The 144,179-nt window shown below is 37.8% G+C and overlaps 2 protein-coding genes and 1 long non-coding RNA gene across 3 annotated transcripts; 2 read left to right on the forward strand and 1 right to left on the reverse strand.

Annotated features, from left to right (window-relative positions):
• Positions 1-32,520: 32,520 nt before the first annotated feature.
• On the reverse strand, positions 32,521-80,705 carry LOC118922660 (uncharacterized). The gene is made up of 5 exons (XR_005028840.2): positions 80,617-80,705; positions 64,811-64,950; positions 56,718-56,805; positions 34,358-34,521; positions 32,521-32,865 (listed from the first exon to the last, which is right to left on the reverse strand). It is a non-coding gene; the product is annotated as an uncharacterized LOC118922660 (long non-coding RNA).
• Positions 80,706-80,783: 78 nt separating this feature from the next.
• LSM8 (LSM8 homolog, U6 small nuclear RNA associated) lies at positions 80,784-87,487 on the forward strand. The gene is made up of 4 exons (XM_036905677.2): positions 80,784-80,949; positions 82,070-82,110; positions 84,564-84,691; positions 87,233-87,487. Exons 1-4 carry the CDS (start codon positions 80,919-80,921, stop codon positions 87,321-87,323), a joined length of 291 nt encoding a protein of 96 aa, XP_036761572.1. The 5' UTR covers positions 80,784-80,918; the 3' UTR covers positions 87,324-87,487.
• Positions 87,488-92,275: 4,788 nt separating this feature from the next.
• Positions 92,276-107,078, forward strand: ANKRD7 (ankyrin repeat domain 7). Its single transcript, XM_036905676.2, is given in 5 exon segments — positions 92,276-96,114; positions 103,332-103,446; positions 103,586-103,659; positions 103,661-103,751; positions 104,660-107,078. Coding segments are annotated over 5 exon segments (537 nt in total). The 5' UTR covers positions 92,276-95,965; the 3' UTR covers positions 104,768-107,078.
• The last annotated feature ends 37,101 nt before the right edge of the window (positions 107,079-144,179 follow it).

Consider the following 144,179-nt stretch of genomic DNA (forward strand, 5'->3'; position numbering starts at 1 on the left):
ATTTTTTTTAAGTGTTTATAATACAATAGTACCCACTGTTTCTCATCCAGACAGATGAAAATCCTATAATACTAATCAAAACAAAACATACAGCAACTCCTAAGGGTTTTGTGAAAAGCTGAGCCATTCTTTCCATCTGTGCTAATGAGGCTGTATTTTGTGGTGATAAATGGAAGCAGGTCAGGAAATGCCTGATAGGAGTACTTTCCTACTTGGCCAATGTGTGTAAAACTTGCTACAAAATCTTAGGTTTTAAACCCTTCTCTTCAGACTCCCCAAAATAATACCTTATTTTGAAATTGTTTTATTTTTTAAAATACTGATCAAAATACCTGTCCCATTTTACAGATCTAGGGATAGGAATGGAGTGTTCCTTTCTCTTTTTAGAGCATTTGAATCTGCCCTTGGTGCAATGGTCTCATTCTCCTTTTCTTTGAGTGACAGCAAATCTGCTTTGCCTGTAATGGTGTAAAAATGTCAACAAAATAATTTTCAATTGAGTTGTCACAACTGTACCCACTTCTCTCAAGCAGAGTCCATTTTATGGTGTTGATTGTGGACATCATTCTATTATACTTGATGTGGGATGAATGAACATACTGGCTAATGGAAACTGATTTTTTAAAATTCAAATTTCCATTCCTAATCTCCTAAATTAGCATTTCAAGCCATATCTGAATATTTAATGCCTGTGAACACAGAACACTTCAGAGGAGCCCTCCAAGACATTGCCTATGGCACTGTCCAAACCATTACCTTAGACAGATCCTCTCTGATTATGGGTGAAGGAAATCTATGGTACTCTCCAGCAGAAACTCAATAAATAGGAGTCATGACAATTCCCAGCACAGCCAAACAGAAACACTGCAGAGACACCTAAGTGTGACTATGTTGTTGTTTAAAAGAAAAGTCATGGATGCCTAGGAAGCATTATGATTTTCTTCATCGGGAATGCCAATTGACACTTTGCTCCATAGCTCATGAAGTTTTCAGTTTGGCTAGTTATATTTATATGATATGAAACAAAGTTATCAGAGCTGTGTAAGTAAAGTATAATCCTCATGCTCCTTGTGTTATGATTAGCACTGTTTTATAGATCACTGTGAAAGGGATATTTGCATCCTTAAATAAAAGGGAAGGAGCAAGCAGAGCCACAGAAATAGCAAGTCTTCTCATAAATGGATGCCAATAAAAAAAAGTTGGAAGCCCTGATAATGAATTGTCTGTGACACCTCCCAACCATAACGTCAGAGCAAGACGGCAAAGGCAACTGGGTGACAAGCAAGGAAGTTCCCACGGTGTATATATTGCCAAATAGGTCATATAACTTCTGAAGCAGCTTTTTTATTGCATTTGTGGTCATTATGTTCCAAATCAAGATAGGACACATTTAAGACTTTTCCATTATTTTTGTAAATAGTCCCTCCTTATCCATGGGGGATACATTCAAGACCCGTAGTGGATGCCTGAGACCACAGATGGTAAAGAGTCCTATATATACTGTTTTTTCCTACACAAAACATATTTATGATAGTTTAATTCATAAATTAGGCACAGTAAGAGATTAACAATAATAATAAAATAGAACAATTATAACAGACACTGTAATAAAAGTCGTGTGAATGTGGTTTCTCTTAAAATATCTTAGTGTACCGTACTCACATTTCTTCTTGTGAGCATGTGAGATGATAAAATGCCTATGTGATGAGATGAAGTGAGGTGAATGACGTGGGCATTATGACCTACTGTTAGGCTACTACTGACCTCCTGGAAGTATGTCAGAAGGAAGATCACGGGCTTCTGGGCAGCAGTTGGCCCTGGGTAACTGAATCAGCAGAAAGAAAAACTGTACATAAGGGAGGACTAACTGTAATACATGTATTAAAACCACTGATCAAGGTTACTAACACTTTCTTTTTTGCTGGAGATGAGTATTTAGGAGATGTCTTTCTGTTAGGGCAGTATGCTAAGGAGCTTGAGCCCATTTGAAAAGCAGAATCAGGGCCAGCATTTGTGTGTGCACAGATGCCACTTGGAGACGGGCCATTCTTTCGCTCTCTTCTGCACTTTTGCCAGTTTTTTAATAATTGTATTTTAAGGACAGGGTGCACACATTTCTAACCTGTTTACACTCAAATGTAATAATATTCTTCAAGAGTTAGTGGATATCCCAGACAGTTTTAGTATTAATGTCTCAGAATAAGGAAGTTGAATTTGGCCCATTATAAATTATTTTGAGCACTCTCCTTCACTCTTCTCCCTGGAATGCATAAGGCTTGAATCACTTTAAACACAGTAAAAACATTTTGATAATCCTACTTTTACTTTCTAACATATTAATCTGGTGTTAAAGGTTTTAAATCTAGATAACTGTAAGGCAATTTGTTAGGTCTTTCTTTAATCATTTCACATGCCCAAACAAAATACACTGAACTTAAATTATGATTCTAGAAGCAAAATAGCAACCACAACGTAGAAAAGAACATTTATAAAAACAATGCATTTTCTGATCTCAAGTTTTTAATTGACATCTAAAATTTACATTAGTGAAATAGCCAGTTATTTAATAATCTTTGGTTGTGATTGCTATACAACATGATGGTTTGAAATAAAGGTTAATTGTCTTAATTTACTGTTGTATCACTGAAAATGATTATTTTTTTCTTGAATAGTTTTCATGAAACTATTCCACTTCATGAAACATTGCCACTTAAAGAAGCATTAGAGAACTCAACATTATCATTAATTAGTCAAAGACCTTCTACCCACTGAGATTCTTAGCTCTTTCATTTTTCCTGGAATTCACAGAAAATGCCATTAATAGTTTTCATGTCATAACTTACAACAGCGTAGCAGCTTAGGACATGTCTTTATTTATGTATTGACAACTTCTGTGTCATTAGTATACTGGTTTCCTGGGAATCCTAAGTGGGAATTCAAATGACTAAATGTCAAATCCCTCCGGTGTTTCCACATTGCTATTCTCTGAAGAAACTGCATGATAAACATAGTAATATCTGTATCCACATAAAGATGATTATGCAAGGTATAACTAGCATGGTAGCCCCATGCAAACACTGAAAAAAATAAATCAAACTTACCCAAAAGTGAAAATAAGAAGAAAATATATTCAGACACTAAATAGAAATAAAAGTAGATTCTTTCCAGCAGTGGTTCTCAATTAGCATTCAAATGCCTAATTTTCAAAATCACCAGTGTTGGGGATAGTTAAATCTGAACCTCTGGAGGTGAGTTTCAGGCATTAGTATTTTTTAAAAGCATCTCAAATAATTCAAAAGCAGGTTTGAAAATCACCAATTTACAGGAATAGAAATTAGAAACTAAACACAGGCTGGAGTTAAGTTTATAGCAAATATGAGCTCTAACATGGTTCAGTACAAGGCTCTGACTGTAGTCTCAGGAGGCTGTAAAAATTAGTTTTAATATGCACAGTAACTAAATGCTGAGTCCTTTCTTCAAAGCAGGTAACTTGAATAATAGTTCCTCATTTCTTTATAAATCTGATTATATTGTAGACTTGACAAAGCCGCTATTTATTTCGCAAATATTTATTGAGTTTCAGGCAGTCTTCCAGGTGCAAAATGACCTGGAGCAGAGAAAGCCTAGCCAGAGGCTCACAAACCATTTGTAACCAACCACTGTCCTTTCCAGAATACACTGACAATAGCAGTCACATGTAATTTTTTTCCTGGGAATTAACTTTTACTGTGGTAACACTGATACCATTCCCTATTCTTACAATGCCAATTTCTGTGGTTTATATATACGTAACTAAGACTAATGTGATTTTTAAAAGATAGCCATAAGTCCACTCCCAGGAGAAAAGCCTCAGTTTGAGAACTATAAATGTAACAACGAATCATAAGAAACTTCACATAACCAGTCATACAGGTAATATCTTAATCAGAGATGAAGCTAACTTGCAGGACAAAACAGGGAAAATAATAGAAATGAACTCTTTTTGCTCTTTAGGGTAACACATTGAGTTCTGGTTTCCAGACTGTTTGGTTCAAGAATGGTTTAGCTTACCAGAAAGTTTCCTCTGGTGGTTATAATTGCTGTAAGGTTTTTTTTTCAGAGATCACAGGAAAAAGAGCAAATTCCCACTGCTGGAAGTTGGGGATGAGAATAGGGAAGTCTTGTCAAAGGAGGTGCCATTGGAGCTGAGTTTTAATAGAAGAATAGCAATCAGTTGAGTTAAAAAGAATGTAGGTGGGGAAGGAGGAGCATATTTTTTTTTTTTTTTTATTGAAGGGTAGTTGACACACAGTATTACATTACATTAGTTTCAGGTGTACAACACAGTGATTCAACATTTATATACATGATAATTCTAGGTACCAGCTATCACCATACCAAGTTGTTACAATATTTCGACTATATTCCTTATGCTATACATTACATCCCGGTTACTTATTTATTTTACAATTGGAAGTGTGTACTTTTTTTTGGTTGTTGTTGTTAGGGCATCTCTCATATTTATTGATCAAATGGTTGTTAACAACAATAAAATTCTGTATAGAGGAGTCAATGCTCAATGCACAATCATTAATCCACCCCAAGCCTAATTTTCGTCAGTCTCCAATCTTCTGAAGCATAACGAACAAGTTCTTACATGGAGAACAAATTCTTACATAGTGAATAAGTTACATGGTGAACAGTACAAGGGCAGTCATCACAGAAACTTTTGGTTTTGCTCATGCATTATGAACTATAAACAGTCAGTTCAAATATGAATACCCATTTGATTTTTATACTTGATTTATATGTGGATACCACTTTTCTCTCTTTATTATTATTATTATTATTATTATTATTATTATTTTTTTTTTTTTTAGATAATTATTTTTTATTGAAGGGTAGTTGACACACAGTATTACATTACATTAGTTTCAGGTGTACAACACAGTGATTCAACATTTATATACATGATAATTCTAAGTACCAGCTATCACCATACCAAGTTGTTACAATATTTTGACTATATTCCTTATGCTATACATTACATCCCGGTTGCTTATTTATTTTACAATTGGAAGTGTGTACTTTTTCTCGGTTGTTGTTGTTAGGGCATCTCTCATATTTATTGATCAAATGGTTGTTAACAACAATAAAATTCTGTATAGGGGAGTCAATGCTCAATGCACAATCATTAATCCACCCCAAGCCTAATTTTCGTCAGTCTCCAATCTTCTGAGGCATAACAAACAAGTTCTTACATGGAGAACAAATCTTACATAGTGAATAAATTCTTACATGGTGAACAGTACAAGGGCAGCCATCACAGAAACCTTCGGTTTTGCTCATGCATTATGAACTATAAACAGTCAGTTCAAATATGAATACTCATTTGATTTTTATACTTGATTTATATGTGGATACCACATTTCTCTCTTTATTATTATTATTTTTAATAAAATGCTGAAGTGGTAGGTAGATACAACATAAAGGTAGAAAACATAGTTTAGTGTTGTAAGAGAGCAAATGTAGATGATCAGGTGTGTGCCTGTAGACTATGTGTTAATCCAAGCTAGACAAGGGCAATAAAACATCCACATATGCAGAAGATTTCTCTCAGAACAGGGAGGGTGAGGTTCTAAGCCTCACCTCTGTTGATCCCCAATTTCTCACCTGATGACCCCCCTGCGACTGTGCCTGACTTAGGTTGTTCCTCCCTTGAGGAATCTTACCCGTCTCTGGCTAACCAGTCATCTTCCGGGGCCATACAGGGAAATGTTAAGTTGGTAAGTGAGAGAGAAGCCTTATTGTTTGAAATGGTTAGCTTTTTATTTCTTTGCATATTTATGCCCTGTGGCTTCTATGCCCAGCATTTGTCTTGAGGTATCTTTACCACTTGGAGGAGTTATGATACTCGGTAAATTTGATATGAGGCACGAATTCTATTTAAGAATTCGTTGTAATTAGGAAGGAAGAAGAAAAGCTATAGAAGTAGCAGGCGGGAGAAAACATGGGAAGATTGATTATTTCTTTGACATATCTTCTTGTAGAGTAACTTCAGCATGTATAGATTTTAAGCTACTACTTAAATTGCGCACACACATTAACATAATAGGAGTATAGTTACATAACCAAAGCATACCTGTAATTACCAGCCATCTCCAGTGAAACCAAGAAAACCAGTTAGGCACCCTAGGCATTTGTGAAAACTTATCAATGATATGATGGTTATTATCTAACTGAATTTGAATAGTTTGAGAAAAATCAGACAAATTAAAACAACCCATTCCTGGGCACTGTTCACATCCCATATGTTCTTTTAACAGTAAATAGTCTGTAGTTGTAAGATTTTGGAGCGCTACAATTTGCACTTCTCCTAATTCTTGGTTGAGTTCCAACAGTATAGATCCAGTCAAATTTGTTGTTTTACTGTATGCACAGGCCAGCTTAGATATCTCCTTCATTCCCATGGCAAGTCCAGGAGCTGGTGGGATGAGTGCATCTACAGCTGTAGCAGTGCGTGGATCTTTGTTGGGGTTTTTTGATGATCATCTTCTGGCATGAGTCTTCCCGAGAGTGTTGATGTTGGAAGTTCTCTTTCATATCGTATCTTAGTTCATTTTCGGGGTAGCCAAATTAGGCTTTGATCCTCTGTATAAACACAAACAGACCCTTTGCCTACACTTTTATATGTCCTTTATATCATTGTGTAGAACTCATTAGAGGTCACCACATAGGAACTGCATTTTTTTTTTTAATCATTAATCTACACTTACATGACGAATACTTTGTTTACTAGGCTCTCCCCTATACCAGGTCCCCCCTATATACTCCTTTACAGTCACTGTCCATCAGCGTAGCAACCTGTTGTAGAATCACTACTTGTCTTCTCTGTGTTGTACAGCCCTCCCCTTTCTCCCACCCCGCTATGGATGCTAATCTTAATACCCCCCTACTTCTCCCCCCCTTATCCCTCCCTACCCACCCATCCTCCCCAGTCCCTTTCCCTTTGTTACCTGTTAGTCCATTCTTGAGTTCTGTGATTCTGCTGCTGTTTTGTTCCTTCAGTTTTCCCTTTGTTCTTATATTCCACAGATGAGTGAAATCATTTGGTATTTCTCTTTCTCTGCTTGGCTTGTTTCACTGAGCAAAATACCCTCCAGCTCCATCCATGTTGCTGCAAATGGTTGGATTTGCCCTTTTCTTATGGCTGAGTAGTATTCCATTGTGTATATGTACCACATCTTCTTTATCCATTCATCTATCGATGGACATTTAGGTTGCTTCCAATTCTTGGCTATTGTAAATAGTGCTGCGATAAACATAGGGGTGCACTGATCTTTCTCATACTTGATTGCTGCATTCTTAGGGTAAATTCCTAGGAGTGCAATTCCTGGGTCAAATGGTAAGTCTGTTTTGAGCATTTTGATGTACCTCCATACTGCTTTCCACAATGGTTGAACAAGTTTACATTCCCACCAGCAGTGTAGGAGGGTTCCCCTTTCTCCACAGCCTCGCCAACATTTGTTGTTGTTTGTCTTTTGGATGGCAGCCATCCTTACTGGTGTGAGGTGATACCTCATTGTAGTTTTAATTTGCATTTCTCTGATAATTAGCGATGTGGAGCATCTTTTCATGTGTCTGTTGGCCATCTGTATTTCTTTTTTGGAGAACCGTCTGTTCAGTTCCTTTGCCCATTTTTTAATTGGGTTATTTGTTTTTTGTTTGTTGAGGCGTGTGAGCTCTTTATATATTCTGGACGTCAAGCCTTTATCGGATGTGTCATTTTCAAAGATATTCTCCCATACTGTAGGGTTCCTTTTTGTTCTATTGATGGTGTCTTTTGCTGTACAGAAGCTTTTCAGCTTAATATAGTCCCACTTGTTCATTTTTGCTGTTGTTTTCCTTGCCCGGGGAGATATGTTCAAGAAGAGGTCACTCATGTTTATGTCTAAGAGGTTTGTGCCTATGTTTTCTTCCAAGAGTTTAATGGTTTCATGACTTACATTCAGGTCTTTGATCCATTTTGAGTTTACTTTTGTATATGGGGTTAGACGATGGTCCAGTTTCATTCTCCTACATGTAGCTGTCCAGTTTTGCCAGCACCATCTGTTGAAGAGACTGTCATTTCGCCATTGTATGTCCATGGCTCCTTTATCAAATATTAATTGACCATATATGTCTGAGTTAATGTCTGGATTGTCTAGTCTGTTCCATTGGTCTGTGGCTCTGTTCTTGTGCCAGTACCAAATTGTCTTGATTACTATGGCTTTATAATATAGCTTGAAGTTGGGGAGTGAGATCTCCCCTACTTTATTCTTCTTTCTCAGGATTGCTTTGGCTATTCGGGGTCTTTGGTGGTTCCATATGAATTTTTGAATTATTTGTTCCAGTTCATTGAAGAATGTTGCTGGTAGTTTCATAGGGATTGCATCAAATCTGTATACTGCTTTGGGCAGGATGGCCATTTTGACGATATTAATTCTTCCTAGCCATGAGCATGGGATGCGTTTCCATCTGTTAGTGTCCCCTTTAATTTCTTTTAAGAGTGACTTGTAGTTTTCAGAGTATAAGTCTTTCACTTCTTTGGTTAGGTTTATTTCTAGGTATTTTATTTTTTTTGATGCAATTGTGAATGGAGTTGTTTTCCTGATTTCTCTTTCTGTTGGTTCATTGTTGGTATATAGGAAAGCCACAGATTTCTGTGTGTTGATTTTGTATCCTGCAACTTTGCTGTATTCCGATATCAGTTCTAGTAGTTCTGGGGTGGAGTCTTTAGGGTTTTTTATGTACAGTATCATGTCATCTGCAAATAGTGACAGTTTGACTTCTTCTTTGCCAATCTGGATTCCTTGTATTTTTTTGTTTTGTCTGATTGCCGTGGCTAGGACCTCTAGTACAATGTTAAATAACAGTGGGGAGAGTGGGCATCCCTGTCTAGTTCCCGATCTCAGCGGAAATGCTTTCAGCTTCTCGCTATTCAATATAATGTTGGCTGTGGGTTTTTCATAGATGGCCTTTATTATGTTGAGGTACTTGCCCTCTATTCCCATTTTGCTGAGAGTTTTTATCATGAATGGATGTTGAACTTTGTCAAATGCTTTTTCAGCATCTATGGAGATGATCATGTGGTTTTTGTCTTTCTTTTTGTTGATGTGGTGGATGATATTGATGGACTTTCGAATGTTGTGCCATCCTTGCATCCCTGGGATGAATCCCACCTGGTCATGGTGTACGATGGTTTTGATGTATTTTTGAATTCGGTTTGCTAAAATTTTGTTGAGTATTTTTGCGTCTACGTTCATCAGGGATATTGGTCTGTAGTTTTCTTTTTTGGTGGTGTCTTTGCCTGGTTTTGGTATTAGGGTGATGTTAGCTTCATAGAATGAGTTTGGGAGTATCCCCTCCTCTTCTATTTCTTGGAAAACTTTAAGGAGAATGGGTATTATATCTTCCCTGTATGTCTGATAAAATTCTGAGGTAAATCCATCTGGCCCGGGGGTTTTGTTCTTTGGTAGTTTTTTGATTACCGCTTCAATTTCGTTGCTGGTAATTGGTCTGTTTAGATTTTCTGTTTCTTTTTGGGTCAGTCTTGGAAGGTTGTATTTTTCTAGGAAGTTGTCCATTTCTCCTAGGTTTCCCAGTTTGTTAGCATATAGGTTTTCATAGTAGTCTCTAATAATTCTTTGTATTTCTGCGGGATCTGTTGTGATTTTTCCTTTCTCATTTCTGATACTGTTGATTTGTGTTGACTCTCTTTTCCTCTTAATAAGTCTGGCTAGAGGCTTATCTATTTTGTTTATTTTCTCGAAGAACCAGCTCTTGGTTTCATTGATTTTTGCTATTGTTTTATTCTTCTCAATTTTATTTATTTCTTCTCTGATCTTTATTATGTCCCTCCTTCTGCTGACCTTAGGCCTCATTTGTTCTTCTTTTTCCAATTTTGATAGTTGTGACCTTAGACCGTTCATTTGGGATTGCTCTTCCTTTTTTAAATATGCTTGGAGTGCTATATACTTTCCTCTTAAGACTGCTTTTGCTGTGTCCCACAGAAGTTGGGGCTTAGTGTTGTTGTTGTCATTTGTTTCCATATATTGCTGGATCTCCATTTTGATTTGGTCATTGATCCATTGATTATTTAGGAGCGTGTTGTTTAGCCTCCATGTGTTTGTGAGCCTTTTTGCTTTCTTTGAACAGTTTATTTCTAGTTTAATGCCTTTGTGGTCTGAAAAGTTGGTTGGTAGGATTTCAATCTTTTGGAATTTACTGAGGCTCTTTTTGTGTCCTAGTATGTGGTCTATTCTGGAGAATGTTCCATGTGCACTTGAGAAGAACGTGTATCCTGTTGCTTTTGGATGTAGAGTTCTGTAGATGTCTATTAGGTCCATCTGTTCTAGTGTGTTGTTCAGTGCCTCTGTGTCCTTACTTATTTTGTGTCTGGTGGATCTGTCCTTTGGAGTGAGTGGTGTGTTGAAGTCTCCTAGAATGAATGCATTGCATTCTATTTCCTCCTTTAGTTCTGTTAATATTTGTTTCAGGTATGTTGGTGCTCCTGTATTGGGTGCATATATATTTATAATGGTTATATCCTCTTTTGGACTGAGCCCTTTATCATTATGTAATGTCCTTCTTTATCTTTTGTTACTTTCTTTATTTTGAAGTCTATTTTGTCTGATACTAGTATTGCAACACCTTCTTTTTTCTCTCTGTTGTTTGCATGAAATATCTTTTTCCATCCCTTGACTTTAAGTCTGTGCGTGTCTTTCGGTTTGAGGTGAGTCTCTTGTAAGCAGCATATGGATGGGTCTTGCTTTTTTATCCATTATATTACTCTGTGTCTTTTGATTGGTGCATTCAGTCCATTTACATTTAGGATGATTATTGAAAGGTATGTTCTTATTGCCATTGTAGGCTTTAAGTTTGTGGTTACCAAAGGTTTAGGGTTAGCTTATTTACTATCTTACTGTCTAACTTAACTCGCTTATTGAGCTATTATAAACACGGTCTGATGATTCTTTATTTCTCTCCCTTCTTATTCCTCCTCCTCCCTTCTTAATATGTTGGGTGTTTTGTTGTGTGCTCTTTTTAGGAGTGCTCCCATCTAGAGCAGTCCCTGTAGGATGCCCTGTAGAGGTGGTTTGTGGGAGGCAAATTCCCTCAACTTTTGCTTGTCTGGGAATTGTTTAATCCCTCCTTCATATTTAAATGATATTCGTGCTGGATACAGTAGTCTTGGTTCGAGGCCCTTCTGTTTCATTGCATTAAGTATATCATGCCATTCTCTTCTGGCCTGTAGGGTTTCTGTTGAGAAGTCTGATGATAGCCTGATGGGTTTTCCTTTGTAGGTAACCTTTTTTTTCTCTCTGGCTGCTTATAATACTTTGTCCTTGTCTTTGATCTTTGCCATTTTAATTATTATGTGTCTTGGTGTTGCCCTCCTTGGATCCCTTGTCATGGGAGTTCTGTGTACCTCTGTGGTCTGAGAGGCCATTTCTTCCCCTAGTTTGGGGAAATTTTCAGCAATTATTTCTTCAAAGATATTTTCTATCCCCTTTTCTCTCTCTACTTCTTCTGGAATGCCTATGATTCTTATATTATTCCTTTTATATTGATCACTCAGCTCTCTTAAAATTCTTTCATTCCTGGAGATCCTTTTATCTCTCTCTGCATCAGCTTCTCTGCGTTCCTGTTCTCTGTTTTCTAGTCCATTAATGGTCTCTTGCATCTCGTCCATTCTGTTTTGAAGTCCTTCCAGAGCTTGTTTTATTTCTGAATTCTCCTTCCTTAGTTCTTGCATATTTCTCTGCAAGTCCATCAGCATGGTTATGACTTTTGTTTTGAATTCTTTTTCAGGTAGACTGGCTAAATCTATCTCCCCAGATTCCTTCTCAGGGGAAGATGTAGCAGATGCCGAAGCTGTCTGGGTTAGTCTTGTCTGAATCATATTTTTTTGCCTTTTCATGTTGACAGGTGCTATTGACTGTCAGCTGGGAGGGCCAAAATTTTCACTTACTACTGGCCTTTCTTTACTGGGGCAACTGCGACCCCTAGTGGCTTCTGTTGGGTAATTGCGTGTAGAGTGGGTCTTTGTGTCTTGCCTGGCCGGGAGGGAGAAATTTCCCTTTCTGTGGGCGGAATTTGTCTCAGGCTGCTTCTCTGCTTTCGCAGCGCCCGGTGGGGTGATGGATGGGGGGGCTGCTTGACTGTTTGCCTCCGTGAGGGGTCTCAGAGCTGTTGCCCAGGGGGTTAGTGCACCCGGTTTTCCCTGTAACTTCCAGCTGCTGTACTGTGACCTGGGTTGTTTCCGTCAAGCTGTTAAGTCCCTGTCCCTTTAAGACTTTCAAAAAGCCCCCGCTTTTCTTTGTCACAGGGGCATCAGCTTCAGCACCCGCTCAGAGGTCTTACTCCCTGTTCCCCCAGTATCCAGGGCCCCCTGGGCATGTACTGTGTCTGCGCTCTGGCCCGGATGGCTGGGGCTGGGTGTTCGGCAGTCCTGGGCTCCGTCTCCCTCCCGCTCTGCCTATTGTTCTCCCGCCGGGATCTGGGGGGAGGGGCGCTCGGGTCCCGCTGGGCCGGGGCTTGTATCTTACCCCTTTCACCAGTCGCTGGGTTCTCGCTGGTGTAGCTGCAGTCTGGCCACTGTCCTGCGTCTTCTGGTCTCTCTTTTAGGGCTAGTTGTGTTTGTTGTATTTTCAAAAGTATATATGTTTTTGGGAGGAGATTCCCACTGTCCTACTCACGCCGCCATGTTGGCTCCGCCCTCAACTTCAGGAGGAGCATATTTAAGGCTAAGGGAACAGCATGTGTTAAGAGGCATAGACCAACAGGGTCGTTTGGAGTTTCCAATTAGTTCAATGACTGCAGCATGGGAGGGAGGGAGGGAGGGTTGGGAGTTACAGCCAGCCAGGTAGGCTCTGGATGCACTAAAAAAGCATTTGTAATTTATCCCACAGACTCTGTATAAGCCTTGGAATATCTTTAGTAATAGAGGAATACCAAAAGGATTTATATTTTAGATTTAAAGAATTGTTTGAGGAACTTTAGGGATGAAGAGTTGACTACAGGGAGAGGAGATGTGGAAAGGGGGACAGACTAGAGACCAGCTGGAAGCTACTTGGAAGTGAGAAGACAGGAGGGCCTGAACTTAGGGATAGTGGTAGGGACAGAGGGGAGTGCTACAAATGTGTTTACAAGATCTCATCTCTGTCATGCGGGCTGGATGAGAAGGAGTGCAATTCCTAGGTTTCTGGGATGAAAAACTGGTAACTGGTGAGAGCTTTTTATAGAAATAGGATATAGAGAAGACAGAGTAGGGTGGAGGGGAAATGAGTGCACTATTAGATGCTGCTTTAGGTTAGTCTGAGAAACAGGAAAGATATTTTCTGTAAAATCTTAAATCAAAAATTCTTTTGAGAAGCCTAACTTTAAGAATATTGTGCAAAAAATAGCTGACCTGTACTCATCAAAAATGCTAAGGTCATGATAGGCAAGGAAAGACTGAAGAACACTTCCGATTGACAATGGAATGCACTCAGGTCCAGAATTTCCTTTCCCTACAAAGGACATTATTGAGCCAGTTGGAAAAATTTGAATACAATCTGTTGATTAGCAACTAGTATTGTATCAATAATAATATTGAATAAATTTTCTGTTTTTGGTAATTGTAGTGCTGTTATGTAAGAATTATCCTTGGATTTTAGGAAATATACACTGAAGTAGTGAGGGGTAAAAGGATATCAGACATGCAACTTCCTCTCAAATGGTTCAGGAAAACAATAAGTATATGTAAAAAGGCAAATTACAAAGCTAGTAATTTTTGAGAATTTGAACAAAGTATATATAGGAATTCTTTGTAAGAGTCTTGCAATTTTTCAGTAAATTGGAAGTGATGTCAAAATAAATAAAAGCATTTCAGTAAAAAGTTCTTTTGAAATATTTCAAGTCTTTAGTGAAGCTTAAAGAATAACATAACAAACACTTGTGTTTTCTCCAACTAGAATAAACATAGCTAATATTGTCCTAACTTTCAGTCACTTTTTAAGCAAAATATTACCTCATAACATCTTATGTAAAAAAAAAACGTCATTGTGTATGTATGACACTGCAGAAAAGGAGGAGAATGGCAAGGGTTGTAGGCTAAAATAGCCTTAAGCATCCCTTAAATTAAGAAGTAATGAAGCCCAGAACGTAACATTACATTCTGGGATGTCCTCAGAGACTATGAAACCTGCAGTAAAGCTAAAGCTTAAAGCATAATTTAGTTATTCTGCAGAAGGTCTAAAAGGTTAAATTTTTATTTTAGTATCTATAGAAGAGCATAAGCACCAGGTTTGAAAAGAAAGTACTTTATTTGTTGACTTGATTTGACTGAATCTACATAGAAAATCTACTTCAAAGGTGTCATTTAAGTGGAATTATAACACAAAAAAGGACTAGCTATTCATAAAACATTTCAACAGTCTCTTTTAAAAAACAGTAAATAATGCAGATGGGTAAATATTGACAAAATATGTGATACCAAATGCTAAAACCAGTGACAGAAGTTTTATCTTAGGTTTGCAACCGAGATTTAATTTCTGCACTGATCTTCCTGCTCTGTGCTTTTGGTCACCTTCTTTTCTAGGAGGGTAACAATCACTGCCTGGTGCTCATTTGGCTCTAAGTGGAAGTCAGGAGACTTGACATGAAAGGCAGTTTGAGATGGACACATGACACTCCCTTTGCCATTAAGGATGTCAGGTCTCCTTCAGGTGTCTTTTTCCAGCCACTCTCCTTAAGGCCTTTAATCTTGCTTTCCTTGGTAAACAGAAAAAAAGCCAAGAGAAGGATAAGAATCCAAAACCAGCCAGCAAATCAAAACAGTATAAACACAAGAACAAATGGAAAAAATCACGCAGCCCAAGTGAAGCAGCCATTGTTTGTGAGGGTGGGACCTGCATCAAGGTGCGGGCCCTCTGGGCAGAGAAAGGAATTGGGGTCCTGGGAACCAAAGGGGCCGGCGCACCCAGATCCACATTCTACTTCGCTTTTCCCCCTCAGACTCATACCTTTTTTTCTCCCTGCTCTCTCCCTTTTCATTATTCTCGTTTCCCCTTTTAACCAAAACAGGTTAGCTCTCCTTGAAACACTGCCCTGGAGAGGATACTGGCACTTGTGTCCTAATCTCTCTGGGAACTGATGAGGAGTTTCCCACCTTTCTCAAATGTCTTCTTTTGCTTCCTCCCTTTGTCAGTCAGAGAACAAATCCTCACTAACAAGATCATGATCTTTTCTCCTACAACCCTTTCAGTATGAAAAAAAAAGTTTCCCTTTTTCATTCAGAATGTCTCCTTACCATACGTCTTCAAGTTATAACTAAGACTTCTCATCCTAGTTGAATAAAATTATTTTCTTAATAATTTTTATGTCCCTATCTGGAAAAAAGTACTATCATCATTAAATGTCATGACCTTCCTATTTTAACTGAGGAAAATCATGGCTAGTAGGAAAAGGAAGGTATCATAAAGATTTATATGGAAAGAATTGGAGGGAAAACCACAGACATCAAAGAACTTTTGCTGAATTGGTCTCTTTCTAACTGAAAATAATGGCTATTAATGTGAACCAGCATAAAATATCCTTATATGCCAAATGCATCTGTTTTTCCGTGTTGCAGTGTAGGCCATGACACAAAAGACTCATGGTCTCCAACCCCTGGAAATTTAAGTTCTGAAATGTTTTATGACATCATTAAAAAATAAAAGAATCATTTAGTAAAACTGTGATAAGTGTGCCTTTATAGAGATACATCTGAGGAAATGTTTACCTAAATATGAATAGTATTTATCTCTACATAAGGTAGTTCATGATTTTTTAAATCTTCATGTGTTTTCATATTTTAATAGTTTAATTATACTACATATTACTTTTATAATCAAAAAATTATTTTCCTTTCTTATTGAAAAGCAGATGATGAAACACTTCAAACACCAACTATTTCTCAGAGTTTATTATATAAAAAGTACAATTTTTAGTGTGAATCCATTTTTAAATGAAGTAACATATGCATCAGTTTTTTTTATTACTCTCTGATATTTAGCTTTTTAAAATATTGAGCATTAGTGAAATCCCTGACATTAAATACAGCTTCCTGTGTGCAAGCAGAGTTGCTCTGGTGAGAATCAACACTTTATACTGGCACTGGAGACTTCTATACTATAGGTTTATAACTTCATATCATCTCATTCCAACTGGACTTTTTAAAAAGGGCTTTTGATTATCTGCTATGAGGACCAAAGGACTCTTGCATCACTTTCTCAACAGATAGGCCACTAATTAAAAAAAAGATGAAGATAAATCCTGAGTTTCTTTTGAGCAGAATCCAGACCAATCTCAGCCCCACCCACTCCCACCTTCCATCAGGACCTCCCTGCAGTGGCGGGAGCGACAGGAGAAGCAGAAAGGAGCATCGTCCTCCCTCTCGGAACTGCTGCTACCACTAGACGCAGGATCCGGCAAAAGAGGCTCCAAAGTCATGATTTTCCTCCATTTTCAGCACCTTGTTAACCTGACAGGAACTGTAAGAGATCCTCTAAGTCTCTTTCAAGTAAAGAATCATGAATCTACCAATAAGAAAAAGTAGGTTCAAATGGGAGTGTTTACTCCTTCTTACCAGGATTAAGGATTTGATTTAGATTAATTTTTGATGGCACATGTATGAATAAATTAACAGCTCAATCTCTACCCCTCCTCCATTTTAAGTATTTTTTCATCTTTGAGATTCTCATAAAAACATCTTTCAGCCAATTGAGTGTATAGTATAGCTTAGGGACTTCTCTGGGATTTGATCCATCAATTATTCTGTCTCCACCTCTGTCTTCAATTCGCTGTTGTCCACAGTTTTTAAACAAGTTAGCTCTTTCCATGTTAAAAAAGGCTTAACACTATCTCCTACTTCCGCTACAATCCCATCTTTCTCTTCCCTGTGTGACCACCCTCTTCTTCTATTCCCATCCGCTTTACCAGAGCTTGGTTTCTGCAGCTGTCCTCTGCTGAAGTGGCTGTCATTATGGCCACAAATGGCCTTCTAAAAACAAAACCAATGTTCATCTTGCTGTACCATTTCATTTAATCATTTTTTTCTTTCTTAAAATTTATTTCCAACAGGATCAGGGACACTAAATTTATACTTTTTCTCATTATGCTAAACTCTTTGCTGGTTTCATCTTCTTCTTACCCCTAAATAAGTTTGGCGTTTTTTAGAGCCCCATCTTATGTTACCTCCCTCTTCCTAGGCACCTCATCCAACTCATGCTGCTTGCCACCCCTATATGACTTCATCTCTCTTCTGCATTCCACACTAATATTTTAAATTTTCCTGCAGATATTTATTATTTCCTCATTCATTGGGACTATATATTGTACCAAATAAGAAACAAAAATAATTAGCCTAATAAATCTCTTTTTATCCATTCCCCCCCTTTTCAGTCTTCCTTTTGTTCAAAGATACATCTTATCATGTTACTTCTTTGCATCAGCAAATTCAGCATCTCCCTGGGGTCCCCCAAAAATCCAAAATGCCAATCCTGGCTTGCTGAGTCCTTCCTCTGCAGCCTACTTCGCCAGCTTCATTTTCTTCCTCTCTTTCTCCTTATGCACCCAAACTGTCAAACCATCATACCTATGGTGTGCTTCCAGCCATACTGTCTTCATGTGTATCATTAGTTTCACCGCATGCTTTTCCTGGGCTACAGTGTGCTATCCTCTCTTTCTTCTTCACCAGCTCAAATGGTTCTTCCAAAGTTAAATTTTCTTACTTCTCTTTTTTATCTTCCCCCACACTTTTGTTGGCCTTTAACATAACATTTTTACTGTATCATGAATATTGGGGGAACTAGGTCTCCCCACTCTTGGTATCTACCACAATTCCTGACACATACAGTAAGACTTTTCAAACATATGAATGATTAACTACTAACTCACACAATGGGAAAATTTGAACAGAAATAAGAGAAAGTTTGGAGCTCAAGTAAATAAATAGGGCTTTCATTTATATCTGGGTACCTTGCGACAACTATGACTGATACGTGCCATTATCATGACTCCCAACTTTCTCCCCTATTCAAAAATTTTCAGCAGGTGAAGTATGTATGCCTTTGGCACCCTCTCCCCAATATTACCTAGTTTTGGCTCCATTTCTCTCTTCAGGAGTCCTTCCCTCTTCTTAATGCTCTTAACACTAAACACTTACCCTGTGTCCTAGTCTTGTAGGCAGCTGAGCACAGAACTAATTCAGATTATTTAATTAAAACAGATTTACTTCCTATTTGTTGCAGCTTAATGGTAGTGAAATGGGTAAATAATTATAACCAGCATTTAGTCATTCATTGTCTATCTCTCTTTGTTAACTATTCAAATGATACATGCAAATTATATTGGAATGAGAGTTATGGAAAAGTGTATGGTAAAGGTAAGCAAAGCTCTGTATTGATGCATATTGAGTAAGATGGTTTGGAATAGGATTTCAGGTCTTTTTGTTTCTTTTCATGATCAGTACTGGGGTTCTATATCTAGGAGTGAAGGAGAGCATACATTTGACACCACTTATTTTAGATGTAATATTCAGCCCCTAGAATTTAGAGGAAAACTAGAATCTACAAGCTGCTGAAAGTAAGGAAGTTCTTAATTTTTGGAATGCTAATATTCACTACTATTTCCAGTAGTGAAATAGCAGCTGGTTTACCACCTTTTAATTGTCAGTCATATAATTTTGGTGGAATGTGGTTATCAGAGGACTATTTTAAGAGCAACTATTTCTCCTCATATTGGAAGATATACTCAAATGGTCACAAACTGAGTAATTGTTAAATATCAATAAAGACACCTAAGAAAATTAATTATAAACAGTGTTACTTGGGGTGCAGGGAGGTAGTTCAAACTTCCTTAAATGAATGTCAATGTCCTATTTCACAGGAAGCAAGTATTTTACATCTTTGGTGCAATTTTAAAAAAGAACAATTACAAAATATTGGAATTACTTCTAATAATTTACCTGTATTTCCAACACATGGGTCCAGAACAGATATAGCTTTGATTTTGCTCAATTCAATCACATTCTTAAGGACAGATATATACGAGTGCTACACCTCCATCATTGCTCTTTTCTGTCCAAGAGAACACAACAGCTAAGACTGAGGCCACTGACTCACCCCTTGCTTACTCTCTGTTGTTACTGGCAGCACTGCGCCAGGAACGGAGATGAGGGAGAGCCCAGCGACCAAGGAAAACATGGCATCATGCCCAGTCTATGTCAGAAAACTAAGCAAGATACCCTCCATGCTGCTATATATTTTGTGTTAGACTTAGATTTGAGGGGCAGGAGAGGGTAAACTGTAAGTCTCACCTTTAAGGCTACACCTTAGGGGTGCTAATACAGGAAATGCTAAACACTCAACATCATTCAACCTTGCATATGGAGAAAGCAAGTTGAAAGGAAGGAAAGTGCAGGTTTGAAGACAATAAAAGACCTTCCCAGAGATCATTCTAAGGAATTATGAAAGGAAAACACAGAAACATTTCATCCCTCAGTGACGGAGGACCCATACTAAGAGGTTGCTTAAATGCATATGAAACTTGGGTCTTTTTGCCCCTACATGGTAAACTCAATTCTCTCTTTCCTATCTGTTATCTACTGAATCCCTTCCTACTGTCAGCAGAAAGAATAGAGAAAATGACCTTGCTTCATGGAGAATGAGAGATACCTCTCTACTCAAATAGATAGAATCTTGGTGGTGGAACAGTGGTTAGATATTACCCATTAGCAGTGTATCTTTGTTGAGAACAATGTGCCTACTTAACCTGTCCATGACATAAAAGGCTTAACATTCATTTCTCCTCTTGCACATTTTTTCATACCATTAATATAAGGGAAATGGGATGAAAAATACACAAATGTGATTGTTAAAAATATTAATTTTTTTCTAAATGCAACATGAATTTCCTTTTAAATGGGAGCTGCTGTAAATATGGGACAGTTACCATGTACTTGCTTTTATTATCCCTGCTGAAAAATATCTGAGAAATAAATAATACAGAGTTGAATTTATAAGGGCAACTTGGTTACTGTTGCTTTGGCAACTAGTTCTTCTGTGTATGTCTATGGACTCAGTTGATACTGAGCCATCATTTTTTAAATATCAAAAATAATTCTGAATTTTCCAGAGATTTTTCCTTTTCTCTTTATTGATGGATAAAGTTTATTTGAGTTGCATAGAAAATGATGAAATAGATAGTAAGGATGTGATCTCACCTGTACTTTCTGCTCTAGAAACTGGAGAAAGGCTATAGAACTTGGTCTTTCTGTTTGGTCACAGAAACTTGGGGTTAAATCCCTGGTTCCTTTCAACCATTGTGGAAGGCAATATGGAGGTTCCTCAAAAAACTAAAAATAGAAATACTATTTGACCTGGGAATCCTAATCCTAGGAATTTACCCAAAGAAAACAAGATCTCAGATTCAAAAAGACATATGCACCCCTATGCTTACTGCAGCACTATTTACAATAGCCAAGATATGGAAGCATGAATCTGACTCTTAATCAACATGCTGGAGGTTGTTTTGTGATTCTCTGAAGAATTCATTTAGGAAAAGTCAACATTTACAAGAGTGGATGCTATTACTATATAGTAGTGCTCTGTTTAAAATACAGAACAAGCTAAGAGTGCAATTACTACTCCTCTGCCCTACCATAGTTATACAGTTAAAAATGGCCAATGATATTAGGAAAAAAATCACAAATAAAGAAATATCAAAGCTATGCATTCACTACATCTTCCCTGAGCTACAGGCTCTTAATTGTAGAAAACAAAAATGACAGAATCCTGGTGTTGGAACAAACTTTGGATGTCCTCTAAGAATAAAGGCATAAGGACCACATACTGATGAGGATAAAAACGAATGATGACATGGACTATTCAGTGGATAAAAGGTGTGGAAGGTGTAGCCAAAAGCAAATCATAAAGCTGTCCCAGAAAAAAAATACATGCAACTGAACTAAACTGCCCAGACATCTTCTGAAGCTACACTCTACTAAAAATCAGTACATTTGGCAAATATTTGCCTTGCCTTCCAGACAATGTCATTTTTCAGATTTTAGAGAAAGCAATAAAGGGACTTGCTAGTCTAAACTTGGTTATGAAAACTGAAAGGGTTGATGAAGAGAAATTGATGAGAACCTTAGGATCATGCCATTTTAGAATTTATAATAGCCATGGAAGTTTTTATTGTGTATAGGCAATAAGGTCAACAGCCTTTGAAAAGGTAAATAGTCCCATGAAACACCTTCTAAAATGGCTAAAATTGGAAACACTGACAACAGCAAATGCTGGCAAGGATATGAAACAAATAGAAATTTTCATCATTGCTGATGGGAATGCAAAGTGGTATAGCTACTTTGGAAGACAGGTTGGAGTTTTCTTACGAAACTAAGCATACCACTACATACAATCCAGCAATTGCACTCCTTGATATGCACTCAAATGAAGTGAAAACTTTATGTCCACACAAAACCGTGCTCACAATGCTTATAGCAGCTTTACTCATATAGCCAAAAGTTGGATGCAACCAAGATGTCCTTCAATACATGAATGGATAAATAAACTGTGGTACATCCAGACAATGAATACTATTCAGCACAGAAAAAGAAATGAGCTGTCAAGCTAAAAAGCCATGGAAGAGCTTTAAGTGCATATTAAGTGAAAGAAGCCAATCTGAAAAGGTTACATACTGTATGATTTTAACTCTATGACACTCTGGAAAAGGCAAAACTATTGAGACAGGGATATGAGATCAGTTGTCAGGGTTTGGGGGGAGGGGAGGGATAACTAGGCAGAGCACAGAGGATTTTTTAGGGCAATGAAAATACTCTCTATGGTACCTTAATGATATGTCATTATACATTTGTCCAAACACATGGATTGTGTGACATGAAGACTGAACCATATTGTAAACAATGGACGTGGGGTGATTATATGTCACTGTAGGTTCATCAGTTGTAACAAATGTACCACTCTGGTGGGGGATTTTGATAATGAGAGAAGCTATGCATGTATCGGGACAGCTTATTATTTGTTTGGATGTTTGTTTTAAGAGATACGCCATAGAAGTATAAAGGGCTTAAACCTATAACTTAACTTTGATAACGTTATGTAAATTTTACTAATACATATGGAGTATATGGGAAATATCTATACCTTCTGCTCAATTTTTCTGTGAATCTAACACTGCCCTAAAAAAATAATGTCTTTTAAAAAAGTAAATAATCAAAAACCTTAAAGAAACTAGAGTGATTCCATGGTCTTCCATGGTGGATTAGGAGAGCAGAAGTAAAATTACAAAAGAATTCCCTAAGGGAAAGGAAAGAGAGAGGTGACTGAAGCAATTAATGTGTCTACATAGAGAGTTCTGTGGTGAATCTATCCTTTGTTTTTAATTTTAAAGGTCAAGGAGGCTGAGATCTGAAAATACAGTGTGGTCAAAGCAGAACCCTTTAGGACGAGTTAAGGACTGAGGAAACAGAAATGACAAAGAACTTTCTAGTATACTCACTCAGATATGAGAAGTTGAAGAAAATGTATGAGAGGCTCTATGGAATCCTGATTTTGCTCCTTATTAGAGGGGGGCCCTGTTATCCAACCAATGTGAACCTCATAAGAAGCCTGGCTCTCTTATGATGTAAGTATTCTTATCTATAAAGTAATTGTTTCATCCTAAATTTTTGGTGAGGATTAAATAAAATTGGTAAATTTTTTAACACAATGGCTGATACATAATCAATTCTCTTTTAAAAGCATTAGCTGTCCAGACTCAGAGACTCCAAGAATGAACTAGTGGTTACCAAAATGGAGGGGTGTGGGAGGCTGGGTGGGAAGGGAGGGAGAAAGGGACTGAGGGGTATTATGTTTATTACACATGGTGTGGGGGATCACGGGGAGAACAGTGTATCACACAGAAGGGACATAGGGGATCTCTGGCAACTTGCTGCACTGATGGACAGTGACTGGGGTATGGCATTGGGGTATGGGTGGGGACTTGATAATATGGGTAAATTTAGTAACCACATTGTTTTTTCATGTGAAACCTTCAAAAGAGTGTGTATCAATCATACCTTCATAAAAAATTTTTTAAAAAAGCATTAGCTGCCTCAGTATCATTACAATCAATAATGTAGACAAAATTCCTAGGATTTATGAAATGATAAAATAGAACTACTCTAGTTTTTATCATCATCACCTGTAACCTACAATTTTGTTTCATCTGCACATGTACACATTTGATGAGTATTGCTTCTTTCAACATTAAAGACTATGATAAATGCATTGACTAGGGCCCAAGAGTAGAAATTTTAGCATCCCTTCAGGTTGATACCAAATTAGTAATCCACATCCTATAGAGGTAGCTTAATAAATGGGGAATTAATCTGGCCACATTATCATTAAATTCATGTTTAACCATCTTATCCACATAGGTATCTATAAAGTCAAATTACCTATTGAATTAGAAATATTCTATGTGAAATATAGAGAAAGTTTTCAACAAATATTTGGTGAATAAATAAGTGCATTAAAAAAGAACTGGAGGGAATTTGGAAAAATAAAGAGAAGTAAATGTTCAATGGCCATTATAGTATTATTTCTATATTTCATAAAGAACACTTTTAAATAACTAAAAAAGAAATCAAGATATATTTGGTACATAATATTTCCCTGATTTTCCATTATAATCCTAGCAAAAGAGGAAGCAAATGTGGTTTGTTATGATTTGTATTTTATGGCTTCTGAGGGTTACCACATTTTATTTTAATTATTCACAAGTTATAAGTTCAATTATCTGAGTGCTACCCAAATTTGATGTGAATCAGGGTGATCCAAACTTACAGTACCTCCTTTTTTTTTTTTTTGACTACTGAGAACATATTTGTCTATAAACTATCATGATGAAGGAATGGCATGACTACAAAGATACACTATTTATAAGGATAAACTATGTAGGGTTTGTAATATATTTTTGTTGCTGTTGTTACTCTTGCAAAAGAGTTAGACTGATTCTGAATTAGTTTGTGAATTATTCATTTGGCATCAAACAGTAATGCCATTTGCTTCCTATTGTCTGGTACTAGAGTTAAACTGGAAGTAAAACATTAGAGTTCAAATATGTTTGTTCATCTTTTATGACATGAGTTTGCTTCCAAGGAGCTCTAACTCATAGACAAAGCCAAAACATTATGTTACTAATTACCAAATATTTATTGTAAATACTTTATCTACAAAGTGCTGTGGAGTGATTAAAAACTAAACAAAATTTATTTAATAAATACATGATGTGATAAGAGAATAAAGATGCACAAACTGCTTAAAACCTACTTATAGTAATAAATTTAAGAAAAATATTTGTTGGGCCAGGGCTTTATGGAGAATGTGGCATTTCAGAAGTCCCTGAAGAATGATAAAATATGTAGAAGAAGAAAAGTGTGTGTGTGTGCATTGCGGAAGGGTGCATGTGAGGGTAAGTGTTGGGAAGTGCTTAGTCCAAACAGACAGAACTTCATAGCAAATTAGGCAAGATTAAAAGTCTCAGGAACTTATGGGATGTAGAGAATATTTCCACTAAGGATAAGTGATACAAAGCATATAGTAGAAGACAAATCTAAAGATTAAGGTTTGCATAAGATTGTGGGAAGCATTAATTTCCAGGTAAGAAATCTGAATTTATCCTATAGGAAATGGAGAACTCATTAAGGTATTTATATGGAGAAGTGCATATAATTAACTGCACTTCAGGGAAATTATTTCAGCAGTGATATTTTCAATAGATTTAAGAAAAAGAGTTCAAGATGGGTTATTATTAAAAGAGTCTAAAGTAATAATGAGGGATTGATCTAAGTTGTGGCACCATATACTTTATTTTATTAATCAATATATGTGAATATTTAATACAATGCATTGTATTATAAACAAATCAAATGAAAGAAAATATTTGGTATCTTCTTAAAACTCAGGCAAGATGTAATATTAAGGATAAATTATAGTGAAGATAAATTTAAAAATAATTCTATCACTACTGACATTAATGATACTCAGTTCATAGGCATAAAATAAAGTATAAGAAGAGATCTAAAAATCTCATAGTATTTCATAAGCAAGTAGATTTAAGTAAAATTGTAGTCTAAGGAAAACAGTTCTGTCAAAATGTAAACTACAAAGTTGTGGTGGGCCCTGCTAGCTGGCATCTCAATATTCTTCTTCTTTTCCCTCCTTAGTAATAGAATCCACAAGCTTTTTGAGGCAAGTAGCCACCCAGAATAAAGGTTAGACTTCCCAGTCTTCCTTATGACTAGTTGAGACATTGTCATTAAATTCTGGCCAATGGGAGTTAGCAAAAGAGTCCTGTGTGGCTTCTAGAAAATGTCCTTAAAGGTAAAAAAGTGTTCTGTCCCTATTCCTCTGTATTCCCAGCTGGCCTGTGGACTCCTGGCTGAAACTTGAGCTGCCATGTTGAAAAGATGAAGCTCTGAGTATTGACGAGAGCAAAGGAATTATCCAGAAGAAGCCTGGCTTTCTGATGACCATAGAGGTATGACCATACTAGTTCTGGATGGCTTGTATGAGAGAAATAAAATTCTTTCTTGTTAAAACACTATTATTTCCCCATCAATGCAACCAAACCTAATCTTTAGAACTAATATTGTTTTAGATCTTAAAAGTTCTCATAAGAAAAAAATTTTGTAATTATATATGGTGAGTGGTGTTAACTAGACTTATGCAATATATACATATATTGAGCCATTATGTTGTACACCCAAAACTAATATGTTCTGCCAATTATATCTCAATTTTAAAATGCCTAGAAAATACAAGGATAAGGGCTGGTATGATGGAAAGAATACTGGACCAGGAGTCAGGAGACCAGCGACTTATCCATCTTTACCAAGTGTTTAAGTTTGATCAAATCTTTTAACTTTTCAGTGTCACTGGTACCCTTGTAAAATGACACTGTTAGTCCCTGCTCCTGCTTTAAATTTGAGCATAAACTGTAAGGTTGAAATGAAATTATGGCTATGAAAACAGGATAAAACTGAGATTTTACTTTAAAAAAAAAGAATTAATATTGTTCTATCACTTTACAGTAAAGTGACATTGCAATCAAAGGAACCAGGAGTGTGGAATATGGTTCCAAGGGCAGGCTTCACTGCACAACTGTCAGACAGGAGGGGCTGAATTTGATAATCTGGGTGGAGCTGAAAGAGGGAACAGAGAAAGGAAGAGAGTTTGTTTTGTATAAATGTGTAAATCCAAGCCTGCATTCATGACAGCATCCTCAGTACTACAGATCTATTGCTTTCCCTGCTGCTCAAGCTGATGTAGATAATAAATCTTGAATCTGGGTTCCCACAAATCAAAGTACACAATAAAACATAAATACCTTGGTTTACCTGTTCTACGATGTGGCACCGCTGTATAAGTAGCCATGGATTTGGAAGGGCTTACTTTCCTGGAGGCTTGGCAAATTGTCTGAGGTTTGCAAAAAAGGCCTCTCCCTGCTATAACTATCATTCAGAAGGACTGGGTGAGAAATGAATAGAAAGTGTAAGGGCAATTAATAAAGAAGATGTTGAAAATATATTTAACTTCCTTTTTGTCAATTTAAGCACTGTATAAATGGGTCTTCCTCACATAAGGCATCCAAGCATCTGTTTCTTTGTTAATACAAAACACTTAGACCAGAGGATTAGCTAAATAAATATTTCTTAAATTGAAGAATGCCCTGCAAGGCTGTAGCCAAAGTCTAGAGACTGATGGGGCCAAGGCCTGAACTTCAGGGGTTCTTGGGTCAGGACATGAGACGGGCCCATTGACATGCGACAGCCCAAATGGGGCTCTTCTCAGTAGGAAGAAGAGGGTCAGAGGGTGTCTCAGCATAGGCAAAGGAGTCTGTTTCAGCAAGGATATGGAACATAGAGCCAGGGCACAGAGAAGTCTGAGCAGGAATTCTGCATCAGGGAGGTCTCTCAGTGAGCGAGCAGGATGTCCCCACTAGGCAAGCTCTGCACAGCCTGAGGGAGTCTGGAAACAAGCCTTAAGGAGAGCTGGCTGGCAGGTGGGTTGGCAATGTGTGATGGGACTCCAACCAGGGTACTGGAGTTCAGGGCCCAGGAAGAATAGCTGGAGGATGTCAGATGCAAATCAAAAACTGAAATCAAGGGTCAGAAATCAAGATGGGGGCATGGTGACAAGGAAAGATGCAAACACTGGCTATTAAAACAAGGTTCAAGGTACAAGATTAGACAGGCCAGCACTATGGTAAATGAATCCTGAGCTACTGAAATAAGTATCAAGATGCAAGGGCCCTATTATTCTTGGGATTAGAATGAAGTTAACAATGGGAGCCGACTGGCTTCATATCTGGAATCCAGAGGGCTTTGGGAGAGGTAGGCAGCTAATTACATTCCACTGAACAAGAACTCAGTGTGCAAGCAGGAAACAGCTGTCCTCTCAAACTCACTCTGCAGGCCTGGTCTTCCTTGGCGGAAGGTACCTCTTAAGGCAGGTACTGTTGACTTTTTAGTCACCTTCAGAGTAACCTCTGTTCATGTTAGTCCCCTAAATCACAGTTCTAATATTAAAATGTCTAGTCCTATGTAACTGTAAAAACTTACAACTACATTTATACCAAATTTTATCTTTTCCCTGGCTCAAACCTGCTCAAAATAGTGTCAGCTTCATCTCTTTTTTTCTGTTTTACGCTTCTGCGTCTCCTCCTCTAGCATACTAACCCATGGTGTCTGACTTCCACAAGGTGGAGCTTGAGGAGAAGATCAAGGAGCAGGTAAGATTTTCCTCATTATATATTGTTGTATAGAGAACTGGAGATAACATTCTCCAGGCTTGGCAGGTGTTGAATGCTGTTTCTCTTTTAGGATGATTTTTAAGGTTCTTTGGGGAGAAACCCACTGCCAAAGATCACTTATCCAAGTGCCTGTGGTAGAGGGCAACGCATTGTCTCTGACTGCCCACAATTCCTACCTCAGCTCCTAGACATCCAGGGTACACCTTCAACTTCTTTCACCTAACAGGAAGAATCTCTCCAGGCAACGTTGTTGGAGAGGAGCAAAGTTGCCTGACCTGCTCCTCTTTCTCTCTCCTTTCCCTCATCCTGTCTGTGGGAAACTCTCACAATTCTTTACCCCCAAGAAATTTTGGAAGAACAGACTGCCTTAATGTATCGATGTCTCTTAGTTCCACCACCAGGCCAGCTGGCCAGTCAAAGTCACCCTCTCATCCTTTGTCTGGCCTGAAACTGTGTGCATTCTGTCTTCCAAATAGCATATGCCAAGCTCTCTGAGGGGTTACTTTAATGCCTATTTTCCTGGGCATAATTAAGGGGGTGGAAGGTAGATGACTCGAAGTTCTCTGATAGCTTTCCCCATAAACCCTCCTCTAATCTCCATGTCTGCCCTTTTATACCTTTAGTGTGGGTGAAGACCTATATAAAATTAGCTTTTGACCATCTTTCTTGCAAGTCCCATATGGTATTCTCACACTTCAGTTTGAAATATGTGAGTAGTTTGTGCATACTCATAAAGCCTCAGCCAAAGCTAAGACTTTCATTAAATACTGTCATTTTTAGTATCCAATTACAATAACAAACATCTATGTTCTTTTTAAATGTAGATTTCATCGTTTAGGTATGCTTTGTTGGATTTTTGTTATTATTGTTCCTAAAATAATTCACTTATTTAACAAGATTCTTTATCAAAAATAATGTTGCCCACTAACCATCATAGAACAGCATGTTGAGAGGTGTTTGCCAAAAGATACCTCCTCACTCCCATATTCTCACATGGTGGCCCTTATAAATAGTCACAGATGATTTTAAATACCAAGGAGCCACCATTTGCTATGGAAGAACTGTTAAATAGTCCCATGGCATGTCCTCTTTTTTTACTAATTTGTCATAAGAGGATTCTTTTTTTCCCCCTTTAAATTCTCCTGAGCCAGTTATTTCAGTACAAGATAGCTTTAACAGAATCTAATCTAATATATTTTACCTCTGAACAAGAATTGTAGATTTAGACAATTAGACAATGTTCCAAATTTCCATTGGCTACCTTTCAGGAAATTTGCTTCAACTATTTGGGGTGTGTTTGCTATTACCACACCTTTTTTTTTTTTTTTAAATCACAGCCATTGTTTTTTCCTCTTTAAGTTAGTACATCTGCAAAGGTTGTTACAATGCATTCCAAACTGACAATAACACTATTAAAGATACTTGGCATGACTGGAAACAACTTAAGGGATATGGCAAGTAGGAAACATTTACTCTGGTTTTTTTTCTATTTTGGTTTAATGGTTTAGCTCTATTGTAAGATCAGCTTTAAGAAAATACTAAAAGTTTCCAAATAAACTATCCTTTTGCATTCATGTACATTTTTTAAAAATTTTATATTTATACCTAACTAGCAGGCCCCTTATTGAGAGCTTGGCCATCTCATCTTGATAGATGGGCATCATTTCATTTTAGACATGCAAAAAAAAAGAAAAACCAGACATGCTGATACTAGCAATTAACCCTTTATCAACCGAAAAATAATTAATTAAGTCTCTATTAGGGTAATAAGATAATTCTAGTATTTTCTGTGTGTTGGGAGGTATTATGTATGTGGTGGGAAAAGAGAATAAAATGGAGGAAAATGATAAAGCCTGTGTTTCCAAGACATTATACATGTGAAAGAGTACTTTGAAAATGCAAAAGGAAACTGAATTAAGTATATTTAGTAACTGCCAAAAATAAACTGAAGTATATCTCATTGGAGAACTATCCACACATGATAAAATCAAACCATATTATGTGGGGAGAGAAGGAAGAAATTGGGCAAATCAGCTTACAGAAGACAATCTCAAGATGTGGTACATATACACAATGGAATACTACTCAGCCATATGAAACAAATTCTGCAATTTGCAACAACATGGATGGAGCTGGAGGATATTATGCTCAGTGAAATAAGCCAGGCCGAGAAAGATAAGTACCAAATGATTTCCCTCATTTGTGGAGTATAACAACGAAGCAAAACTGAAGGAACAAAACAGCAATAGACTCAGAGACTCCAAGAAGGGACTAGTGGTTACCAAAGGGGAGGGGTGAGGGAGGGCGGGTGGGAAGGGAAGGAGAAGGGGATTCAGGGGTACTATGATTGGCACACATGGTGTTTGGGGGATCAGGAGGAAGACAGTGTAACACAGAGAAGGCAAATAGTGACTCTGTGGCATCTTACTACACTGATGGACAGTGACTGCAATGGGGTATGGGGAGGACACGATAACAGGGGTGAATGTAGTAACCACATTGTTTTTTCATGTGAAACCTTCATAAGGGTGCATATCAATAATACCTTAATAATAAACAAACAAACAAAAAATAAAATGAGAGCATCAGGACGATCCAGCAAAATGTCTAATTTGGGATTCTTTGTAACACATCATGAAATAAAGCAAACTGATTTCTCCCCCCCAAAAAAAAGTCAATCTCAAGGGAAATGTGTTAGCTATTCCATGAATTAGAAGGGTTGTCATTTGTAAAGAGAATAGATTCTGATGCCTCCTGGTTTCTTAAAGAACAAAACCCATACATCTAAGTTTGGCATACAAATCTTGCACAGTGTGGTTCCGAACTACCTTTCCAACTGTAAGCACACCAGTCCCAGACACCTTCTTTCTTATTTCTACATTTTCTATGTATCATTTTCCTACCTAGAATGTCTTACTCCTCTTTTGCCTAGAGGACATTTACTCTTCCATTCAAGATCACTATGGATTTCTAGATTAATACCTAACTTCCTATTCTATATCTATATACTTACTGAAATGGCCAAAAGAATACAAAAACAGAAAAAGCTTACCTCAGCACTGGAAACCAGGGATTAATATCTTATACAAGCTAGAAAATCTAGGGGTATCTGTTAGATACAGTACAGTTGGATTCAGGTAGAGAAAGACACTAAAAACAACTTGCCACATCCCTCCTTTAAGGTAGCTGACATTACATAATTAATAAAACATTTTAGAAGAATGCCTTATGAAGTGTAAACATATTCTTGAGGTCCTGTTAAATGAAAAAAATGTTTATAGAATACTATATCAAACCTGCCTTTTTTTGTATGAAAGTTTTTAATATGCACTGAGAAGATATTGAAAAAAAATGTTCATAAAAATAGCAACTATTATTATCCTTGGATGAAAGTTTAATGTAAGATTTTTGTTTTATGCTCTTCATTTTTTCCAATGATCTACACTGAGTATTAATTTGTTTTATGTTCAGGCAGAAAATTAATGGGGAAAAAACTCATCTGGAAAGTAAGGCTGGTTTTCCTTTCCATGAAGCCTTCTTCTACCTGCCTAATCAGGGTGGGCTGCTTCTTCCTCTATATTCTCAGTATTTTTGTTCTCACCCACTTGAAACATGTACTAATTCTTTATGGACCTTTTTTTCTACTAGACTGAGATCCTTCAAAGAGAAGTTATTTCATATCTTTATCTTCCTCATTTTGTTCTTTAGTTACTAATTCAAACTCTGGAGTAGAGTAGATGCTCAGTGTTGTGAGTTGAATATTTTCCCTAAAAGATATGTTGAATTCCTAACCTGTGGTATCTCTGACTACGCCATTACTTTGAAATTGGAGTGATGAATCTACAAACTAAGGAACATCAAAGATTGCTGGCAACACCAGAAGCAAAGAGAAGGACATGTAACAGATTCTCTCCGAGGGCTTGGAGAGAGGATGGCCCTGCCAACACCTTGATTGGACATCTAGCCTCCAGAAACAGAATAAATACCCATTGTTACAAGCAGCCCAGTTTGTGGTACTGTTATAGCATCACTAAGAAACTAAAATCCCCAGAGAATACTTGCTGAGTAATAAATAGATTGCTTCTGTGTGGCCTCTGGGGACAAATTCAGAATAAATGGATTGATTTTAGAGGGAGAACATTCTTGCTTTAAATTAGGAAGCCCTTTCTAAGAGCCTCAGTAGTTCACAGGTGGGATGACCACCTCAGGAGGTATTGGGTTCCCCTTTGTGGCAAGGAATATAAGCCTCTGCTGAATATACACCTGATGAGATTGTACAAAGAAACTTAAAGCCACAGGTGTTATAAGGATACTATTCTAAAATCAACGATTCTCAAATGTAAAATTAAGAAAATAGCTAGTAACTATTTGGAAATCTAATCTTGGCAATCCAGGATCCACTGAAATGAATAAGATAAAGCAACTTCTCCTGGTTTTAATAGGGGCAGAAAATATTAGCACCACCTACTGGCATACCAAAATGCTAATGCCTTTATGATAATATTTATGCAAGTTGCCTGGGGCAGCATATATTAGAGATTCAATAAAAAATGACTTTCTTTCCCTTCCTCTTTCGAGAAAGAAAGAAACCTACGAATGTCTTGAAGTTTCTAAATTCATTTTATTAAAAATAAACCCTATATCTGATAAAGATAATTCACGCAGTACACAAAGTTTATTCTAAACACTGACTTAGTGTATCTGAGTAGGATTTCAATTTGTGTGTAACCATAACAAAATGCAAGATTATAATTAAACAAATATAGATTAAGCCCTTACAATGAGTCAAAAACAATGCAAGGTGGGAATACAAACATGAATTTATTTTTAACAACACATTTCAATTATTGGAATAAAAATAAGCTTTTATTGTTGTGCCTGTATTGAAGAAAACATTCAAAACATATTTACTTGTAAATGTCTTATTTCTGTAGGGGCTAAAACATCATTCAGATAGCTAAGATGGTTGTAGTTCATCTTCAGTGTTTTGTGAACTGTTATTTTCTGAAAATAAACTGAATAAAAATCTCATCATTTTTATGCACATGTGAATAAATGCATGTATGTATAATTATATATCATGTGTATGTACGTATGTGCATATATATATTTATAAAGGTTTTAAATTGTTGCAGTTTGGGGAATAGATTAAAAAATTATGCACACATATATTCTTCACCAGGTATAATCAGTCTCTGTTACAATGGACTTCTCATAAAATGTTTCCTACTTACCAAAACATTACTGCTTTCCTCCTCCTCTGCCCCCTCTGGGAAACATTTAGAAGCAAACATAGTATTACATAATGCTAGTTTTACTTAACCCAAATTTTATTAAGTAATAGAGAATGAAATTATATCTAACCCCAAGCCCAAATAACTCCTGGGAAAGATTCTGTATGTGCCTTGTGAGAAGGTTCATTCATTGTTTCAACATTTTAAAAACTACGTTTATGGTTAGAAAAGAATAGTGTATGATAAATTTTTATTTAAAATATGCCTCCAAACTGGGATGGAACCTGAAATGTTAGGTCTCCTTCAAAAGTGTTTACCCAAATTTACGAATCTTTCAGACTATGTCTGTACAGAGTTGCTGACTCAAGTAACTTGTTCAAATAGGCTTCTAAGGTCCCTTTCTATGTTGCTCCAGTAAAAATATTTTCAAGACCAAGGAGCTTTCTTTCCTGAGAGAACATTTCTACATATTGAAAAGTTTATTTCAATAATTCTTCTTTGGAACTAAATAAGCTGTGAAACTGAAGAAACAGAAGAAATCCTTTAACACTTGTATCGTTTTTAGTCACGTATCACCTTTTTTGAAAAGTTCCCTTAGTGAGGTCTCCACACTATCAGTTCTCACCATTAGAAAGTCTGACAACAGCACAGAAATGAAAAAACAGGTGAGAAAAAAAGGCTAAACCAGTTTGAGATCTCTTAAGAGTTGCGTGAATTCTGGGGTATATTTATTGCATTGAGATGCTGGGGATATAGCACAGGTTTTAGAATCAAATAGGCAGGTTCAAATCATAGCTCTGATACTCATTAACCATGCTCCCTTAAGCAGTTCACTTTATTTCCAGCAGTCTCATGTACAAATTAGTATAAGTAATACCTCCACGCCAGCACTGTTGGGAAAGTTAAATTAGATCCTACACATAAAGCACCTGTCATATGGGGGCACATAACAAATATTGACATTCATTTTTTTGATGAGTATAATTAGAAGTGGGAAGATGGGAGGGCTCAAAACAACCTTAGATTGCATGATTTTGGCTTTTTTTTTTCTTTTTAAAAAATAACTTTGGATAATTTATAAGGAAGGCAGGGTACCATCCATGCTTTTCACTTATTTTTGGTAAAAGTCATGAGACTATAATATATATGCACTGTCAGAGACAGGAATCTGAAATTAAGTGAGGTATGGGTGAATGTGATTACATTGAAATACTTGTTATTTCAAAAATTTCAAAAGCATGTTCACACACAATCCCACTTACATCATTATGTGTCTGCAGTAACACATGGATATATTTGAGGCAGAGCCAGGTGTATTGCTGGGCTTGGCATGAGTGCACATGGCAAACACTGCTCCATGTTTCCCAGTCATCTGATCGGCCTCCTGACAGAATGCTGGAGCTGGATGGTGTCAACACCAGAAGAGCTAAGAGAAATAAATATAAACCTCAGGATATTGTCATGGTTGGTTTCTTACCAGTGCATAGTGGCTTCCATGCTTTAAAATTCATTAATTCATTCAACAAATATTGATTAAGCACCAACTTTGTGCCAGACTCTGCTTGGTAACTAACTAGAAGATAGCAGTAAATGGAGTGGATAATGTTCTTGCCATTAAAGAACATGCAGGCCATTCAGTCTAGCGTCAGAAGAAAGTGTAACTGTAAGTACTTGTGAAGATGATTAGAACATTAAAAAGGAAGGCTGGACAGCCCCATGAACACAACTGATGATTCAGTAGACACCAATGGAAGATCCTTAAAAGACGGTAATCATGCCTTTGCAATAGGATGATACATAAACATGGAGCCACAACTATCACTTAGAATAAACAGGTAAACCAAAAGAGAACTGTTGAAAGACTTTCTGAATATAAAACATTTTACATAATGAGTCTCTTGTTTGGGTAATTCTTAAAAGCCTGATGATCACCATTTGTTTACAATTCACCTTTTATAGACACCTAATTTCAAGAATCTCTTCAGAAGAATTCTAAGCATTAGTATCATTTTAAGTTGGCCTTTTAAAGGTGTAATATCTAGATAATTTACCAAGGTATGCTGTATCTTGTGTGTCTGCTTTCTGGTTTTAGCCACTTAATTGTCAAACCTGTTAACTGACTTCAAAAGACATGGCCTCAGACTAAAAGTAATGGAATATAGTTTGTAAAACTAATAAGATAATATAAAGAATATTTAGTCATATTAACTAGTGTAGTGGTTTCTGGGCTGAACAGGGTCAGTACATATTGATGGTGTCCTTCCTTGGCTATCATTCTCAGGCTTACCTAGCTGTGCTTTCTGCCAATCATTGAAAGGGCCTTCACTAGCTTTTGAGTTCTTAAGAGTTCTAAAATGTTCTTCGTTCCTTCCCTACTGCCTAAGGAGAAGAAAAAAAGTATATATGCATAGATGCATTCCTCAGCATGAAGTCTTTGCAGATAACTTTTTCCAGTCAGAAATAAGCAATTTTCTATATTATTTCCAAAATCAAGAGCTCAACTTTTCCTAATATAAGTTTTCATCTCCAAAGTTACTTTTTGGGGTTGGGGAAAGACCTCAAATATTCATCTAGAAACTTAATTTCCTTTGTAACTTCTCCCTGCCCTTCTTTCCTCAGTTCTTCACACACCTGCTTTTGGCTCATGTATTTTTTCATATGTAGCTTCCGAGAAAAACTAACTACAACTCCAATTTTCTGACTCAGTATCTAAATCCTCTTATTCTGATTCTCACCTTTACCAAGCTTTCCAGGTAATGAGTTTTTTATTTTAAAAGTACAGATCATTGGACCTTAGTATATTCAGCTTCACTTTGAAAAAGTGAAGTTTACATTTTTTGAAGGTTTTTCTTTGGTCAACTCAGCTTTTTTTTTTCTTTGCAACTCTTTGGTGAACTTTCTAATTTTTAGATCTATGTAGAAAATGTGTCTATTTTTATCTTCTGTCTTTCTCACATTGTATTGTTAGGAAAGAACTTTTCAGTATGCATTTCACGAGATCAAGTAGATGACTAATTCCTGTCATACAACTGCAGGCAAGTTTCTTAACTCTTCCTTTCCTGATTTCTGAAGGTATCTCTTAATCTGTGGTCCATTGCTCTACATCATTTGCCATGCAGAAAGGATTTAACATAAATACAGACTTAATTTTAAAATAAGTACTTCAGGGAGCAGGTTTTATTGTGTGCCGGCAATATTCTGTTTCTTGAACTAGGTGCTGGTTACACAGATGTGTTTTTCTTCACTTTGTGAAAATTCATCCATCTCTACACATGGTTTGTTCACTTGTCTTTGATAAAACGTTTACTACAAAAATAGTGCTTTAAAAAATCACCTTTTGTTTAAGTTCAGTTACATTGTGGCCCATTTTTCCATTGAGGCATTCATCATTTTTTAATTGATCTATAAGAGTTCTTCCAGTAACTCAAGCCATGAGTCATCCTTGGCTCCTCACTTCCTCACACCTTTGTCCAACCTGTAAGCAAACATTGCCAGCTGTGCCTTCAAAATAGATCCACAGTCCTACTACTTCTTCCCACTCAACGGCTACCTCCCTAGCCAAGATGACATAATCTTTGGCAGATATGATTGCAGTGGTCATGTAAATGGTCTCCCTGTTCCCGCCCTGTCCCCCACCCAACATTCAGTATATATATATCAATCACACAGCAGCCAGAGAAATCCTATCAAATGTAAGACAAATTTTATCATCCTTCTGATCCCAGCCCTCTAGCAGCTTCACCCTTTGTTCCAAGTAAAAACCAAAGTCATTGCTGTGGCCTACAACAGTCCTGGGGTATCCACCGTGATGCCGAACCTGGCTGCTCTTCACTCCCTCACTCACTCCGCCTCACCACGGTGGCCTGCTTGCTGCTTCTCCAACACAGTGGACAGTCACCCTCTGCCTGGAAAGCTCTTCTTCAAGAAAGCCATCCATATGTCTTGATCTCCAAATCTTCAGATCTCAACACAAACATTACCTTCTTATTTGAGACCTTCCCTTACTATCCTATTTAAAGTTGCAACTGTCTCCCTCCAACATTTCCTATCCCTTCCTCTGCTTTACATGTAGACTTATTATCATTAAATATGCTATAGATAGATGCAGATGAAAAATATAGATACAGAGATGTATACATATGGTTGGCAAAAGATTATTTTACATATCTTTAGTTATCTTTTCACAACTACGAGAATTACATTTCTGAGAAAAACTATAATTATTAAAAACACTGTTACAATAACAAGGTCTCAGAAAAGCAGGTGACACATTTTAAAAACAATCAAAATAATGTTTCATGTGTAAATTTGAAACATGGCAAATAGAAGTTACAGAACTTCTGATACAACCTAGATTAATCACCAATAAAATCCCATCCTTGGGCTTTCCTGAGTTCCCCTCAACTGTTCACAGGCTATTGCTGAGGCTCTCTGTTCCACTAGGCATGTTCTCCCACAAGTTTACATTTCTGCAGCCAATTTTATCTGTTTACATTTTTTGAAACAGCCCTTGTTAAAATAGATTTTATATGTTGACATATGAGTTATTTCTTGCTTTCCAAATGTAGGTGGAGATCTATTGGGTTGTGGCAATTTTTTGACCAAAGAGAGGGAATAAAAAATGAAAAGTCTGAATCATGAATATCAAAGTAAGTATTAATTTATGAAACTTCTGTTTAAGGAGTATGGCTTTGTGAGGCTGCACCTGATGCAAAATGAATTTCCTAGTGAGATTTTCAGGAAAAAAAAACAGTTTGGAATACACTATTATAGATACCTCCACTGCCTCAAGCCACTCAGAAACTTGCATGGTTTGTATCCAGTGTTTTGCTTTAAGCTATAACACACTCTTATGCTAGTTTATTTGGGGATGAGAGGTGAGGAGAATCAGATATTTCTAGGACTCAAAAAACTGTCAGCCATAAAGTATATTATTCTCAGAAAAAGAGATTTCAGTGGAATAATTAAAACAAAGAATATGGAAGCATGGTGAGGTTATTTTCATTTGAGGGACTATCTGCCTGTTTTCTTTGTCTTATACTACCCCTACCAAATTATAACAAAAATATTAACATTGACCTAGATTTGTTTAGGATAAGTTACATGAAATAGCCATTATTTGACCATTCTACAGAATTAGGAATTTTATGTGGTTCAAACTAACAATTTGGATATATTCATTCATGGTGGAAGTCTACTGAGAAATTTTGTTCAGGGATTTTGAAGTGTGATTAGGGAAGTTCAAATGGTCTAGTAAGAAGATAAGTCGATAGGGATGTCTTAGGATTTCCATGAAATAAGCACTTAATATTTATTATTCATCTCTTTAATACAACAAACACTTACTGTACACCTATGTTGTGCTCACTTTCTCAGGTATCTAGGATAGAAAGATAAATAAGATGTAACTTTTGACTTTAAGGAACCTGCAGTCTAATGGCCTGTATTCAATTTGATTTAAATGGAAGTGTTCCAAGTTTGTGCTGCCAATGAATTATTATAACTAAAAAACCTATTTTCCTCCATTTAAAAAATTAAATGTAACTTTCTTATAAAAATGCATACATGTTATTCAAAAGTGTTATAGAAATGTGTAAGAAAGTAAACTTTCTGTACTGGTGTCATCTATCATTTGGAATTATGCATATTTCAAAATGACCATATTCCAGACAGGGTGGAGGAATCCTTAAGTGGCTATTTTGTAGTAAGACCCTGGATGTCTTGCCCTGAGAAAATGTAAATAGGGAAGGAGATGAAGACAGCCCAGATGCTCAGTGCTGTCAAAATGCAAATATGGCCAAGGAGTTCTGTGATTATACATATATATATCAAAGAAGTGTGTGTGTGTGTGTGTGTGTGTGTGTGTGTGTGTGTGTGTGTGTGTGTGTGTCAGGAAAAGTCTAAAGATTCCTGTTGGATATACATGAAAGTAAGGAAGATTTACTGAATAAATTTGAAGAACAAAGAAATCCCAAGGAAAAAACAAACAAACATTTAGAGGATTTCTAACTTCTAAATTAATTAACTAATGACATACGTCACGGTCAACCAAGGTTCATAATGGGCTCTTTCCATCCTGCCAAGTAGCGAAGAATAAAAAGCCAAACATTTCTGCAAATTTTGGCTAGCAGGGCCTTGGGTAGACTATCTCAACTTTGCCAGACACATCTGGGTCAGAAGCAACTTAATTCTTCCAGCCCTTTCTAGGACAAATAGTACAGTAGGGACCAACAGTGGTGAGGTACCAGGGAACATTTAGAAGAGCTTATTCCAGAGCAGGCTCTGCATAAACCCCTCGGCATTCCTTGGCAGGAATAAATAAATAATTTCTAGGACTATGGTGAAGGGGAAAAGTTAAGAGGGTTATAATGATGAGAAGTGAAACTATCTACAACAGCAGTTTTCAAACTTTTGGTCTCAGGACATCTTCATACTCTTAAAAATTACTGAGGACCCCAAAGAGCATTTTTGGAAAGGTTATCACTATTGATATTACTAATTATAAATGAAAGTAGAGAAAGGTTTATATATTATTTCATTTTAAAACAGCAATAATATATCCAGCATACATTTATGTTGACACAAATATTTTTATGAAAAATAACTTTTGAGTAACATGCCTCCATTATGTCTCATGTTCCTAGACATCTTGCTGTGTGTATCAAGAAAGCAAGGCCCTGACAGCTTGTTACCCAGGTTTTTTCACGGTAGTGTATGCAGCCAGCATCCTGGAGGGATAAGGTAAGGCCTCCCCTCCAGGACAATGTGCAGGCTTGCTATCGCCAGCTACAAATGGCAGGTTTCCCAAGCTCAGTCTGCTTCTGCTGTCATGCAACCCACTGTGTGCAGAGCCATCCATCTAAGCTCTTTTGTTCTGCCCCTGGGGAGTTGGTGCTCACTGAGGAACCTTGATGTGAACATGCTGACACTCTGGCTATTGGTTTTTCTGTGAGCAATAAGGTTTTTGACTCTGACACAAGTGTCATGTCTTCTGTCACCTTCCATTAAACTGTGGTAAGCTAAGTGGTAAACTTGTGAGTAAAAACCTCAGACTCTTCACAGTTCTTGACAATAACAACAAAAATGTAATGAGAATATTGCGTTAACAAACAACAGCATCAACATTTTTGCAAATCTCTAATGTCAGGCTTAATAGAAGAGAGGTTTTTATCTGATTCAGTCTCTTGCAATATGTTGTTTTAGTTGAAATACATGAAGAAATTCTAGCCTTACACAGACATGTAGTTGGAGAAATGACCACTCTGTTGCCCTCCTAAAATTATCTCAAGTTTCTAGTGGTCCTTGATCCATACTTAGAGAACCACCAATATATGCAGCTATGCAATTAAATGCCTACATTAAGATGATTTTACCATTGGACACTGCATTTACATGACTTACCCATCCAATAGAATTCTTGCTCTAGAAGAGAAAAGTGCAAATAACTTTAAATTATTTGTTCATTATCATTACTGTTGCTTTTATACTTGTTTATTATTTGTTACAGAACTTTCTGAAAATCCACTTTTCTAAATACAACCACTAAATTTGCCTTCAGGAGAGTAGTAGATAATTCATCAGTCTCATCAGTAGGTGTTAGATAAATAATAGTTATCATCATTATTATTTCCTCTCTCATTTTTTCTTAAGGCTGGTCTATGGCATCCTCCACATATTGTGTTAAAAATCCCTTTGTTAAGCTATATTTAATAGCAAAAGACATTCCAGATTCTATTCACATGTCTAACTCAGGATCTAGAAAATACAATTTCAGAGTAAAGGTACTCTGTAAAGTACTAGCGTAAAGTAGAAACAACATGGAAATATTGCTCCTTCAGAGCTTACTGAATGCAAAAGGTTAGTTTCTTTGGTGGCTGTCCTGCCTGAGGGTTTCAGCCCCAGGCAAGTTCAGTCTAGATTTGGTGAGACTGAAAAATTACAATGGAACATATTTGGGGTAAAAGAGCTATACCTAGCTTACTTCTTGTGGTGGCAGGTCACATGCTGGAATCTGTCCTCCTCTGGGGCAGCCTGCATGCAGAAAGCTGGTCTCTGCCTCCCGGCCTCTCTGTTCCCTTGCAGCATTAGAGCACTGGGCAGAGCTCTTTATATAGAGCCAATAACAGCTCACTGCCAACATGTGTGGCAAGCATGCACATCTGAGCATTGCATGTGCACAGTGGGCAAGTATATAAGGGTCAGGTGAGTATCCTGACCATAGGAACTTGAATTTTCCCTACACTCCACCCCTCCAGGAATCTTGCCTCACATCTATGTGCCCTCAATCTTCTGCAATGCTCCCTGTGTGAGAAAGTTGGAGCATTGTAAACATATTGCACAACAGCAACAAAGGCTACAACAATATACAAATGACAATGAAAATTATAATAGAGTTGATAACAGAAATTATGATAATCCTTAAGCCTAAGGAAATTTAATGCCACCAAGTAATCATTCCAGCTGTACTCAAACCAGTTCTACTCAGATGAGTTCACAGCCCACAATTTCCATGCTCTCCAAGCAAGCATCAGTTTGCTACGGTGTGTGCCCAATTCACAGACTTTAGAGGAGACCAACCTTTAGGGTGATAAGACACATGTTTTAGTGACACCAACATAGGCAAGTCTTGTCCATCAGGTAAGATGCATGTAAGAGAGTGGTCCTGTGATAGGACTGTGACAGGAAGGAGGTCCTGCCTGGGTCTAGTTTACCATACTTTTACCCCTTTTCCTGTGGGCATTACTGAGTCATATGCACTGGCCATAAAGATAAAACAAAATTCCCTGGTAAGATGCTCTTACCTTCCAGCCATTTAGGGTATACTACTGTGATCTTTAGGGGCCACTGCTGTTACTCCAGGACCACACAGGAGGCCAGCTTCCCGGCCTTGTTCCTAATGTGCCAGGATGGCCAGCCACTGCTGGTCCATGTGTCGAAACGTCCAACAGCACATCCATTGAACGGAGTCTCCAGGTTGCTGTGGGACTCGGCGTAGGTCACTTTTAGAGCACATGATGCACTCTTCCTGGGCTCTGCTGTCTTCTTCAAAGGTCAAAGTAAGGCCCCAAAGATAGGCTACAGCCCACATTCTCTTTTTCCCCAGGCTAATTAATCTGTTTCATCATTTCCTGGGGATGCCATAGGTAAATGACCTGTACTCCTTCCCAGAGTTGTGACCAGAATACAAAAGGCTGGCAAGTTTGCTCAAGCCACTGGCAGAGGCCCCAGCCATAACCGTCATCAGTTACATAGACATCCAGCTCACAGGGCCTGGATGGGTCTATCACACTCAAGGACTACACAACCTTGATTATCTGCTTTGCAGTGACAAAGGCAATTGCATGTTTCATCTCAGCCCCACCTGACACCCCTTCATACCAAACAATATAAGGGTGTCAGAATTTGTGCCATGTATATGATAAACACTCTCCAGTAGTCTAAAAGACACAAAACCTCTTGCAATAATGCCACATTTGTCTGTAAGAGAATCAGAAGTAAGCATAACATCACACACAGTATTAGATGTCCTATTCCCAATGGGATTTGGGCTTGTTTCACTCTAATAGCCTTATCCCCATATCCATCTGTAACAGCAGGGATTCCGGGAAACCACTCAGGGTTGCCATGAATCAGTGAGCATTCAGCTCCTGTGTTCATCAGAGCCAGGACACACTGCACATTTACTGGGGACCAATTAATTTATATTTCAACATGTAGCCTCTGGTTCCCACAAGGCAGGTGTCTTGACCCTCCCCTCAATCAAACCGTATTGCCCATTGTCTTCCTGTGAGGGTCCAGGCGGGGTTGGCACACTCTCCAGCACTAAGTCCTGCAGGCACACAGGCCAGATTTATGGCTTTGACTCAAGCTTCCATTTCTTGGTCTTTGCTTTAGCATTCTACTGAAACCGCTGCTCTGGCTTTAATTGTTGCCATAGCCCAGTAGATTTTATTTGACTTTCCATCCAATTTCTCTCTGTTTTGCTTCTGCCTTTATCAAGTCGACCCACATATGGGTCCTCATGACCTTCACAGGGCCTTTAAACTCTTCCTCTGAGTAGCGGATATTTCCTTCCATTCTTGCATTGCTTCAGCCTCTCCGGAGTCTGCTACCATATGGATAACCTCACTTATGGGATGCTCTAAGTGAGGGGCACAAATGGCCACTACAGGCCCAAAGAGGGACAGGGGAGCCATTTGAGGCACTATATTCCTCATCCCTGCTGTAAACAACTCTTCATCTGGGCTATGATGCTCTGGGCCGTAAATCGCATTTTTCATGCCCTCCTCCCGTAACACCTGTTGGAACTCAGCATATGTTGCCTTCTAGCGGGGAAAGATGGTAAATCACCCTGTTTGGGCCATACAGTACAAAGTGCAGCCATAAGTCAATGAAGGAGAGGGTGACTTTCTGGGGTCTGATGTGCATTTTGCAGTCGTTGCTGCAAGGCAGGATGATCAGAGAAGTAAGCTTTCCCATCTCTGACCCAGACAGAATAATCCCATGCACCCCTACATCCCAAAGATGCAGAAGCCAAGCTGATATCTACTCCAAGGGCTTCTTCTGAAATGGGAGCCCCCATCTACCAGCTCAGCCTGTGTATAGGGGCAAAGCATAGAGCGCTCCACAACCTGGGGAGGGAGCTGCAGCTCTCCCTGAGGAACTTGTGGTTGCTGTGTCTTTATTACTGTCTTAACTACAAGTGGGGGTGCTTTCAAGCCGGCGGGCTTTCATCCTTTCTCAGCTCCTCCTCCATTTTCAGGATGGTCGGCACCATACATCTTTCACCTCCCCCACAGCACCTTACAGTCTGCATTCTTGTGCTGCTGCTTCTCATACTACCATTACATCCTTTACCCCCTCCACAGCACCTCATATTGATGCCATCTCAGTCATTAATAAATTTTTTACCTCTGCTATGGCACCTCACAGATCACGCTCTTGTACTGCCTCTTCTTGTGCTTCTCACAGGAGCATATCCTCCTCCTTCATGACCTTTACCTTTTCTTCAGCACTTTGCTGAGACACCTCATTCTCCAACAAATCTTTTCCTCCTCCACAGTACCTTGCACCTTGCATTCGCATGCTGCCTCTTCTTGTGCTTCTTGCAGTTCATCCTTCTCCTTTACAGCCAAACCACAGTTCCTGCCACCTTGCAGGCACTCTGTTTCTTTAAGGATCTCACAATCTATCACTGTCTCAGGTGTCACCTCCACTTCCCCCAAGTGCTGGGGAGGGGCCCACTCCTTTAGGAAGAAAGCCACCTCAGTCCACATGCCTACTGGGGGACAGCTAAGTTCCTCCTCATCCATAAAGGATTCCTGCAGTCTTTTCTCAGCCATAAGGGCAGCCTGCTGAAGCACTGCTCCCAAAAAGGCAGCTTATGCCATTTTTAATTTTTTGTCTGCAGCAAATCCTGCCACCCACACCAAATGTTTCACCTGAGGGTTTCAGCCCTGGGCAAGTTCACCCTGGACTCAATGAGACCAAAATATGACAATGGAACATTACTGTGGTAAGAGGGTTTATACACAGTTTATTCTCATGGTAGCAGGTCAAGTGCTAGAATGCCATCTGCCTCTGGGGCAGTCTGCATGCAGCAAGCCAGTCTCTGTCTCCAGGCCTCACAGCCCTAGAGCAATAGGTAGAGCTCTTTATATAGAGTCAATAACAGCTCACTGCCAATGCAAGCATGCACCAGTGAGCATTGCATGTGCAGAGTGGGCAAGTATATCAGAGTCAGGTGAGGATCCTAGCTATAGGAACTTCCATTTTCCATAGAGTGACACTTGCCAAGTAAAACATCTGCTAAATGTTCAGAGTCTTGCCTGAGATTTTCAGCCCTGGGCAAATTCGCTATGGATTTAGTGAGATGGAGAAATGACAATGCAATGCTACTGTGGTAAAAGGGTTTATACCCAGCTTTATTCTCACAGCAGTAGGTTGAGCACTAGAATCACATCTGCATCCAGCAGCCTGCAGGTCTGTAATCCACCTCTGTCTCTGCCTCCACCCAGAGCACTGGGCAGAGCTCTTTATATAGTGACTTAATCAACAGTAGCTTATGCCTACAGGTGTGATAGCATTACCTCTGCAGTAGGCCAATTACATCGTCAAGTAGCTTAGGGTTAGGTTAGGATCCTGGCCATAGGAACTTCCATTTTCTCCAAACAGCAAATTTATCACCAGGCAATCCACAATGCACCACCCCCTCCAAAAATAAAATGAAATATAATTGATCAACAATTTAAAACAGTTTAGAAGTTTGAACTAAATCCAATGATATATATTTAGTTGCCTCCTGAGTGAGAAAACCTAGAGAACCAGAGGAAAATTCATCTTAACAGTATACTTTTTAGTAGTTGCACATTTTTGTGCTATATATGCTTATATGTTAACTAAACAAAATGTTATTCATTAAAATGTATCCACTCATAATTATATCAACATTGCAGTTAATCTTTTGCTTTCAGTTTTATTCCTAACATTTTTTTCTTTTTGTAGAAGAGAACACTAATTCTAAACATTGTTTTTCAAAAGTATCAGTTTTTCATTCCATAGAGATAGCTGCTCCCAGTTGCAGTTTTATCTCCAATTTGAATGGCCATTTCACCCAGCTCTGATCATCTGTGGCTGGGAGGGAATGCAACTCTCTTATGAGCATCTCCCGAAGGAGAGAAAAAATGAAATTTCCCACCATCTTCAAGCCAACTATTTCTTGTCAGTTACAGCTTTAGGCAGCTCATCCTTGGCCTGCACCCAGGACACACCTGAATGTATCAAGCTAAAGCCCTTGTTCTCTTAGTGTATTGCTGGGGTGTCAGCTGCCTTAATATTCTGTCCTTGTTCTTGGAACATCATAGCTGAAAGGTCAGACTAAGATAAGAAGGGAGAAAAAACACTTAACAAAAATTAAATAGAAAAGCCATTTTGTCCTTAAAAAACAATTAATAGTAGTAGTTATTTGAATGGGCTTAGAGTTCTTACCTCTTCTGGATGGTTAGTGTAGAGAAAATGAAAGTTCCTATGGTGGATTCCCACCTGACCTTGGTATGCTTGCTCACTACACACTATGTTATTATTGACTCTATATAAAGAGCTCTGCCTGGTGCTCTGGGCTGCACGGCTGCAGGACGGCAGAGGCTGGAGTGGTGGCAGCACCTAGAACAGAGACTAAGATGGCTGTCGAGGCAGAGGGCCCAGAGGCAAAGACCAGCTTCCTGAATGCAGACTTGCTGGGAGTGGATGGGATTCTGGTGCTTGACCTGCCACTGTGGGAATAAAGTTGGGTATAAACCCTTTCACCCCAAGAATGTTCCTGTCTTGCCAATGGGTTTCAGCTCTGGGAAAGTTCACTATGGATTCAGTGAGACCAAAGAAATGACAGTAGAACGTTTTTGTGGTGAAAGGGTTATATCCAACTTTATTCCCATGGTGGCAGGTCAATTACTAGAATCCCGTCCACTCAGAGCAAGTTTGCATGCAGCAAGCTGGTCTCTGCCTCTGGTCCTCTCTACCCCCACAGTCATCTCAGTCTCTGTCCTCGGTGCTGCCATCAGTCCAGCCTCTGCTCTGCTCTCTTGCTGCCTTGCAGCTGCACCACCATGTCACCCAGAGCACTGGGCAGAGCTCTTTATATAGTCAGTAACAATGTACTGCCCATGTACATGTGTGAAGTGAGCTAACTAACCAGGGCCAGGTAAGAATCCTGGCCACAGAAAACTTCACTTTATCCACATTACACCACTCCAGGATTCTTGCCTCTCAATCTATGTGCTCTCAATCCTCTGCAATAGTCCCTGTGCAAGGAAGCTGGAACATCATAAAAGAACCATGGGCGGGCCTTACAATACCCACCTTATCCGGCCTCTCCAGCAGAAAGTCTTGCAGACACACAGGCCAATCTTGTTGCTTTCTCTCTGCCTTCTGCTTCATCCTCAGTAGCCAGAACTGCTGCTCCTATCTCAGTTGTTGCCACAGCTCCAGTCACCCAATTTCTTTCTGTCTGCACCTGCCTTTTCAAACCAACCCACATCTACATCCTCATGACCCTCATGGCACCCTTTAAATTCTTCCTTTGAGAAGCAGACTGTATTTCCTTTTGTACTTGAGCCTGAGGATAGAAGCAGAGCATGGACTTCTCCACAATGTGAGGAGGCGGCTGCACCTTTGGAAGGACCCATAGTTGCTGAGTCCTTCAGGCTCTCCACCAGCTTTTAGCCAGGTGGGGTTTCAACCGAGGAGGGGCTGATGCCTTCAGCACTGGCAAGGCCTCCACTCCAACCTGTTCATCAAACCTCTGCTCGTCCATTTCTGGGGCTGATGGCTCCACTACATCCTACAGCTGCCCCATGGCACATGGCAGCATGCAGTGTCATACTGCTGCTTCTGTGCCATTTCTTCTCATGCTGTTCCTTTTCAGGCTGCTGTTCCTTCTCATGCTGCTTCCTCTCGGGCTACCACGACATCCTTTACTATTTCCATAGCACTTCATAATGATGCCATTTCAGTCAGCAACAAATTTTCTTTCTCATGGGATGGACCCCAGTCCTCCACCCATTCCCAGTACCATATGTCCACTGGTATGTGTCCCCATCCATAGGTGCAGCCCGCTGAAACACTCCTCCCATGAGGGCAGCCTTTTCTTTTCCTTGGTCAACAATGAATCCTGCCGACTACAGCCAATAGGTTTCAGCCCTAGGCAAGTTCACTATGGAGTCAATGAGACCAAAGAAATGACAGTAGAACATTCTTGGGATGAAAGGGTTATACCCAACTTTATTCCCATGGTGGCATGTCAGTCACTAGAATCCCATCCATTCAGAGTGAGTCTGCCTGCAGCAAGCTGGTCTCTGCCTCTGGGCCTCTCTACCGTCACAGTTGTCTCAGTCTCTGTCCTCAGTGCTGCCACCACTCCAGCCTCTGCTCTGCTCTCCTGCAGCCTTGCAGTGTGCCACCATGTCACCCAGAGCACTGGGCAGAGCTCTTTATATAGAGTCAATAAGGACATATTGCCCACACGTGTGTAGTGAGCTAGCCAACAAGGGCCAGGTGAGGCTCCTGGCCACAGGAATCTTTACTTTATCCACAGTTCCATTGTCATTTTTCAGTCTCACTGAATCCATAGTGAACTTGCCTGGGCTGAAACTGGTTTGACTATAGACAGTTAGTGAAAAAATTGTCTTCAAAAACATTGAAGCCATCATATTCAAGATTCAGAGAAAACAACAAAAATCTTGAATTGATTCAAATCAAATTAATTTCTAACGAACTAGGACAAACCCAAGTTTTATTACTGTAGGGCAAATGGAAATTCCTAAGGCCAGGATCTTCACCTGTCCCTAATCTACTTGATGATATAATTGGCATACTGCATAGGCTAATGCTTATACACCGGTTGGTAATAAGCCATTATTGTTGGTGTTACTACATAAATAGCTCCACCCAGTGCTCTGCCCAGAGGCAGAGATGGAGACAGACTGTAAACTTGCTAAAGGCAGATGTGATTCCAGCACTTGACCTGCCATTACAAGAATAAAACTTGGTATAAACCCTTTTACCCACAACTTTCTGTTGTTTTTCAGTCTCACCACATCCAGAGTGAACTTGCCCAGGGACAATACCCCTCAGCTGAGACAAGTATCTTTCGTAGAAAAGAACCAAATGAAGCCCCATCATTGTCACTGGCGTGAAATTTGTACCGTAGGATATTTGCTGGTCTGAGAAGATCTTCTTCCAGCTTGACTGCAGAGCTGAAAGGTCCTGGGAAGGAGTTAAATGAAAGGAGGTGATGAAGATGTGCCAGGCTCTCCCCAACTCACTTAAGGGAGCAGTAAGGGCCTTGCATTCACACTGGGAAGGCACCTTTACCTCCAGAACCCATTAGGGACCTGTTCTTTGTTTCTGCTGTTCCCACCCCGCCTGTATATTTTTCCTTTCTAATTCTTGACATTTCATTTTAAACTCATTAACCTCATGGCCTTTATTTTTATTTTTAACCTGGCTTCTCTTTAATAGGTATGTTTTCCATTGCTCTCCTAGCTAGATTTCTGCTCTTCCTTGTCTTCACTATAGGCAACAAGAAATAAGTCTAGAGAAGTGGTTACCAAACATTAGTGTGCCTTGTAATCACCTGGGGGGCTTGTTAAAACAGACTGATGGCACACCCATAGAGTGTCTGGTTCAGTGGGTCTGGCATAGGGCCCAATAATTTGTATGTCTAGCAATTTCCCAGCTGATGCTGATGCTGCCAGTTGGCGACCACATTTTGAAAACCACCAGTCAGGAGGATCCACCATCCTTACCTCAGTCAGTTCTAGGGCTTTTGTTGCAAAACTGCCTAATGCATTTGTAATTTTAGATAGTGTTCCTTGGCAAGCTGAATATGATATATCTCCATGTTGAGTAAGTATGTAATTTATCATCTACACTGGGACATTTTTTAGAGGGACAAATACTAAACCATTTGGGGTGCCAGTATGACAAAACACCAGAAAGTCCAGACAAACCAGATACATGGTCATGGTACCCTCTGTAAGAGGAAGTTCCAGCAAACAGGCTGTGGTGTCACCCCTGCCAGGATCATCTGCTTCTGTTTGCAGCTCTAAGAAACCTTCAGACTGGCCAAATCGCACAAAATATATTTGGACACGTGAGATCTGTAGTCTAATTGCCTGTGTTTTTCTGGTGGAGAAATCATATGAGTCCATATTATAAATAGAAACTTCATTATCTGTGCACTGTGTGTTTCTGCCTTGGCTCAAAATGTAGGAACTTCCAACAACATTTCCTTTCTCTAAGGAAAGTGTTGGAGACTTTGACAAACACTTCTGCCCTCTCAGAAGTGCCAAGAAAAATCTTCCATTCTTAACAACTCTCAATTACTAGCACCTGCTCATGCAAAGAAGTGTGAGTACTGATTGGGTAGATGGGGAGAAACCAGTATCCAGTGGGCAGCATTTCCTTATTGGCCAAGGCTAATAATAACTAATCTTTATCAAATGTTTGCCAAATGCCAGGAACTTTACATGGTTTTATATGGTATTTGCTCCCTTGGCTGTTGTAACAAATTACCTTAAACTTGTGGCTTAAAACAACATAAATTTATTCTGTTACAGTTCTGGAGGCCAGAAGTTTGAAATCAAGCGGTGCTCCCTCCAGAGGGCCCAGAACAATCCCTGCGTTTCCTCTTTCAGCTTTTGGCAGCTGTTAGCATCCTGTTATTTATGTCTCCATCACCCCAATCTCTGCCTCACATGGTCTCCTCTTCTTCTGTCTGTCCAATCTTCCTCTGCCTCACTCTTATAAGGACACTTGTCATTGGATTTAGGGCCTACCCAGGTAATCCAAGATGATATCCTCATCTCCAAATCTTTAACTTAATTATACCCACAAAGACCCTTTTTCCACATAAAGCAACATTCATACATTCTAGGGATTAGAACAAGGACATATCTTTTGGGGGTCCATACTTCAACCTACTACATATGGAATCTCTCCAAACTGTACCAACCTAAGTCTGGATGAGTACTAGTGATAGCATTTCTACTTTTCCAGTGGGGAATTGGGTTTACTTTCCAAGGTCAAAGAGCTGGATAGCAGAGGAGCCAGGATTGAACCTAGGTAGCTGGACTAGAGAGTCCACAGAGTTATCAGAGTTTAAGGGAAAATAGGGTATGGGCAGACCCCTCAAAATCTATATGACTTGATGGACCAGCATGCAAAAAACAAATAAATAAAAATAAAACAATAATTAGTGTCTCAGAGAAAAGTTGGACTGTCTAGGCAGGTAGCTCAGCATGACTAGAGGATGCCACAGAGAATACTAAAAATGCACAAACAACAACAAAACAGCCAAGCACAGTGATAATTCTGGACACATGGTTTACTCTGTGTGTGTATGTGTGTGTGTGTGTGTTTTACTTTAAGTAATAACGTGAATGCCTGGTGGAGCTGATCATCTATGTATGCCTACACCCTCTAGTTGTTGGTAGGTGTGCAGGACCCCACCTGCAGTTGCTGAGGCCTGCTTCCACTTGCTCTGTTAGCCGGAATAAATAACTGGAATTCATATTTAACTTTAAAATAAAAATGCAAACACAGGTCACACCTTCACAGGACAGTTCTGCCACAAGTATTTCTGTAATGTGATTTAGCTCATACATAATTAGTAAACAGAGGAGTGATCAGGTTAACATAGAAGTCTAATCAGTTCATGTTTGATTTTTCCTTAACCAAAGGAGAGTAAAGTTATAATCTTCTGCAGGAGAGAAAAAGTCCAGTTTCTAGAGTGGCAGGAGCACTTTCAGCTTTAATTTTTAAAATGTAAAGCAAATACCTGGACTCTCAGAGAGGTGCCCAGACCTTGTACAGTTCTTGGCTCACAGCAGGTTGTGCTGCCTCAAGTTGCTACCTTACAGGCAGTCCGAGGCTAGAGGTCTGCTTTCGTCCACATTATCTCCCTGCCATTCAGTACTACTACCTCCTTAAGTCTGATCCCAGTTGGTTCAAAACCTTGAAGTAAGCAGAGGTAAGGGATTAGGATCTTCTTCACCTTTAACTCTATGGACACAGGCTCTTGTTCAGGCAGCACAACTGAAACCTCCAGCTATGGATGCTCATACAGAATTCCACCATAGCAATCATCTCAATAACAATAGTATGCACCCAGAGAGTCTTTGCTATTTGTCAAGAATGTTCTAAGGGTATTACATGGTCTTATAAATTAAAGGGAATCAAGAGATGCTCTCCCCCATAATGCCACTTTGACATAAGGATTATTTTGAGCTCAAGGCATTTGAGTTCCTGAAATCCCTTATCTGCTTAAAAGCCAAGCCTCTCAAAAGAACTGTTGTCATAAATCCCCTCCAAGGAGCAACTCTAATTCTCTTCTGGGAGACAAGAAATCTGTGCCACACCCAGACACACTGTGGGTAAAATTACAGTATTTCCAGAATCTCACACTTGGCCTTATTAGTTCATCTCCATATCAATAGGTGTTTTGCAAGATGTGGAGAGGAGCTGTTCTCTCCTTAGTCTATCTTCATATCAATAGGTGTTTACAAGGGGCAGGGAGAGAGACAAGCACACACTGGGACAGGAGAGGTTTTTGGCTTAGACAAAATGAGAGAGAAACGGAGTGAGAGTGGCAGCCACAGAAACAGGTAAGTGGGAGTAGACGGAGCCAGGATTCTTGTAAGCAGTTAAGGCCTTCTTCTCATCTAGCTTTTCCCTTGACTGATTTTGGTTTCAGTGGTTTGTGGTTTATTTCCTCCAGGCTGGGAACACATTTTCGCCCAGGAGTTGAAACTGGCAATAGTTGGCAGGACCTCTGAACCCAAAATCTGTCTTCCTGGGTGCAATGCTAGGGTGAGCTGCCCCTAGAGATGGTGGGGAGATCCCAGAAACCCCGTGGATGGTGGGGATACCCCAGTGGCTGGTGTGTTTGGGGGCCCCCCTGTGGATGGTGGGGCTTCCACTCAGGAAGCCCCTAGTGGGGAACTGGTCTAGTGTAAAATGCCTCCTAGATAAGTGGGCTCCTCCCCAGAACTGGGGAAGGGTGGACATCGGATGTTGTGGACTTAGCCCTCCATAAGATAGGAGACTGTTTAGGGGCCCTGAGTCAGCTGTGTGTCAGCAGGGATTGTGGGGTTGTTGTTTCTCAAGGTAGTGGAAAGGGTTACTGAGGAGAGGGATGCAATTTGGCATCACTTGGAGGGGTTGGGCAATGAGCTATGGGATACCCTTAAGAAAGAGACAGCTATTGAGAACTGAGGTCACGCTGCTGAAAGATGCACTAGTGGCAAGGGAGGAGGCGGCAGAAAACGTGTTCCAGGCCATGGGGGAGGGGAAGGAAGGAGCAGTACCTTTAGCTTGTGGAAATGGTAGAGCTCTGAGATGTCAGGGGAGGATGAGGGGGTGGGGCTGAGGGGCAAACTGTTGCTAAGGCCACTGCCCAAAGCACTAGCCCCTCCCATATTAAAGTCCTGACTGATTGTAATTAAGAAAATTAAAATGCAACAACTGTGGGTTCCTCAGGGGGAGAAGCAACCCTTTCCCCAGGGTGTGGAGCACTCCACGCTCCACCCCTATACCCAGGATGAACTGGTGGACATGAGCGTCTGGTTTTGGCAGAAGGTGTTGGAACCTCTGCCTACATGGCTTATGCGTCTTTGGGATATGCAGGTGGAAAACATTGTTCTGTCAGGTTCCAAAATGGGTAAACTGGCTTCCCTGATGACTCACCCCTCCCTCTGACAGTGGCTGCAAAGTGCCCGTCACACCACAGGGAATCAGGTGATTCTAGATTTGCTGATAGCAGTCAATCAGGGCAGTTTGGCCTAATCAGGTGACTTACCATACTTAGCCACTAGCTGGAAAACGTATGCAGAGCTCCAGCAGGTGTTACAGGAGCTGGGCATGAAAAATATCATCTATAATATGGACCCCCAGTGCCCCGAAGAGTTGTTCATGGTAGGAATGAGAAATCTGGTGTTCCATACAGCTCCCCCACCCCTCTTAGGGCCCGTAGTGATTATTCTTGCCTCCACCATAGGATGACCCATAAGTGAGGCTAGTCGTACTTTAGCAGATCTGGGGGAGGTTGAAACAATAAAAGCATGGGAGTATGGGCTACAACTGAAAGGAGAGGTGCAAAGGGTCCCATGAAGGTCTTGAGCATCCAGATGTGGGTTGATTTGATAAAGCTGGGGGCAGTGAAAGAAAAACTTGATGGGCAGGCCACTAAGATCTTGTTTTAACTTTGGCAGCACTTAAAGCCACAAGCAGTGGTTCAAGCCACAGCAGTGGTTCCAGCCACTGAGGTCCAGGACACAAAAGCTGGAGGCAAAGCTCCATGTTCGGCCTATGTCTCTGCAGGACTTTCTGGGGGAGGATATACAGAACCCACCTGGACCCTTGCCAGAGGACAGTTGGGCATTACAGTTTGACTGAGGGGAGGGTCGAGGCACCTGCCCTGGGGGGCTGGCTGGGGCCTAAAACAGGCCCCAGGTTGAGTGAATGATCAGTCCCCAGTGAATGTGTGTATAGTGTATTCTGGTTTTGGTGGACACAGGAGTTGGTGTGTGTCCTTAATTTATTGTGACCTTGAGTAGTATCCTGGGGCCCCCACTCCTATACAGGGGAGGGGCTGTCAAAATGGAATAAGCCTGAACCCCCTTGGGAACAGGGAAGTCTGATGTTGTATATGATGTTATGCTCCCCTCTGATTCTCTTACAGATAACTGTGGCATTATTACAAGAGATTTTGGGCCTTGTAGGCTACTGGAGTGTGTTTATCCCACATTTGGCACAAATTCTGATGCCCTTGAGCCCCTTGGCATGCAAGGGCATCAGCTGGGGCTGGGATAAAACATGTGCAGTTAACTCCATTGCTGCAAAATGGACAAACTAGTTGTCTGTGTGCCTGAGGCCTCTACCAGCAACTTGTTGGCCATTTGCCTTGGCATCCCCAGGAAATGATGAAGTAGATGACTTAGTCCAGGGCAGAAGACAATGTGGGCTGTAGTCCATCAGTGAGGCCTGCCTCTGCCTGGCAGGGATGCATTATGTGACTGAGTCCCATAGCAACCTGGAGACTACATGGCCCTGGACACTTCAACACACGAACCAGCGAGGGCTGGCCCCTCTGGCACTTTGGGGACAAGGCCTGGAAGCTGGCCTCCTGTGTGTTTCTGGAGTAACAGCAGAGCAGCCCCCAAAGATCATGGTAGAGTACCCAAATGGCTGGAAGGTAAAAGCACTTTGTAGGGAAGTTGTGTCTTACTATTGTGGCCAGTGCCTGTGTTTCCAGTAGTGCTACATCTACCTCATTCCTGCCAGTCCTATTACAGGACCACTCTTTTGCATGATTCTACCTGATGGACAAGAGTTGCCTACGCTGGTGTTTATCTATAGTCCTTGTGGTTTGGACTCACCCCCTAGCTGCAGCTGCTAGTAGGAGCTCCCTACTGGTTCAGCTGCTGGCCTCCTGTGGAATGCGTGAGTTATGGACTTAATCTGAATAGGACTTTGAACCTAGTTCAAATCCTATTCTCTGGAATCCTTAATTCTCTGGCTTGAGAATTATCATGCTTGTATTGCTGTTGTTATTGTGCAGATTGTGATTTTGAGTAGATTGTGAGGCATGATTTCTGAAGGGGTGGGCTGTGGGTAAAACAGCAATATTTCTAGAATATCTCGCCTGGCCTTGGTCCAACTCCATATCAATAGGTGTTTACAAGGTGTGGAGAGGAGCTATTCTCTCTTTAGTTTATCTCTGTACAGTAGGTGTTTACAGGGGGTCAGGGAATAGGCAAGCACACACAGGGACAAGAGAGGTTTTTGTCTGCCCAGCCAAAATGAGAGAGAAATGGGAGGGTAATGGGGGAGTGAGAGCGGCGGACGGATAAATGGGTGAGGGGGAGTAGATGGAGCCAGGGTTCTTGGAGGCAACAAAAAACGTTCTCCCCATCTAGTTTTTCCCTTGTTTGATTTTGGTTTCAGTGGTTTGTGGTTTATTAGCCCCAGGCTAGGAACACATTTTCCCCCTGAAGTTATAAACAGTTTGCCATAAATTATCATATCTCCCATATATTCCCCTAAGGACACATTTACCTTTCCCAAAAGTCATATGTTTGTCAGTAAGTGCCCTTTCTCCGGTTCCCTTTCCCCTACTAAGGCATATAGGTTCCAAATTCTAACCACCCTTTTGAGTTACTCATCTGAGAGCTCCTGTACATGCAATGCACATGCTAATTAACTCCTGTTTGCTTTTCTCCAGTTAATCTGTCCTTTGTCAGTCCAATTTACAGGGCCCCAGCCAGAGAACCTAGGAGGATAGAAGAAAAAAAAAAATTCTACTAATTTAATTACCACAACCTTGAGGTAGATGCTTTAAGCAGAGGAATATGAGACCTGCAAGGGTTAGGTGGTTCAGTTAAGGCCACTGTTATTACAATGGAAAGCCTGGAGACAAAGCAAAGTTGTAGAGTTGGAATGGTAGTTCTGGGAGTTGGGGGTCAGGGTGAGTGGATAAATGAAAAAACAAAAAAGGGCTAATACCAAGCTCTTGAGCTGGTATCAAAGGGAAATTTTTAAGTTCAACCTAGATAAAATTGGACTTTAAAAGTCCAGTGGGTTTATGAATGTTATCCTTGGGCCATTCAGGTAACTGGTAACTGATTAAAAGTACTGGTTTTTAAAAAAATTGCATAACAACAAAATGAGTTCAAGCTATTCTTCAACTAGAACAGTAGCCTCGAACAATTCTTAAATTTATCAAAAATGGATTTCTGGTAAGAGAGCTAAAATTTTCCACAAGGGTAAATCAAGATTATCACGCCACCACTCTTTATAACTTGATTCTTAATGATCCGATGCCATTTTCAGATGTGTTGGACACAGTTCCCATATAGAACAGAAAGATGAACAATGTTTTAGCAGCTAATGATGTGGTTATATTATTATCTCAAATCGAGAGTAGCTTGAACAAACAACAAGTTCTGAAACTCATTACTGCCAGAAAAGAGAGTCACAGACCAATTTTTAAAATGTGAAAAGAATTACTTTTGGAGGATGTCCCAGAACTTTTAACTAGTTTATACACAAGCCAATACAAGTTACCTTAGTTATCCTGGTGAACACTGAACAAACAGAGCATCTTGGAGGATGTGTGAGGAAGTAGTTCTCTTCAAAATCAGGTCTATGGGTACTTGATAAGGAAGATTTAAAAATTTCTGTTTTTGGGGTTATCTGAAGCAAGTATCTGGTTATAACTGCTTTAAATTGTTTTCAAGCTAAATCAACAGTTGCAGTGCTACACAGAGCAGAACTTTTTGATATTATTTTCTGATTATCTGTATACTAGAATAGATCCAAAATTATATTTTGGGGAGCACTTTACCCCTCTGCAGGTATTTTCCTAACACATTTTAAGTGGAGCAGATGTGACAAAGGCCAGCACAGAAGCACATATGATATTTCAATATGTAATTGCTTTGCACCCCACCTTCATTACTCTTCTTTTATTTCCATTCCAATATATCCTACCTGGTCACATTTTATAGTCACAAGTAACTATAAATCATTTTTTGAAAAAGGTGAGGTAAAAATAAATTGTGAAAGAGATTAAACATTGAAATATATATTTCTTCAAATATAAATCAACTCCTTGTATAAATATAAACACATACACATTGAAACTCTTCCACAATTTGCACAAGAACTTGTTATTCCAGTTGAAAAACTGAATTAACTTACTGAATGAAAGTGCCAGTTCTTAGCTTATAAACCACATTTAAAGGCTTTGGTAAAGAAAAATTTCTTTTTCTAAACAGGAACATTTTGTAATAGTCACCTTTTCTTAGGAGACAGTATTATCTTTCCAATAAGGCTTAATCTATCTTGAAAAGGAAAGTTGCACACACTGATATGTACTACTTCTAAATCTGGAGATACCCAATTTCTTTGTAGTAATGGCCAAGACTGAAGAGGCTGAGGAGGAAGTTTAGCAACAAGCCTGGAATTCAGGATAGAGGTTCAAGCTAGAGATAAATATGGAAAACATCAGTATATGGTATTTAAAGCTATGAGACTGGATAGCATTATGAAGGGCCTGAGTATAGATGGACAAGAAAAGAGGTCTAAAGACTAAATACAGGACATTGCCAAGTGCAGAGGATGGGAGAGGAAGCATGTAGAGGGACAGCAAAAGAGAATGAGGAGGAATAAGTAAAGTAGAAAGCAAGCCAGCAAAGTGTGGTATCTAGGAAACCAAGAAAATGGTTTAAGGAGAAGAATGTAACAGACCATGTCAAATGCTGCTGAAAGTTCAAGGAAGATGAGGTTTGAGAAACAGTTATTGGATTTAGTAATATAAATTGCATCGGTGATCTTAACACGAGCAGTTTTTGTGGAGCAGAGATGGTAAAAGCCTTATGGATTGAGTTTAATAGAGAATGGAAGTACAGGAAGTAAGATAGTGAATTTAGAAAATTCTTTAAGGAGTTTTGATTTAAAGAGAAAAAATGAAGCTGGTGTAGTAAAACTTTTTTTAATTGGGAGAAATAAAAGCAGTTGGCACGCTGATGGGAATGATTCAAAAGCGGGGGAATAATTATAACCCAAGAGAATGGGTGAGAATTTCTGGAGTCAAGCCTTCAGTGGTGAAAAGGGATGGAATATAGTGAATAGATGAGAAGCTGGCTTTAAGAGTACAGACAGTTCAAGTTCATTCTTACTAACAGGAAAGAAGGCAGAGTGAATGGACATAGATGCACAAGATAAGCAGCTGAGGTGTGAGAATCCTGTGAAGGCTTTTTTCTGCCAGTGAAAGAGGAACCAATGTCATCAGCCAAGAGTGCCTACAGTGGAGGAAGCCTTGAAAGTTTGAAGAGAGGTTCAGAAAGTATGAAATAATCAACAAGGAAAGTATGGATGGGGAATAGGGCAATGTCACCTACTGAGGGGCAGCGGTTATGACGGCAAGTGAGAGCAGCTGGCATGGTTGTGTGCTGGATACCGTTCAGGTGTGTGGTACAGGGGCGGTAGAGTTGGACTCAACCAGACTGTATTTGGCTAATCTCAGCAGCATCTCTCCGCTCCTCACCCCCAAGCCCGATGCATCCTTGTAAAAATATCAGTTATTTCCTCCATAACAGATAAGAATATTGTTTAGAAATCTTGGAGATTCTGTCCCCAATGACATCTTGCAAAAGTTTTGTGTTTTGTCATTCACTTTTCCTCTTCTCGTCCCACAATTCATGTCTTTCTATTTTCAGCATTATGCAATATAGTTGTATCCTGATTAACCAGTTTTCCAAAAGGGGCAAAGACAGCTGTGGAAGAAGAGGTATAATTAGGACTCTAACAACATTTGTGAAGCACATTTTATGTTCCAGGCATTTAACACACATTTTTAATCATTTCAACAAGTTTCCTCATTTTAAAGGAATAGAAACTTAGAAAGTAAAATGAGTCATTCAGCTAATAAATGCCAAAGCTAAGATCCAAGCCCTGGTCCTCATGTTCCACAGTGCTGACTCTTGACTACCCCATTCTCTAGCCCTTATTTGCCAAGACAAAATTCGGCTTGTGTTCTCTTAGCTCCAACTGTACATATTCAAATGCTGTTCATTGGGCTTGCCCAAATATCTTTAATCCAGGGTGGTGTTTCCAGCCTTTCTTTCCAAACACCAGACCTCATCTGTAGCATTTATCACATTCTATTATAGCACTTAAATAAAAAACACCACTTATATTTCTAGCTATAAGACAATCATCTCTTTGGTGACTGAGATCGTGTAATATTCTTTTTTGCATCTCTAACATTTACAAAAAAAATGAATACATAACTTGTGCTTTTAAACTGTACAGCAAAGAATTCCATGTGTTGGCTCTTTCTATTATCTACGCCTACAGAATGCCCCGCTAGTGTCTTGTGACCTTTACGCACATCACAACCCTGTCATCTAGTGGCCAATTATCCAAACTGTAAGTACAAAATCTAGTATGAAATAAGCTAATATGTTATATTTCTCAAATTCAAAAATTTAAATTACATTCAGTATCACAAGATAAAACTTCTGAACCACTTTCTTATGTATGCAAACACTTTTCAACTGCTGAAATAATCCAGTTTTTAACTTTTTGTCTAATTGAATGAAATTAATTCACATTTAAGGTTTTTAGCTCCAAGATAAACACCATTTTTATTCTCAAAAAAGAAATAAAAATGTCCACATAACCCCCTTTGATTTTATGCAATGTCCTTTCCCAACCAAGCTGAAGCTTTGCTGCCTTTTCCCTTAGAGGCCTAGCTCTTGGAAGAGTCTAAGCCATTCAACAAAGTACCTACCAAGACACAAACTCAGCTAAATATCAAGACCTCAGGAGTGGCTCCTTAGTTGGTAGGATTCATTGTCTGATGGGAACCAAAGTTGTTCCAAAATTTGGACTGATATAAGCAGTTTTTAACCAGTAGGTTATGAGTGTGGTTACAGGGTCGACTGCATTAAGGTTATATCAATTTAACTAAGTAGGTTAATTAGGAGTTAGGAAATTCATCTAAACATTAATTATGAAGAAGCATTTTCATTATTGATTGAATGAAACTCCTGACTCATTTCCTTCACTAATTTGATTGTGTACTTTCTAGTGCCTAATTCATCCACTATTCTACTGTTAAATAATAATGATAATACAGTTAACTAATAATACAAAGCAGACAGGAGGGACTAAAGAATGGAAGGAGGGTGAGAGATAAGAGTTTGCAATTTGGTTTTAACTTTAATTACTGTTTGGCATTTGGGATATCATAAATCTATTACTAATTCATATTTATGAGTTACATAGTATATTTGCTTTAGCTGGAAGACATAACCAAATGTCTCTAAAAAATACTGAATTGTTCACTTATCTCTGTTTTGTTGAGGTTATTAATATGCTTTGAAGTCAAATGTAGCAGATGTATAAACTCCCAGATATTTCTCATTCTTCATAATATTAGCTTCTGATAGACCATTGACTTGCAAGATGAATATTTATTTTTAATATTGCAAACTTACCAGTGCCATGACCCCATTTTGTTTCTCTCAGATACTTAAAATTCCTGAAGTTATTATTTAGACAAACTCATTGCAAACACGGAAAAACTAAGATTTTGAGAGGGTTAGTGCCTTGTCCAAGGTAATGAAACTAATTGTGGCAGATGATTCTAGAACTGTCAGCTGCTGACAGAGTAAGTACTAGTCCTGAGGCCACACCATAGCTTAATGCCTGAGGCTAACACACCACCAGGAGTATACGGTGAGCTTTTCAAGACCAGTACCCTCATGCCTCCCATGCCCACTTACCTCACTAGTCTGCAGGAGTCTCCTGCTAAGTTTCTTTTTCTCAAAAATTCTTAACCCTCAAGTTCTATTTACCCACTTGACTTCACTCCCTTCCCCAACAAACCCTTCCAGCATCTCCTATGACCCCAATCTGTGATTAGCAGTTTCCATTCTACAAATATTTCCTCTACCCCATTATCTTACTTAAAACCTACCTGTGCCCTGAGCCAAGGTCAGGGGCAGGAGTTGAGGTACGGGCATCCCTTGCTCCCTGATGCTACTTCTAAATTATCTCACCCCGTTCCTACTGCAAAAGTCACTCTACTTTTAATTCTAATGTCACCTGGATATACCACTGTTTCCTATGCTCTACTCCCAACGTTCTAGTCACACTCATTCACTGGCCTTCTGTTTGCCACAGTCTTCCATTCCACCTGGTTTTCTTCCTTTATCCTTGGTGATTTCAATATCTAAAAATGATCCATCCAAAAGCCCCAGCTTCTCAGTTTCTTGATTTCCATATTCCATTGACATTTTCCTTTTTCCACTAGAGTCGTTCATTTTATGGTCACATCCTGGACCTTTACATCTTTTGAAAAACATAAACCTTTCCAAAAATTTCAAATAGAAGCATCTGACTTTCCTACTACAGCTTCCTAGGCATTCAGTTCACTTCCTATGCATACAAGTACTTCATACAATCATAGTTCTTCAGTAATGTGCAGACATTTGTTCCTTTCATCCCACCACCTTCTTTTAACCCACAGTCCCCTCCTGTCACCACTTCCCATTCTGTTCATCAAATTCTATTATTATCCCTTTGCAAATACTTTCAACTCTCAGTTCATTCTCTTCCAACTGAGCTCACCTAACAAAACCATATATGAATTCACCTTGCTTCACTTTCTCCTTGTTTGCATCCAAACAGGAAACTGTTAGAAATCACAGAAATTACATAATCAGGTGAGTACCTGCTGAAACCTTCTCAATTTAATTTCACTCTAAATTAAAAATATCAGGTCACACTTCTGATCCTGATATAACCCAGAAATCCTGCTACCTTTCTCCAAATAGTTTACCTTTCTTTTCCCCACAATGCTCATATTGATCTGGATCCTCTTCAGTCTTCCATCTCTTCCACCTTTCTCTCAGCAAGTGTCCTTTCCCCTACTTCATGGAGAATATGGAACTACCAGATGTAAGAAATCTCATCCTCTCATGACCAAATCCTCAAGCCTACCTGCCGCCGAACCATGTTCCCCTCTCCATCCAATCAGGAGATACCATCAGATATAAACAAGAACTTCAGAGTTCAAGGCAATTGACCTTACGTGGTAAACTGGGGATGATGCCAGATTTAGAAGGATGGTGAATATTATGTTCTGTAGAAAATAGGCTTTGGTGGAGGTTACATGATCCAAAGTTATGTTGTAGGAGAGGAGTCAGCAAACCACAGCCCTTAGGCCAAAGCTAGCCTGTTGACTGTTTTTGTAAATAAAACTTTATTAGAAGATAGCCACATCCATTTATTTATTTATTGTCTATTGTATACTAGCATGCTACAATGTCAGGGTTGAGATCATATGATCTACAAAGCCTAAAAGATTTACCACCTATTCCTTACAGAAAAAATTCTCAGCCTCTGTTTTAGAAAGAAAACTGGCACATGATGAAGAATAAATAATAGTGGGAAAAATTTAAATATACGGAAAATATCTGGAAGAAATTGGTGTTAATTCAAGTAAGAATGATGAAGGCCTGGTCTAAGGCAATGAAAGTGGACATGGAAAAGAGAAAAAAATTTAAGGATAGTTTGTGTATCAGAATCAGTAGGATGAGAAATAATTAAATATGAGACAAAAAGAAACAGAATTGGTAAAGAATAAAAATGAGTCCAGGTTTTCTGTTTTTGGTGACTAAGAGAATGGTAATATTCTCAACTCTGGTAGGAGAAAAGGGGTGGGACAAGTGAAAGTTTCCAGGAATAATAACAACTGTGATTTTGGAGAAGTTCTATACTTACAAGAAATATGCATGGAGTTTGCTTAAATCATCCCCCAGTTGATCTTGAAGGTTAATGGAGCTTTGGAAGTCATTGGTCTATATTGATAGCTGGTACCCTTGTCCAAACACAGAGAACATACACCACCAAAAGTGAATGGTAACATGAACTACGGACTTTGGATGATTATGACGTATCAATATAGGTTCCTTAACTGTAATAAACGTGCACTCTGGTGGAGGATGTTAATAGGGGGGTTAGGTAGATGTGGGGGGTAGAGGGTATATGAGAAATCTCTGTACCTTCCACTCAATTTGCTGTGAAACTTGGAACTGCTCTAAAAAATAGCCTTATTTTTTTTAAAACCTGTATTAAAGGATAGTTGAAACTCATTAACAGAAGACTATAGAGGAATAAGAGTGTAAATATAGATATATCAAAATAGATAAGTTACAAATACATAACATTCAATAAAAGCAAACGGTAAAGTTGAATATAAACATGAGCAACTTTTTCCTGAACACATCTCCTCAGGCAAGGGAAACAAAAGCAATAATGAACAAATAGGACTACATCAAACTAAAAAGTTTCTGTATAGCAATGGACACCATCAGCAGAATCAAAAGGCATTCTACAGTATGGGAGAATATATTCATAAATGACACATCCAAGAAGGGGTTAACATCCACATTATACATGAAGAACTTACACGCCTCAACACCCAAAAAGCAAATAACCTGATTAAAAAATGGGCAGACAGTATGAACAGGTACTTCTCCAAAGAACCAATAAATTCAGATAGCCAATAGACACACGAAAAGATACTGTGCTATGATTCTGTATATGTGAAATTTAAAATATGAAATAGTTTACATTGAATGAGGAGAAACAAATGTAGAAAATACAACTTCAGAATAGGAGGAGAATAGGGAGGAGAGGAAAATAAAAGGAAGAGTAGATTAACTTTATCTGCCATGTTACATTTCTTTTTCAAAAAGGCTTCCAGTAAGAAACACCCAGAGAAAGAGGGGTTACGTTGTCAGGAGGAAAATTAAGAGGAGACAGTAGGTCCTGGATATCATGAAAGAAAGGAGGTAGGTTGTTGAAAGAAGGGTGTAAAACAAAGCATCCAACTTTGCAGAGAAGTCAAGTGAAACCAGGATTAAGAAACTCTACTCTCAGTCAGAAAGCTTTGAGAAGGTTTCAGCAGAATAATGGGGGTGGGAGCCAGATGGTGGGGTGTGGAGAGGAGAGATTTGGCACTAAAGGAGTGGAGGCAGTGAGAGCAAATGCCTCATTCAAAAAGTTGGCAAAGAAGAGAAGAGAAAGAAATATAGTAGTTTGAGTGAGAAATAATGAACTTGTCTGATGTTTCAATTTCAGGCCAGGTGGATACTCAAATAACTCAACATTTTTTGCAAAATATCGAGTACTTGCATTATAAAAAATAAGAGACACAAATAAACATCTTTTTTCCTTAAGAGAATATCTGCAAACCATCTCATGTTAATATAGCATAAAATAACATGAAGAGCTTGGTTCAAATCACTAATAATATGTAGAGGCAAGGAAGTTGAGAGGTGAGCCATAGAGGTGGGGATTTTCTGGGCATGCTGCTCACCCAAATAGATCAAAGCGAGCAGGTACCTTGTTGAAGTCACCCAGTACAGCATGTCCTTCAACCTTTCAGACACAGAAACTTACCAATGTGAATAGAATTAGCAGGAAGCTGATCCATACTACAAAGCTCATCACAGACTACTGTTTAAGCCACTTATTTAAGTAAGGAATATAACTGCCAAGCAGTCTAGATATATCAACCTAACCACTGAGCCAAATTATCACAGGGTGTTTGGAAACAAGGAAGCAGAACAAGGACTTACTTGCTTTACTTGCGTAATGACATCTGGCTTCCATATGACAGGAGTGTAATCCTTGTCCAGTGACTTCTTGAATCAGCCTGAGAATAGTTTCTCTTCAGGTGAAGGCATGATCTTACAAATTTCTTTTTTTCTGCAGCTTTCTAATTAGGAACAGATGTATCTCTTTAAGATGCTGCTGCTTTTCTCTGCCCTGAATTAACTATACTTGTTATGGCTTAACTTTCTTTGAGGACATTTAGGGTTACCTCTACATAGTAGACAACATTTCATTTATATTTACAAGTCCTTTAGCTCATGCTGAAGGGCAAAGTCAACATTTCCCAAACTTCAGTCATACCTTTATGACTGAGTTTTATTATATGAGGATAACACTAATTTCATTGTTTATCTTTCTTCAAATAAATTCACTTCTATACCTAAATTTATTAATTTTTTCATTAAGGTATCATTGATACACAATCTTATGAAGGTTTCACATAACCAACATTGTGGTTACTATGTTCACCCATATTATCAAGTCCCCCCCACATACCCCACTGCAGTCACTGTCCATCAGCATAGTAAGATGCTATAGAGTTACTACTTGTGTTCTCTGTGCTATACTGCCTTTCCCATGCCCCCCACTACATTATGTGTGCTCATCACAGTGCCCCTTAATCCCCTTCTCCCTCCCTAACCACCAGCCCTCACCACCCCCTTTCCCTATAGTAACCGCTAGTCTCTTCTCGGAGTCTGTGAGTTTGCTGCTGTTTTGTTACTTCAGTTTTGTTTTTTTGTTATATTTCACAAATGCTTGGTACTTGTCTTTCTCTGCCTGGCTTATTTCATTGAGAAGAATACTCTCTGTAGCTCCATTCATATTGTTGCAAATGGTAGGATTTGTTTTCTTCTTATGGCTGAATAATATTCCATTGTGTATATGCACATCTTCATTATCCATAAATCTACTGATAGACACTTAGGTTGCTTCCATGTCTTGGCTATTGTAAATAGGGATATGATAAACACAGGGGTGCATACATCTTTTTGAATCTATGATCTTGTTTTCTTTGGGTAAATTCCTAGGAGTGGAATTCCTGGGTCAAATGTTATTTCTATTTTGAGTTTTTTGAGGAACCTCCATATTGCTTTCCACAATGGCGGAACTAATTTACATTCCCACGAACAGTATAAGAGGGTTCCCCTGTCTTCGAATCCTCACCAGTATTTGTTGTTTGTCTTTTTGATGTTACCCATCCTAACTGGTATAAGGTGATATCTCACTGTGGTTTTAATTTGCATTTCCCTGATGATTATGATTAGATGTGGAGCATCTTTTCATGTGTCTGTTGGCTATCTGAATTTGTTCCTTGGAGAAGTGCCTGTTCATATCCTCTGCCCATTTTTTAATCGGATTATTTGCTTCTTGGGTGTTGAGGCATGTGAGTTCTTTATATATAATTTGGATGTTAACCCCTTCTCAGATGTGTCATTTATGAATATATTCTTCCATACTGTAGAATGCCTTTTGGTTCTGCTGATGGTGTCTGTTGCTGTACAGAGGCTTTTTAGTTTGATGTAGTCCTATTTGTTCATTGTTGCTTTTATATATCCTTTCCCGTGCCTGAGAAGATGTGTTCAGGAAAAAGTTGCTTGTGTCTATATTCAAGAGATTTTTGTCTTGTTATCTTGTACGAGTTTTATGGTTTCATGATTTAAATTAAGGTCTTTGATACATTTCAAGTTTACTTTTGTACATTGAGTTGGACAGTGATCCAGTTTCATTCTCTTACACGTACTGTCCAGTTTTGCCAACACCTGTTGTTGAAGAGGCTATCATTCCCCCATTGTATATTCATGGCTTCCTTATTGTATATTAATTTGCCACATATATGTGTCGGTTTAGCTCTTTATTCTATTTTATTGATCTATGGGTCTGTTCTTGTGCCAGTACCAAATTGTCTTGATTACTCTGGCTTCTGGCTTGAAGTTGGGGAGTGTAATCCCCCCAGATTTATTCTTCCTTCTCAGGATTTCTTTGACTATTCAGAGTCTTTTGTGCTACCATAAGAATTTTAGAACTATTTGTTCTAGTTTGTTGAAGAATGCTGTCAGTATTTTGATAGGGATTGCATTGAATCTATAGATTGCTTTAGGCAGTATGGTCATTTTGACAATATTAATTCTTCCTATCCATGAGCATAGGATGTATTTCCATTCATTGGTGTCTTCTTTAACTTCTCCCATGAGTGTCTTGCAGCTTTCAGGGTATAGTTCTTTCACCTCCTTGTTTAGGTTTATTCCTCGATATTTTATTCCTTTTGGTGCAATTGTAAATGGAATTGTTTTCCTGATTTTTCTTTCTGCTAGTTCATCATTAGTATATAGGAATGCGACAGATTTCTGTGTATTAATTTTGTATACTGTAAATTTGCTCAATTGAGTTATTAGTTCTGGTTGTTTGGGGGTAGATTCTTTAGGGTTTTTATGTACAACATCATTTCATCTTCCAACAGTGACAGTTTTAGTTCTTCTTTACCCATCTGGATGGCTTTTCTTTGTGCTGTCTGATTGCCATGGCTAGGACCTCCAGTACTACGTTGAATAGAAGTAGGGGGAGTGGGCATCCTTTCCTTGTTCTCAATTTTAGAGGAAAAGCTTTCAACTTTTTGCTGTTAAGTATGATGTTGGCTGTGGGTTTGTCATATATGGCCATTATTATATTGAAGTACTTGCACTCTATAGCCATTTTGTTGAGTTTTTTTAGCACATTAATTTATTTTTTATTTCGGTATCATTAACAAAAAATCACTTGGGCAACATTTTGGTTACTAGATTTCCCCCATTATCAAGTCCCCACCACATACATGATTACAGTCACTGTCCATCAGCATAGTAAGATGCTATAGAGTCACCACTTGTTTTCTCTGTGCTATACTGCCTTCCCCATGTCCCCAACCCATGTTATGTGTGCTAATCATAATGCTCCTTATTCTCCTCTTCCCCCTTCCCTTCCCCCCCTCCCCAGTTCTTTCCCTTTGGTAACTGTTAGTCCATTCTTGGGCTCTGTGAGTCTGCTGCTGTTTTGTTCCTTCAGTTTCTGCTTTGTTCTTATGCCCCCCAGATGACTAAAATCATTTGGAACTTGTCTCTCTCCGCCTGGCTTATTTCACTGAGCATAATGTCCTCCAGCTCCATCCATGTTGTTGCAAACAGTAGGATTTGTTTTCTTCTTATGGCTGAATAATATTCCATTGTGTATATGTACCACATCTTCTTTATCCATACATTTACTGATGGACACTTAGGTTGCTTCCATATCTTGGCTATTGTAAATAGTGCTGCAATAAACATAGGGTGCATATGTCTTTTTGAAACTGGGATCCTACATTCTTAGGGTAAATTCCTATGAGAGTGGAATTCCTGGGTCAAATAGTATTCCTATTTTTAGGTTTTTGAGAAATCTCCATTTTGCTTTCCACAATGGAAGAACTATTTTACATTCCCACCAGCACTTTAGGAGGGTTCTGCTTTCTCCACATCTTCACAAGCATTTGTTGTTCCTAGTCTTTTCTATGTTGGTCATCCTAACTGGTGTAGGGTGATACCTCAATATGGCTTTAATTTGCATTTTGCTGATTATTAGCAATGTGGAGCATCTTTTCATGTGCCTGTTGGCCATCTGAATTTCTTCTTTGGAGAAGTGTCTGTTCATATCCACTGCCCATTTGTTAATAGGGTTATTTGCTTTTTGGGTGTTGAGGCATGTGAGTTATTTGTATATTTCAGACGTTAACCTCTTGTTGGATATGTCATTTACAAATATATTCTCCCACACTGTAGGATGCCTTTTGGTTCTGCTGATGGTGTCCTTTGCTATACAGAAGCTTTTTAGCTTGAAGTAGTCCCATTTGTTCATTTTTTATTTTGTTTCCCTTGCCCAAGGATATGCATTCAGGAAAAAGTTCCTCATGTTTATATTCAAGAGATTTTTGCCTATGTTTTCTTCTAAGAGTTTTATGGTTTCATGATTTACATTAAGGTCTTTGATCCATTTTGAGTTTAGTTTTGTGTATGGGGTTAGACCATACTCCGGTTTCATTCTCTTGCATGTAGCTGTCCAGTTTTGCCAACACCAGTTGTTGAAGAGGCTGCCATTTCCCCATTATATATCCATGGCTCTTTTATTGTAAATTAATTGACCATATATGCTTGGGTTAATATCTTGGCTCTCTAGTCTGTTCCATTGGTCTATGGGTCTGTTTCTTGTGCCAGTACCAAATTGTCTTGATTACTGTGGCTTTTTGTAGAGGCTGAAGTCAGGGAGTGTAATCCTCCCACTTTATTCTTCCATCTTAGGATTGCTTTAGCTATGCAGGGTATTTTTTGGTTCCATATGAATTTTATAACTATTTGCTCTAGTTCGTTAAGGAATGCTGTTGACTTTTTGACAGGGATTGCACTGAATCTGTAGACTACTTTAGGCAGGATGGCCATTTTGATAATATTAATTCTTCCTATCCATAAGCATGGGATATGTTTCCATTTATTAGTACTTTGTTTAATTTCTCTCATGAGTGTCTTGCAGCTTTCAGAGTATAGGTCTTTCACTTCCTTGGTTAGGTTTATTCCTAGGTATTTTATTCTTTTTGATGCAATTGTGAATGGAGTTGTTTTCCTGATTTCTCTTTCTGCTAGTTTGTTAGTGTATAGAAATGCAACAGATTTCTGTGTATTTTTGTATCCTGCAATTTTGCTGAATTCAGACATTAGACCCTAGTAGTTTTGGAGTGGATTCTTTAGGGTTTTTTATGTACATTATCATGTCATATGCAAACAGTGACAGTTAACTTGTTCCTTGACAATCTGGATGCCTTTTATTTCTTTGTGTTGTCTGATTGTCATTGCTAGTACCTCCAGAACTATGTTGAATAAACATGGGGAGAGCGGGCATCTTCATCTTGTTCCTGACCTGAAAAGAAAAGCTTTCAGCTTCTCGCTGTTAAGTATAATGTTGGCTATGGGTTTGTCATATATGGCCTTTATTATGTTGAGGTACTTGCCCTCTATGCTCATTTTGTTGAGAGTTTTTATCATGAATGGATGTTTAATGTGGTCAAATGCTTTTTCAGCATCTATGGAAATGATCATGTCCTTTTTGTCCTTCTTTTTGTTGATGTGGTGGATGATGTTGATGGATTCTTGAATGTTGTACCCATCCTTGCATACCTGGAATGAATCTCACTTGATCATGGTGTATGATCCTCTTGATGTATTTTTGAATTCGGTTTGCTAATATTTTCTTTAGTATTTTTGCATCTATGTTCATCAGAGATATTGGTCTGTAATTTTTCTCTTTTTGTGGTGTCTTTGTCTTTTTTCAGTTTAGAGTGATGCTGGCCTCATAGAATGAGTTTATTAGTATTCCATCCTTTACTACTTTTTAGAAAACTTTAAGGATGGGTATTAAGTCTTCTCTAAATGTTTGATAAATTCAGCAGTGAAGCCATCTGCTCCAGGGATTTGCTTTTAGGTAGTTTTTTGATTACCAATTCGATTTCATTGCTGGTAATTCATCTGTTCAGATGTTTTTTTCTTCCTGGGTCAGTGTTGGAAGGTTGTATTTTTCTAGAAGGTTGTCAATTTCTTCTAGATTATCCAATTTGTTAGCATACAATTTTACACAGTATTCTCTAATAATTCTTTTTATTTGTGTGTTGCCCGTAGTGATTTTTCCTTTCTCATTTTTTATTGTATATGTGTGCACACTGTCTTTTTTTCTTGGTAAGTCTGGCTAAGGATTTATCTATTTTGTTTATTTTCTCAAAGACCAGCTCCTGCTTTCATTAATTCATTCTATTGTTTTATTCTTATCAAAGTTATTTATTTCTGCTTTGATCTTTATTATGTCCCTCCATCTACTGATTTTGGGCCTCATTTGTTCTTTTTCTACTTACATTAATTGTGAGTTTAGACTCTTCATTTGGGATTGTTCTTCTTTCTTGAGGTAAGCCTTTATTGCTATATATTTTCCTCTTAGAACTGCCATCAGTGTGTCCCACAGAAGTGGTGTGTTGAGCTGTCATTTTCATTTGTCTTCATATGTTGCTTGATCTCTGTTTTTATTTGGTCATTGATCCATTGATTATTTAGGAGCATGTTGTTAAGCCTCCATGTGTTTGTGGGATTTTTCATTTTCTTTGCGTAATTTATTTCTAGTTTCATCCCTTTGTGGTCTGAGATGTTGGTTGGCACAATTTCATTTCTTCTGAATTTACTGAGGCTCTTTTTATGGCCTAGTATGCTATCTATTCTGGAAAATGTTCCATGTGCACTTGAGAAGAATGTGTATCCTGTTGCATTTGGGTGGAGTGTTCTGTAGATGTCTGTTAAGTCCATCTGTTCTAATGTGTTGTTCAGTGCCTCTGTCCCCTTACTTATTTTCTGTCTGGTTGGTCTGCCTTTTGTAGTGAGTGGTGTGTTGAAGTCTCCTAAAATGAATACATTGTATTCTATTTCCCCATTTAATTCTGTTAGTATTTGATTCACATATGTAGATGCTTCTGTCTTGGAAGCATAGATATTTATAACGGCTATATCCTCTTGTTGGACTGGCCATTTTATCATTAGGTTATGTCCTTCTTTGTCTCTTTGACTTTGTTTTGAAGACTATTTTGTCCGATACAAATACTGCAACTCCTGCTTTTTTCTCCCTATTATTTGCATGAAGTATCTTTTTCCATCCCTTCACTTTCATCTGTGTACATCTTTGGCTTTGAAGTGAGTCTCTTGTAGGCAGCACATAGATGAGTCTTGCTTTTTTATCTATTGTGCAACTGTGTCTTTTGATTGTTGTATTCAGTGCATTAACATTTAGGGTGATTATTGATAGATATGTACTTACTGCCATTGCAGGTTTTAGATTCGTGGTTACCAAAGGTTCAAGGCAGCTTCTTTACTATCTAACAGTCTAACTTAACTCGCTTATTACGCTATTACAAACACAATCTAAAAGTTCTTTTTTTCTTATTCTCCCTTCTTTCTCTTCCTCCTCCACCCTTTATATCTTAGGTGTCATATTCTGTACTCTCTGTGTATCCCTCGAGTGACTTGTGGGTATCTCATTTAATATTGCATTTGATTCATAATTAATTCATCCGGCTCCTTTACTGTGGTGTTACTTGTGCTGTTGACCACTATTTAGCCTTAGGAGCACTTCCATCTGTAACAGTCCCTTTAAAATACCCTGTAGAGCTTGTTTTTTTGGAGATAAATTACCTCAACTCTTTCTAGTTTTATACCTTTGTGGTCTGAGAAGTTGGTTGGTAGAATTTAAATCTTTTTGAATTTACTAAGGCTCTTTTTGTGGCATAGTATGTGGTCTATTCTGGAAAATGTTCCATGTGCACTTAGAAGAATATGAATCCTGCTGCTTTTGGGTGTAGAGTTCTGTAGATGTCTGTTAGGTCCATCTGTTCTAGTGTGTTGTTCAGTGCCTCTGTGTCCTTACTTATTTTCTGTCTGGTGAATCTGTCCTTTGGAGTAAGTGGTGTGTTGCAGTCTCGTAGAATGAATGTATGCATTCTATTTCCTCCTTTAATACTGTTAGTATTTGTTTCCCATGTTGGTGCTCCTGTATTGGGTGCATATATATTTATAATGGTTATGTCATCTTGTTGGACTGATCCCTTTATCATTACGTAATATCCTTCTTCATTTCTTGTTACTTTCTTTCCTTTGAAGTCTACTTTGTCTAATACAAGTACTGCAACACCTGCTTTTTTCTCCCTATATTTGCATGAAATATCTTTTTCCATCCCTTGACTTTTAGTCTGTTTGTCTTTGGGTTTGAGGTGAGTCTCTTGTAAACAGCACATAGATGGGTCTTGCTTTTTTTATCCATTCTATTACTCTGTATCTTTTGATTGGTGCATTCAGTCCATTTACATTTAGGGTGATTATTGAAAGATATGTACTTATTGCCATTGTAGGCTTTAGATTCGTGGTTACCAAAGGTTCAAGGGTAGCTTCTTTACTATCTAACAGTCTAACTTAAGTTGCTTATTAAGCTATTATAAACACAGTGTGATGATTCTTTATTTCTCTCCCTTCTTATTCCTCCTCCTCCATTCTTTATATGTTAGATGTTTTATTCTGTACTTTTTTGTGTTTCCTTTGACTGCTTTTGTGAATAGTTGATTTTATTTTTTGCCTTTAGTTAGTATTTGGTTGGTCTGCTTTCTTTGCTGATTTTATTTTCTCTGGTGACATCTACTTAGCTTTAAAAGTGCTTCCATCAGAGCAATCCCTTTAAAATAGCCTGTAGAGGTGGTTTGTGGGAGGCAAATTCCCTCAACTTTTGCTTGTCTGGGAATTGTTTAATCCCTCCTTCATATTTAAATCATCATGCTTGATACAGTATTGGTTCAAGGCCTTTCTGTTTCATTGCATTAAATATATCATGACATCCTCTTCTGGCCTGTGAGGTTTCTGTTGAGAGGTCTGATGATAGCCTGATGGGTTTTCCTTTGTAGGTGATCTTTTTTCTCTCTCTGGCTGCTTTTAATACTCTGTCCTTGTCTTTGATCTTTGCCATTTTAATTATTATATGTCTTGATGTTATCCTCCTTGGGTCTCTTGTATTCAGAGATCTGTGGGCTTCCATGGTCTGAGGGACTATTTCCTCCCCTAGTTTGGGGAAGTTTTCAGCAATTATTTCTTCAAAGACACTTTCTATCCCTTTTTCTCTCTCTTCTTCTTCTGGTACCCCTATAATGCAAATATTGTTCCGTCTGGATTGGTCACACAATTCTCTTAATATTCTTTTATTCCTGGAGATCCTTTTATCTCTCTGCCTCAGCTTCTCTGTATTCCTGTTCTGATTTCTATTCCATTAACTGTCTCTTGCACCTCATCCAGTCTGCTCTTAAGTCCTTCCAGAGATTGTTTCATTTCTGTAATCTCCCTCCTGACTTCATCCCTTAGCTCTTGCATATTTCTCTGCAGGTCCATCAGCATGGTTATGACCTTTATTTTGAATTCTTTTTCAGGAAGATTGGTTCTATCTATCTCCCTAGGCCCTGTCTCAGGGGGGTTGTCTGGGTGATTCTTGACTGGACCAAATTCCTCTGCATTTTCATGGTGATAGAGGTAGTCGTAGGCAGGTGGTGCATGTGTCAGCTGGGAGAACAAACTCCCTTCCTGCTGCGGGTCACCTTGCCCTTCTCTACTGCATGTGTTGGTTACCCGCACACTCGGAGCAGCCTCCAGGTTAATCTCCTGAGGTGCTGTGGGTGGGACAGCCCTCAGGGTAATCCAGAGCCCTGCGGGGAGTGGCAGGCGCACTGGGTGTGCTCTCCTGTGAGAACGGCAGCCCTTCGTGCCTTGCCCTGGCTTCCTCTGTCTGCGCCAGGCAGCTACACACTGGCGGCAGCCTCTGGGTCTGTTGCTGAGTGAGGCATTACTCTGCCTATCCCAATATCCTTCTTGCTTTTCCTATTCTTCCCAGTGATATTGATAACTAAAAAATACCAGGTGGCCTTACAGTATACTCTTGGATATCAGTTACTTCTGATCTTTGAAAAGTCTACCTACAAAGGCAGACAATGATATATCCATGGATATGTGCTGATCATCTTCAGATACAGACTCAGATTTTATCCTGTGAGTAAAAGTTACCTTATTACTAATTATTGTACATACACTTAAAAATGTAAGTATAACTTTGACTCCCCCAAAGCTTAACTAAGAGCGTACTGCTGACTGGAAGCCTTACTAATAACATAAACAGTTAACATATTTGTGTGTTATATATGTTACATACTACATTCTTATAATAAAGTAAGCTATAGAAAATAAAATGATAAAATCATAAAGGAAATATTTACAGTACTGTGCTGTGTTTATCAATATTGTAGGTTTACACCATCCACGTATAAGATGAATTATCTTGAGACTTAAACTCACTGCATTAGCAACAGGAGGCAGCTATGGAATTATTGTAGTACAGTAAGTACAATTCATTTTATGTAGTTATAATACTGCATCTTTACATTTGTTTACATTTCTTTCAACTGCAAATGGTGCCATGTAGTCTATAAATGTGTTAAATTTTGATAAATTTTAACTTTTTATAATAGACTTGTGAATACTTTATGATAGTGATATAATGAACTAGTATCTACATATATTTTATGTCTTCATGAAGTATCTTTTTCTTAATTTTTTTAATATTTCTAGGTTATCTGGTTAATTTGTGAGTTTTTTCAAATTGTTCAAAATCTCCAAATAATTTTCCAATATACTGTAAAGACCACTGAACTAGAATCTAGCAGGCCTTCATGTAGGCTCTACTATGTAACCCTGATAAGAGTTCATCAGACTTCTTTGGGACTCAGTTTCCTTACCCACTGTATGAGAATGTGGACTTGAAACTTCCTAAATTCCTTCCAACTCTACAAATCTAGATCCATGATCTGGAAAAAAAGGGGGTGGTGTTGGAAGTGGGAAAGCAATTATATTTATTTTAGGTATAAAAACAAAACAACAGCAAAACTTATATAAAGAGAACTTTTCAGAAATAGTAAGGGAAAGCTTTGATCTCCTTTTTCATTTTTTTCTATTCCATACATATTTTAATGTCATTTCAGGCATTTGCTTTCCATTAGTGACTTTAGGTTACTTATGCTTCATTTGTGTCAACCTAATACTTTTCATTTCACTCTACCACTCTATTTTCTTTCTGTACTGTCTTATTTCTGTACATATCTCTCATAGCCTAACCTTAGTATTTTTCCTCAAGGATATCAATAAATTAGCTTTGCTATCTCTTGCAATATGTCTGAAACAGGTCTAAATCAACCTATTATTCAATGTGGGTTATACCATTCAGGAATGATTTCAAGTTGAAGATACTAGAGACCTCAGTTATTTCTGCCATGAATATTAATTTCCAATTTTATTGTGCCAAAATCATAATGAAAAGGACAGGATAATTTTACCTGTATTGCAATTCAACCCACTAAAGACACTAATCTTTAAAAGCCCAGCAAAAATAACAGAAGTAAATGCACTCAAATTAAAATAATATTCCTTAATCTGCTTTGCAGTAGTGATAATACACAGATGGTAATTAAAAAAAAAAGATACTGATAAGGCTCAGACCTTGGGACTCCATTTGGATTATTCACACATTTTCCTGCTATCTAAATCAAGCTGTCCCAAGTTGCATGAATTCAAGTACTCTCTTAGGGAAAACTCAGAGGTATAAGAGCTGCCTACCCAAAAAATTACCTAGTGCTGAAAGGGATGATGAACTACAGGAGGAGGTAAGTAAATAGGCACAGATTAAGCATATTTAAAGTCCTGATTCTCAGTGGAATATTAAGTCTGTTCTGCTAGAGCACTGCTTTTGTGTAATACAAAATCAGCTCACATGTGAATGTTAAATAGGGTTATAATGTTAGAGTACCTAACTAGCAAGCAGGTTGGTTCATACTTAATATTTCCTAGCACTTTAATGTCTTGGGCTACCAAGTAAGAATAGCTGAATGTAAGGTAACTCAGTTGACTGCACAATCACACCAGATCTGGAGGAATATAGTACACAAATGACATCCTTTCATTGTGTGGCACCCGTTCTTCTTTGGCATAGCTCAGCCATGTGCTTCACTTTGCTACAGCTTATTTCACAGTTCTTAGACAATAAGTCAGAGTCATCTATTTCTGGTATTTCTACATTTTGTGCAAAGTTTGCAACTACTTCTCTACCTGCAACTTCTGATTTTGGTATTCTCCTGCCCTTGTTTCCATCACTCGGCAGTGTCAACTCTCCATTAAACTGTCATTTTTCAGGCTACCTTCAACATTCTTTAAAAGGTAAAGCTTTGTAAGTTACTATAGTATGTAATTATTAGGAATTTCACATGTCCTTTTAAATATGCTGTTTTCATTTGGAGTATTATTGTCTCTGTTAATGCTGCCATTCGGTGGTCCCCATATTTTGCATCATGTAGAGAACTTTCAGAATTCTGATGCGACTTCCTGCAAACCGAATAACTCAAAATGTCTGGAGGCAGGAGCCAGGGCATCTGTAGTTTTCAAAGATCCCTAGATGATCTCAGTGGAGAGCCATTGCTCTAGTTCAGTTCTTCAGGTTTTGGGTGGTCTTTCCCAGATCTGTTTTTTCCTTAAGTTATGTTATTCTATGTGAGCCATTTATTTGAAAGTATTTTCAGGAATGTATGTATCATTCTGTGGCTGAATGTTTGTATTACTGTTTCCAAAATAAAAATAATGTAAAGAATGCATAAAAGTATACATAAGCATTTTATTAATATGCATTAATATCCTTTATAAATGGAAACAGTGGGTCTCCTGAGATAAGACTGGTTCTCCAGACATTTGAGGTAAATTGCATACCATTCTGACTAGTATGTTCTGTGGCTTAAATACTGGCTGGAAAGCAACATGTATCATGTTAATACAGTTCTACAGATTGGCTCCATTTACTTTTATCAAGCAGTCCTGGCTTTTCCTGGTTCTCCCGACCCATGCTATCCTTACAATTCACCAGCTACTGTCACTGTACTATGATTTGCTGTCTGCCCCACTGTCTTTCTTAACCACTATATTTAAATCACATTTCTTCTGCTTTTCCATTCTTACTGCTTCAAATCAGAAACTCACACCTGGATTCCTGCTAGCCTTATCCTTAGTTCCTAGCTCCACTAAATAATTAATATCAGATTAATATTCCTAAAGTACATTTGTACTTTTTCTCAAGCCCTAATTTAAGTCTTACCTTTTTCATAAAACCTTCCAAGACTTCAACATATACATATCTCCCTCTTCCTTAAACACTTAAAATGTGTACTGCTCAATCTGTCCAATCAGACAAAAAAGCAGGGAACAAGTATCATAGTACAACAAGCTTTGGGACTAAGGAAAAGATTACCTATCATGTAGTCTATGTCCTTGAGCAATAATAACTAACATTTTTTGAGTGCTTACTATATGCCAGGCTTTACAAGAATAACTTTTAGTCCCCCAACAATTTGGTGAAGTAAGTACCATCATTTTCTACATTTTACAGATGGTAAAACAGAGGCAAGAAAGTTAAATAATCCAGTCAAAGTCACTAAGGATTCAAATCCTGACAGTCTAGTTCCTAAGTCAGTGTTCTTAATCATGATCCTATATTGCTTCTCAATAAGCAAGTCAGTTATATTTGATTTTCTTCCACCTCTTAAAAAACGGGAGTTAAAAATGCCTGTCTTAATAGTTTAAAAGAAAAAATAATGGATAAAAAACACTTTGTAATTGATAGTGTTAAGGAACAATTATTTCCACATCAGTTACCTATATTTATAATTTGGGATATTTATTACTTTTCCATGCACTAATTATTTTGTGTTTATAATTAAAGCTTTAATTATTCAGGAATTACCTTGTAAGGAGAGACTATGATTTACGTATGTCCTTTTCTACTTTAGAGAACCCTAGGAAGATCTATCTAATATATATTACTAATTGGTGGACACTTTTGGAACTTTTAGGAATATAAATCAATATAAAATAAAGGTTCCCATATTAGGTTAAAAGTGATATTTAAATTTTCCAATTATTATGGTCATTGTTTTCCATGAACTATTCACAGGGAAGTACAAATTCAGTTTCCTCAAATTCTAGCAGGAGTCTGATTCTTCTGGTTAATGAAAGAAAACAGCAAACAAAGGGAGATGAATTATGCCCTGATTCTCAAGGGTATCATTAAGATCCTCTTCAGCCATGCTTCCAGAGAGATCCATTTTATATACATGTGTTTCTACCAATAAAAAGAAACTTCAGTAAGGTCAGATGTTTAGGGAACCCCTTCCTACCCTTTTCCATCTCTTTTCTGCCCCATTCTTGATAAATCATTATTGTTCTAGATATGTGGGGTTGGATTACTAATGAGGAGGCTCATGACTTGGCTGGGAGATACATAAAATACTGGGCCAGTCCTGAACTAAATATAAAAGAAAAAACTCCTGCTCAAGATTTATATTCAGAAATAATGGAATAAAATGTGTCCATTCTGGCATACTTTGACTCTTTTTAACAATCATACAGTATCATTTAAATGAGTAGCACCTTGAGAGATTTCTAATTTAAGCTGCACGTTTCACTGTATCACTTCTTAATTTTTTAGTTGTCAGATATTTATATGTATCATTTTCCTCTGTTGGAACTTAAACTTAATTTTCCTTTATGAGGTGTTGAACTCTTTATGCCCATGTACTCCTAAGGCTACAGGCTAATTTAGATAATCACATATGTATTGTTTGCATGCAGATGTAGCTCATGTTTTTTCTTACTAAATGGATTTTTCTTTATCCATAGGCTTCCTCTCCTCATCTATGATCCCTAGGGACTACAGAAAATATAAGTTTTAAGATGTGTGTAAAAAACTCAAACCAAAGAGATTTTGTGATGCTCCATAAACAATGCATATCTGCTATACCTGTCATACTAATATAATGGAAACCACACAAGGTCATAAACTTGTAATGTGTTTAGTATGAAATTAGTTCCTATATAAATTACTATATAATGTTCATAAACATTTTCAAACATAAGCACACTCTGAAATGAAACTACGGGGGATATTCATTTTAAAAACGTGGCACATTATCTTTTTTAAATCTCTTTACAAATGATACCTCATTTACCACTAATTAGTGCTTGGTTTTCTTTTAGTTCAATGTCTAACATTTGCAAATCACAATTTCTTCTTTTTTTCATTTATGGAACATACTTTCCTTCCCCCTCATGCCCCATCCTGAGACACTCACCACCTAATTCCTGACTAAATGCAGTTTTAAACAAGTCAGAGTAAGTTTCAGTACTTAAAATATTAACCACTTGGGACTGCTCTGTAGGTTAATTCCGTGGATGTGCTGAATGAAAACATGCTTCACTTTTCAGAAGAAAACCTCTGACATTGCAAGAATTATTTCAAACCCACAATTCTTCAGTTAAGAAATCACAAGCTTAACTGAAATCATCATTTTGTAAGAAGCGTTAAGTAGCTCCCGCTGGTACTGTATATAGAGAGAGTGAGAGAGAGAGATAAGACCTTGTCTAACTTCAAGCCCTTTGAAATTAGAGCACTAGGGTAAAGTAAGAGTGACATTTCCTAGAAGTGTACGGAAATATCCAAAATGATAGCTGTGGCAGGACCGAAGGAACTGAGGCCCAGATGAGTTCATGTTACTTCTGCAATGTCACCACCCAATCTGGTAGGAAAGCCCACTAAAGCCGAGTTCGCCGCTTATCTAGAAAACTCTTCCTTAATCAGTCCTTTCCAGAGTGATGCGGAAGACCTGCCTTTTTCATTTACTAATTTCACCTCGAGGAAAGGACCTGCGACTGATAAAAAGGAGGCTGTTTCCTGCGCGAGGCTCATACACCCTCTCCGTTCGGTGAGTTACCTCGCGTCTCCACGCCGCAGCACGTTCAGAGGCAAACGCAGAATATGCAGATGTGTTTTTTACTGCGGTGTTCTCACAGATGTATACCACATGGTCACAGCTTGCAACTTTGTCCTAAGCCATCTAACTTCTAAGACAAACTTTCGGACCATTTGGCAGGAACAGGAGTTTCCAATTCCCCGCTCCTACTTTTCAAAGGACAGCACTCAACTACTTCACTTGTGACGAAAACACCTTACTCCGTTTTGTCCCGCCTTATCTGTCTTTCTTCACATTTTCCCCTAGTGACTTTTACCACATAGTCTTCCACTTCACTAGAAAACCCACTCTCGCATCTTCACCTTCCTACCCCACCTTCAGGAAGCGCCTTCCTTTCTTCCGCCTCCCACTCACTTTCCTTCCTCTTGGCTTCCGAGTCACCGCCCAGAAAAACTGTGGAGACGCACTGCGCAGGTGCACTAACTCGTCACCGCTTTGCCTTTCGGGAAGGGTGGGCCGATTTCTTTCAATCTCTAACTCGCGGACGCTACGGTGCGGTAACTCTCGCGATACTTACTCCCGCCAATCGGCGGAAGCCACTGCCGGGTCCTGGCGGGCGTTTCTAGCTACCCTTACAGTTGCTGCTGCTGTTACCCGTGGCGGCCGGGCCGAGCATCATGACGTCCGCCTTGGAGAACTACATCAACCGTATTCTCTGGGGGCCGCCGCGAGCATTAGCCGAGCCGTGGCGAGATCCGCGTCCGCGCTGGAGAGGGCGGGTGCGGGAGAGGCCGGGGGTTTGGGTCGGCGGGCGGTTGGGTGTCGGGTTCAGAACCCGCGATCGGCCACTCCCGCGCTCTGGACGGGAGCCCGTCTCCCCTGCGGGCCGGAGGCGCCTTTTAATTTTAACCTAAAGAAAACCCAAACCAGTGTGATTATTCCGACCTTTTCCCTGTCTCTGGTCGACTGTTGACTTAACCTTTGTAACTTCCCCACGGCCTGTACGTTCAAGTTTGGGAATAGGATGAACGAAGAACAGGCCCTAGCGGCGACGATGTAAATCCAGGTGCTTGTTTATTCATAAGCTGTGCTCATTGTTCGGAGGTGGCAAAAACTTTTAAAGATGGTGAACAAATTGAATTTCAGCCCCATTTATCACTTAACGTCTAATGTTGATAGGATGAAAATAATGCTTGATGTTGTAATGGATCATCATGAAGGGTAAATAACTAAAAGCTCGTATGAAGTACTCTGTACAAGTGTTACCGTTTTAAAGTCTCAGGACAGAAACCCCACACTGCTCTCCTATGCAAATTTGAGACGGAAGTGGAAAACTAAAGGCTTTTGTTGATACAAGCATATTGGTACCTTGTGATATTGACTGTAGCATTTTTTTTTTTTTTGAATTCCAGAAGCCAGGTTCTGGAAGACAGTATCTTAATACGTTTGATATCATTCAACAATTTAGCACGGAACCAGTTTTTGTTACAGAGATGAAGAAACAGGTCTAAGAAAGGGGGGGAATGTCTTATTCAAAGTCAGGTTGCAGAGTAAAAAAGAGTATCAAACATCCCAGCTGTTTTGAGACGGGATACACCGATCATATACAGAAAGGGACTTTTTTCTATTTTCCTCCCTTTTTATTGTGCAGTTATCACAAATAATTGAAGTTAGAAACTTTCAAAGTTTTTATGTTGTGAGTGTAGGGGCTATGTTGAATAGCTGTATCTTAATTCTGTCATCTTCCTAGTAACTGAAACCATTTCCTTATCAGATTCAGTTTTCATTTTCATTCCCTGAGAAATGCATTCCTTGATTCAGTTATCAGGAACTGTTGCTGTTATTACTTCTGACGGGAGAATGATTGTGGTAAGTATTTGGTGTACTCATTCTCTGCTTTCTTGTAGGCTTATTGCTTGTACATTTTTATATAGAACCTCTGATCCCTAATTAATGCGTGGGCACCAGGGTACACCTGTGTTGCACTTTTCTTAAGATTCAACTCTGATAAATAGCTGTGGATCCATATTTTCTTCATTAATAAATTTTAAGTGTAAGTTACATATAAGGCTTCTAGGAACTAGGATGAATAGTAGATTCTTCCTTCAGCTAGTTTCTAGCCTAGTCAGCAGCTATCTTCTAGTATTTTATGTTTATTTTCTTTAATTTTTTTATTTCCTTATGCTCTACATTCACTACATGAATCCATTTTTTTGAAATTTTGTGTATGCCTCTTAGAAACTTAGTGATTTAGATACTACATATATAGAATAACGAACATTTAAGGCTTGTATGGTATTAATAGTCCTTGAATATTCTTAGGTTTTGTGACTTCTGTCTAATCTAGGACAAATTATGATTTACTCTAAATTCATTTCATTTGTCCTTTTGTTACAGTGTCCCCTTTTAATTTCAGAAAAATCTTGGATTTTCTCCTTGATATGAGGGCTTCATCCCAAGATTTTTGGCTCCTTAATTATTTCTTCATTTATAATTATATGATTGCTTGCATTCAAAAAATTTTGAGGCTAAGGCTGCTAAGCTTTCTTTGTTTTCTAATTATTTAATATAATTTAGTCTCTTACATTCCCATTCTGTAGTTATTTTTGTTTTTCTTTTTAATCCTTCTAATTTTTCTCAGCGGGTCCTTAAGTGACTATTACCAAAGCGTTAGACTTTGCCATTTATTAAAAGTGTATCATTTTCCACACACTTGATATGTATTCTGTCATTTTGTCTTCAGCTTTGTGAAGAATTACCCCTGTACTCGAGGTTAGAAACCAAGCTCAGAAATAGTCATTCCCCCAGAGTCACAAGGATAATAAGTGGCAGAACCAAACTTGGATTTAAAACATTTGACTCGAGTTGCCTTGCTTCCTCTATGTTTTTTTAGGCACCTCACACTGTATTTTTTCAAATAAAGACAGTTTGAAGTATTTTAATCTCATTTTAACACTTTGAAAAGCCTATTGACATTAACAAATATTTGCAAGTCAATTTTAAGTTGAGAAAACTCCAAGTTAAATTTTCCTATTTTGTTAATGGGATAGATAATAAATTGGAAACAATTTAAATTTATAAAAGAAGGGAAGCTATATACTGAAAAGGTACTTATAAAATGAAACCAAGAGACTATGTATGGATATGATGACTTATTTTTTAACCAGTTTAGTAAATACATTTTGTTTCTCTTCCAAATCCTAGGTTACTATTTTGTCTTTATTTCATTCTGATTGTATATATTTTGATTTTCAAAACATGAAACAGTTGAACAGCAGTTGAGAAATTTAACCAAAGTTGTTTGTTCAGAAACTTGCCTAGCATCTGTGTTACTTTGTTGTGTTAGCCAATGTCTTCCTTTATTCAAAACCAGTATTCTTCCAAAAACCTTTCTCTGAATATCTCCTTTGAGTTCTGGTTCTAATAATTAACAGTCATATTTACATCTCCCTCACTGGATTATTGGGAATATTAAATAAATAAATACATTTGAGGCCCGTAGAGCACTATCTGTCAAATAGTAAGTACTCATTAAGTGTTAGCTGCTACTACCAGTTGAAGTTTGTATATATTTATAGGACAGATTTGAATTCCTGGAAATTATATTTGCTTGTATAGGAGTATAATGTAGTAGTAGTTCAGTGGTCTGGCTTTGAAGCTCGCCTTTCATGGTTCAGATCTAGCTGCTACTTTCTACCCATGAAACCTTGAGTGATCACTTAACTCTGTGCCTCAATTTTTCTTCACTGAAGTGGGAATGATTATAGTATCTACATCAAAGGGTAAAGATTTTTTTGAGATAATATGTACATTGTGTTTGGGTCTAGTACTAGTATGTAGCATGAAGTGGTATTTGACATTGCTGTAGCTGGTATGGTTCATATATGTATGAGATTATATATATATACATTGTGTATATGAATATATACATATTTGTCTGAACGTGTGTGTGTGTGTGTGTGTGTATTTCTCTTAAATTTCATTTGTTTTAGTTTGCTTCTATCCAGTGTTAGCTTCTGGACTACATGGACTTTTATGCTACTTCCTTGGAAATATACTTGTACATAGGTGCCCTTTGTAACTCAACTACTCTGCATGCTAGTCAGATGTATGGTGTATTTTTACCTCTCTTAAAAAAAATCAAGAGGTAAGTTTTGTGCCCAAGAATACTGTTGGTTATGAAGACATGCTATGTACAGTGAACTTGTATTTGAAATAGGTACTTCTTTTCGACTATCTAGCAGCTAAAATTGTGTGGTTGAATTTACACTTTCAGGTAAATCAGAATATTTGTCTTTTTTTCTTGAATGTTTTCTTTATAGGGAACATTGAAAGGTTTTGACCAGACCATTAATTTGATTTTGGATGAAAGCCACGAACGAGTGTTCAGCTCTTCACAGGGAGTAGAGCAAGTGGTACTAGGGTTATACATCGTAAGAGGTGATAATGTGTAAGTAAAATGTCTTATTTTAAGTCAGGTTAAATATACAATAGGTTTACTGCCTTGCTATTTGGAATGCAAATCTACTGAGATTTGTTCATATTTCTTATAGTTAAGTGGCCTGGATAGGGTCCAGAAGGGGCCCTGTCTTACAATGAGTATTTCATTAGAGAGGCTTCTTAAAATGTTCTTCCAAAATACCCCTAATTTCTGAGAAACGTAAGTTTACTCCTACGGTCCAAGGCTAAGGTTTGAAAATGTCTTTGAAATCTCTTGTGTGAACAGTTTTAAATAATTCATGCTCTAAAACACAAGCTGAATTTATAAAGAAGTACTTAATCTGTTACTTAAGTTTTTCATTTTAGTGTAATTACCACACTTAAGATGTTTATGCTCTGGCCTCAGTTAAGTTGTGACACACCAAAATGATAGTTTGAGAAGAAACATTTTAGTGGTGGCAATTTAAGAAACCTCACAGCAGTGTTGATCAATACTGTCTGATAGAACATCTGGGGATGATGGAAATATTGTATGTCTGCATTGTCCACTGTGGTGGGTACTAGCCATGTGTGTGACTATTGAATACTTGGAAAGTATTCATTTGGTGAATTCAAAAGTATTTAATTGCTTTGTGTGATTGAGGAACTGATTTTAAAATTTTACTTAATTGTACCATTACTTGTAATAGTCACATATGAAGTTATAGAAGATAGGAGGTTGTTGAATCAGTCTTCTGGTAAGTACTATTATATAGAATGGAAACATGGCTAGAAGGCAGCAAAAGATATATTAGCATGTGAGATTTTGGGGGACAAGGATGACACAAAATGAAGGAATACGTTATTCATTACATTGTTTATCTTAAGAAAATCAGCTTTATGTGGATAAATTATTTGATCTTTAATCAAAATTGGGTTTATAAGATATTCTATAGAGTAAGTTTTAGTTGTGAATTTATAAAGAAGAGAGGAAGGCAAAGCAGGTGTGGCCCAAAGTCCACTACCAGAACAACAGTGTTTGTACTGGGGCTCTGCTTCCTCCTACTTTAATTTAAAAACAAAGACAAAACAAAAACATGTTTTTGACCTTCAATTTATAAAAAAAATTTAATATTGTTATAGGCCTAGTGGTGTGCTAGAGTCAGCTTCAAATTGGCTCACAGAAGCAGATTGGTACATTTTCAGGAATTTTGCAAGCTGCTGATTGATACCTTCTTTGTAGCTTGAAATTGGCTATAGTGGGAGTATTTGTACTATGGGTGTCAGTAAGCAGTGTGTATCAGCCTCTCCCTTTTCCTTTGGAGAGCTGGTTTTAAAACATTTACCAGCACTCTGCTGTCTTCCATGAGGATTTTAAATGATACTAAATTTTTAAGGGTGGAATTGAGATCTTGGATTCTCCCAGAGTTTGGTACTTTCCATTTATCAGAGAACTGAAGGCATTGTATAGTTTAAAGCAAAATTAGATAAATTCTGTATTATAAGTCTATTATAATTCTATCTGTAGAATTTACTCTCATTAAAACCAAACAAATATAAACAACCAGTTTTTTATGGAATAATGTTTTCATACTTGTCCCATAGTCTGAGCCATGGTTTGATTACCTAGCACAGTTTTAATGGAATTATGTTATAGATGATGTGTTATTGTTGAATCAAGGAAAAATTTGCTGGCATTAACCCTAGCCAATCACACCAAAGAATCATTTGTTAGATACCTAAGTACCTGTTGCTACTGTTAACTTTGCATAGAAGAACTGTACTTGGTGATCTTATATTTAAATTGAGTAAACGGAGAAATCATGACAAGGAAACTAATAGATATTATATACCATTGATAGATTAAGTTCACTGAAGTTATTCTTATTTAGTAATGATTTGTGACCCCCTCATCCCCATGCAATCCCTGAATCAAGTTGAAATAATAAAATTGGAAGTTTTGGGGTTTTGTACTATGTATCATATGTGTCTTTTTCTTTTTGAAGACCCATGATCCAGTCATATTAAATGCAATCTGTCCTTTAATATAGGTCCCTCGAATATTATTTCAAGTTATTTCTTGAATTTTGTGGCTTAAATGTGCAATTCACTACCTGATGAAATTTTTTTTTTCACCTCAGTATAGTTGACCCTTGAACAATATGGGGGTTATAGGCTTTGACCTTCTGCACAGTTGAAAATCCATGGATGACTTTTGACTCCCCCAAAAATGTAACTATTAATAGCTTACACGTTGACTGGAAAGCATTACAAATGATGTAAATCATAAAGAGGATTAACATATTTTGTATGTTATATAGTTATATGTATTATATACTGTATTCTTACAATAAAGTAAGCTGGAAAAAAGAAAATGTTTTTCCAAATTGTTGCAAATCTCCAAAAAATTTTCCAGTATATTAAAAAATGATCCAGGTATAAGTGGACCCATGCAGTTCAAATCCATGTTATTCAAGGATCAACTGGAGTTTATTCTTTTTATGATGTCCTCTCAGTTTTATCCAGAAATGAGATTGTTTTAACTGATTTTTTTTTCTTTAAATAATTACAGTGCAGTCATTGGAGAAATTGATGAGGAGACAGATTCTGCACTTGATTTGGGGAATATTCGAGCAGAACCTCTAAACTCTGTAGCACACTGAGGAAAAACTACATACATTGGACATCTGTAAATCTTTGTACAGAAACTGACTATTCTGAGGATGATGTATGGAAATTTTATGAGAGAGTAATTGTGGATTTTGACTTCATATTGATTCATTGTATTATGAGATGTAAATTAAAATATTTCTACATTTTCATGAAATTTATTTATTTTTGCCTAAATCATAGATTTGGTAGCTTGGTTTTATTTTCTCTGTTAGTGTGCAAATTCTAATGATTACTTAGAGAACTTTTAGAAAAAAGTATTTCTGATATTTTAATATTTATCAAAAATTAGTTGAAATTCTTGTGCTAGTAAATCAAGTATATTATACTGATACATCAGTAGTGTTTCCCTGATTTTTAAGAATGTCCCTGGAGGTGAGTCTTGTCTTTTGCAATTACCTGAACCATGCATGCTCAGTCATCACACTGCCCTGGTGATTGCTTCCTAGCACTTCACAGGTGTGGGTAAAATGTGTTTGGTTGAGAAAAGGAAAAATGCTAACAAAGTTGTGTAGTATCTGAAAAAGCTGATAGTCTTAAAAGCCATCTTAGCCTTTAATTTTAAGAATTTGGGTATTTCTAGTATTAAGTTATTTGTTGTTTATAAATGTTAAATACATAGACTAAGTTTATACTGAGGCAATGCGTTGCTCCTGTAGGCGGCAGCTTCCCATGACTCCTGGGTCTGTAACCTGATTTCAACAGAAGTAAACATGGTATCTCACAGCTGGACAGGCCAATTTGGTTGATAATTTGAATGTATCAATTAAGTAGATAATGTTCCTCATCTATAAATAGGCTGTTTTCTAAAATTTCTTTGTGCAATTTGTCAATCACACTTTTTAAAGAATCCATAGAAACAAAGAAGTAGTGTTTACATACCCAGGCTAGTATACAAAGTCTCAACTCGTGCAGGTCAAAGAGTATAATTTTGTGATGAGAATAAGAAAATATTTATGTTCTTGTAATTCAAACAAAATTTGAATTAATGTTTTCCTTTTTTTTTTTTAGATGAAAGTGTTTAGGCAAGCTTTTTTTATAAAGATGCAGATAGTAAATATTTTAAGCTTTGAGGGCCTTATGGTCTCTGTCATGGCTACTGAGCTCTGTTATAGCATGAAAACAGCCATAGATTATACATACATGAATAGTCATGTCTGTGTTCCACTAAACTTCATTTACAGTAACAGGTGGCAGGCTGGATTTGGCCCACAGGCTATAGTTTGCTGACCTTTGGCTTAAATAATACAATCTCAATAAGAGATGATGGCTCAATTGTATTAAATTCTGAAAAGTGATTCTGGAATGATCCTTTCAGTGCTTTGAGGTGGATTTCATTTGTATATTTTAATATTTAAAACATTACTTACTAGACATGGTATTTTTTTTGCTTATCTTCACTCTGACAGAAACAAGACTTATAAGGAAAGAACTGTTGAGATGGTTTTCTTCATTGGTCATCAAGCACCATCACCCACAATAAATTGATTGATGTTCTGATGTTCAGTACTGTCTCTGAGGATTACAGGAAAGTTAGCTAGTATTGGCTATTCATAAATATTTGGCTTTGTAGTATTAGGTTTTATAATCAATTCAGCAATTTTCAATAATGGAAAGTGGATAAATAAAACAGGCAAGTTTAATTAGGGACTGTAAACCAAATGATCTATTTAAAAAATAGCTTTATTTATTTAACAAATTTTAAGTTTGCAAACTCTTTCCAAAAGTCAGTTAAGGAATACAGATTGCTAAGTGAAATGTATTTTAGCAGTACAAATGAAGTTGTCATATTTTCCCAACATACTTGACATAAATTACACATAAGCTAGTGTACCATAATCCCCCCTCCCACACATTGAAGAGTTCCTAACATGATGTGTACGCCCTCCGAAATCTAAAATGCCTTAAAGATGTATTTTTTTTCCTGATCGATGTCAGAAAAAATCATCCCCTAAATATGAGTTGTGAGTAACAAGGCTCTAGTTCCACCGGGTGTTTGTACTCCTTATATAATACTGCCTATCAGTAGAAAGTATAACCGTGAAATCTCTGCTGTCAAGTATGCATCAGAAGCCTGGTTGAACAGAATACTTAGATGATCTCAGGCAGTTCCCCAAAGTGCATTATTGGTGATTTTCATCTCATAATTACTCAAAATGCTTTAAAAATTCTTGGGCCCTAATCTCACTGATTCAGAGCAACTGGTTCAGTAGATCTGGAATGGAGCAAAAAGGAATAGTTGCTGAATAGCTAAGTAAGGAACTGTGGTAGAATTAATAAGAGACCTAGCACTTGTCATATGCCTGGATGAGTTCCTAATTATGCCTCAGAATCTGAGAAATGAGTATATAAATTATGAGGATTTCAGGTTAAGTGGAAGGTAGGTGCAACATGTTGACATTGTTTTAAATATACAGAAAGATTAAATTTGTTTTATGGCAATCATTGACTCATGGAATTTGAAAATGAAACCATGTAAACTGGGACATTCCCATTCTAAACTTGGCATAGTTATTACCCCATTTTATAAATTTACTCGTTTTAAATTTTACTAATTTTTGGATCTTTTTTCTTAATTCAGGCTGTTACTTGTTTTTAAGTAATGGGCACATTTGATTTAAAAAAATTACTTTCTGTTCACATGTAAGACTGAAAAGAATGTTGACAAGGCAGAGCTCTCCAATCATGTTGATACCAATCCATTAAACAGCATAATGCTCCCCTTCAACCAGCTATAGATTCATTTAATTGCAAGATATTTAGGTCTTTATTCTTCACCTTGTTTACAGGGACTATTTGTGTGAAATTTGGTAAAATGGTTTGATGTGATCATTCTGCTCTGTTGAGGGGGAGACTACGACCTGGGCATAGTTAGTCTTCATGAATTGATGCTGCCTCCTAGTGATCACTGCTTCCTTTTCTGCCTGTCCACTAACTAAAAAAGATTTTGGAATTTTCTTGGGGGCATTTTTGTCAAGTCATTACTGCATGCCAGGTACTATGCTTGAGGCTGTGGATATATCAGGAAACGATATTAACAAGTTCTTGTCCTTGTCATGTATCTGTCTGTAGCACCTCCACCTCCACTAAGACATCTTGACTCAAAAAGATTTGCTGTCCAAGGTCATGAGTTATTCATCAAATTTGAGTACTCCTTTTTTTTTCCTCTCATTCAGTCTTCCCATTATCCTGCTTGCCTTTGAGTCTCTGCCAAATGTAAGTGATGACGGCTGACTCCCTTGCTACAAAATCTGAATGAATAGCCTCTGCTTATCCTCGTTTGGGTTTTATTTATTTCCACAGTTTTCTTAACAACGCAGCAAGATGTGATTTACATTGCCTATCACTGCAGATCCCAATTTCAGTCAGATGCAGTTTCCATGAGACTTCTCGTGTCTGCATCTAGCGGCTTGTTGAGTCCTTGATGACAGTAAGTCATTGTTGGGTCTGAACTCAGCTCTCTTCATGTTGAGTTCCCGGCCTATTTGTTCTCAGTTCGGTGTCTGGATTTTGTTACTGTTTCTCATTTGTTTGGCATCTTTGGTGGCATCTGTTCTCCCTCTCTTCTGTGCTTTCATTTTGTTATTCTATCTAAAAGTTTTTTTGGTCATGAGAAGGGAATCACAGGGCAGAACATAAGCACAGGCTTTATAACCCTGTTGTTCAAGCTGGCATCTCAGACTTGTGAAGTCACTAGACTGGTATGCATGTGGACCAACTCTGCTGTGGGTCATCCATAAAACTGGCTGAAATCTCAATTTTTGGTCCTGAAAGTTGGCTTTGAGTGTCCTCTCTGGTTTTCCAGTTGGCAGGGGATTGAGAAAGGGGTGCAGATTGTATATTTGTATTTGGAGGTTGTCAGCCATTGGCTTGGGGGCCAAGACACAAAGTGCTCAAGTCTTACTTTAAACTGACTATTGCCATCTCTCCTGGGGTCATCTAAGCCCAAATTCTCTCCCCCAGGAAAAGATGATTACTTACCATATGTACTCTTTTACACACTAGTGAAAAGACAATCATGGTACAAAAATGAAGCTAAAATGCATTAGAGGAAGAGAAAACAGCATTTGTGAAAGCTCTCAGGTTACAAGTGATTTGGTTCTTTGAAGGAACTGCCATTTCGTGTGGCAGGAGCAGAGTGGCTCAAAGGTGATGAATCACTTAAAACACAGATGATGGAAAAGCTTTTAGGACTCTAAAATGTTCAGTTTTTCTCCGTGAAGAAACTGAGTTTTGAGCAAGGAGAGTGACACATGTAATTTATGTTTTGATAGAAACATCTATGTAAGAATTGTTCAAAAGATTTCTGAGACAGGCATAACCTGGTCCCCTAAGATGAGCAGATGTCAGGAGTTCAATGCATTATCCGAAAAATACTGCAAGCTAGCTCTGTTACCTCCGGATTACACTGGGGACATGTGTCACATGGTTTAGGGTAACTGGTCCATGTCACATCAGGCTAAGCATTTAGACTTTGACTTGAAGTCAGTGTAGATCTATTGGGGAGTTTAATCAAAGTTACTGCTGGCAGTGGTGTGGAGGATGGGCAAGAGAGAGTAGTGAAAACAGGCTCAGCAATCATTCAGAAGCCTGAATAAAAGCCTGAACTGAGGCAATTTCTAATGGAAAGGAGACGGTACAAATAGAAAGGATGGGGGCAACTCATTAGAGGTGCCGAGCAATAACCCTTCTGTTTGTATGCTTATTTCTCATACTAGTAAAACTTGTGGGCCCTCATGGGTGGTCTTGGAGAACAGGCGTCAACCCCCTGAAGAAGAGGAGGCAGAAGCCTGGCAGAAGTGAATTCAAGAGTGAATGTAAGAATCACTCCACACAATGTTGTCAGAATTTTGTACTAAAGAAAGGTAGATATGGACAATAGCTGCAGGTTTGTTTTTTGTTTTTAGCATTGGAAAATTATATATTGAATAAAGGGAGGAAAAGGATCATTTTGAGTCAGGGAATGGAGAAATGATTGAGCAATATCCTTAAGAAGTCAAGAGGTGATGATCTGTTTCCCAAGTGGAGAGACCGGCCTAATGAGGGGTAGGGACATTTCATCCACAGTAACGGAAGGAAGGAACAATGATGGACAAGGTGGGGGCAAGTGGGTCAGTGTGGTCCTGCAAACATGCAAGTTCCCTTCTGGTTGCTTTCCTTTTCAGTGAAATATGGAACAAGGTCATCACAGTAGGAAACAGGTAGATAGTGAAGGTATAAAATAGTGATCCACAAGGGTGGGAGTGTAAATGAACCAGTGAACTGTCATTATAGCATAATCTAAGCTCACGAAAGGAAATTTTTTATGAAATGTATGTATAGCAGGCATTTCCAATGACTTAAACTTAGCATTTAATAAGCATTACTATAAATGAAACTTGAGAGGATCATCTAGTACAATTGCCATTATCCAGAAATTATTTACTTCAAAGAAAGAGAGGGAAACCTTTAAATGGCACTTAGTACTAACACTTTAATTTTGTTTTTCTCAATTCACATAGACCAGAAACAGCCAGAAATTGTTTATAGCAGGAAGAGTCATGAGAGGTAGGAGTAAAGATCCCAGATGAGCTCAGTTTACTTTTGATGATGAATTAATGAAAGAATAGATAAATGCTCTTGGAGAACTATTTTAAAAGGAAACAAAAATAATTTTGATGTTGGAATATCTTGTGATTTTGGTATTAATTTTCAGTGTTCACAAATTAGGACTTAATTCTAGTCTTTGTAAAATTTATAGAACATAGTAAAATTATATTCTTTAATTTAGAAAAGCAATGACCTATTTTTAATTAATTCAAAGAAACCATCCTAACAAGATATGATCATTGAGTTTGTAAAATGTCTATTCTTATACTTCCTAAGAATAGTTCTCTTCTACTAAACTTTTATGAGAATTTTATATACAAATATTAACATTAATGGTATAAATAGGAGAACTGATGAGAGAGGAAGGTAAAATATTAACAATAAAGAAATGTGAAAAATAACCACTTAAAACTTTAAGCACACAAACTTCCCTGTCACATTCAGTTAGAGGTTTTATTTTCCTTTATAAACCTTTCTTGTATGCTTTACCAGTTGGTGTTAATTATTCTTTCTAAATTTCTATTTTCTGTTTTCTTTATTGCTGAGAATAGGAATATTTTTTATTGAAAATGAGCCATGATTTATAGTTCTTGCTACTTTCCATCATGTAAATGCCCCATTTCTAATTCAAGCCTCCCAACAGTTCCAGGATAGTGAACTCCAGTTGATGGGATTAGCAAAAAATAAGAAGTACAATACTAAATATGTGAGCCCATGTGTCAGTATAGTGATATATAATTATAGAACACACAGACATAAATAACCATTTTCAAAGGAAATTATAATAATGTACAAAGAAGTTCTGTTACTTTCTTTCCCTACCCAGTGGTTTAGTTTTTGAATGCCTTGAGTGTTAGTCATTGTTCTTTTGAGATTTCTGCTCTTAGGAGCACCCTAAGGGTAGAATAGGGATTGGTACTGCCACATGGTAACCCTCTCATGGCCAGGAAGCTGCCTACTAAAGTCTCCTATGGAGATGGACTGGGACTCCCAGTTTTGGAGTTGATAGCATATAAATGGTATTTAAAGCCATGGTACTGAATGAAATTGCCCAGATTGGACTATGGATAGGGGAAGAAATCAAATGGATTCTATATATATTTTGTAGTTAGAGTTGACAGGATTTTCTGGCAGTTTAAATGTAGGTGTAAAAGATAAGATCAAAGGATGATTCCAGAGATTTGGGGGGAAAAAAAACTTATGGATTGATCCTGGTGTTCTCCAATATTGGAGATAAAGAAGAATTCAGCAAACTAGACTGAGAAGGACTGGTTAAAAAGGAAGGAATCAAACCGGGGAGTGTGATGTCTTAGAAGCCCAGTGAAGTGTTTTAAGAAGCAAGCAAGGGTCCTTGAAACCTGTGTCAAAATGCTCCTTGATTAACATGAAAACTAAGAAATGACAACTGGATTTTACATGATGGAAGTCTTTGTCAGTCATACTTAAAGCAGTATTGATTGTGAGAGGAATAAAAGGGTAATGATGGGAATTGCTTTAAGTGAGAACAGAGGAAGAAAAATTGTAGAGAAAAATGATGATATGGGCAATTCTAAGGAGTTTGATGTAAAGGAGAGAAATGAGCAATGGTTTCAGAGGAAGATGTCATGGTTGTTTTTAAGATGGACAAATGCTGACATGTATTTATGATAATAAGAATTAGTCTTGGGGAAACTTTAAGGACATAAGAGAAAGCAGGAAGTGGAGTTGCTGAGGTAGTGTCCATAGGTGGGCTACAGAGGATGGGGTGCAGTACAGGAGAGAAATGCTGGCCTTTGCTAGAAACATGGACCTACCACCAATGTTAACAGGAGAGAGGGTAAACTCTTTTGGCAAGGTGTAGGTAGGTGGGTAGATGTCCCAGGAGCCTGTACAATTTCTCCTGATTAATTCTTTTTTCTCTGGATTAGGAAACCAAGTCATCAGCCAAGCAGAGTTTGAAGAGGTATTATACATAAATTAGTCAAGGAAGGTGTGAATCTGAATGGATCTGGGAAATATCTAAGGATTGCTGGGAAGCTTACTAATCCACCTCAGGCCGATTTTTATGAACTGAGAGTGAGATGGAACAGCATGGCTTTGTTTTGTTTTCTCCTTTAGTCACATTCAGTGCCACAGGACAGAGAAGCTGAGAGAGGGGGTTACAGATTTAGCTGGGACTGTGGTTTAGGCAGACAAGTAAGGAAGGAATGGGGGTGAACATACTGAAAGTGTATGCATGGGACTGATGTTAATGACGGGCCATGTCATTTAATCTAAGTAAGTAAGTGAGGACACAGAGTGGGCTGGTCAGGGTCAGCGGAAGGTGGCAGAATTAATGGACTGTAGGTGCAATGAATGGAAAGATTTTTGGAGTTTTGTGAGGAGAGAAAGTGAGATGGTATATGAGAGGTGGTGTTCAAAAGTACCTTTGCAATTGAGATTATGGAGGGATTCAGTGATTGCTAAAGACAGGGTGTAACATGTGAACTATGTTGGTGAGAGGCTGGAGTAGGCTGGAGGGCAAGATCACTGGAGGAGAGCCATCTCCACCATGAGGAGGGTAATCTCAGTTTGCAGTCAAGCCATTAGGTCTGTCCTTGAAGCAGAAAGGATTGTTTTTAAGAAAGTTGTTAGGTTTCTACCCAAAGTCTCTTGATCTAATAGGAAGATGGAGAGTGTGGTAGTCAGGCTACGATCTTAAGTGAGAATCTGGGTCTGCCACCCCCCTTCCCCGATCCCAGCAGAAAGGGTGTGAGGCATGGGCGTTGCCTGGCAAGTTGAGGGGCCAGTGTGTTGCCTCAGGCAGGTGGCCCAGCCCATTGCTCCGGCTCACTTCTGATCCTGTGCCAGCTTTGGGACTCAGGAAGGGGTGAGGACCTGGCCAGAGGAACACATGAGCCTAGGTGTCGGGCCAGAGGGGCATGTGGGGCAATTAGGAGCCTCAGGGACATTCTGGTCTGACTGAAGGACTGCCTCCTGCACCACCGTGAAGAAGCTTTGCGCATCCTGGCAAAGGAAGGATGAATCCCACAGCCCATCCTCACACCTGCCCAGAGGCAGGGCCAGTATGAGTCCTCTGGCCCTGCTGGGCGACAACTTTCAAGATAAGGATTTAAAGAAACTTCTCAAAGCTTCTTCAGTAGGGGATTTGGAGAAGGTGAAGATGTACCTTCAGCTCAACAAACACGATGTGAACATGCTGGATAGAGAACACAGGTGACCAGAGGGAGGGAGGGCGAGGTGGAAGGGACATGGAGCTGCCAGGTCCTCTAACCAGAAACAGGACCGGTCTGGGCACCCCACCGGCTCCTTAGCAGACAGGTCTGGCAACCACTGGCAGAGGATCATACTCCCAGCTTGCAGCTTCTTATTTTTGAAAATGCTGACTTGGATATTTGAGGGCATTTGTGTTCTCCCTGATTCCGCCCACTCCTCCCGTGGCCTTCACCTCCACCGGGCACTCCACCCTTTCCCCATTCTGCTGTTTTTTCTTCAGTATATACTGTCTCCAGCCACCTAAGATTTACCATATTACTAATGTACTAATAGGAAAAAAGTAGAGGCTATATCCCAGAGCAGTAGTTATTAAGATTTTAAGACTTCGAGATAGCAATACAATTAATTTTTTAATGTGGATCTATGAAATTTTTTTCAATTGCAGAGTATTATCAAAAAGCCTAGCAACCACCACTGACTGACAAAACAAAATTAATTTTATATATTAAGAAATGGAGACGTTAATGAGTTTAGCATTAATAACAGAAACTATGTACAATTTGTACTTACCTTAAAAATCTTTGGGGGAGTTTTCAGGCCACAGGGTATGAAAAGCATCATCTTTCATCATAATTGGGTAATGGAAGCTGTGAGCTGAAAGAGGGTTTGGGTCAGCTTACTGACAGTTTTAACTCCTTATCTGTTAACAAAAAACAGAGTGATCTGGTTTATCTGACTTTTATCTTATGCCACTCTTCAATTACTGTACCAGGTCATGGAGAATCTCAGCATGACTTCATCTAGTGCTCAATTCTCAGTCTTACTTGGCTGACATCTCAGCCAAGCACCTTGCCATATGTCAATGGTATTTGAAATACTGTCTTGCCTTTCAGGATGCTTGGTTCACCTGGCATTTCTCGTACTTCACAGGATACTTCTTTTCAGATTCCTTGTTAGTTTCCCCCCCTCTTCCAGACTGGTAAATATCAGGGCTCTGACCTTGAAATGATTCTCTCTCTCTCTTAATCTTCACTCTCCTGTAAAGAGAGATTGGTTTTAAATATCTATATTCCAAATACCTACATATTCCAATGCCTTCCAATGTTTTATCTCCAGCTAGACCTCTCCCCTGAATTCTACACTTATATATATGTATGTATATAGATAGAGGGATAGATAGATGTGCCTACACTTCCACCTGGTTATCTAACAGGCTGTGGTCTGCTGGTAAATATTCAACACCAGGCTTTTGGGTGGCAGTTGGGGTTCATCAAAGGGAAGAGAAGCCCTGACTTCAAGCTACCAGTGTGATGCCAACTAGTTTAAATAATTCCTGAAAATTGAACAATTGGCCTGTGGGAACCACTGGCTCCATTACATCACTGCCTAGACAACTCGAACATCCCCAGACTGTGTTCCTGCTATTCCTCCTCAGGTCTGCTGTTCTCTTCCTTTAAATGCCAAATTCTTCCTTTCAGTCACTTAGGCCAGAAACTCTGGAGTCATTGTCTCCCTCTCTCATTCTTCCACATCCTCCGTCTGACTCAACAGCACATCTTGTTGGCTCCACCTTCAAAATATATCTAAGATCCAACCATTTCTTGCCACCTGCAGTTTCCATCCTAGTGAAGTCACCACCATGTCTTAACCAGAGTTACTGCAGTGGCCTCCTAACTAGTTTTATTTTTATCTTTCAGTTTTTCTCAACACAGTAGCCAGAATGATCCTATAAAATGTATGTCAAATGATGCCATTCCATTGCTTCTCTCTCACTTACCAACTTTACATTTCCCTGTGTGGCCCCGGAAGATGACTGGTTAGCCAGAGACGGGTAAGATTCCTCTAGGGAGGAACAACCTAAGACAGGCACAGTCGCAGGGGGGCCATCAGGTGAGAAATTGGGGATCAACAGAGGTGAGGCTTAGAACCTCACCCCCCCCCTGTTCTGAGAGTAATCTTCTGCATCCATGGATGTTTTGTTGCCCTTGTCTAGCTTGGATTAATACTTAGTCTTTAGGCGCAAATCTGATCATCTACATTTGCCCTCTTACAGCACTAAATTATGTTTTCTACCTTTATCTTGCATCTACCTACCACTTCAGCATTTTATTTAAAATAATAATAATAATAATAAGGGAGAAATGTGGGATTCACATATAAATCAAGTATAAAAATCAAATGAATAATCATATCTGACTTGATTGTTTATAGTTCATGATGCATGATCAAAACAGAAAGTTTCTGTGATGACTGCCCTTGCACTGTTCACCATGTAAGAACTTATTCACTATGTAAGAACTTGTTCACCATGTAAGAACTTGTTCGTTATGCTTTAGAAGATTGGAGACTGTTGAGAATTAGGCTTGGGGTTGATTAATGATTGTGCATTGAGTCCCCTATACAGAATTTTATTGTTGTTAACAACCACTTGATCAATAAATATAAGAGATGCCCTCTCAAAAAAAAAAATGATGCCGTTCCTTGCCTGAACAACTTCTACTGGCTTTCCATCTCATCAGGGGTAGAATCCAGGCCTCCCAGGGGCTCATGCCGCCCAACATGACCATCACCCCATCCCTGTTCTCTCTCTCATCTTACCTCCTACGATTCTCCATTTCACTCAACAGCTATGCTGGCCATCTTAGTGCTTCATGGCAGTGCCAGAAATGTATTTAGAGCCTCTGGACTTGCTGGTCTCCCTGCCTGGAGTGCTCTCCCCCCAGGTACACACATGACTTGCTCTCTCACTTCCTTTAGGTGTTTATTTGTCAACTGAAGTGAGGCTTCCCTGGCTACTCCACCCACAGCTGTAACCCCTCTCCTCACTGGCATTCCCTATTCTTCCCTGCCTGATTTTTCTCTTTAGCATTTAATACTGTCTGCCATACTTTGTATTTAAGTTTTTTCTGTACCTCTTCTGCTAGCATGATCCATAAGAGCAGGTATTTTTGTCTGTTTTGTTTGCTGCTGTGGTATTCTCAGCACCTAGAACCTGTGCAGTCATAGTAAGTGCACAATAAATATTTTTGATTAATGAGTACATACCTACATACAGTGATGTAAAGATACTATGCAGCAATAAAAGGATATCTTTTATTAATAAAAGGAATCAAATTACTGATACATGCAATAACAGTGTGAACCTCAAAAACACCATGCTAAGTGAAAGAAGTCAGATACGAAAGACTATATATTAAGTAACCCCATTTATATGAAATTCTAGAAAAGGAAAAAGTATAGCCACAGACAGCAAATTAATGGCTACCACGGGTTTCAGATGGGGAGAGGGAGAAGGAGATAGATTGTAAAGGGGAATGAGGGAACTTCAGAGTGAGGGAAATGTTCTTCATCATGATTGTGGTGGTGATTGACTGTATATTGGTCAAAACTCAAAATTTACCCTTAATGTTTGTATATAAATTATACAATAGAAGTGAAAAAAAATCTCAAACTGTATATTCTATTTGAGTGTGTGTGTAGGTAAAAAGAGAGATTGAGAATGAGAGAGAGAGAAAATCTGAAAGGATACATTTTAAACTCAGAATCACTATTTCTGAGGAAGGGACAAGTTTTGGGCAGGGAAAAGTAGGTAGAGAGTGGTCCCTGGAGACTTCTGAAGGGTGAATTGTAATGTTTATAGAACGTTCCACAAACTCACTTTAGAAGCATTGTGCTAAAGGTCTCTGATACTAAGTATATGTACAATTAATAATGGCTTTATGGAAATAGTATTCTAAATAGGTTTCTAGTAAAAATTATGATACTAGAAGTGGAAATATCTGATTAGGAGGGAATGGGGCAAATACTGTAACAGATAGTGAGCAGATTATTTTGGAGGCTATAGTGGCCCAGTAGGAAGAAATATTGTTTTGGGAATAAAGATCTCAAGTTGAGGCATGCTTTGCATTTGTATGACCTTGACGGTAACTCTCCTTATCTGTCAAATCAGAGCTATTTTACTAAATTAGTGTTTTTCAAACCAAGATCTGTAAAGCCCTGCTACAGGCTACTTCTTATTAGACTAGAGCAGCTCCCTGATAATGTGCTTTGCTTATTGGCTTCTATTTACTTTTTATTTCAAGAATATTGTACGTAAGAAGTTTGAAAATGAATAGAATAGATGCTTAATATCTCTTTCAGCTATAAAATTAAATTTTATGGCTTTCAATAAAAATTCCCTCAGATCTATATCTAGCCTATAGATGAAGGCTCAGTTTTCAGCTAATACTTCTAGCCACATTGCTCACACCTAGATTAGAGCTAAAGTGCCCAGCTTAGAGTTGAAAATAATTTAATGATCTAGTGTGAGGTAGCTTCCATGGTTACTTCTTCACTTAGGCTGAATTTTAAGTTACGAAGAGCCCAACAAAGTCAGTTAATAAAAAGGGTGTTTCCATGATGAGACCTAATTGAAGACTGCAGCTAATGACCTAACGGAAGGTTGGTCTTGCACCCTGTCTCACAGATGACAGTTTTCATGTCATCTTCCATGGTAATGATCCACTCTTGACATCCATCCAAGTCATGACTTTTGCTAAAGTTCAATTAGAGATTTCTAGGACCTGACAATTCTTCACCTGCCCACAGTCTATGCTAACAATTCTTCCACAGGTATATGAGAGAGGGGACAGGCTGGGAGAGAGCAAAGAACTCAAATGAAGCAAAATGATACCAGCTAACCTGAAGCCCAAGAACCAGCTCTAGGCTTCACAAGGGTTTAAATGTCCTGCAAAATAAGTACTATGAGTTAAGTAACAATATAAACTAACAGATTGGAAACATAATATGTTGATAAAAGTTAAGGATGTTTGAGAAATGGAGAAATATTCTTGGTTTTAAAGTATTTCTCTAAGGTATTTGTAAACACACATTTTGCACTCAACTGTTTCAAAAAACAGAATGGTTTTTGATTTTGGCATTAGGTGAAAAAAATTTCTATTGCCCTTGAGGCATTTACTTTGTATATGTAAACATTTGGTAAATGGCCATAATAAAGACATTATCTGCTGCATACTCCAATTATGAGTTCTGAAATTTAAGAACAGTTCAATCTAAGACTTGAAATGAAGGCAAATGTTAAATTCATATGTTCTTAAGACATTTTGTCTTTTTAGACTGGGGTGGCTCATTTAAAAGGATGGCAAATATTCCAAGTAAAAATCTTTATAAGACTGTCTTGAAAGTTTAAGTGACATTGTAAGCTGTGTAGTGTTTCATGCCCACCAAGGTAGGTTAGTCTCGTTTTCAGATTTTGTGTAGAAGACACAGGGCTCTATTGCTCAGTACTTCCTTAGAAAGCAGAAACTTTCATAGCGATTTTACTTTATCAAATTTGTAGCTATTTCCTATGTTCCTTGGGGCAAATAGATGGACTCTGAGGTTTTTATAACAGGTTTAATTATAACAGTGGGGTTTAGACTTCAATTGGAAGAGCAAAATTATCTAAAAGGTATGCAGCAGCCACTTTTGGAAAACCTGCTGGGAATTACCCAGATGCCATTTACTTTCTCTCAGAGAAAGCAGATTTGTTTGTTTTGTATTTTGTCTTTTAATGAAAAAAGAAAACTGGAGTTAGATGGAGAGTTGGATCTAAAGGTTGAATAAAAGGCTCCTAAAGTCTTAAGGACTAAATTCACGAGACAGGTGTACTAGTAGTGATCAAGGAGATGGGTCAAAAAGTTTGCTAGAATTTGCTATGCTACTGCAAGGAGTTACTTTAGGTGGACTTAAAGCTATTTGGCCCTGTGTATTTTGGGATGAGGACTGAGAAACTTCCTATTACACAAGGAAGTTTATCTTTAAGTGTGGGTGTTAACAAAAAGACTAGATTTTCCTGTATTGGGATTTCTAAGAAATCAAATTCGTCAACAGAAGTTTGAATGGTAAGGATGGAACCACAATACAGTAAAGGAGATAATTTTGAGGGATATCTAGACTATGATGTCTGATGATCATTTTTATCTTACAAAAAAGTATTCTTTTTCAGTGACTGTGAAATAAAGGTTCCTTAAATTCAGATTTTTTTTTCTATGGAGGATGTTAATTAATCATGGATTACTTCTGGTTCCATTTTATCATCCAAGCTGACTATTCTCTTTCTGATCAGTCTTTCTTTGGACAGAGAATAATATAATTGGTTAGGTTTCTGCTTTTCATATTGTAGTTATATTATACTCTTGCTTTCTACAGATTACTTCAGGTAAACTTAATTGGAACTCTAGTATTTCCAAATTGTTCAAAACTATTTTTATATTTTCTTAATTTACTCTCATAAATGACAAGTTGTATCATTGTGTATAGATTTTTTTAGTCTACTTCTTTGAAAATTACTTTATTTTCAAGTCCTTGTGGGCCACCATTTTGTTACTCTTACTGTCAATAACATGTCTGTTTAGACAGCCATAAAATGCTTCTGAGGACCTAAACTGAAGTGGGGAAGTGGTGTCTAAAGTCTCTTATTTAGGACCTGGCTATCTATATATAGACTCTGTATTATAAAATTATCTAAAAACAAGGGCATAATAACATCACCTTAATAGATTTAAAAAAAAAGTTTCTTGAGGGCTAGTTCAAGCTAAAAACTCAAAGTTGATATGAAGTTAATTAGTACCTGTCATACTTCATGAATTTGTAGTTGGTTTCTGGAGGTTACATAAAATAGGGCTCTTTTAATACAAGTTATTTTGATAACTTAAAGTTAGGTTGATATCTGCAACTTAAAGAGTCCTGAGGTGGTCACGTTTGTGTTTGTTTCTTAGATGCAATTAGTAGCTGGGCAAAGAAAGAAATACACAAACAGAGGTGGCAGGCCATGGAATAGGAGATCCAAATGTAGGTAATGTCCCTTCCTCCTGTTAACTGTCACATATATTTCAGGTTTTGGAGATCATTTCTAAATTCTATTGTCTGTCTAATTTTATCATTCTTTCCAAGGCTGACACCAGTTTGGCATTTGAAAAAACTTATTTTTAAACTCATTTCTAGTTAAATTTTCCTTGAAGTGAAATCAGTTAAGTTATATTATCTTCAAGGTATTTGCACACCTTTTCAAATTCAGTAAAAAGTAATTTAATTACTGTAAATTTTGTTTAAATATAAATAAGTAAATGAAGCAAATATCTTAAAAATTGTCTGGCATGTTCTTGGGTTTATAAGTAACTAAGTTACTTTCAAACTAAGATTTATCTCTAGCTTTGTGTTTCATTATATTGATACAGAACACCCTTGCATGTGGCTTATGCTAACGGATATTCAAATATTGTATCTCTCTTAACAGAGAAATAATGCAAAATAAATGTCTGGGATGATGAAAACAGATCTCCATTGACTAAGGTGTGTTGATTTTTTCTTTTCCACTCTTATATGTTTGACTTCTTCTCCTAGTTAACTTTTGTTGGATTTCATATTTTAAAACATAGTATTAAACATTTGTAGTCAATTGGTTACTCAACTATTTTGGTTGTATTGACAGGCAGTATTGTGTGAAAAGGAGAATTGTGCTGCTATTCTTCTAGACCATGGTGCAGACCCAAATCTGGTGGATTTAGATGGCCCTTCATTATGCTGTCTGTGGTCAAAATGTCTCATTAGTTGAAAAACTGCTTCAGCATAGTGCTAATCTGGAAGCTCAAAATAAGGTAGTGTTCTATTAAAAATAAAACTGCATTTTAGAAAGCAATGGAAGAAGTTGTTCATTGCAGGTAATTCATCTGTTGAAACAAATGTTATATAAAGTATGAATTTTTCAAAATGAAATTGGAGAGGAGAATGAGATCACTAAATGCAGATAAGGTTTTCCTTTTTAAAAAGTCTCTATTTCATTTTTGATAATAATCCTGACCTCCAAAGCAACATCATATTTTACAATATAACTGTTCAAAGGCTTATATCAAATGAAAGATATTGATATATATCCTACATGTGGATATCCTATATATGGATATTGATTAAAAATCATAAAGCCTCCATTTTTTTCTATTTTTATTTATATGCTCATAAATAATGATAATAGGGTTTAATTAGAAAATCACTTATTTTACTAGAAGTAATTCTACTCTTCTATTGAGACATTTTGGATAACTGATAGGTATTTTTTAAGCTTCTTAACACTTTAGTTCACTAATATTTTACCTACATACAGCCCAAAATAAGTGCCAGCCTTAGAGATTTAAATGAAACCCTATGGAACCCAATTGTAACAACACTATGAAATGTGAACTGATGGTTTCCAATACTTCCATTAAGTGCTAGGTGCTCATCACTTAAATACTCCAGACTGCTCTTGTCCACAGTTTGAATTAAGTTCTTGTCCACAATTTGAATTAAAGTAGAAATTTTAATTTTATATTTTGGCTGGCTTAATTCCAATTTATTTTCTTGGTCTTTGAAATGTTATCTTGCAACATATCAAAATCTCTTAAAAATGAGAAGTGTATAGTCAGAGGTTTCTTATCAGCACACTTATCTTTTAATTGAACTTGAACCTAAAAGGCATGTAATGGTTGGTACAATATTTTAAATAATCATTTTGAAATTATTTTTTCAGGATGGGTATACTCCACTGTTACTTGCCATTACTGAAAATAATGCAGAAATGGTAGAATTTCTTCTGAAGAAAGGGGCAAATGTGAATGCTTCAGATAAGTACATTTGATAATAGTTAATATAACATATAACTTTTCTTTATCTAAAACTTCAAATTAAGTAGTTATGAAGAATTGAATATAGCAGTTATTTATTAAAATAATGTTTGGTGCTTATTTTCAAAAATACATACAGTTATTTAGGTTTATAAAACACAGCAACCCACCTTTTTGGTGACTATCTTACTTTGGCAGGTTTTTTTGTTGTTCTTGTGCAAAATAAGAATATGTACAATTATACTTTGTATTCACCAGTAGCCACTTTCCTTCCCTATCCCTCACTTATGGTATAAAACCTTAAAAAAAAAAAAGAAAGAGAGGAGAAAGGAATCTGATGGCAACAGGTTGGTCACAATGGTTACACAATGGTCACAATTATACATTTTTTAATGACTATAAAATGCAGAAGTATCAATGCTAAATATAATTGTGTTAGAGTTGAGGCATAGCATTTAAGAAATATACTTAGTAAAAATATGTGAACGTAAATTAAAATATATCAAATATCACTTGTTTTCTAGATGTGTAACTTCATTTCTACCAATTTTTTGCTGCTGTCTTGAATAAGAAGCCTACTTTGAAAGAGCAGTAAATGAACTATCACAGTATTTCTCTGAGTATTCATTTGAAGAGAAGTTTGTTACATGGAGAACAGCTTTCACCTTAGAAGATGTGAAGAAATTTCAAAAGACAAATATCTGTGTTACGAACCATCAATTGGGAAGATTAAACTGTGTTCAGTTTATAGGCAGAAAAAACTTTTTAGCCAAAATATTGAGTACAATCTAATTAAGAGTAAACTTTGCAACATAATTTTGTTAGGCATGTACTAGAACATTTAAATAAAGTAAAAATATTAACACTTCAGCTACAAAACAGAGGAAAAATATAATCCTGTGTAAATGGAAACTCCATTTTAGTTACAAGTACTTGCATTGATAAAGTCTTTTTGTTTTTGTTTTTGTTTTGAAATATTACAGCAATACATATTCATAAGATTTTGGTATTATGGAAAAGAAAAAAGAAAATGCATCAGCCATAGTTCATCACACCAAGAAAACATTTGTTAAATTTCTAGCATGTTTCTGTCTGTAGCCTTTTGAAATTTACTTAGCTTTTTTTTCCTGAAAGGGAATTTACAATTTTGCTTTTTAAAAAAAAAAACAAAAAACACCACAATTACATAGTATGTAGTTTCACTGTGCTCCTTGCCATCCCTTAAACACATCCAGCATGGCCTGGCCTCAGGACTATTCCCCGAAAGCCTGACTCTTCCTTTAACTGTCTCCTGAGATAGCTTCCCTGCCTCACATGGGACTTGCGTGCAGCCTCCTCTGGCTGACCTGCCATTCTGTTAGTTACCCTGCTTTATTATCTATTATTTTCACCCTTGCCTTTTGGATTGCAAGATCCATGAGAGCTTGAACTTTTTATTCATAGTTAAATCCCCATATCAATGGTAAAATGTCTAGAGTATAGCAGGTATTCAATTTGCCAAAAGCATAATAATAATCGACACTTGTCAGGCATGGTTCCAAGTGCTTTGCGTAACTTAACTCATGTTATCTTCATAAAGTCTTGTTGAAGTAAATACTATTCATATCCTTATCATTCATTTATGATGAGGATATCAAGGTGCTGCAATGTTTAATGACTTGCTCAAGGTTATGGAGATAAGAAGCTGAGAGCTGGGATAGAAACATATGCAATCTAGATTTAAACCTACCTAGTCTAACTCCAGCATTTACCTCATTAACCAACATACCACCACATCTCTCTCATGAATAGATGAATATATATCATTCCTTGTAAACTCTATTTTTAATGGCTCAAGGAAAGGTATTTTAACCACTCATTCATTTAATTTGTTGAACTCCCTTTTAATGCTAGGTATGTAAAAGAGCTAACATGGGGAAAAAAACCTGACAATTCCTCACATCAAGTCAACACACATTTAATTTCCACTATGGTTTAGATCAATGGTTCTTGACTGGGGCTATTTTGTCTCCCAGAGAATACCTGGCAATGTCTGGACAGACTTTTGATTGTTAAGAAAACTGCTAAGTAGCCCACAATGTATAGGACAGCCTCCTGCAAGTACTTATCTGGCCCCAAATGTCAACAGTGCTCAGGCTTAGGAACTCTGATCTAGTTTCTATATTATGTACTGGGGGACAAAGATGAAAAAGATAAATTATATCCTCAGTCCTCCATGAGCTCACAGCTGTTTAGTCCCCTCCCCAGTCTTTTTTAACCATGTAAGTTAATGCAGGTCAGACTATGTGCACCATACATTTACCATCAGCATAAAAAGAACTTAATAAGCCACCTTAGTAGGTTAGGGGGATCAGAGATGACTTCAAATAAAGGAGAACTTTCTGCTGGCCTTGAAGGATAAGTAGAGTTTCTCTAGGTGTTCCAATCAAAACTCATGCATCATAATGAAAGTATAATTCATTATAGAGGCACAAGGAAAGCATCCAAAAATCAGAGAAGAGAGATCTTGGTGGAACCTTGACTAAGGTGAATCTTGGTAGCAAAGTGGGGATTTGAATCAGGTCCTGAGGCTGGGTGGAATTTTGACGTGGAATTTTTATCTAATAAAAAACTAGATAGGGTAGAGAAAGAATTTCATATATTTCATAACTGAACTTTTGTTGATTACCCATTTGGGGAAAATGAGTATCTAAAACAGTAGTTCGGGCATAGTGCAACAGTATTTGACTTGAGTTTAATTGCTAGCTCATTGCTGTGAATTCTCCTGAGTACTTAATATCTTAGAAGACTGTCAGATCGTTTGGTAATTGGTCAAATTGTTAATATCTAAAATAGATCACATTCATTTTTCCTTTAAGGATTTTAGCAACAGAAAGGAACTATAAAACACATATCTAACTTTAGGTGAATTATATTAAAACTTCCTCTAGGTAGTCATATAAAGACTACTTTTCCCACTCATGTGGACAGTCTAGAGGAATACCCTTCTTTACGATTGAAGTCCTCAAACTTCAACCTTTGGTACTTGCTTCATTTGTTGAAAAAAAAAATCTGCCTTCATAACAAAATCTGTAATTCCATAAAATCTTTTTCTATCCCCAGTCTCTCTGTGTGATTGTTTGCCATCTAGTGGACAATCTAAGTACTGCTCAGCTTTGTAAGAGTTATATAGGATATGCATACCGAAGTGGAAACTGATCAGAGATACTCTAGGGCACTGTGTTTTTTCCATTAGTGTGTATCAGCCATATTATATAGAAAAAAATACTTAATCTTTCTTTTAAAGGCTGATACTAGAGATATCTATTCTTATTATAGATAAAATATACTGTTCTTATTAGAGACTTCATATTCAGGAACTGAGGATGAAAACCTAATTTATATAAAAGTAAGCAACGATTGTAAAAAAGAGCCAGTACTCGTTGGGGAGAGGAATAATCTTCAGATAGACTAGTAATGAGGAGAACAACGAGTCTAGCGAAAGATAAAGAAGGGGAGAGGGCCAGAGAAAGGATGGGTGGGGATCAGTCCAGACATGGGGGGTATACCTGATTAGGCAGAAAGAAGAAACAGCAAAGAAGAAATAGAAGGAGCTGAGGCAAAGAAGCAACTAGAAAAAGCTGAAATGGGCATAAAAAATGTGTCCATATGAAAAAGATGGTATTAAAAAGTGAGCTGAGAATAGAAATTGTATTTTATTTTGCAATGTATGTCAGCTGTCTAGAATCACCACCTCTCTAGTTTTATTTGCAAGATTCCAAGAAATCATAGATCTTACTTCCTGATTACTATGATTAATGTGTAGACCTAGATTACACATGCATGTGTGTTGACTGACTTTCTCCTTTTGCGTTTTTCATATTTACAGAATGCAGGGAAATAGCGGTGTTGAGCTGCTTTTACTAGGAACTATTTCACTGGGGCTTTTGTTGGAGTGTTCAACTAGCCAGGATCTACAAGTAGAATTGAGGACACCTGATTGCCTTGAGCAATGAAGGCAGTTGAGAGTGCTGGAGAATAATGTTAATCAATGTACACTTTACAAGCCTGTTAGCTGCAAAAAAGAAGGCAGGTGTTCCATTCAACACATATTTACTGAGTTTCCATTATATGCTGGGCAAGTTCTAGACATGGCAGTTTAAGATAAAAAACATCTTACAGTCCAGGAAGATTTTTTAGTTAACTGGAGAGGTTACAGGCTGAAAATCTCTATCTTCCTCCTTTAAGAAATTATGTTTTAGCTTAATGAGTCCCCATGCCTTGTATGATAGGCAGAATAACATGATCCCCAGTGACCCATGCCTGGCCTATGGGTGGAGCCTGTGAATATGGTGAGATATCATTCCTATGGTTATGTTGCTTCGAATGGCCCAAAGGACATTATCCTGTTTGGGTCTGAGTCCTTTAAATTGAAATAAATCCTTAAATCTTTATGAGTCTCTATCATGAGTCCTTAAATCTAAATCTGGAGGCCAGACATAGAAGTCAGAGATGTAAGTATGAGAGAGATTTGAAAAGAGGGAAATTCTGCTGGCTTTGAAGATGAAGGGGGTCATGAGGCAAGTACATGAGCATGGCCTCTAGGAGCTGAGGGCATCACCTAACCAAGAGCCATCAAGAAAAAGGAGACCTTAGTCTTGAAGACACAGACCACTGAATTCTTCCAGCACCTATATGAGCTTGGAAGAGACCCCTGAGCACCAGGTAAGACAGTTTGTGGATATCTGACTTGAGACCCAGAGGAGAGGATATAGAAGTACCTCTTAGAAGTTCTTTTGCTACATGTGAAGTGGTATAATATCGATGGAAGATAGATTGATGTGTGTGTGTGTGTGTGTGTATTTAAGGGCAACCACAAAATTGAAAAATAGATATGATCAATAAGTCAATAGTGGAGATGATATGAAACCATTAAAATATATATATATGTAGTTATTCCAGAGGAAGTTAGGAAAAGAGAAAAAAGGCCAAAAAATGTGGGGATAAATAGAAAAAAAGTAACACATGGCATATTTAAATTCAAACATATCAATAATTCATTTAATGTAAATGATCTAAACAATCCAGTTAAAAGGTAAAGCATGTCAATATTAGATAAAAAAGGAAGATCCAATTCTATATTATGAAACACCCACTTTAAAACAAAGACAAAGAGGGATTAAAAATAAAATAAGAAAATGATATGCTATGTAAGCACTAATCAAAAGAAAATTACATTAGCTGAATCAATGTTAAATGAGGTAGATTCAGAACAAGAAATATTACCAGGGATAAAGAAGGACCTTGTGTAATGACATAGGGTTCATTTAATGAAGAAGACATCCAACCCTAAATGTGTATGATATATAGTAGCAGAGTGTCAAAATGCATGAAGTAAAACTGATAACAACTAAAAGGTGAGAGAAAAATCTACAATTACAGTTTCAAACTTCAATACTCTTTCAGTAATTTATAGAAAAAGTAGGCAAAAACATCAGCAAGGATACAGAAATACACAATTTGACATAATTGGCATTTATAGAACACTTCACTGGCAATAGCAGAATATACTATTTTTTTTCAAGTGCACCTGGAAAACTCACCCAAATAGACTATAATGAAAATCTCAACAGATTTACAAATACTGAATTATTACAAGTATGTTCTATTATAACAATGAAATGAAATTGATATAAAAATATCTGGAAAATTCCTCAATATTTGGAAACTGAACAGCATACTTCTAATTAATCATATGTCAAAAAAATCACAAGGTAAATTGGAAAATATATTGAATTAAAAGAAAAGTGAGAAACTATCAAAACTTGTGAGATGTTTCTGAAGCAGCTTTAGCAGAACAGCAAAAATAGTGCTTAAAAAGAAAGTTATAGCTATCAATGTTTATCATAAAGGAATTGTCTTGAATGAATGACTTAAGACGCCACTTTAACAAACTAAGAGAAAAAACATGATCAAATGAAAAGCAGAAATCAATGAAATAGCAACAAAAATTGGTGAAACTGGAATTAACAAACCTATAAACAGAAAGATCAAGAAAATAGAAGATGGAAATTACAAATGTCCGAAATTAGTAAGGAATCATAATTAAAGACCATGTAGATATTAAATGGATTATAAGGGAATAATAACAACTATACAGTAATAAATTTAATTGCATAGATTTAATGTACAAATTCCTCAAAAGATGTAGTCTGAAAGCTCATTAGGAAGACATGTAACATGAATAAACATCTATCAAAGATATATAGCTAAATACCTTATCACAAAGAAAATTCTAGATTCAGATGGCTTTACTTATTCAACATAATAGAATTTCTAGCCAGTGCATTAAAGGCAAGAAAAGGAAGTAAAAGTCATAAAGGCAAGGAAAAAGTAAAATTGTCACTATTTGCAGATGACATGATTGTACACATGTAAAATATGAAGAAATCTGCCCAGAAAAGCCTACTAGAATAAGTGGGTTTGTCAAGTTGAAAAATACAAGATAAACATACAAAAATCAATAATATTTCTATAATCTGAAAATGAACATAAATGAAATACTTAACAGAACACGTATAGAACTTATACTGAAAACTAAATGCTGATGAGAGAAATATATAAAATCTCAATAAATGAAGAGATGTAATGTGTTTGTAAATTAGAAGACTCAATGTAGTAAAGATGACAATTCTTTTGAAGTAGATGCAGATTAATGTAATCCTATCAACATCTCAGTGAGATTATGTGTAAATATATACATGATTCTTAAATCTGTATGGAAAGGCAAAGGAACTAAAAAAACAGAAACAATTTTAAAAAGAATGAAGTGGGAAGAATTGTTCTATCTGATTTAAGAACTTATTATATAGCTACAGTAATCAAGACTGTGTGGCACTGGTGGAGGGACAGACATATAGACCAATGGAAGAGAGGCGAGAACACAGAAATAGATCGGCACTAATATGCCTGACTTTTGACACACAGGTCTAAAAGCAATTCAATGGAGGAATTACCTGAGCAAAATGCACCCCTCTGAAGGGATACTGAAGTATACTTTACTTCTTCCATACTGACTTAAATTTCAGAGCCCTTCATTAATGTTTTCATGTCCTTGAAATCTCAAACTATTCTATGCAGTTGGAGAGCCAGGCTCTGTTCTGTATGTAAAATGTTCAAATTTCAACAGACAGGCAAATTGTTAGTAAAAAAAAAATTCTAACCAAGATGATGTATTTATTTTTCTAAACAATAGGTGGCATCTGAGTTTCACAAATAAAATTGATGATTCATGCTTTCATCCTAGGAAATGTAATTGTATTTTTCAAATTAACTTTATATACATAGTACTCCTCATAGTTTATAATATGTTTATAAGTACTGGTTAGCTGACTGAAAGAATACACATTTTCTTGTAAAATTAACACTGGGAATTTGCTACTTTTTTGGGGGGAAAACATAAAAATAAGCTGTAGATTTCATAATGCAGTTTTATGTCCCTTTGAATATATTATAATTTATGCATTATATGAGAATATTCTTTTTCTCTCCAAATCATACTGGAAATTTTAACTAAAATCTAGCAAATTCTAATGCATATCAAATGTGAACTTTTCTAAGTTTAGACAATCTGGGTCCTGGACTTCAGCCTCTAGCCCCTGGACTAATGGGATAAAGCCTAAACCCTAACTCAATGAGTGATAGAAACAACCCCAGGTTTTCCAATGAGAGATTGGATTTGAATCCAGGCCCTGCCATTTTTCAGCTCTGAAGCCATGGTTAAGTTTCCAAACCTATCTAAGACTTGTTTCACCTACAATGTGGCCTATTGTCAGAATCAAGTTAAATAACATACGTGCAAGCTATTCTATAACAGGGGCCTTATTTGATGTTTTCTGATGTTCATTAGAAAATAATTTTAAAAATGAATTCAATTTATAATTTCAAGTCATTGTTAGAAGAATATTAAATAAGAGTTTCCAGTCATATCTAGCTAGCAGTTGTCAGCTACAGGAAATTTAAAAAAAAGGAAAGGAACAGAAAGGTGGAAGAAAAAAATGTTCTCTTCCCACTGTGGAAGTTAGTGCTCAGGGAAGAAGTGTTCTGTTTTGCTACAGTCTTACTTGGCTTGGTCAAAATATTGCTATAAAATCTTTAAGCTGGGAGTTTAGAAAAGCAGAAACCATCGTGAAGAGGACTTATTTTCTCTAGAGAAGGTGGGCACAGGCTACAGGAAGGATGGGCAGTGTTGCAAGGGTGGCATCTGGGAAGTGTGTTCTGGAGAATCAAGGATGTGAATGCATGGTTTAGAAACCTGCACTAAGATACCATCTCGCAGAAATAAGCTATCATATCAGAGTCTTGTACTGCCAGATACCTCATAATTTTGGTGGGAATATATGAACATATCTCTGTAAAGACAGCTTTTTGAGTAGTGGGTTTTATTTTCCCTGCCCAGTGTAAATTTTTTTCATAATTTTTTGGCCCTTAGTGTGTCTAGATGATATATAACTTGATCATATAACAGATAATAAATGACAACTATCCTCTCCATATGTAAGAATAAATTCTTAAAATTTTACATCTAGAACACAAAATGGTTTTTATTTAACTCTGAAGTTATATTTTATTTCATCTTTTACTTTTTGTTCTTCTAGGATTTGGTATAGCTAAATGTCTTTAATCAAGTTATTTTCTATAAATTGAATCCATTGTAATAGAAAGATAGGGAGTCCCCTAATTATATTTTTTACTTGAGATGGCTGATATCTTTAAAATGTATTTGTAGATGCCAGGTCTAGGTAATGAGGCAAATATATGGCCTAAGACCTCACATATAATTAGCAGATAAGTGAAAACAAAATTCTTATAGCAGTCGAGGTAACACAATCACTTATTTGAGCAGTAACAGGATTTACTATGAATTTGACTTATGTAGGATACACACATAAATTTTAGTTGCCTTAATGAATCATGTCTCAACAATGTTTTTCCTATTACTCCTAAATTTATGCTGTCTATAAATTATCAAAGTATAATAGTACACCTAGATTTAATAGTATGTCCAGACTTTTTTTTTTAAAGTAAGCTACATTAACTTATTTTAAGTTTGGATTCCAAACCAAAGGGGCTGTGTAACTCTTCTGGTGCATGAAGGCTACATACAGCAAACTGCACTGGGGAGCACATGGTTAAAAATGAACTAGTATATGGATTGCTTATATGTGGTTCTTTTTACCTTGATTTATTTTTGCAAGCTCTCTCTATATAATTAACTGGCCAAATCAAATTAAACCAGCTGAACTGAGAGTGAACATGACCTTTGCGTTCTGTGCTAAAACATTCATCCACAAACTGTCAGCAAATTCTATCAATATTCAATTCCCTGCCCAGTGTAAAGCAGAACCTTTCCCCACCACACATGTACTCATGGGAGGAGGAGTTAAAGAGGGGGGCAATGACGTGGTCTGTTGCTTTGTATTTTTGAAAACATGGTTGCCATCTCGTCTGCACTGGGTAGGAATACAGTAGCACATTGCAAACATATCCACTGTTTACTTACCTGGGGAAAATGGTTTCCATGGGCAAATTTAAATAAAGGAGAAATATGCTTAGATTTTTGGTATAAAATAAATTCTTCCCTCATGTAATATCTCTTTTTGCTTGGCAACATTGCTGAGCTCAGCATAACCTGTTGGTGCTGTAAACTATCAAATACATCTCCAGCCCTGCTACATACTAAAAATAACAGTGATATGACAGACACATCAGAGGTGGAAATGACTGTTCACACAAAATGATCTAGTGCTAAAATTAGTTTGATTTTATTGATATTAGTGAACATTCTGTATGTAGAAAGTTTTAGGGAGATCTTGTTATTCCTGTTCCCTATTAATTTTAGTAATATGGGAACTAATCTTTTAACTGTTAAATTATAGCTATAGCAATGTTGTGGTGGTAGGTGGCAGTGAGTTACCTCCTTGATTGGTCCTCTTCTGATAGGTGTTATTTATGGGGAATTTCATCTGCTGTCCTAGCTTGAGAAGATTAAATTATAATATGAATGGAGTAATTAAAAAACACATGTAATATGTGTAACACATAGAATATCTGTTGTAACAATCTGAGTCCCAGAAAGAAATAGAATCAAACTCAGATGATACAATAGACTTTAATGAGTATGGAATTTAAGGAATTATAGCAAGATTAAGGAAACTAACAAAGAAGTTGCGGAATTTAGATACTGGTGATAGAGAGGTGCCACTATTAGCCCAGTGAGAGCTGGAGTCTATAGACAAGGAGTACAGGACCGAAACTGCAGTAGTGGAGGGTTGAAAATACTGCTGAGAAATGCATCTTAAAGAAGATAGGGAATGGGTAATACACAAAGCTCTTTCTCACCTCACACCCTAATTTACTTCTGTCTCCCATTGGTTGAATACAAATGGAAGTCAGTTGGTAAGATGTGGTCCATAGGGTTGAGCCTCTGAGGAGTGTAGCACAGGGCAAAAAGAACAGTTAAGAATGAATCTGGGGCATGGTAGGTAGACAAAAGGTGAATAACCAGCAAACTCTGGCAAAAATAAACTCTATTAAAATAACGTCTGTAATAGTTACTTCTATATGAATTTTTCTACTTTGCATACCAATTAGAGCCTTGATTATAAGGCATTTCAATTCTTTAAATCAGAACTTAATGGGCTGTGGTTCAGTGGCTTCTGGTGGTGCCCCAATACCAAATACCCATTTGCATTTCCTCATGTGCAGAGAGATCATGGAGCCCAGAAGAAAGTCTTGACCTCTGTTCCTCAATGAGATTCAGACAATTTGAATGGTTAAAGTGGCTCCAACAAATGCCAGTTTCAGAGAGAAAGGGAAAATGGAGTCCTGGTGATCTAGCAATGGAGGCTCAGGGAGCAGGGAACTAACTGCAGGGCTGATTTTTAGCACCTTCACTACTTTGCGCCTCGTTACCTGGGAAAGGTTTGCTGAAACACTGTTGTGGTACTGTCGGTGGTGCCAGACCAGAGGACCAAGTCTGCCAGCCAAGGCAACGTGAAGCAGGGGCAGCACCTCTCCACAGGGCTTCCCTATCTTGAGCTTTGAGATCCCAGCTTGGTTTGCCATGGTGGCCAAAGGAAAAACTGTCATTAATCACGAGAATATTTTATATCTCAAACAATGGGCTCTTGTCCCTACCTCTATTGAATATAACATAGAAGATTCATTCTTCTTACCTCTCAAGAGCAATAATGCAGCTTCCCTACATATTAGCCACAGTCACAATGATCCCAAAGGTAGCACTACTTTTGTCACCCTTGATATAGTGGATTTCTGACTTCACTTGGCAATGGTTTCTGTAGTATGAAAGCAGAGAAGATGACTGTGGAATTCCAGATTCTGCTGTGGAGCTCAGGAATCACCACTGTGGGGCAATGAAATCAGACCGGATTTGCCAGCACAGGCACAACCATGGCTGGGGTCCTATGGCAAAGAATGAACTTCCATAGCCTGGCCGGTGGGTAACTGGAACACTGACATTTGGATACTGATGTGACTAAGTCTGCTTTTACCACCTGGTGGATCTCACACACTGAAGTGACAGCTCACATACTGAGTTATAAAAAGTTATGTGTAAAGAACTACCTACTAAAATATTAATTTGAGTATGTGTTTTCCTTATAGGTTTCCTTTTCCACCAGTTTAAGTAGGTTGCTAGGCTTAGTGATGACTTGCCTCAGGAATTGCAGAAGATGGAAAGCAGAAGGCGATTGAGCACAGAGGGATCGGAAAACCTCCCAGAGATTGGAAGGGGTAGATGTCTCTGGGTTTGGGAATGGTTTATTTTCCTATATCGGCATTGCAGAGAGGCAGTAGGCCCTTGCAACCAGGATTCACATTGTTCTTGAAAGTTCCCATGTCTCAAATGTGGCATGGTGCAGCAGAGGCCAGAGGAACAGGATGACCGGGAAAATGATCGTCAGTACGGATCAATTGCTAATAGCCAAGGGCCTTCTGGGACCTCTGCACAGCCATGCAGTGAGGAAGGAGCCCCAAATGTAATTGAGTTGAATTTCCTATCAGCATGGTCAACAGGGGTCCAGAATTGTAATTAAATTAGTTTATATAAAGTGTTGAAATAGTTCTTGCACTGTTACGTTTGTGGACTGAGATCCTTGACCTTACCAGTGATTCCTACTACAAGGGGGCTTTTCAACAAATTTCCTGTTAGTTTTTTTTATTAGAATCTGGTTAAAAGTTTTAGCCAGTGTGGCCATGGGAGTCAGTCATCTTTGTTCTAGTCCAACTTGGATTCCTATTCTTTGTCTACCTCTGGTCACAGAAATCCTCATGTCATTCTTTAGGACATTTGTTCTCAGTTCTACATATGCACCTGCTCAAAGATGTCTCTAAGCAAAACCTTCATGTAATGATACCTGTGAAATCTTGCCTACTTAAATATGCTCAAGAAAAATGCTGGGTATTTGCCCTACTTGCATAGTGGGTGTTCAATCCCAGTCTATCCTAAAGCCCTGAAAAAAAAAGATTTCCTTTTATGGCTGCAGAACCATGTAAAAAGTCATTAAAGCCACTTTTTCTTTGGCTCAAGGGACTCCTCTTCTCACCTTGTACTCCATACCACTCCTCCCATTGCTATCCCATCCTCCCCCATGACTCTTGACTCTGTTTGCTTTGTATCATGTTTGGATTTTCTCATTATTCACTTATTTGCATTTGGAAACATAGATCTGTTTATCCTAGGCATAGGTATAATGGGACCTGATTTCAAATTATATTATAAAGCTATAATAATCAAAGTAGCATAGAATTGGCATAAAAACAGACACATAGATCAATGGAACAGAACAGAGAGCTTGGAAACAAACTCATGAATATATGGCCAATTAACTTTTGACAACAGTGCCAAGAACACACAATGGGGAAAGAATAGTCTCTTCAATAAATGGTGTTGGGAAAACTGGATATTCACATGCAAAACAACAAAATAAGACTTATCTCCTACACCATACACAAAAGCCAACTCAAAATGGATCAAAGATTTGAATGTAAGAACTGATACTATAAAGCTCCTAGAAGAAAAAATAGGGAATAAACTCCTTGACTTTGGTCTTGGTAATGATATTTTGGATTTGGTACCAAAAGTACAACAAACGTAAGCAAAAATAAACAAATGGAACTATTTAAAACTAAAAAGCTTCTGCACAGTAAAAGAAACTACCAACAAAATGAAAAGCAAGCTATGGAATGGGAGAAAATATTTTCAAACCACATATCTGGTAAGGGGTTAATATCCAAAATACATAATGAACTCATACAACTCAATAGCAAAAATAAAACAAATAATCCCATTTTAAAATGGGCAAAGGAAATGAATAGACATTTTCTCAAAGAAGACAAATGGTCAAAAGGTATATGAAAAGAGGATCAACCTCCTGAATCATCAGGGAAATGCAAATCAAAACCACAATGAGATATCTCAGACCTGTTAGAATGTCTATTATCAACAAAACAAGATAAATGCTGGTGAGTTTATAGAGAATAGGGAACCCTTGCACCTGGTTGGTGGAAATGTAAATGGAACTAGTACAGTTTGAATCAGTAGACTATGTATTTTACCACCTTCATCAATTGTTTTATTGCCTATATTTAATGGATTACATGGGCTTTGAAATTTCACTTACTTTCTTCCTCTAGAACAGGATTTGGTTCTTGAGGACTTTTGACATTTTGGGACAGATAATTCTTTATTTTGGGGAGACTTCCTGTGCCTTGCAGGGTGTCTAGCAGCAACTGTGGCTTCCACTCACTATATGCCAGTGGGCATCCCCTTGCTCCTATTATGACAACAAAAGATGTTTCTCGACATTGCTAAATGTCCCATGGGGGCAAAAAATCACCTCTAGTTGAGAACTACTGTTCTAGAAGAAGCTAATTGATAAGTCAGAGCTAAATTTCTTTTTGGATATGTTTTTAGCATGCACAACACACCCTGAAAGTTTTGTGTTCTCTTTTTTCTTTCTTTTGTTTTTATGAAGAGTTATTTACCATTGGAAAAATGCATTGATGGTGTTCTACATTACAGCAATTTCTCTTGGCTCTACAGATATAAACCTTGGGGGAGGATCTTTTAAGAGGGCAAACTTTATGTTAAACAGAAATGCATACAAATAGCTTATTGTTGTATTTTTTATGTGAATATGTTCATATATAAATGTATTGTTCTATTATATCTGAGAACAGAAATTCAAATGAATAGTGGAAGTTGGCTTAAAGAACTAGAGAAAAGGTGTTTTAGTTTTTTGCACCAAGAAAAAGGAGATAAAAACTCTAGTAAAATTCAAAATATCAGCATTTTTAAGTAGTTCATTTTAGATACAGAGAAATAAGGTTTTCTCAAAAGGTAACATTTTAAAAGATGTACCCAAACAGAACTTTACTGTATTTTAAAACAATAAACTTTATGTTCAACACATTTAATTTGCTAATAAAAACTACTCATTCTTAAGAAATTCCTAAAAGTCATACTATAAAAAAGTGCTCAGTTATTTCCCCAAAGGCTTCATTCCAAAAGATAAGAAAGCTCAGATTTAAACCTTCTTTATGACTGTGTTAAGTACATCTATTACACTACTTTTTGCTATAAAATCTCTTCTGATAGAAAGCAGCAAAAATTAAATCTGTGTTCTGCATGCCAAATCTTCATGGGGTTTTCCAGCTGTGTTGGAGCTTCATGGCAGGCTCTTCCTCTCTGGAGGCACTGATGATGCTGACGCATCAAGTGACCGTTTCTCACATAAGCTCATTTAAGTTTTGTGCAATCACTTCTGTGTCACAGTCTTTTAAGTTTCTATAGTGAATGAGCCAAGTCATAAAAACATACCCTTTAATTTGAACCTGAGAGGTTTTTTTGTTTGTTTTCTGGTTTTTGTTTTTGTTTGTTTGTTGCTGGCCCATAAACCTCAAAGCTCTGAACTTGTTTTGGAGGTTTAAAAGCAGATTCTTTTCCAGAGCTTAAGTTTCCCCCATTTTATCAATGGCTTCCTCTTCAAATGATAGCTTAAAATCTTAGAAGAAAATGTATAAATTAAGTGTAAGATTAGGAAATATACTTTTTATGCCCTTTTGGGACTGCTGCAATTTTGCTGTAATTTTCCAAAGTAATGTGTGGTATATTATATTATTAGTGAGTGGAAGGGGTATAGAACGTTAGGTTCAATAATATCCTGATGAGTAGATTGTACATATATATAAAGGAAAATAAATGTACAGGGCTTTTATAAAAAATATAAAAAATTCAGTTAGGAATCTGAAACCCTAGAGTTGAAAGAGATCAGTAGAGTTCCCCAAGTTCAAAATCTTTTCCAGAAGCATGGTAATCCCTGGGAGGGTAATTGATGAGGAACTTCAAGGAATGATGAGGACTTTGAAGCTATAAGAGCTAGTGTCTTCTTCTGCTTAAATATATTTACAACCCTACTATCTAAGTCTGCATTTTATAGAATAGAAAACCATAGCTGAGGAAGGCACATTGCTTAAGAGTTCATGGTTGGAAAGTAGTTGAGTTGGCCTTTAAACATCACTTCTTCTGAATTTAAGGCCAACGCTCTGCCCACTTAGTCACATTTCTGTAATTCCCTTTTTGTGCCCCAGTATTTTTAAAGGAAATTTTCAAACATTCATAAAATTTGAAAGAATTGATATTATCTCCACCTAGATTCTTATGTTTCATACTTGCATCATCACATATCTATCTATCCAGCTCTCTAACCCATCCATCAATCCATTTTTATTTGACACATTTCAAAGTTGCAGATATCAGTACACTTGTCCTCAAATATTCAGCATACATATTTTAATTGGAGTTCAATATTTTTATTTTTAAGATAACATGTATACACAATGGAATGCTAAATCTTTGTATACCAAGGGATGAATACCCACAAATGCACATATCTTTGAAACCCCTATCAAGATACAGAACATTACTCAGAACGTTTCCTAATGTCTCTTCCCAGTAAATCCCTTTCTTCCAACGAAATTATTTTGATTTTTTCTAACCTAGATTAGTTATACTTATTCTAGAACTTTACATAAATTGAGTGATACAGTATATACTCTTCTTGTTGAGCTTCTTTCACTCAGCATACTATTTATAGATTCATTAATGTCATTCCACGTAGTATTACTTTTTTAAATCCTTTTCCTGTTAAATGTAATTCCACTATTGAATATGCCACATTTTGTTTATCCATTTTCCTATTAATTGACACCTGAGCAGTTTCTAGTTTTTCAGGCATCAAGAATAAACTGCTGACTTCCAGTTTCTGGTTTAACGTATAAGAATCTTGGGCGTCACCACTCTGTCCTAATAACTAAAAAGCAAAACAGACTGAAGAATCAACAACTCTTCTTGGATCCTTAAGAGAGGGAGGAAACAGGACAAACCTCTGCCCACAAGGCTGAAGAGACAAATTCAGGGAGTCACAACTTACCAGAGTTGAGACTTCAAAGCAGAAACTGCCCCCCCCACCCCCGGAACCAGCACTGGGGTAGGAAAACCTGAAATGCAATTGACAAATTGTTGGAGACTCAGTGTGGACAAGTCTGAGAGTTAAAAACTCCAGGGGATCCAGTCAGAGAGGGGGACCCCCACAATATTGTGATATTCACCTCCAGGAATGCAGCCACAGTAAATAGGGGAGAAAAATCCCCCGCGCTTCTGACAGAGGAAGGAGAAAAGGACCCATTTTGAAATGCACCTGAGTACTCCACTCTTAACAAGGCGTGCCCTCAGGGTAAACTAATTAACCTGAGCTTAACCTGCTAGAGTATCCTCACCATCCTGTGGTTAAGGGGGAGAAAAGAACTAAGAAAGAGGAAGGGAAAAAAAACCTAAGAAACACTTGGGAGGTCTACAGTTCAGGGGCATAGGCTCACTGAAAGACTGAGATCTAATCACAGGACTACAGACTGCTTCCCCTCCCTCCCTCACACCTTACCAGTCAGTACATTACTAAAGGCCTACTTAAAATTCCTTTGACCTGGTACATCTTGTCTAGGTATCAAGAAAAAATTACAAGGCATACCAAAAGGCAAAAAGCACAATTTGAAGAGACAGACAAGCATCAAACAACATGGTAAGGATGTTTGAATTATCAGAGCAGAAATTTAGTATAACCAAGAAGAAAGCATTAACAAGGTCCACAGCATAATGATACGTCCCTAGTTCATGACTGAGGGTGTCCATAGGGCTGCTATAGAGAGGGCAGCAGCATGTAGAGGGGGTGTGACTTCATTCAATTCTCTGTAGTCCACAGTCATACGCCAGGAGCCTTTTGGCTTTTTCACTGGCCACACTGGGGAATTAAAAGGACTATGAGTGGGCTTTATGATGCCCACCTTCTCCAGCTCCTGTACAGTTTCTCTAATTTCATTGTGCCCCAGGCAATTTACACTGCTTAATATTCATCACCTGCGGAGGTACAGGTAGAGTTGTAGGTGGGTACTTAGCATGTCCCCTCAGAACTGCCTTTACCACATGTATCCTCAGCCTGAACTCACCTGCAGTGGTCTGTAACCACAGGCCATGCAGGATATTCATCCTCTGTCTTGCCAATGGGTTTCAGCCCTGGGCAAGATCAGTATGGATTCAGTGAGACTGAGGAATGACAATGGAATGTTCTCGGGGTGAAGGTTTTATTACCTGGCTTGTTCTCCTAGCAATAGGTCGAGCACTAGAATTATGTCTGCACCCAACAGTCTGCAGAGCTGTAATCCTCCTTCATCTCTGCCTCTGCCCAGAGCACTGGGCAGAGCTCTTTATATAGTGACTCTGTCATAATGTCTAATTGCCTATGGGTGTGGAAGCAGTAGCCTAGCAGCAGGCCAATTATATTATCAAGTAGTTTAGGTTTAGGTGAGGATCCTGGCCATAGGAACCCTCCCTTTATCCACATCCCCAAAATATATTCAGGGATGGGAGAAATATACACAGTACACTCTTTTGGAGGTAAATGCCCTACCTCCTTTGGGATTTGGGCTTTCTTAACCTTAATTGCCTTACCCCCAGAGCCATCTATCACAGCAGGGGTCCCAGGGAAACTCTCAGGGTTGCCATAAATCAGAGAGCATTCAGCTCCTGTGTCCATCAGCACCAGGACACATTGTACATTCATGAGGGACTAATGAATTGCCAATTCTACATGTGGCCTCTGGTCCCCACCATGTCTCCAAAGGTGGGGGCCTTGACCCCACACTTAGTCAAACCGCAGTGCTCATTTGCTGTCCTATGGGGGCAGGGGCCCAGGCAGGGTCTGGGTACTCTTCCCTAGGAAGTCCAGTGCAGGCACACCGGACATAGGGCTTTGTCTTTGGCTTCGGTGTCTTGGACCTCAGTGGCTGGAACCATTGTTCCAGTTTTAATTGCAGCTGTAGCTCTACCAAGATTCTATTGGGCTGTCCATCAAGTTTATCTTTCACTGCCCCCACCTTTATCAAATCAACTCAAATCTGGGTCCTTAAGACCTTCACAGGGCCCTTTGAACCTCTTCTTTCAGTTGTAGACCTTATTTCCATCTGTGCTCTTATTGTTTCAATATCCTCCAGATCTGCTACAGTATGTGTAACCTCACTTAAAGTTTCCCTATGTGGGGGGCAAGAATAGTTACTAGGAACCCAAAGAGGGATTGGGGAGCTGTATGGAGTACCAGGTTTCTCATCCCCATGGTGAACAAACAACTCATCGGGGCCCCGAGGGTCCATATTATAGATGACATTTTTCATACTCAACTCCCATGAAGCCTGCTGGAGCTCTGCATACATTTTCCAGCTAGTGGGGAAGTATGGTAAGTCCCTCTGATTAGATCAACCTGCCCTAAGGGCTGCTGTCAGTCAATCCAAAAGCACATGATTCCCTGGGGTGACAGGAATTTTGGAACCTCTGCTAGAAAGAGGGGTGAGTCATCAGGGAAGACAGCTTACCCATTTCTGACCCAGACAGAAAAATGCCCTCTACTAAATCCAAAGACACAAAAGCCATGTGGGCAGAGGCTCTGAAAGCTTCTGCTGAAACCTGCCAAAACGAGGTGCACAAATTCACCTGTTCAGCCTGGGCATAGGGTGGAGCATGGAATGCTCCACAACCTGGGGCGGCGACTGCTTCTCTCCCTGAGGAACCTGTGGTTGCTGTGTCTTTATTTTATTAACTACAACCAGGCAGGCTTTCAATACAGGAGGGTCTGGGGCCCCAGGTGGTGGCCTTGGCAGCAGCTCCACCCTCAGCTCCACTTCCTCATCCCCTCCTGGCCGCTCCTCCCCCGACATCTCCTCTACCATTTCCAGGACTGAAAGCACCATCCCTTCCTTCACATCCCCCATGGCCTCTTGCAGCCCACATTTTCTGCTGCCACTTCCTGTACCACTAGTATGTCTCTCAGCACCACAATCTTGATTTTCAATAGCTTTTGTTCTCTTTTCAGAGCACCCCACAACTTGTCTTCCTGTTCTAACACTTGATGCTGAAGTGTGTCTCTCTCTTTGGTAAACCTTTCCAATGTCATGAGAAGCAACCACCCCACATTTCCTGCTGCTTCATAGCCACTCAGTTCCGCTAAGGAGTCCCCTATTTTGTGGAAGGTCAACTCCACTGCCTCTGGTGTCCCCACCCTCCCCCAATTCTGGGGAGGGACTAAAGCCAGGTGGGAAATTCTGGAAATTCTGATTGAAAACTTCCAATTATCCCACATCAGGATTAATATGCTAAGGTCTCTAATGGATAAAGTAGACTGCTTGCAAGAACAGATGCATAATGTAAGCAGAAGGATGGAAACTCTAAGAAAGAGCCAAAAATAAATGCTAGAAATTTTTGTTATAAAGATAATTCCTTATAGTTGACAGAATAAATGGATATCAGATATATAACATAGGCAATAGACTTTTTGAAATTATGCTATTTGAGAAATAATTTAATATAGAGAAAATAAAGTTATATAAAATCATTATCAGCACCCATTTTCTGACTTTGAGATCACATTATTTTTTCTAAAGTTTTTAATGTCAACATTCAGTACTCATTTTCAAAATCAATTCCTAAAATTTTGTTCCATTTGTTTATAATCATCATTCTCAACAGGAAAAATACAGCTATGTCAATACCAAATTTTGGGAAAAATATCATTTTTAAAGTTGCTACTAGTTTTCTGGGAACTTTGCATATCTGGACAAAAGTAATTTATATTTTTCATTAATAGGACATACTAAGTGCTCCTAGTCATGGTCAACTATCTTAATATTTATCCTGTTTTTATATACTACTATAGTAAAAACTCATTATTTTGGGGTGTATGTAGCTGGAAAGATTCATTTTTAGAATGAAGTTAACTGTGAAAATTAAGGAATCATATAAAAAAAGAACATTTTCAGTTTTAAGCAAATGCAATAACATTTAATTGCTAACATGATTCTAGGTAGAAATCATAATGGATTTGCCTTAATGAACAAACTGATAAGCCACATTTGCAAATATTAGCATCTTCTTGGTTTAAGCAGTAAGTCTTCTAAACATCCATAAAACTTATTTTCTTAAAAACATTGAATTAGATTTAGAACTTTAGTGCTAAAAATCACTTTGGAGAAAATATGTCAGTTGGGTAAATCAATTTGTTTGGCAAACTCATTCTTTATACAAAGTGCAATGGTATATTTCCATCCAGTTCCACTTGAATGAACAAACATCCCAAATTATGTTGCATTACTCAACATTCAATTATAGCAAATGTCTGATTTTTCCAAGAACTTATATATATATATATTCATGTTTTAATTTGTGACAGAAAATTCACTATATTAACAAAGAATTTAAGTTAACAGTTAAAGATGATTTCAGAAATAGCAATAGCAAAGCATTATTATTATTTTTAATTTTGTTATCATTAATCTACAATTACATGAAGAACATTATGTTTAATAGGCTCCCCTCTTTACCAAGTCCCCCTCACACACCCCATTACAGTCACTGTCCATCAGGGTAGTAAAATGCTATAGAATCACTACTTGTCTTCACTGTGTTGCACAGCCCTCCCCCTGCCCTCCCCTACATGCTAATTATACATGCTAATCATAATACCCCCTTTCTTTTTCCCCGACCTTATCCCTCCCTTCCCACCCATCCTCCTCAGTCCCTTTTCCTTTGGTAACTGTTAGTCCATTCTTGGTTTCTGGGATTCTGCTGCTGTTTTGTTCCTTCAGTTTTTCTTTATTCTTATACTCCACATATGAGTGAAATCATTTGATACTTGTCTTTCTCCATCTGGCTTATTTCACTGAGCATAATACCCTTTCCATCCATGTTGTTGCAAATGGTAGGATTTGTTTTCTTCTTACGGCTGAATAATATTCCATGTGTATATGTACCACATCTTCTTTATCCATTCATCTACTGATGGACACTTAGGTTGCTTTCATTTCTTGGCTATTGTAAACAGTGCTGTGATAAACATAGGGGTGCATCTGTCTTTTTCATACTGGGCTCCTGCATTCTTAGGGTAAATTCCTAGGAGTGGAATTCCTGGGTCAAATGGTATGTCTATTTTGAGCTTTTTTAGGAACCTCCATACTGCTTTCCACAATGGGTGAACTAATTTACATTCCCACCAGCAGTGCAGGAGGGTTCCCCTTTCTCCACAACCTCACCAACATGTGGTTTGTCTTCTGGATGGTGGCAATCCTTACTGGTGTGAGGTGATATCTCACTGCGGTTTTAATTTGCATTTCTCTGATGACTAGCGATGTGGAGCATCTTTTCATGTGTCTGTTGGCCATCTGAATTTCTTCTTTGGAGAACTGTTCAACTCCTCTGCCCATTTTTTAATTGGATTATTTGCTTTTTGTTTGTGGAGGTGCATGAGCTCTTTATATATTTTGGATGTCAACCCTTTATTGGATCTGTCATTTATGAATATATTCTCCCATACTGTAGGATACCCTTTTGTTCTTTTGATGGTGTCCTTTGCTGTACAGAAGCTTTTCAGCTTGATATAGTCCCACTTGTTCATTTTTGCTTTTGTTTTCCTTGCCCGGGGAGATATGTTCATGAAGAAGTTGCTCATATTTATGCCCAACAGATTTTTGCCTATGTTTTTTTCTAGGAGGTTTTTGGTTTCATGACTTACATTCTCATCTTTGATCCATTTCGAATTTACTTTTGTGTATGGGGTTAGACAGTGATCCAGTTTCATTCTCTTACATGTAGCTGTCCAGTTTTGCCAGCACCATTTGTTGAAGAGACTGTCATTTCCCCATTGTATGTCCATGGCTCCTTTATTGTATATTAATTGACCATATAGGTTTGGGTTAATGTCTGGAGTCTCTATTCTGTTCCACTGGTCTGTGGCTCTGTTCTTGTGCCAGTACCAAATTGTCTTGATTACTGTGGCTTTGTAGTAGAGCTTGAAATTGGGGAGCGATATCCCCCCCCACTTTATTCTTCCTTCTCAGAAGTGCTTTGGCTATTCAGGGTCTTTGGTGTTTCCATATGAATTTTTGAACTATTTGTTCCAGTTCATTGAAGAATGCTGTTGGTAATTTGATAGGGATTGCATCAAATCTGTATATTGCTTTGGACAGGATGGCCATTTTGATGATATTAATTCTTCCTAGCCAAGAGCATGGGATGAGTTTCCATTTGTTAGTATCCTCTTTAATTTCTCTTAAGAGTGTCTTATAGTTTTCAGGGTTGAGGTCTTTCACTTCCTTGGTTAGGTTTATTCCTAGGTATCTTATTCTTTTTGATGCTATTGTGAATGGAATTGTTTTCCTGATTTCTCTTTCTATTACTTAATTGTTAGTGTATAGGAAAACCACAGATTTCTGTGTATTAATTTTGTATCCTGCAACTTTGCTGTATTCCGATATCAGTTCTAGTAGTTTTGGAGTGGAGTCTTTAGGGTTTTTTATGTACAATATCATGTCATCTGCAAGTAGTGACAGTTTAACTTCTTCTTTACCAATCTGGATTCCTTGTATTTATTTGTTTTGTCTAATTGCCGTGGCTAGGACCTCCAGTACTATGTTGAATAACAGTGGGGAGAGTGGGCATTCCTGTCTTGTTCCCGATCTCAGAGGAAAAGCTTTCAGCTTCTCGCTGTTCAGTATGATGTTGGCTGTGGGCTTATCATACATGGCCTTTATTATGTTGAGGTACTTGCCCTGTATACCCATGTTGCTGATAGTTTTTATCATGAATGGATGTTGAATTTTGTTGAATGCTTTTTCAGCATCTGTGGAGATGATCATGTGGTTTTTGTCTTTCTTTTTGTTTATGTTGTGGATGATGTTGATGGATTTTCGAATGTTGTACCATCCTTGCATCCCTGGGATGAATCCCACTTGGTCATGGTGTATGATCCTTTTGATGTATTTTTGAATTCGGTTTGCTAATATTTTGTTGAGTATTTTTGCATCTACATTCATCAGGTATATTGGTCTTTGATTTTCTTTTTTGGTGGGGTCTTTGCCTGGTTTTGGTATTAGGGTAATGTTGGCTTCATAGAATGAGTTTGGGAGTATTCCCTCCTCTTCTATTTTTTGGAAAACTTTAAGGAGAATGGGTATTGTCTTCTCTGTATGTCTGATAAAATTCCAAGGTAAATCCATCTGGTCCAGGGGTTTTGTTCCTGGGTAGTTTTTTGATTACCGCTTCAATTTCTTTGCTGGTAATTGGTTTGTTTAGATGTTGTGTTTCTTCCTTGGTCTTTCTTGGAAGGTTGTATTTTTCTAAGAAGTTGTCCATTTCTTCTAGGTTTTCCAGCTTCTTAGCATATAGGTTTTCATAGTATTCTCTAATAAATCTTTGTATTTCTATGGGGTATGTCGTGATTTTTCCTTTCTCATTTCTGATTCTGTTGATGTGTGTTGATTCTCTTTTTCTCTTAATAAGTCTGGCTAGAGGCTTATCTATTTCATTTATTTTCTCAAAGAACCAGCTCTTGGTTTCATTGATTTTTTCTATTGTTTTATTCTTCTCAATTTTATTTATTTCTTCTCTGATCTTTATTATGTCCCTCCTTCTGCTGACTTTAGGATTCATTTGTTCTTCTTTTTGCAATTTCAATAATTGTGATGTTAGACTATTCATTTGGGATTGTTCTTCCTTCTTTAAATATGCCTGGATTGCTGTATACTTTCCTCTTAAGACTGCTTTCACTGCATCCCACAGAAGCTGGGGCTTTGTGTTATTGTTGTCATTTGTTTCCATATCTTGCTGGATCTCCATTTTGATTTGGTCGTTGATCCATTGATTATTTAGGAGCATGTTGTTAAGCCTCCATGTGTTTGTGAGTCTTTTTGCTTTCTTTGTACAATTTATTTCTAGTTTGTACCTTTGTGGTCTGAGAAGTTGGTTGGTAGAATTTCAATCTTTTGGAATTTACTGAGGCTCTTTTTGTGGCCTAGTGTGTCATCTGTTCTGGAGAATGTTCCATGTGCACTTGATAAGAATGTGTATCCTGTTGCTTAGGGATGTAGAGTTCTATAGATATCTGTTAGGTCCATCTGTTCTAGTGTGTTGTTCCGTGCGTCTGTGTCCTTACTTATTTTTCTGTCTGGTGGAACTGTCCTTTGGAGTGAGTGGTGTGTTGAAGTCCCCTAAAATGAATGCATTGCAATCCATTTCTTTCTTTAGTTCTATTAATATTTGTTTCACATATGCTGGTGGTTCTGTGTTGGATGCATGTATATTTATAATGATTACATCTTCTTCTTGGACTGAGCCCTTTAACATCATGTAATGTCCTTCTTTATCTCTTGTTACTTTCTTTGTTTTGAAGTCTATTTTGCCTGATACTAGTACTGCAACACCTGCTTTTTTCTCATGTTGTTTGCATGAAATATCTTTTTCCATCCCTTGACTTTTAGTCTGTGCATGTGTTTGGGTTTGAGGTGGGTCTCTTGTAAGCAACATATAGATGTGTCTTGATTTTTTATCCATTCTGTTACTCTGTGTCTTTTGATTGGTGCATTCAATCCATTTACATTTAGGGTGATTATTGAAAGATATGTACTTACTGCCATTGCAGGCTTTAAATTCGTGGTTACCAAAGGTTCAAGGTTAGCTTCTTTAGTATCTTACTGCCTAACTTAACTTGCTTATTGACTATTATAGACACTGTCTGGTGATTCTTTATTTCTCTCCCTTGTTATTCTTCCTCCTCCATTCTTTATATGTTGAGTGTTTTATTCTGTGCTCTTTGTGTTTCTTTGAACTGCTTTTGTAGGTAGCTGATTTTATTTTTTGCCTTTAGTTAGTATTTCATTGGTCTGTTTTCTTTGCTGTAATTTTATTTTCTCTAGTTTCATCTGTTTAACCTTAGGAGTGCTCCCATCTAGAGCAGTCCCTCTAAAATACCCTGTAGAGTTAGTTTGTGGGAGGCAAATTCCCTCAACTTTTGCTTGTCTGGGAATTGTTTAATCCCTCCTTCATATTTAAATGATAATCGTGCTGGATACAGTGTTCTTGGTTCAAGGCCCTTCTGTTTCATTACATTAAATATATCATGCCATTCTCTTCTTGCCTGTAAGGTTTCTGTTGAGAAGTCTGATGATAACCTGATGGGTCCTTTGTAGGTGACATTTTTCCTCTCTCTAGCTGCGTTTAAAACTCTGTCCTTGTCCTTGATCTTTGCCATTTTAATTATTATGTGTCTTGGTGTTGTCCTCCTTGGGTCCCTTCTGTTGGGAGTTCTGTGTACTTGTGTGGTCTGAATGATTATTTCCTCCCCTAGTTTGGGGAAGTTTTCAGCAATTATTTCTTCAAAGACACTTTCTATCCCTTTTTCTCTCTCTTCTTCTTCTGGTACTCCTATAATGTGAATATTGTTCTGTTTGGATTGGTCACACAGTTCTCTTAATATTGATTCATTCCTGGATATCCTTTTTTCTCTCTCTGCATCAGCTTCTGTTCATTCCTGTTCTCTGGTTTCTATTCCATCAATGGCCTCTTGCATCTCATCCATTCTGCTTATAAATCCTTTTTAGAGATTGTTTCATTTCTGTAATCTCCTTCCGGACATTATCCCTTAGCTCTTGCATATTTCTCTGCAGCTCCATCAGCATGGTTATGAGCTTTATTTTGAATTCTTTTTCAGGGAGATTGGTTAGGTCTATCTCCCCAGATTCCCTCTCAGAGATGGATGTCTGGGTTAATCTGGTCTGTATCAAATTATTCTGCCTTTTCATGGCGATAGAGGTTATTTGTGGGAAGCTGGTGCATGTGTTGGCTGGGAGAACATCCCTTCTTGCTAGTTGTGGCCCTCCTCTCCTGGGAGAACAGCGACCCCTAGCGGCTTGTGCTGGGCAGCTGCACGCAGATGGGGTTTCTAATTCTTGCCTGGCTGCTGTGAAAGATGCTCTGCCCTGCTGCCTCAGGCTTCTGCTCCACTATGGCGGCGCGGCATCCGGGAGGGAACATGTGGGAGGCTGTTTATCTCCATGAGGGGCCTCCAAGCTGTGCTGCCACCCAGGGGGTTAGGGTACCCGTAGTTCCCTGGGATTCCCAGCTGCTGAGCTAAATGTCCCGGGATGTTTCCATCTAGTTGTGGGGTCCCTGTCCCTTTAAGTCATTCAAAAAGCACTCGCTTTTCTTTGTTGCAGGGGCGCCAGCTGTGGGGACCCACTCGCAGGTTTTACTGACCCATTTCCCTAGTACCTAGCACCCCACACACTGTGTGTCTGCGCTCCGGTGCGGGTGGCTGGGGCTGGGTGTTTAGCAGTCCTGGGCTCCCTCTCCCTCCCCGCTCTGACTCCTCTCCTCCCGCAGGGAGCTGGGGGGAGGGGCGCTCGGGTCCCGCTGGGCCGCAGCTTGTATCTTACCCCCTTTGCGAGGCGCTGGGTTCTCGCAGGTGTAGATGTAGTCTGGCTGTTGTCCTGTGTCTTATGGTCTCTCTTTTAGGAATAGTTATATTTGTTGAGTTTTCAAAAATATATATGGTTTTGGGAGGATATTTCCGCTGCTCTACTCATGCCACCATCTTGGCTCTGCCTCCCACAAAGCATTATTTTTAACCAAAATAAAAATGTATGTTTCCTCTTGTAAGTTTTAAGCAAAAAGTCTTAGAATGTTAGAAGTCTTGGAAATCTTTTGAGTTTTTAATATTTGTCATTAAAATTATTTCAGTCATGAGGTACTCAATATATGTTTAGGGATTATAAAAGTTAATTGGGTTTTAGTACTTCTCAATTTTTAGAATAATTATTATTCAGTTAACCAAAATTATTTAACAGAATTCCAAATTTAAGCAATTTTAATCTTACTTTGTCAATTAAGTTACAGATTTACTCCAAATAACAGTATCTCTTTGTTTATGCATTCTCATGCCCACCATCTAGTGGTGCCCCAATAGAGTTTTCTGCAGTGACAGAAATGTTCTACATCTGTGTTCTCTGCTAGAAAGCTGCTAGACACAACATGTTACTGAGTGTTTCATATGTGCCTAGTATGAATGGGGAATTGAATTTTTAAATTATGTTTAATTTTAATTAATTTAAATTTAAATAGTCACATATTGTCAATGACTACTATATCAGATAGCACTAATTCCAGACCTTCATGTTTCTAGCTAGGAATTCTACTTTTTCTATGCCATGAAGTTCAGCTGAAATATAGCTGTTGTATAATTCCTGACTTTTCCAAGATATTTTCAAATTCAACAGTAACTATATGTTAAAAGAATAAATAGGTTAGAAACTAGATGGTCAATACAAAACAATTTACTGAATTACAAACCATTGTTAGGTGTTTATCAGTTGCTAGACACCAAAATGTTTCAATAAACATTTGACAAAAGTTATTGTTTATGAATGAGGACCGACCACTCTCTACATTAACTGGATGTGCTGTTTTTTCCTTTCATATAAGAAAAAAAAACATTAAAATGTGAGATATCTGAGATATGCATTTGAGTTTGCATAATGGAGAAATGCATAAACAAAAACAAAGCTAAAAAAAAAAGAAGAGCCCTCTAACTTAGTTTTTGAGGAGAACCAGGATTCAGTCTGGGGAGAGAGTTCAGAAATTTCTTTTGGTTATCTGGTGACAGAAGAAATACACAATAAAAAAATCAAATAGTAAGTTTTTACTGAGCTCTTTTGGGGTGCCCAGAATTAGGTAATGTGGTAAATACAAAAAGGAATTACAAGATATTTTTTGTACATTAGTGAAAATAAATAAAATGATTGAATTTTGGAATATGCACATGAGAAATTGCAATAAATCCAGATGAAACAGGCTCAGAGAAGTTAGTAAAAATACACAGCTGTACGTCTGCAGGTGAAAGGCCAAAGGCTTTAGGAAAAAAGAGATAATTGGTGTGGGCACCATTATAGTTAAACAGTCTTATTATTTCTAATCTGAATATTATATTATTATTATATGACTGTTATAATGATTACGAGCATTTGTTTTTCAATAGAAACGTCTTCTGGTAGTTAAGTTTAGCAAAACTGCAATTGTCAGCATAAATTGTTTACCTGGTATAGAGGGCAGCGCATCCTGTCTTGGAGTTCATTACCATGTAGAGAGAACTATGAGGTGTGGCTGATGGATGCCTGTAAGCAGAGTCAAAGTTGATTTCCTTTTATCATTTAGGATCTTACTTAAAAAAAATTTATGCACAATAGTATTCATTGTGTTTGGCATAGAGCTCTATGAGTTTTAACACCTGCCTAGATTTGTGTAGCTACTATCTCACCCAGTTATAGCACAATTTCAACATGCCAGATAATCCTCTATCGTTGACTCTTACTAAGATTCTCTCCCCTAACCTTATCCCCTTTCAACCACTGATTTGTTCTGTTCCAGGATTTTTTTTTCCAGTATGTCATATTAATGGAATCATATAGTTCCATTGAGACTTACTTTTTTCACACAGCAAAATGCCTTTGAAGTTCAAGTTGTTGTGTACAGTAAGAGTTCATTCACTTTTACTGACAAGTAGAATTGCTTTGTATGGATGTCCCAGTTTGTTTATTCACTTGCTTATTGAAGCATATTTGAGTTATTTCCAGTTTAGGGCAATTGTAAATAGTGCTGATATAACATTCATGTACATGTTGAAATTCAAAGTGTTTACTCTGAAAAAAACAATTAGGAGAATGAAGGGACAAGCCACAGACTAGGAGAAAATATTTGAAAATCACATTGTATCTGTATCCAGAATATAAAAAGTTGATTCTTGAGTTATATTAGAAAGGGTTTGTCCTGACACAAGGAAGATAATGTCAGAGAAACTGAATGGTAATATTGTTAAGCCAGCCAGGATTGCATTTTGTTCCGAAATGAAACAATAGCAAGAGCATTATAATATGGCTATAAGGATAATATAAAATAATATGGAAACTGGAAAGATGCTTAAATACCAGAAGGCTAGATTTTGGTAGATGAAACAAAATAAGAAACAGAAAAATGAGTAATACATTTAATGTAAACTTTTAACACAGAAAAAAGAGGTCATTGTATTTATAGGGCTGCTGCGCATATTTAATAATATGAGAGCATCTGAGCATGAGCTCTGGCATTTGGAGAGCTTTAGATGTGAGAAGCCAGGTCACGGAAATGATCAACCAAAATGCCATTATTCACAAAATATGCGGGAAGGAAGGACATATGATTTCCTGGTTGTCTTAAGGCTGAACATATTAATGGAGACCAGACAATGGAATGGAAATTTGAGCAGAATTAAGTCATAAATCACCTGGAGCTTATAGGGCAGGTGATGTTTAGGGCTTTGAGAAACAAGCATAAAAGGATCTCTAAAGAAGACAGTGAATGAGAAGGCATTTATGAAGGAGGTGGAAAGAAAGGACAACTAGGTGGTAAAAAAGAAAAATGTACAAGTGGCAGCTTGTGGCTGTGGGTGTTTCTGGAGATGGCAGTCCCATTTCTGAGTGCTCTTCTAAGGACAAAGATATATACTACAAGGACAGCAGCAGCTGTGCCTATAGAAATAAGAAAACTACATTGCTTTCAGAAGGAACTGTCTTGGAGAAATTTAATGCTGGTTATCACACTACTTTTCCAGATGTTTTCTGAAATTAAGCTATGTTCAGTCTCTGCTTTTTTTACTCTGATATGCTCCTGGAAAACAAAATATGAAACACAGACTTCTAAAAGGAACAGCATTTCCCTCTAAGGGTCTGTGTTACAATTAGTAATATTAAATAACTCATTTAAGACCGACAATTTGTTGTACAAACAAATAATAAGAGGTGATAGACAATGAAATTTAATAAACATCTATTACATGCTGTTATGGGGCTTAGAAATTGTCCGTTATCATCTAAAATAGTAAAATATGTTACACAAGATGTTAGGGTAAAAGGAAGCAATGGATTGCAATCTTTTGTACTTTAGGTTACAGATCACTAACCTTTTTTTTATATGAGTAGCAAATGAATTTGTATCTACTAACTTATATCAATATTTGTCTCTATCATTTCATACATTTCTTTTTCTAAAGCAAAATGGTGAAAATACCTTGAATTAAGGACTGCTATGAATAAAAGGACTGGTGCAGAAAGCATTAGCAGTTTGAAAGAGCATCAGACAGAGCTGTGTTTAAATTCAAGCTTCACCTCTTGGGCAAGTTATGTAATCTTACAGAGGCTTGATTTTTCTCATCTCTAAAGTGGTGAAATGAGGTTGAAAATACCTACTTCCTAACTGTTCTGGAAGATTAAATGTAAGAGTGTAAAGAGCCTAGCAGAGTGTCAAGAAACAGTTTTCTTGAAAAATTTCAGATGATGTTCTCTGTCTGGATTGTATAGTTCCACTCTTGCATTTCTTCTTAATCTTAGAAACTAAAAGTTTCACTTTTGTATTTCCATTCATTGAACCACCTTATTAATCATCTGCACCCCTAGTGTTAAGTTTAAATTGGGGTCTTTGACAGGAGTTCTTCAAACTACCCAGTATTCACAAATTATGGGACACTCTCGCTTTCAGAGGTAGTCCCCACAATGCCTCCTGCTCCCACCCCATTGAAAATCACTCATCTTAAGACACAGAAAATCTGGAACTCAGAGAAGGGCATTAGTGACTGTGAAACTGCCATGGCCCCTCATTCCTCTGAGGCTTTACTCTTTAACCTAGAAAGGTTCCCCTTCCTTCCCATCTCTCCATTTATTATCTCATCTTCAGATCCCTAATCAAGGACCCTTCCCCATGAAACTTCTCATTACCAGATGCGGCATGTTTTGGAATTGCTACCACATTTTGACCATACAGTCAATGCAACACAGTCTACTATGTGTACACATATACTTGCTCATCTGTGCAGCTGGATCCAACTGAAGTTTATGTGGACTTTAAAATTACCTGTGTGGCTCCTCTCAAGGAAAATTGATACAGAGCTCCCAAATAGATAAAACAATAGTGGTTCACTTAATCATTTAATGAATCATCATATAGTCAGTTAGAAGGATAAGATTAAAGAAGTTGTTTATTAGACAAAGTCCTTGAGAAAATGCCTGACCAGTTTCAGCTGTCAATGTTGAAGACAGCTATAACATCCTAGGCTTATGTGCCTAAACTTGTATTGTCTCGCCAACTTCTCTGGTCTTCAATTAGATTTCTTCATTTCACAAATATGTTATCATCCTGGAATATATCCAAAATGCAACTACATTTTAATTTCTCTACTGCTGCCATTCTGATCCAATTCCCACCATCAATCACTTGGATTATTAAAATATACTCTCAATCACTGGGGAAAAAGATGGCAGCAAGAGAAGAAATCTCCTCCCAAAACCACATATAACTTGAAAATACAGCAAATACAACTAATCGTGAAAGAGCAACCCAAAGATTACAAAATAAACTGCCTACATCTGGGGAAAAAAGAAAACCTCACAGAAAAGGGTAAAGTAGCAAAGTCACGGTCTGATGGAACCCAAGACTTCCCCAACCCCAGTTCACAGGCAGGAGTAAGAGAAATGGAGCGGGGAAGGAGCAGAAGACCAGGACTGCTAAATACCCAGCCCTGGAGATCTGCTGCAGGACATGAACCCACATTACATGGTGCTCTGGAGATTAGTGGAGTTGGAAAGCAAGGAAAGGCAGAACACTCGGAGAGACTGAGAATCCAGGGAAATACAAATTAAAACCACAATGAGGTATCACCTCACACCAGTTAGGATGGCCAACATCCAAAAGACAAGAAACAACAAATGCTGGTGAAGATGTGGAGAAAGGGGAACCCTCCTACACTGTTAGTGGGAATGTAAATTAGTTCAACCATGGTGGAAAGCAGGAAGGAGGTTCCTCAAAAAACTAAAAATAGAAATACCATTTGACCCAGGAATTCCACTCCTAGGAATTTACCCTAAGAATGCAGGAGCCCAGTTTAAAAAAGACAGATGCACCCCTATGTTTATCACAGCACTATTTACAACAGCCAAGATAAGAAAGCAACCTAAGTGTCCATCAGTAGATGAATGGATAAAGAAGATGTGGTACATATACACAATGGAATATTATTCAGTCATAAGAAGAAAACAAATCCTACCATTTGCAACAACATGGATGGGGCTAGAGGGTATTATGCTCAGTGAAATAAGCCAGGTGGAGAAAGACAAGTACCAAATGATTTCACTCATCTGTGGAGAGTAACAACAAAGCATAACTGAAGGAACAAAACAACAGCAGAGTCACAGACTCCAAGGAAGGACTAGCAGTTACCAAAGGGGAGGGGTGAGGGAGAGTGGGTGGAAAGGGAGTGAGAAGGGGATTGAGGGGCATTATAATCAGCATTCACATATAGGTAGGTCACGGGAAAGGCAGTGCAGTACAAAGAAGACAAGTAATGACTCCAAAGCATCTGACTATGCTGATGGACAATGATTGCAATGGGGGTGGGGGGCACTTGATAATAAAGGTGAATGTTGAAACCACAATGTTGTTCATGTGAAACCTTCATAAGATTGTTAATCAATGATACTTTAATTTAAAAAAAATCCTTTCAATCACATCCTACCTTCAGCCTTGCCTTCAGTGTTTTCACAACATAACATCTAGGTAACATTTTCCAAGGTGGCGCGTATCTTCTCACTTCTCTGCTCTTGCATCTCCTTTGACTTCCTACTTCATTCTGAGTAAAAGCCAAAGTCTTTCTAATCTAGGGTCTTCAAACATCATGGTCTCTGGTAGAAATAACTCAGTTTATGCTGAGTGATTTTGAATGGTTGTATTTCTCTTTGAAGCACTAGAAAAGATAATGAGTACAACTTAACTGACTTTTCTAATAGAGCATTAATTGGGACAGAAAATAGTTACAAAGTAATGACCTTGATAAAGATCTTAAATAGGGATGAAACATAATGTAAAAGTAACTCTGTGGACAAATATAATAGAATTAGTATTCAGACTCAAAGATAGGTTCACTAAAAGCAAATCATAATGAGTATTTCAGTAGTCTGGTATACAAGGAAACTATGATTGCATACTTCCTTGATGGTATTTTGCCAGTTTTCAGTAGAAAAATATGTACCAAAATTTAAAAACAAGGCATAACTCCTGAGGAAGCACAGAAAACTAAAAACTGAATATAATTATATACACGTTGGATGAGAAGAAGGTAGACTACTTAGAGGTTCATTATAAAGTAACATACATTAAAAAGAATAAAAAGAAGGAAAATCACACTTCATGGTGAGCAGCTGCCAAAGTAATGTGACTATACCTTGGGAGTAACTGTCAAAGTCATGTTAAAGGCTGTAGAGGCTTCTCTGTATCCTATTTGATAGGTTAAGTGACATAATTCTACCCACAGCAGTAAATATTAGTACCAAATTTCTTTAGTGAGAAAAACAAACAATTATTTTCAGATTTGAAGGAAAACTCCAGTTCAGGTGGGTTAATGGCAAATCTGCTTCATTCTCCATGTTTACTATATTGGGGCCCTCAAAGGATAGCTTGGTGCCTGGATAACACAACAGTCTGTACTGGATGCATATCTCACAGCTCTCTTTATTCCACATTACCTCAGGATTGCAGGCTCTTGGCCCCTCTTGCCAATATCATAAAGCATTTACATTTGCACACTTCAGTTGACCTCTTTTTAATTTGAACTCAAGTAAGCATCCAGTTTGCTGTATGTCATCTTAGAGGCTTGGAAATCTTCAGTAGCTTTATCGCTTATTCCTTAGAGAAAAAGTTTGTGTTAATAAAAAAATGTACTCTTCTATTGCCAATATATTCATTTTATAAACACATGAGCACCCTAAAAGATTTCTGAATAAGTCTTCCATTATTTAAATTTTCCATATGAAGGTCTTTAGTGCCTTTCTTAGCTCCATAAACAGGCCATTCTTAAGAGCCATGACTTCTCTGAGGAAGGGACAGAAGTGGACTCAGAATTGCCCGATTTAAATTTTTCTATGGGAAGGAGACATTCTTTCTTTAAAGTGTTATGGAAATTAAAAGTAAATAGGTATCTAATAACAATCATACATTTCTCCTGAGTATTGATTTTGTTGCAACAAGAGCTTTGTTAATTTGGAGTAACTAAATTAGAGTTACCTCTTTTTCCTCCAGTTCTCCTTAGTGGCATAATTGCAGGAAACCTCATTGCTTTTAAAAAAGATAAAGCAGATATCTTTTGATATCAAGAACATTCCATTTCTTTGTTTAAACTATATAGCCATTTCATCATCAAAAATTAGATCTGATTCATGCCATCCATATCCAGCAAGATGATATGGGTTATCAGCATGAGATTAATGTAATATTAATATAGTAAGTGTTATTAGTAAGTAAATGATGGAGGATAGGAGAGGAAGAAGAGCTAAGAAAGTATTCCTGTAGTGAAATTTCAGTCCCTGTGACCTACAGATGTAATTCTGCACTTAAGCCTTTGATTACTATGGATTTGAGTTTTTATATCTGACTGAAGGAATGTTAAACATGGAGCTTTGGAAATAAATCTTCCTGGCATAAAAAAAAGCCTGGGAGGTAATACTCTTGTGATTTTTATCTAATAATGTTTTCAATATACAAAGTGCAGTTGTAGCACACATTTAATTTGCTCAGGAGAGAGATTTTACTACCTTCTGTTACCATGTTGGCCCTTAGTTCCCAGGATAATAATTTTTGTTTGATGAACATCTCCAATATACTCGGAGCTCTGAGGACCTAAAAAGTCAATAGCCTTAGTCAGCAATATTATACTTCTGCCAGAATATTCACACATTTTGGTACCTGCATGTTTTTACATTATTTGTCTAATTTTATCATCACAATAGCACTGAAGTAGGTATTGTTTTCAAACTTAACCATGAACAGACTCCAGAATCAGAGAATTGAAGTAACTATACCAAGCTAAGTGACAGAGACAGGATTCAATGTCACATTTTTTTATTTTAAGTTCAATGCTTTTACCATTATTTATAATATTCCATAGTAAATATGGGGGTTTGTGGTTGTTACAAGCTATGCATCTTTAGAAGAAAGATGATTAAATCCTCCAGGGAAAAGAAGTTTTTCTCAATTGTTTTTGAAAGAATAAACCCATGAGGGAACATTTTTTTTTCTTCTACAATTTATTGAATATTTTGTAGGAGAAAACCTTTCCAGGCTGTGGAGTGTGAATCGAGGCCATGTAGGGACAAATGAGAGCAACAGGCCTGAAAAGCAAGAGGCAAGAGAATGTGGTAAAATATGGCATGATAAAAATGCCAGACCTTCAGATGACCATGGAGAGTATCTCACGGTCTGAGAAGATGAGAGGCTGAGTCATTGTATCTGAATGTGTTACAAAATAAGCATTTTTTGCTAAGCTGTGATGGTCACGCTGACATAACTGATTAGGGTGCCTCCAACCTTGAGAGAAAATTAGTAGGTGGAAATGACAGATTTCACTTAATTTTTCCCAGAGCTGCACCAGAACCAGGTACAGAAATCTCAGTGAATTCAGGGAGCATGTGGTTCTCTGTCAAATGAACTTTGTAACATCATCCCACAATATATCATAGCAATTAAAAAGAAAATAAATCATTGGAGATGTACCTACATGTCTCTTAGCTTATGAAAAATAAATTTTTCTAAGACTATTGGGTGATATAAAAGTTACATATATATCAGATTCTTCTAGTTTTCTAGTCCAGGGACCTTTCTCTTGTTTCCTAGGCATCAGCCACAGATTTTTAGGCAAGATCTGACCCTCTCTGCACACATAGGTTTATGGCTTTAATGGACTTATCAATTCCCTGATGGAAAGGAACTGAAAAGCTACTGAAAATTGCATCATTTCCAATCTCTTAAATGCTTTTAGGTCTATGCTAATAAATTTTGAGTTGTAGTTCGTAATTTTTGGTTCAAACACGTAATTCTTCTTATTTTGTTTATAGTCTCAAGAGTCTTAGCATAAAATGCTACTTTCATCATTCTAGACTCTTAGGAAAAATTACCTGCCAGTTTGAATTAAAGGTAGTTTCTTTTAAAAATATTGTAAGAAAAACTTCATTTGGAAGTACTAAACAAGCCCTAAGCTTTTTGTTCAGATACTTTAAAAATGTACATAGAGGATAAAAACAAATAATAAAGTGATATCTTTATTTCATATTCTAATTGTATATTACTATAAAAATAATTTTATTTGTTTAGATTATACTGTATGTTGAGATTATAGAGAATATGCAGGAAGGTAGCATGATGGTGTCAAAAATTTCAGAGCACTAGAGTCTAGTCTCATTTCTGTTTCTTAGCTGTGTGACTTTGAGTCATTCAATCTCTGAGTTTCATGATTCTTATCTGTGAATGGGGATAATAATGTTTGCCTCCCACACATTATTGACTGAATTGTACCCCACATATTTCCAAAAATAGTATCTAGAAACTTCAGGGTACTACTTACACAGTTCCTTGTCTTGATCAATACAACTGCTAGGCAATGCAGTGATTTATATCAAGTACTGAAAGGTATTTTAGTTATAGTTGAAAATAACAGGAGTTGAATATCCATGGTAAAGGCAGAGATAATAGCTTCTTGACTCCAAGCTGTGCAGATCTGATGAGAGGACTGTGTTCTGTGCTCACTGCCTATGCACTCTTCAGCTCAATTAAAGGACCTCCTTTAATTAATTTAAGTACTTCCTTTATATGTATATGCCATGAGCATGGTTTGGGGTCACTATGACAGATGTGAAAGAACTGAAGATATTTTGCTTGGAGAATGAAATAATTAAGGATTGATAGCTCTCTGATTATTTGCAAAATGATAACGCATAGGGAGGTTTGGACCAATTTTATGAAGTTCTGGAGGACAGGTTGAGGATGAATAGGTGGAAATTATGAGAGGGGAACATTTGACTTTAACTAAAATAATTTCTAACTGTTAAAACAGATCCCCAAAATGGATTGAGGTAATGAATTTCTCAACATTAAAGGTAGTTTCTTTTAAAATATTGTAAGAAAAACTTACAATACTTACAAAAAGCCAGTGTTTAATCAGTCTAGACAGATGCTTTGGGGAACTTCTATAAAGAATTGGCTGAGATTACATCTTAACTGCTCAGGTGCTTTCTTTCATTAATATTTTATAATTTTGTCATTTTTATTAGCATTTATTATTATTATTGGCTAATTGTAAATCACTGGAATAAAATGATTTTTATCCTTGTCCATTTATTTATCAGTGTGTAACTTTGTTTCTAGAAAGCAACAGGAGAAGATCAAATACAGTTATGTCACAATAGTGTTCCTGTTCATCCCATTTTCTCAGAAAAACACCAGACTCATATTCTTGAAATAAACATGACTTACTGATAAATGAATTTGTTGTGTTTTCTGCTTTATCTTCTCATTGTTTTTGTGAGTTGCAAGAACACTTTTTTCAGCTTTGATACAATCCTATCTAAAAGTCATTAAAATAGTAAAGATTGGAGGTATCTTAAAGGTCTTAAGTCCAATAACCTATGATGTTCTGGCTTTTCCCTCTAGCATTTTGACTAGCAGTTGTCCATCTTACCCTTGCACACCTCACAATGCAGGACTTTCCTAGTTCTTGAGGCATCTCTGGCATCTTTGGACAGGTCTTACTTCTAGAAGATCCTTCATATTGAACTGAAATCTTTCTTCTTGTCAGTTGTTTTGGTTCTTCAGATCGATACCATCCAGAATATATCTAACCCCTCTTCTGCATAAATAGGTTTATATGCATTTGAAGACGCACCTCAAGGACTCCTGCTGAGCTCTGGATGGCATCATCATTCTGCGACTTCCCTCCGAGTGACCCGGCCTCCCTTACCCACTATGCAGTGCGCCGTCCAGAACTGGGCGTGATCCAACTACAGCTGTGCTCCGGCTGTGCAGAACAAACAGGGCTGTCTCGTTCTATTATCTGTCCATTTCTATTAATGTAACCTAAGGTTTTAAAGGCTTTTAAGGTTGTCAGAACTTACACCTGACTCAGTCAAACAATATTTATTGAATACGTACTATGTACTGGAGTTTCTTTTAGGCAAATAAAACAGTGAATAAACAAAAATACATATTATAGAAGTGTATTAATGAAAAACCTCACTCTGTTTCATAAGGTCTGTCATTAAACCATAGTCTCCACCTTCAAATATTGTAATTTATCACCTAAGTGTAGGACTTTGCATTTTTCTCACTAAATTTCATACTAAAATATATAGTATTTTATTTTAACATTCTGGGGTTCTTATGGAATTTTAATTCCATTATTTAATGAATTTACAATGATTCGGCTATATGAGCAAAACTGATAAAATTTATGTCTTTTTTTACATCAGGGATTAAAATGTTGAATGGGAAAATGCTGAAGACAAAGCCATGCGGCATTGATTTAAAAACTCTAGAATGACACATAAAACATTATTTGGTACCCTTTGGGTATGAACAATTACTTATATATTTGTCCACTTGATAGTACCGACATCTAACCTACATTGCTACCATTTTTGCATGTGTTGATGATGTCAGAAAAGAGTGTGAAATGCCTTGGTGAAGAATTGTTAACTTTTGAGATAACTTTATGGCAAAGCATCATGGTCCAAGCGTGTTGCACCTAAGAGCTGATGGATCAAGAAGATAAAGGAAGTGAGGAATTGACTTTGTTTCTTACAGCTGAACCTAAGCTAATCTGACTACAGTCTCTTACTCCTGAAAGGAGCAAGGCCTGACAGCCCTATTGTCCAAGAGACGAACCAGCTCAGCTTTAGCATAGCTACAGCTGGCATCTAATATCAAATCACATGGGCAGAGCACCATGTTGAGATGAAACCCACACAGAGGTCCATCCTCAGGAGTCAGGGGAGTGGGAGGAGGTCACTCTGATTCTCTCTTACCTGGAAGGAAGGATAGTATGAGCGGAAATGTAAGTGGGACTTGTGTTCTCTAGGTTAGTGTTTGGGTTGGGG

The sequence above is a fragment of the Manis pentadactyla genome, chromosome 7, assembly GCF_030020395.1.
Source record: "Manis pentadactyla isolate mManPen7 chromosome 7, mManPen7.hap1, whole genome shotgun sequence".
NCBI classification, from domain to species: domain Eukaryota; kingdom Metazoa; phylum Chordata; class Mammalia; order Pholidota; family Manidae; genus Manis; species Manis pentadactyla.

Bases quoted from the DNA above. Each gene is read 5' to 3' on its own strand.
- LSM8 (XM_036905677.2), top strand. From the start codon at position 80,919: ATGACGTCCGCCTTGGAGAACTACATCAACC. The intron at 82,111-84,563 runs GTAAGTATTTGG...TTTTCTTTATAG, and splicing joins CTGACGGGAGAATGATTGTG to GGAACATTGAAAGGTTTTGA. The intron at 84,692-87,232 runs GTAAGTAAAATG...AAATAATTACAG, and splicing joins ATCGTAAGAGGTGATAATGT to TGCAGTCATTGGAGAAATTG.